The sequence below is a fragment of the Zeus faber genome (genome assembly GCF_960531495.2).
Source record: "Zeus faber genome assembly, chromosome: 11".
NCBI lineage: Eukaryota > Metazoa > Chordata > Actinopteri > Zeiformes > Zeidae > Zeus > Zeus faber.
In genome coordinates, this window is record NC_137205.1 from 29,485,853 (window position 1) to 29,630,031 (window position 144,179).

The 144,179-nt window shown below is 46.3% G+C and overlaps 4 protein-coding genes and 1 long non-coding RNA gene across 5 annotated transcripts; 4 read left to right on the plus strand and 1 right to left on the minus strand.

Annotated features, from left to right (window-relative positions):
- Window positions 1-11,067: 11,067 nt before the first annotated feature.
- On the plus strand, window positions 11,068-26,542 carry tex2 (testis expressed 2; the record flags this gene model as incomplete). The annotated part of the gene is made up of 11 exons (XM_080009001.1): window positions 11,068-12,831; window positions 14,800-15,000; window positions 15,574-15,916; window positions 18,435-18,760; window positions 19,382-19,528; window positions 19,644-19,743; window positions 22,024-22,144; window positions 22,605-22,730; window positions 23,009-23,218; window positions 23,799-23,919; window positions 24,853-26,542. 11 exons carry the CDS (start codon window positions 11,068-11,070, stop codon window positions 25,000-25,002), a joined length of 3,609 nt encoding a protein of 1,202 aa, XP_079865127.1. The 3' UTR covers window positions 25,003-26,542.
- A 134-nt stretch (window positions 26,543-26,676) lies between these two features.
- LOC307236609 lies at window positions 26,677-27,647 on the minus strand. The gene is made up of 4 exons (XR_013844384.1): window positions 27,435-27,647; window positions 27,249-27,299; window positions 27,028-27,062; window positions 26,677-26,863 (listed from the first exon to the last, which is right to left on the minus strand). It is a non-coding gene; the product is annotated as an uncharacterized lncRNA (long non-coding RNA).
- Window positions 27,648-28,183: 536 nt separating this feature from the next.
- On the plus strand, window positions 28,184-56,260 carry ern1 (endoplasmic reticulum to nucleus signaling 1). The gene is made up of 22 exons (XM_080008765.1): window positions 28,184-28,559; window positions 37,236-37,356; window positions 39,027-39,060; window positions 39,242-39,314; window positions 39,561-39,633; window positions 41,040-41,162; window positions 43,116-43,217; window positions 44,730-44,991; window positions 45,974-46,052; window positions 47,221-47,380; window positions 47,859-47,974; window positions 48,295-48,489; window positions 49,047-49,314; window positions 49,638-49,728; window positions 50,146-50,335; window positions 50,982-51,081; window positions 51,217-51,416; window positions 52,432-52,579; window positions 52,984-53,111; window positions 53,904-54,027; window positions 54,102-54,169; window positions 54,897-56,260. Exons 1-22 carry the CDS (start codon window positions 28,482-28,484, stop codon window positions 55,437-55,439), a joined length of 3,276 nt encoding a protein of 1,091 aa, XP_079864891.1. The 5' UTR covers window positions 28,184-28,481; the 3' UTR covers window positions 55,440-56,260.
- Window positions 56,261-87,156: 30,896 nt separating this feature from the next.
- Window positions 87,157-97,757, plus strand: gaa (alpha glucosidase). The gene is made up of 20 exons (XM_080008839.1): window positions 87,157-87,403; window positions 87,766-88,306; window positions 89,483-89,637; window positions 89,838-90,003; window positions 90,158-90,254; window positions 90,394-90,513; window positions 90,720-90,838; window positions 91,058-91,189; window positions 91,830-91,940; window positions 92,381-92,494; window positions 92,646-92,730; window positions 93,001-93,118; window positions 93,414-93,547; window positions 94,256-94,407; window positions 94,734-94,882; window positions 94,967-95,108; window positions 95,313-95,411; window positions 95,625-95,789; window positions 96,556-96,708; window positions 97,416-97,757. The coding sequence occupies exons 2-20, from the start codon at window positions 87,776-87,778 to the stop codon at window positions 97,479-97,481; spliced, it is 2,808 nt and encodes a 935-aa protein (XP_079864965.1). The 5' UTR covers window positions 87,157-87,403; window positions 87,766-87,775; the 3' UTR covers window positions 97,482-97,757.
- Window positions 97,758-99,383: 1,626 nt separating this feature from the next.
- Window positions 99,384-131,235, plus strand: tbc1d16 (TBC1 domain family, member 16; the record flags this gene model as incomplete). Its single annotated transcript, XM_080009717.1, has 13 exons — window positions 99,384-99,433; window positions 104,113-104,322; window positions 105,399-105,561; window positions 106,025-106,372; window positions 116,746-116,937; window positions 119,855-120,002; window positions 120,168-120,332; window positions 122,425-122,573; window positions 125,032-125,166; window positions 126,584-126,770; window positions 127,402-127,581; window positions 129,861-130,007; window positions 130,948-131,235. Exons 2-13 carry the CDS (start codon window positions 104,145-104,147, stop codon window positions 131,233-131,235), a joined length of 2,280 nt encoding a protein of 759 aa, XP_079865843.1. The 5' UTR covers window positions 99,384-99,433; window positions 104,113-104,144.
- Window positions 131,236-144,179: the final 12,944 nt, after the last annotated feature.

Consider the following 144,179-nt stretch of genomic DNA (forward strand, 5'->3'; position numbering starts at 1 on the left):
GAACCAGAAGCCTGCCTCTAATAACAGCCTGGAGCCCTCTGCAGTGGAGGTAAATAGAAGCTTGTCGCCGCTTCTAAACGTGTCATTCCATCAAACAGTCATGTTGCTCACGTTGATGACGATGAATGTGTTATTTTATTTATTTGTCAAGGAGGGCGGCAGAACACGCTCCGCCCTCCCTTTGAGGGGCTCTGTGTCCGTGTCTGAAGCCGCCGTGAGAAGGAGGATGCACTACCACTGTCACTTGGACGTCACCGTGGAAACGCCCTCCAGCCGCTCTAACTCATACATATATTTAACTTGCTGCCTCTGAACAAAAGAGCTTAACTTCAGTCCCCGCAAAACAAACAGCGAAAGCAACATTTTGATTTACCGTCACTGCTTTGGCAAATATGACGTTATGTAATATCAATATCGTGACGTGAAACCGTCTGGGATTTTGGTTACTGTAGTATGGAGACATTTAAATGTTGAGTATCATAACAAACACATTACTAAAGATTGTTCCTCGAATATTCCTTGTGTGTAAATATCTAGTCATCATGGATATTGAGTATTCGTCCCAAAGTATTGTAATATTTGATTTTGTCTATCAAACCCCATCCAGGGCAGCGAGGAAGCAAGTAAGGAATTAAGGAAAGAGAAAAAATGATTTATACACAGACACACACACACACACACACACGGACCACACCCCAATTAGAGAGAGAGGGGTGGAGGGCAGGGTGGCACAGAAGCAGATGAGGGGAACGCTCTATGGTGTTTTGCGTTGTCATGGCGACGATCTGGATGCTGACGTTTGATATGAGAGAGAGAGAGAGAGAGAGAGAGAGAGAGAATTTGGAAAACACCTGAAATGATGGTGATGATGATATAACCTTTAATACAACTAATGAAAACCAAAGTGCTTTAGAGAATAGAAGTAATAATGAAAAAATATATATAATTTATTAGATTTATTACATACACACACACACACACAGCTTTACCCCCTTTCGTATAGGGACTACCACCTTGACAACCCCGGCGCTATTTTAAGAACATTTTTTTGAAAACCGGTGACGTGGCACGCAGTGTATGGCAGTGTGTGTGTGTGTGTGTGTGTGTGTGTGTGTGTGTGTGTGTGTGTGTGTGTGTGTGTGTGTGTGTGTGTGTGTGTGATGACCAGGTTATTATTGCCAACTTGGAGCTTGGTCCCCTGGAGAGGCTTTCTGCTCTGTACGTCAGTGTCTGTACATCAGGCTGTATGTCTGTCTGCCTGTACGTCAGTCTATCTGCCTGTCTGTATGTCAGTGTCTATACATCAGGCTGTATGTCTGTCTGCCTGTACGTCAGGCTGTATGTCTGTCTGTACGTCAGTGTCTACCTGTCTGTCTGTATGTCAGTCTGTCTGTCTGTACGTCTATCTCAGTTTGTCTCTCCCTCTCTCTCTCCATCTGTCTGTCTGTCGCTAAAACTGTGCTTTGTGATGTGTGTTGAGGCTGGGACTCTCTCTCTTTCTCTCTCTCTCTCTCTCTCTCTTTCTCTCTGTCCTTCAATTTCACTCTTTCACCATTTCTACCTGCTTTGCTGACCTTGTTGTATTATCTCTCTCTCTCTCTCTCTCTCCTCCTCTATCTCTCTTTTCTCGGAGTAGTTCCTCAGTTTGTTTGCGGCCACTGAATGTTCAGTACGTACCAGAGTGACGTGTGTGTGTGTGTGTGTGTGTGTGTGTGTGTGTGTGTGTGTGTGCGGTTATTGACAATTGAATGCTCAGTCAGCCTCTCTCTCTCTCTATCTCTCTCTCTCGCCCTATTTATCTTCTCGTGTTGTGAATGCTTGCTTGGCTTGTTTCAGACCCGTCTCACCCTCCCTCCCTGCTTTGTTCGAGACGTCTCCTCCATCGCGGTCTTTGCCATATAACTGGCCCCGTTTAGGCTGACTGATGACTGACGAAGGACTTGTGTGTTGTAATTGGATGAAGTTTTGTTCCTCTGTCTTACTTTTCCTACTTCATCAAAGCTGGATTGACTACTTAACTTTAACAAACTGTGTCAGAATAGCACACTAGCATTATATACACACTGATGAGCCACAACATTAAAACCAGCAACAGGTGAAGGGAAAAACATGGATCATCTGGTTCCAGTGGCACCAGTCAAGGGGTGGGATATATTATTATTATTATATACATACTGTTATATATATTATTATTATAATATATATAATTTTATATATTATTATTATATATATATATTCTGTTATATATTATTATTATATATATAATGTTATATATTATTATTATTATAATTATTATATATATATATAGTGTTATATATTATTATTATATGAGACAGCAAGTGAACAGTCAGTTGTTGAAGTTGATGTGTTGAAGCAGCGTAAGGATCTGAGCCACTTTGACAAGGAGCACATTGTGATGCTGGACGACTGGGTCAGAGCATCTCCAAAAGCAAAAGTCTTGTGGGCTGTTCCCGCTGTGCAGTGGTTACTACCTACCAAACGTGCTCCAAGGAAGGACGACCGGTGAACCGGCAACAGGGTCATGGGGCCCAAGGCTCATTGATGCACGTGGGGAGTGAAGTCTAACCCGTCTGGTTGGATCCCACAGAAGAACTACTGTAGCACAAAGTGGTGAAACAGTGAATGTTGCTATGATAGAAAGGTGTAGAACACACAGTGCATGGCAGCTTGCTGCGTATGGGAGCGCTCAGTGTCCATGCTGACCCCTGTCCACCCCTGAAAGCACCTACAATGGACACGTGAGCAGAACTGGACCATGGAGCAATGGAAGAAGGTGGCCTGGTCTGATGAATCACCTTTTCTTCTACATCATGTGGATGGGTGGGGTTAGGGTCCGATCAGATGGAGCATCTGCTGGATGTGCTGGAACAACAAGCCCGATCCATGGGGGCCCCACCTCCAACTTCCAGGACTTAAAGGATCTGCTGCTAACGTCTTGGTGCCAGATACCACAGGACACCTTCAGAGGTCTGGTGGAGTCCATGCCTCCACGGGTCACAGCTGTTTTGGTGACACGAGGGGGAGTTACACAGTACTAGTGTTATTAGTGGCGCTGTTAATGTTGTGCTGATCGGTGTAGTACGGCAAATTAGTGTTCAATAATAATTAAATTTGTCTGAATCCATAGTATGGATCAAATAGTATGTGAAAAGTGTGAGGATGACACTACATCTGGTGAAATATTATATGTGAAGACTGAACGGTACGCTGGCCAAAGTGTCCCATAATATGAGAGTAAAAGTGTCTGCGCAGCGTCGTCATGACAACGTGCTGAAAAGAAGTCAATCAACGACATGACAATGTAGTATGTCCGAGAAGACTCCTTTAAATCTTGTTACTCCTCGGCATACTAAAGTACCCCGGATCATGTTACAAAGTATGTAATAGGTAGTATGTAGTATCTAATAGGTAGTATGTAATAGGTGGTATGTAGTATGTAGTACCCCAGCTTGGACACAGGGTCTGTACTGGAAGTCCTTGATGGACAGGTTGGGTAAGAGAGGGGACAGTGCTGCAGGACACAGAGAGCCTTTGGTTTGTTTTAAACTTCAAGGAAAAAGTCCTTCACTATCGGTAGAGATGGTGTTCAGACAGTGTAGGTGATATAAGTAGGTGGCTACTCCTCGTGAGGACCAGGAACTATGGCTGAATGTTGAATCTGATTGAGAGCGACATAATGTAATAGAACACAATTTTCAAATAGAAAAGGCTGCGATTTAAAAAATGTTATAAAAAGATTCACCTTCTAATATTCCTTCTGAAAAAACACGTGAGTTCGAACATATTACAATATCTATCTCAAGCAGCCCGAAGCCCCCCCCCCCCCTGAAGCCCCGCCTCCCATCACCCCCTTCTGAAAAATGATCCGATCATTTTAATTCTCTCTTCGCCAAAACCCCAACTTCGCCCCGAACCAGAGCCCCACCCCCGCCCGACACCGAGTCTGAGCACCGACGGAGACAGGTTCTGAATTAATGATGGACCACGAAACGCACCAATACGCTGTTTCAGTATTTCCAAAATGTCTGAAATTGGATTTCCTCTCATGACGACGCGTCCGGACGGGGTTTTTTTTTTACCCCTCCCCCCGCTGCACAGGGGTTCTCAACCTGTGGCTTGTGATCCAAGACCGGGTCGGGGGCCGGTTTTGAGTTGACCGCGGGCCTGTTCTCTGCGTCCACTTTGTGAAAGGATTCAGCCTTTTATCGATTCTTTCCCTCGTGTTCCCGTGCAGGGATGCTGGTTTTTTGGTGATTCCTCTCTGGAAATGGAGTTTGGTTTTGTGTTTGTATGGGATGTGGAACAAACTGAAATGACGTTCAGGACGTTACTTGATCACCCAATGAGCACAAATCTGCATCCTGAGGCCAGACCAGCTCACACACACACACACACACACACACACACACACACACACACACACACACACACACACACAGTACCGTCTCTCTTTCTGTCTCTCTCTCTATCTCTCTTGATCTCTGTCTCTCTCTCCCGCTCTCTCTGTCTCTCTGTGTCTCTATCTCGCTCTGTCTGTCTGTCTCTCTGTCTCTTTCCCTCTCTGTCTCTATCTCTCTCCCGCTCTCTGTCTCTCTCTCTCTCTCTGTCTCTCTGTCTCTATCTCTCTCTGTCTGTCTGTCTCTCTGTCTCTCTCTCTCTCTGTCTCTCTCTCTGTCTCGCTCTCTCTCCTCTTGACTGTCAAAGAACGAAAGGAGCCACAGCGAGCGCAGCGTCCGTCAGACCTTCCTGCTGGGACTCTGACTCCGGGGAAAGGCGACGGTGACGGTGACGGTGGTTCATTAGGGTTATCTTTTGAGGCGCCGCACGGCAGGGGGTAGGGGGGCGGGGGGGAGGGGATCCTTGTACGTTTGAAAGGAGACAAATTCGTCCCATCAAGAGTTGAGACGAGTAGGAGAGCGCGTGCCCCTGGCCTGTCTCACTGCTCTCCTGCCGCTGTGCTCCCTCCTCCGCTGGCATGGAGACCCCGGGGGGGGGGAGCCTTGTGTTTGCGTTGGTTAAAGTTGGGATCCTTTGCACGTCGCCGTGCGCTGGCCGCCTGGTGTGGAGCAGCCGCCTGGTGTTGAGCAGCCGCCTGGTGTTGAGCAGCCGCCTGGTGTGGAGCAGCCGCCTGGTGTTGAGCAGCCGCCTGGTGTGGAGCAGCCGCCTGGTGTTGAGCAGCCGCCTGGTGTGGAGCAGCCGCCTGGTGTTGAGCAGCCGCCTGGTGTTGAGCAGCCGCCTGGTGTGGAGCAGCCGCCTGGTGTTGAGCAGCCGCCTGGTGTGGAGCAGCCGCCTGGTGTTGAGCAGCCGCCTGGTGTTGAGCAGCCGCCTGGTGTGGAGCAGCCGCCTGGTGTTGAGCAGCCGCCTGGTGTGGAGCAGCCGCCTGGTGTGGAGCAGCCGCCTGGTTCGTTCCGTCGCGGCTCGATGCAGCTTTGCCCCGGATCGTTCCCCAGCTTGGTTTGACGTGTGTCCTCCATGACCGTGTGGGAGACGCCGAGGAGGACTAAGCATGTCGTCACATTTCTCCATTTTGACGGTTACATGGACTTTAGGGGCTGTTTCAGTTTAATATTCTGAAACAGGGTTCCTGGTTGAGGATACTCGTGTTCTGTAATAGTTAAATCCTCATCTTGAGATAAAACGGGATTTCGTCCTAAATACAGATCTCAAGCGTTCGAACTTAAGAATAACCAAAGTTAGAAATGCTACCCGGGAATGTGGCAGTGAACCAGTCCTAAAGCCAAAAATAACAGCCAGAATAACTGTCAGAAATAGAAGCCGTGATTCTGGTTTGGCAAAAATCCCAAATCTCATCTTAAACTGGGAAAGTAGGATTTCATATTCATTTCTGTCATGTCCTCCCTTCTCCTCCCACAAGGCCTCTCTGTCTGAATAGCTGTAGTTATGGAAATGTTGTTCATACAACCAGACGGTGTACTGACGGTACAACCAGATGGTGTAATGACGGTAAAACCAGACGGTGTAATGACGGTACAACCAAGCGGTGTAATGACGGTACAACCAAGCGGTGTAATGACGGTACAACCAAGCGGTGGAATGACGGTACAACCAAGCGGTGTAATGACGGTACAACCAGACGGTATAATGACAGTACAACCAGGCGGTGTACTGACGGTACAACCAGGCGGTGTACTGACGGTACAACCAGGCGGTGTACAGATGGTGTAATGACGGTACAACCAGGCGGTGTACTGATGGTACAACCTGGCGGTGTACAGATGGTGTAATGACACCGCCTGGTTGTACCGTCATGTCCTAAAACCAACAGTCCACACCTTCCATGTTTCTTTTGTCCTCATTGTCTCTGAATAAACATCCATTTTCCACTCTCTCTCTTTCTTTCTCTCTGTCGTTTGCCTCTCCTCCCTCTGTTTACTCCCCTCCTCCTCCTTTGTTCCGTCTCTTCCAGGTCTCTCCATCCTTTATTACCTTCCTTTTGACTCCGTTCCCTCTCTCTCTCTCTCTCTCTCTCTCTCTCTCTCTCTGGCTGCAGCTGATTGGAGTGGCTGCCATCTCATTAATAGGATGAGAGTCTTGTCTTGTTGCCATACCCTCCCCCCGCTGTCCTCCCTCTCTCATTTGTTCCCCTTTTCCTGTCATCTCCTCTCCTCCCTCTCCCCCCCTTCTTCCTCTCTCCTCCACTCTCCCCCCCCCCCTCTTTTGTCTCAGCCCCTCCCTCCCTCCTCTCCTCTATCCTATCCTGACCTATCTTCTCCTCTCTCTGAAAACAGGCTGTTTCAGTGGGAGGAGCCCCCCTCCCGAGGCCCCTATTTCTGTGAGCCAATGGGGTTTGAGCTTTATGCCGGATTCCGTTGTATTTCTCCCTAAACTTTCACTGGTTTCACCTTATCACTACTTATCAGTCGGTGTCCGGAGCAGCGTGGGATAGGGCGTGGCTTGCGGCTTTTTTGTGTCATACAATTACGGAAATGTCATCAAATAAAATAAAATAAATAAATAATAATAAAATAATAATAAATAAATAAATCAACTACATAGATGTGGGGTTTTGTTTGGAGAAACGCGGAGCGGCTGGCGCCGCAGCCTAACATGGACACACACATAAAGAAACAAACAGCAGATTGACATTTTTAAATACCATTAAAATAAATCAAATTAATTCTTACATTTCCATCCTCTGCAGTTTTGTCACGGACAGTTGGTATTAATTCCTCTTTCTTTGAAAAGATTTGTGCTGGTCTCTGCAGCCAACAGAGCACTTCCCACGCTTCGCTCTTAGCTTGGATTCTAGAGGGTCTGGTGGCGCTCCAGCTGTGGGTGGAGTTAGTCAGATGGAGGGGTGGGGTTCTAATTCTATTGAAGTGACGTATATTACTGCGATGACGTATACTAGGGTCGTTTCAGGACATGTTTTCTGGAACAGACAGATCACAACAAATCGACTGGGTTGCTTCATTCCACAGGGTGTTCGTAGAACCATCACACACCACATGTACCTGCACAAGCATCGAGAAAGTTATTTATCTATTCATGATTTCCCTTTTTGCGGTGTGCCTCTAAAGGCCACCTGTTGATGAGGAAAAGTTACAAACTGTGGCAGCAAACAGTCAGAGGTCTCACACTAACTGCAACAGCAGCAGCAGCAGCAGCAGCAGCAGGACAGAGCGTCCAGTCGTCCTGCTCTGTGGACACTTGACACAGGTTCCTCGTGTGTTTGTGTGTAAACACATACAGAACGTGCACCCCACACTTCATACGTGCACCCCACACTTCATACGTGCACCCCACACTTCATACGTGCACCCCAAACTCCCGACACAGGGAAGGTTAGTTTGTGTGCTGGCTGGTGCTGATGTGGCTGGAACACTTGTCTCCAGACACCACGGTAGGGCCGCACGGCATACTTTATATGATGTGATATAATACTGTATATAATGTGATATAATACTGTATATGATGTGATATAATACTGTGTATGATGTGATATAATACTGTATATGAAGCTTCATCAGTATTACTGTTACACTACAGTCAGGTCATCACAACGTAGCCGTGGTATTTCATCAGGGAGGTCCTCCGGGTGCTTCCTGCTGCAGTATTGTGACGGAACCACAAAGAAAGTGGAATAGAAATGGACTCTTTTGAGAAAACACCTTGAAGGCTCATTCCAAATACAGTAACCAATGTCCACAACCATGTGTGACCGGCTCGCTGCCTTTATTTACCTGTTTCTCCATGACAACTACTTAAATGATCCACATCTCGCAGGTCAGTGTCAATGTGGTAATTATTGGATGTGTCACAAACAAGATAAGACAACACATTATTAATAGCCAGGGGAAAATGTAGGTTTTTAAAACACTGCAATGCAAAATAACAAAATATTATTATTATTATTATTTTAATTTTTTTAATTATTATTATTATTGTTATTGTTATTGTTATTATCATTATTATTATTATTATTATTATTATTATTATTATTATTATTGTGTTCGACCCTGCTGTATGGAAAGATGGCAAATGGCACCGTTCTCTGGCATGTTCACAACCTTTATTTAATCTCCCACTTCCACCTCCACCGCTGGGAGGTCTCTCACGGCGACTTCGTTTTTTCGCCTCTGAAAGGTCATCTGCAGCCCCCCCCCTCCATATACCTCCACCTCTCTCTGTGTCTTTCTCTCCTGTTGTGTCTTTTCCTGTCTCTTTCAATCGCTGGTGCCCCGAGTTACGGTCACGATAGAAGCGTGTGCGCGCGCCCACACACACACACACACACACACACACACACACAGCGGCAGTCGCAGGGTCGCCTGAGAGAGTGAAACGCTCTTTTGTTTCCTGCGTCTCCAGAGAGGCCGAGCCGCCCAGGAAGTCCTCCCCAGGGGCTCGGATGCTTTCTCAGAAAAACAGACCTATTGGTGCCTCCATTACTGCTGATGCCTTATCAACCACCTGAAAGCCAGGGGGAGGTGTGTGTGTGTGTGTGTGTGTGTGTGTGTGTGTGTGTGTGTGTGTGTGTGTGTGTGTGTGTGTGTGTGTGTGTGTGTGTGTGTGGCCATCTGCGTGATAAGGCAACATGATTTGAAGGGCTTTGGGAATAAACCTCCATAACCACACAAAGTCTCATTTAGCCTCCGTGTTGGGAATACACAAGAAAGGCGTGTGTGTGTTTGTGTGTGTGTGTGTGTGTGTGCGACCTCCAGTTCCTTTACATTGCCCTCTTGAACAGTTTTCAGCTCCGTCTCTGTAACCGTGCACGCTGTCTTGGATGCGCTGGGCGTGTTTTTCCTTGGGGCTCAGCGGTGGTGGTGGTGTCTTCGGGACGGCTGCTTTCTCCGTCCTTTTATGTTCAAAAGAAATAACAATGAAAAAATGAATGAGTGGGTGTCTGATGCCAGTGTAGTTCATCAGGTGCATGTGGGTTTCTTCCACACCGCCAGTGCATTTCTTATCATTGTTCTTTGTCTTTTACAGGCTTGTATTTTTTATTTTTACTGCACAAACAATAAACTAAACTGACTAAACCGCTTTACGAAATTGACTTTTGTGAATTCCAGATATGTTGCTGTCGACCTTTTTCCACTTGGACAACCAGCTTAATTGACAACCAGAGATGAGACACAGTCGTGGCTGGGGACGTTTCACGCCGCTGTCTGTCGAGCAAAGCATGTGCATGTGACGTCACCCGCTGACGAGCCAGGGTCGTGCCGGAGCCAGATTGGCTCCTCACGGGGCGCGGCCTCCAAGCTTCACGGAACGGGATTGACTTGAAACACCACGACGGTCCGTTTGCTGAAAGCGGCTCCCAGAATGCAATTATGCGGAAATGATGATGCAGTAACAAGCTGCTGTGATGGATCTCCCGCCGACAGGCTTCATCTGGTCTGCAGGACTCCTCCATTCCATCTGATCAGCTGGACCGCGCCCCCTGTGGGCCCCGGAGCTTGGGGGTGGGGGCTCTGTGGTGCTGGCTTCTGAGAACAAATCAATGTTGCCCCGGCCAGGGAGTGGGTAGGGCCGGATGGGTGGTGCCACACTATGTCTGACTATGTCACAGGAGGTAATGGAAGAAGGGAAAGGGGAGAGGGAGCCGCCCGACCTGAGCTCCAAATTAAGATTTGTATTTTTATTTATTTCACCTTTATTTAAAATCTCTTTTTCAAGAGGGAGCTGGCCAGGAAAGCGGCATAAAACAAGATACATCAAGGTTACAGGTGGTACAAGGCGGCGACACAAAAAGGGAGATAAGCATCGTAAACACTCGTACAGGAACCTCCGGTTAAAGCATAAAAAATCGAAAGCAGATCCTCTACACGGACGCTGTATCGATCTGACTGGTGATTTGCAGTGCATTTAGTCTGCCCGGCCTCCTGCCCCCGTCCACATTCACAATGCTGTATTTGTAGACGTTCTGTGAAAGGTTATTCAGTGCGTTAGCGCGGACACTGATGTTCGGATCCGGTGTCATGTAAACGGATTCAATAGATCTTCTTGGGGATGACGCCCGCAGCATATTCTGATCAACAGACCGAGAATATCGCGGTCGTCAGTCGAATTGCGCTCAACTGTTGCGTACACACAACTCAGCTGTGAACCTCAGTGTAAACACCTCCTGGCGGGGTCCTTGTGTTTATTCACCAAAAGGTCAGAGACTCCTCCCACTTCCTGGATTTGACCCAGAAACCGCTGATTCACCGGTCGAACAGGAGTGTGTTTGCACGCCGCACGCTGTTCACGCTCGATGGGATGAAAAAGATGAAGATTATTATATATTTTTTTATTCTTGGGGCGAAAAAAAACAAAACAACAGAAATGGTGAAATTTTCAGGAAAGCCTCCCCTAAAATGTGCTCCTCTTCCTCTGCTCCCAACCCGACTGAACCTCCGTCGAACATTTTGACTGATGAATGAACCGCGTCACCATCTGGTTGAAGGAAACAAAATAACGCAAACTCATGTTAATACCTTCTCCAAAATATTGTATCATTCTGGTGGTTCACCTCATTATGACTAATATGTGCTCTCCCTCCCTCCTCCCAGGCTGTAGGCCCTGTCCGGTGTGCTGATGACCAGCCTGGGCAGCAGCAGCAGTCGGGGTGGGGGCCAACATGCACACACTCCACCAGCTCGCCACACCCGAGGACCCAAGCTCCAGGTTCAGCGCTCCCTCTCCCGAGACACCATCACCATCCACTTCTCCGCCCTGGGGCAAGAGGGAGATGATGAGGAAGAGGAGCTGTACGGGCCTCCCGCGGGGTCCCCGGGGGCCGTGTCCACGTCAGAGCCGTATGGAGCGGACGTGGTTCCAGTCTGGGGAGCCTCGGCGGAGGAGGACCTGGGTGTAGCCACGGGCTTGGAGGCCAGGGAGGAGCTGCTCTTTGAGGCCTCCCTGGCGGCGGCCGTGCTCCCCGTTTGCTCCACCACCCTGTCTGTGAAGCCCACAGCGGCCCCACCCTCTCCAGCGATGAGCATTACCCCCTCCTCCTCCTCTTCTCACTCCATCCTGAGCTCCACACCTCCTGCTAGCTCCTCCTGGCCCTGCGACAGACCCTCGGGCCCTCTCTCCACAGCCAGCTCCTCCTCCTCCTCTCCCTGTAAGTCCGCTGCCATGCCCTCCTCCAAGCCCTTCCTCAGCCTGGTCCGCTCGCTGTCCAATGACGTTGAGCCGCGAGAAGGCGCCCCACCCGCGCCCGGGCCCCCGCCCCCCTCCCACGCACGACACCGACACCTGATGAAATCTTTCGTCAAGTCTCTGTCCACGGACACTTCCAAGCCCGAGCACCAGGAGGCTCCTCTCCATCACCCTCATCATCCGCCGTCGCAGCCACCCCCACGCCATGCGGTGGAGTCCCGGCGCAACATGCAGCTCTTCAAGCAGTTCTCCCAGCCGCGCCTGTCCACCGGCACCGCCGCGGTGGTCCAGGCCGGCGGGGACTCTAAAACGGCACCGTCGTCTCCCCTCACCTCCCCGGACGGGAGGTCCTTCTTCAAGGTCCAAGAGGTGGAGGCCAAGATCGAAGACACCAAGCGCCGACTGTCGGAGGTGATGTCGGACCCTCTGCACCTTTTCAGTAAGATTATGGGCGACGAGCCGGGAGTGTCGGGGCACGGCGGCACGGGGACCCTGGCTGCCACCGCCCACCGCGCCAAGTCTCTGTCCTCCAGTGCGTCGGAGCTCTGCGGGGCGACGGCCGTGAACGGCCACGCGGACAGCAGCGGCAACTACAGCATCAAGGAGGAGGACTGGGCGGAGGGGGAGGAGGAGGAGACCCCCACCGGGGAGGGCCCCAACTCTGTGTTTTTCTCCTTCCCGGCTCCGACGGGGAAGGGCTCCTCCTCCTCCTCTCTGCTGCCCAGGACTCCCTCACTCACCCTGGGCCGCTGCTCCATGTCGGCCCTGGTGGCCCGACAGGAGGACGAGGACTTCTGCGAGCTCTACAGCGAGGACTTTGACGTGTGCACCGACACGGACACGCCGGAGGGGGAGCGCCCGGGGTCCCAGCAGCCCCACACCGCCAGCACGGGGCTGTGCAGTGAGCTGGACACCGAGGAGGAAGACGAGATCAGGGACGAGGATGACGAGGCAGAGGCCGTGCCTATAACCGCCCTCGTCTTCCTCACGCAGCTGGTGTACTGCTACCTGGTCCTCCCCCTGCCGCCGTACCTTTGTGCCGTAGCGCACGGGGTGGTGGCCGGCTTCATGTTGGCAGCCCTGGTCCTGTGGCTCTCCTCCCCACGGGGCTCGTCTCCTGGGGCCACGGGAAGGAAGCGCAGGACGGACCGCTGGAACGTGGCGCAGCTGGACATCAAAGAGCCAGACATATTCAAGGTAAGAGGGAGCTGGCGAGCGGCGGGGAAGACCGTTGCCACCATGTTGTGTCCACTTGCTGGCACTGTGAGTTTGGCGGCAAACTGGAGTGTGATCATTCTACGGCGTTATCGCTGGTATTTTCTGACCTAAACCTTCTCTTTTTCGATCGTTGGGACGATTGCTCAGGTTGACTCCCGGCGATTGAAAAATACGATTTTGGGTTGAAAAATGCATGTTATGTGGACGGTGCAGCCGCATTCCTCATTCCTGTTATCACCACTGAACACATTTAGAATTGCATCTCTGCAATGTGCAGTTACCAGGATTGACCTCCTCCCTGGCACCCACCCAGCTGAAACCAGCTGACTCAGCTGGTGAGATTTTCCTGCGTTGCTTGAGTTGAATTGGCTCAGTTAACAGAGCCTGAGGGATTGGTAAAAAGAAAACAAAAAAACCACGGTGAATCAGGACGTGGGCATCCTCATGAACTGGCACCAACATATTTAAATGATCTAATATTTTCTCTCCAGACCAGAAAATCAGATGAAAGAGGTTGACCTTTTGCCCCTGGGTGTAGTGGAAGCATTCTGTGGGGTTTGGCCCTCACATTGCATTGCGGGATATGCTTGTCAGAATTATTATGTCATTATATTATTATTATGTCATCCTGGTACTTTTCACATCTCCTTTGAGTGAACCTCCGCTTCAGACAAACTTAAAACTGATTTGTCGTACTAAATATTTTGCTAATACACCAGAGATACATGTGCCTTTTTTGTTTTTGCACAGTTTTGATCACACTAGTGTGTGTACATGTATGTATGTATGTATGTATGTATGTTTCTTGGTGGTTCTTATGTGTGTACATGTGGTTCTTATGTGTGTACATGTATGTACTGTATGTATGCATGTTTCTGGGTGGTTCTTGTGTGTGTACATGTATGTATTTATGCATGTTTCTTGGTGGTTCTTGTGTGTGTACATGCATGTATGTATGTATGTATGCATGTTTCTGGGTGGTTCTTGTGTGTGTACATGCATGTTTGTATGTATGTTTCTGGGTGGTTCTTGTGTGTGTACATGCATGTACAGTATATATATATGTTTCGGTGGGGTTTTTGTGTGTGTACATGTATGTATGTATGCATGTTTCTGGGTGGTTCTGGTGTGTGTACATGCATGTCTTTCTCCTCGCTTCGCTGGAGCTCATGGCTGAAGGGCTCAGATGTTCTCATAGGGAGCACTGCAAAATGTGACGAAAACGTACAAGAAATGCTGGAGCCTGAAGCAAAGACATGGCGGGGTCACATGAAGGGAGACGAGGATGCACACCTTCTCACACACACACACACACACACACACACACACACACACACACACACACACACACACACACACACACTTGTTTTCCCTCCTCTTCCTCTGAAGAAAGATGAGGCTCTGAGCATCAACAACAACAGGCATTTTTTGCTTCTTGCAGAGGCTTCGCTTATGATCATTTTAGACAGAAAATTCTCAAAATGAACAATTTCATATATATATATATATATATAGTTACGCGTGTGTGTGTGTGTGTATATATATACTGTATGGGTGTGTGTATGTGTGTGTGTGTATATACTGTGTGTGTGTGTGTATATATACTGTATGTGTGTGTGTGTGTGTGTGTGTGTGTGTGTGTGTGTGTGGAGAAAAACAAATGTTGTAATTCTATATTGTGTTTAATATAAGTCATTAATTGAAAAAGTTGGTGGAATTGTAGGCTATTGAAATTGATATCGGTATTTTCAAAAAGTGGTGCTCGGTGCGAAGTCCTCACCCTAACGGTGTCAATAAGAACAGAAATCTCCCCCCAAGAAAGCCAAACAATCATCCCTTCACAAGAAGGTTTCTCCGAAAACTCAACACCCCCCAAACCCCCATCTGAGCTGGTCCTGGATTCCGAAACCTGTGCATAAAATTTCAAATCCTCCTTCCGTTGTCCAGGGCTGGATGAACGAGATCTCCAGCTACGACCCGGAGACGTACCACGCCACCTTCACCCACTCGGTGTTTGTGCGTCTGGAGGGCTCCGTCCTGCGTCTGTCCAAACCCAACCGCAACATCGCCCGGCGCGCCACACACAACGAGCCCAAGCCCGACGTCACCTACGTCAGCCAGAAGATCTACGACCTGGGCGACAGCAAGGTGTGTGTGTGTGTGTGTGTGTGTGTGTGTGTGTGTGTGTGTGTGTGTGTGTGTGTGTGTGTGTGTGTGTGTTTTGCCATCTGCATAATAAGGCAACATGATTTGAAGGGCTTTGGCAATAAACCTCCATCTCCATAACCACACAGTCTCATTTAGCCTCCGTGTTGGGAATACACAAGAAAGGCGTGTGTGTGTGTGGTTGTGTGTGTGGTTATATGTGTGTGTGTGTGTGTGTGTGTGGTTATATGTGTGTGTGTGTGTGTGTGGGGTTATGTGTGTGTGTGTGTGTGTGTGTGTGTGGTTATATGTGTGTGTGTGCGCACGTGTCTTATGTTCTTCACTCATTGTTCAACCAATAAACGTGGCGTTTAAATATTGATAGGTTGGTAAAATAACTACTTGACCACAGGCAACAACCACCTTAAAAACGTAGTAAGAATTGTACGCTATTTAAAAATCGGACGCGTTTTGAAACTTGCTGCAACGCTCCCAGAATGCATTGCACATCTGTTTACGCAGACATTGAATGTGGAGCATCTTCAGCCCGTTTCCATCTCCCCCCCGGTTCCTCAGATCCACCTGGTGCCGCAGAGCCTGGCCAGGAAGCGGGTGTGGAACAAGAAGTACCCCATCTGCATCGAGCTGGCCCGGCAGGACGACTTCATGTCCAAGGCCCAGGGAGAGAGACCCGAGGCCGGGGAGGAGAGGGCGGCGGGAGCCTCCGAGGGCGAGAGGGCGGACGGGCCGGGGTCCGGGGACGAGGCCAGGCGGCCGGTCTCCGGCGGGGGGGACCTCATCATCTACCTGTTTGGGAGGACGGGCCGCGAGAAGGAGGAGTGGTTCCGGAGGTTCCTGCTGGCGTCGCGTCTGAGGTCGGACGGGAGGGGCGGGTCCCTGGCGTGCGTCGGCAAGAGTGGTGAGTTCCAGGCCCGTAAAGAAGGAGAGGCCTATTACCGTAGTACGTAGAATACAAGCTCCCGGTTGATTGTTATTGCAGCGACACGGATGTCACATAGATCTTCATCTTGCAGCAAGGTCATGTGACATCATGTGACATCATGGGACATCCTGGGACACCATGTCACACCATGTGTGCCCCTTGCACCTGAAATGGCGTACTGTACTCCACGTTTGTGCCATCGTCCAGCGTGCTTTATACGTGAGTGAAAAGATCGATGTCTTCTCGGACATATTACATGGTTACATAGCCGCTCCACTTCCTTTCAGCACGTTGCCATGACGACGTCCTCATGGCAGCGTAGTGGGCAGTGCTTGCACGCCACCATATTTCACCAGATGTAGTGTGTCACCCTGGTGCTCATCACATGTTATTTGATGTGCTCTGTGGTTCTAGACATCCTCAACACACATTTGTCGCACTAAACACAATGCTGGCATGACATTTCGGACGCAGCGTCAACGTTTCTGTCACATACTCTTCGATCGGGCTTCACAGACGTGTGATGGAACCTTGGCTGCAATAATAAACTATTAGGAGCTGACTGTTCGCCGTGCAAACACCTTTTCTTCTTCCTGTGACGTGTTTTCATTTTATTTTTTTTACATCCTGCATCTGAACCCAAAGCGTGTCGTTCGCGTACACAAGAAACCAAACTTGTTTCCGCACACACATTGCATGATACAAAAACTCCAACCTCACACCCATACTGTGTGTGAGGTTAAAAAGAAATATAAAAAGAAAGATAGATTTGTCTGCAAGTGTGTGTGCGACACCTTCGAGTGAGCCTACAGATAAACACACACACACCACAAGGTGTGTATGTGTATGTGTCCTTATGACTTTTTTCTTCTTATGAATTCCAAACAAACACACACACACATGCACGCACGCACACACACACACACACACACACTGGGGCCGACCGTCTTGTAGTATCTAACTGCACAGCCATCAGATCTGTGTATAATCCCCCTCAGGGTTTGACAATCCTCTCGGCAGAGCCAACAGATGTGTGAACGGGTCAAGGGGATTACACGCGGTGCAACATATCGTATTGTAGCACCGGCCCCCCCGAGTGAAAGAGACGTAAGCCCACAAGTGCGGCATTAGGTAAAAGCCAAAGCCAAACTGCAGCGGTAATACCATGTGAACGATACACAGGCTAATATTAGATGGTGAGGGTTATGCCGTAAGAAAGAGGATTTCTATCCACGCCTCTGTACCTGCACCGCGGCGACGTCAATTGTTGGGTTTGAATGGTTGATCCAGTGTGAGACAAAGCATGAGTCCCTGGTGTTTATTATGGTCTGAACACAGGATTTATGAATATAGAATATACCGTAGCTATTCAAGCCTATTGAAAATGTTGAGTTTATTCTGCAAATGTGCAATCGGACGCATCAACTCCGCCCTGCAGACGACGTCGTAGTCTGTTGATGTGTGGGCTTGTGTTCAAAATCAACCTTTTCCACCTTGTAAATTTCTCCCCGCGTCACCCAAAACGTAAACAGTTGCCGTCGGACAATTTCCGTATAACGTTGATGTCGTGATTGGGTGCCATCCTAGTTGTAATGATGTGGTAGAACTGGGATGTTCTTTCTGCTCCATGAGGCTGCGTGGCAGGACCGTGGATGAATAACGACTCCTTCTGCCTGCTCCGCCCGTTTCCACATCGCTTTGCTTTCCGCGTGACTTATTTTCCCGAAATTGTGTTTTTCCTGCGTCTTGAATCTCTTGGCAATATCACCTTCTCTCGTTTATATTCGCTAGTGTATGAAAGTGTCGCTCCCAAAATATTCTCGCATTATCCATATCGGGTTATTTGATTAAAAGTATTGGAATTCATACCTAGTGTCGTTAATCAACATCTCATATTGACGCCTCAAATAATCAAGGTTTTATATTTTATTACATCTTTATATTGATTAATTATATGTTTATTCATGAATCGTATCGTATTTTCAGCAGTATTTGATATATGGATGATTTCCTCACCAGTTGGTAGAGGTAGAGTAGAGGGGGTAGAGTTAGCGGTAGGGTAGAAGTAGAGTAACAGTAGGGGTAGGGTAGCGTAGTGGGGTAGAGTAGAGGTAGAGTTGGAGGAAGAAGTTGAGTTGGTGTTATAGCAGAAGTATTGTTGGACGTTGAGTTGGAGTAGGAGTTGAGGTAGTGATAGTAGAAGTAGATGTGGAGTTGGAGGTACAGAAGAGGTAGAGTAGAGGGAGGTAGAGTAAGAGTAGAGGTACTGTAGAGTAGAGTTATAAATGTAGGGGGATGGAGAATAGAGGGAGGTAGAGTAGAGGTATAGTAGAGGAAGGTATAGTTGTGGTAGAGTAGAGGGAGGTAGAGTAGTGGTAGAGTATTAGTAAAGTAGAGGTAGACGTGTCATGGGTATTGCCAGTTTGACCCAGCTGCTTTCTCTCACCTTCTCTCGTTCCCTCATTTGGACCCTGAACCCTGCTTTCCCCTCCAGCCTTCTTACCCTCCCACAGCCAGAGCAGCGGCTCCCAGTCTGCACCAGCAGCTGGCCCTGCAGGAGGTGCAGGAGGCGGGGAGGCGGAGGGCCGGTGCAGCGGGACCCGGAGCAGCCTGGAGGAGGTGCACCAGACTCCGCCTCGCCAGCGGGACTCCTCCTCTGCTCCGTCCTGGGGCTACGCCGCCGGGGCCAAGCAGAAGCTGCTCCTGGATTATAATGTTTACATGGCCAAGTACGTCAACCCCCAGCCCCCAGCGGGGAGCCCCGCCGCCACCACCAGCCCTGGACACAGCCCAGAGAGCAGCCCCAGAGCCAAGAAGAAGGTAGGTGGAGCGGAATGGAATGGAATGGAATGTGGGCGTGTGAAGCCCTTTTCAGACTGCACTGTGAGTTAGGGCTAAAGAAATAGACTGGATTTGACTTGATTAGATGGATGGGTGGATGGATGGGTGGAGGGGTGGATGGGTAAAGGATGAAATGTGAGCTTGTGAAGCCCTTTAACACCGGAGGGCTCTATAGACGAAAGTGATTTCAATTGATTCGATGGATGGGTGGGTGGATGATGGGTGGGTGAATAGATCTTATGGGTGGGTGGTTGTGTGGTTGGATGGATGGGCGGAGCGTGCTTTCACCTCCTGCTCGATTCACACTTTGAACATCCGACTAGTTCATGTGATGCTAAGCTTGTATTACTCAGATTTCCTTAAAATGCTCTGATGCTTCGTGTGGGGATTTGAATTATGGGTTAAAATGCTGAGATTTCTGTTCGTCTTGTACCATTACGTTGGAAACAAGACGATGCGCAGTTGGGAGAACCTTTCGCAAGCGTGGAATGCCCGTCGGCCGCCGGTATCGGTCGGTAGTTCCACACCCTGAGCAGAAACATCTTGAGGGACTCCAAACCACCCCTCGTGTCTCCAAACCACCCCTCGTGTCTCCATCAGTCGTCCAGGAGCGAGTCAGAAGAGCGGGTGGAGCCCGAGGCCTGGGTGAACGCCCTGCTGGGGAGGGTCTTCTGGGACTTCCTGGGAGAGAAGCACTGGGCCACCCTGGTCTCCAAAAAGATCCAGATGAAGCTCAGCAAGATCAGGGTGGGTAGCGCGCGCACAGCGGAACACAACCGCCGCCCTCGCCGTGGCTCCACCCGTGGAGCGGAGTTCTAATGCGTGTCGTGGGCTCGTGTGTGTGTGTGTGTGTGTGTTTCAGCTGCCGTACTTCATGAACGAACTGACGCTGACGGAGCTGGACATGGGCGTGGCCATCCCCAAGATCCTGCGGGCGTCCAGGCCCTCCGTGGACCACCAAGGTGGGCAGGAAGCCGCCCGCGCTGGGCATGGTCCGGTCTGCCGCCAAGACGGACTTTCTTTTTATTTCAACTATGTCCCCTCCCTCCTCCTTCCTTCCGAGACGCTATCAGTCCGTTACTTATCTCTTATACAATACTACTATTTTTTTTCTGTCTGGATTGAGACGTTCTCTCCCCTCCTCCTCCGCTTCTTTGAAGTGGGGGTTTTCCCCGCCGCCCCGCCCGGCGCTCTATTATCCAGAGCAATTAAACTTTATGTCCCGGGTGGTGTTATGTCCCGCTCGCCTCGTCCAGAGACGGTGACTCACTCCGCCCGCCGCTCAGCCGGTCGATCCACACCCGGGGAAATCAGAGGTCATTGTACCTCCGGCGCCGTCTCGCCGGATTTAGGGTTCAATCGAGGGAAGATGAAGTGGCAGCGACGTAGTACGGCAGGACGTTTGAAAATGAAATACAGGGTTTTGTGGCGGGGTCACCTCACTGGTTTTACTTTCAGTGATCGAGGTGCGAGTCATCCGTCTCTGAGCAGCAGCAGGAACTTCCTTATATGCAGAAATGGAGGGGTGGTGATTTATGCTAATTAGACTTTTCTGTCCATCAGTGTACGCACGTGGGGGCACGGGCCTTGCCACCTTTCTGTGCACGCTGCCATATTTCACCCGATGTGGCACGACGGTGGGACGACGTCTCGGTGCTTTTCGTAAACTGTCTGAGCGCACGGTGTTTTCAACCCTCGCCCGGCGGGCCACAGTGTGTGCCCGTGTGACATTCTGGACATAGCAACCGTTTCAAAAACAAAGGAAATAAAGGTGGCCCCACCGACGTAGCTCTGGAGCTGTGATCTACATTCCGTTGCATTTACAGATTCAAAAAAAAAAAAAAAAAAAGGTTCTGAAAAACGCTCCCATCTCTCCGTCACAGTTCCCCGCGGGGATAATGTGAGATGTTCCGGAGCTGGGGGAAAAGAAAAAAAAAAGCTTTGTGAATGGTGATGTGAGGTTATCAGAGGAAGTGCTCCTGCGACGTTAAATCATCATTAATGCGTTATGAGACGTCTCTGTGCTTCTGCGTCGATGGCACTCAGTCGCCATTATACAAAGAGACTCCTCGCAATTAGTTCCTAAAATCACCGAGACGTGATTTGACTGACAATGTCTCTAAATAGTCCAAGTTGTGCGCGCACACACACACACGCCCACACACCCCCACGATGCAGATTATGCTGATTGCTCTGAGGTTAATTGGGTCCTCCAGACTGTCTCTGTCTGTTTGTCGAGCTCTGATTCAAGGCGTGGCGTCGCTCCGTGTCGTGCTCTGACTTAATGCTCTCGTTTAGCGTCTCCTCGACGGGACAGCCACACACACACACACAAACACACACACACACACACACACACACACACACACACACACACACACACGCTCACACACTCACTCTCACATACAACCTCACACACTCTCTCACACACACACACATAATGTGCAGCTTTGGGGGCAGAGGTTGCAGAGTGAACAGCAGGAGGTCTGAAGCTGCACCTCCTTCCTGTTCCTGCTGAGACGCATCACTGACCTTTTAGAGCGGACTCCTTCCTGTTGGGGTGTCGGGCTGGTGGAGCCCCAGTATGCAAAGCAGATGGAGAACTGCTGTTCTGAGAAATGTAGCACATAGGTTGATATCCTCATAGGTTGATATCCTCATAGGTTCATGTCGTCATGATTACCACGTGGTTTGTGTATATAAACGAGAGAGGAACTCGAGGTTTCGCAGTTTTTCAGCCAAGGCTTAATATAAATGTTGGTTCACATAATTTATAACTGTTGATAGCAACAACCTCGCTGAACGCTGTACAGCTTCTCACTGTGTTTCCATTCTGTCCAATGGGGCAAATGAATCAGCGTTAAAAATTTTAAATCTCCTTTTTGAAAATGAGAAACTGACAATATTGTTATGGTTTTCCTGTTTTACTGCCACTTGTGGCTACATCCGTGCTGATGTAAGAGACTAGGAACAGGAAGTTGTGTCGCCACCTGCCGTGGACGACGTTTTGCTCAGGATGTACTGCAGAAATTACAAAAATTGGTTTTAACTTAAATATGACATAACTGTTATTCAAAACGCGCTTAAAAAAAAATACACTAAGAACCAAGGGACAACAATGTGAGCTTGCTGTTTTTGGAAAAGAGATTTCATTAATTTAATTTCCTGCATGTTGAAAACGATGTTCATGCATCATGGGAAAATGCTATTGAGATGATTTCTGTCTGTCTCTCTCTCTGCAGGTCTGTGGTTCGATCTGGAGGTCTCCTACACCGGCTCCTTCCTGATGACCCTGGAGACCAAGATGAACCTGGCCAGGCTGGGGAAGGAGGGCGAGGGCCCGGGGGAGCAGGGGAAAGAGGGGTGACGTGTGCATGTTTACGTGGAGATTGCCTCCGATCGTTGACATTCGGGGTCGGTTATTATTGGCGCATGTTCACTGACGTGGGGATCAGCTTCTTCTCATGTGGCATTGGGAATCGATCCTTAGATTTGTCTAAAAGCTCGGAGCCTGGATTTGCCTGGAGTGGAATTAGTGTCGTCCCATTTGTTTTTCCTCTGTTCTATTGACTCTCTATCTCTCTCCACTCTGTTTGTCACTCTGCCTCTCGCTGTGAAATGTGTCCCACGCGTGGTAAGTTTGAGATATGGCCGCTAATCAGGTATTAATGTATTAATGTTTCTGTTACAACGTGATTTGACGTAGATGTATTTTCCTAAATGGTTTAATAATACGTTTTTTTATGTTAAATAACCATAAATATTAACTCGTATTACTCCAGCTGTTTTAATGGTGGTGTGTGTGTGCGTGCGTGTTCCTCAGGTCCAGGCCTCGGACGTACTGTTTGGCCGACAGCGATGAGGAATCCTCCAGCGCCGGCTCCTCCGATGAGGAGGACGCCCCTGAAGTCCTCGCCGACAAAGCGGCGGTTCTGCCCGGCGCCGAGGGGTGAGCACCACGACCCCGTCGCTGCTCTGAGTGGAAGGAAAATGCTGTGTGAAACAAAGATGTGTTGACGTAGAAAGAAAGCAGTCATGTTTCGGCCTTGACGGTCCACACGCACCTCCACCCACTCCACATTGATCAAGCCCCACATTGGAGATCGTGCTGCGTATATATCATATTGGCCTCCACCCTCACCCTTGAGTAGAGGAGATGCCGTTATGAATAAATGATATTCTGACTCACCCCTCTCCTCCTCCTCCATCCTTCTCTTCTGCTCTCAGCTACGTGGGCGGCCACAGGCCCAGCAAGATCATGCGCTTTGTGGACAAGATCGCCAAGTCCAAGTACTTTCAGAAGGCCACAGAGACGGAGTTCATCAAAAAGAAGATGGAGGAGATGTCCAACACGCCGCTGCTGCTCACCGTGGAGGTGCAGGAGTGTCGGGGGACGCTGGCCGTCAACATCCCACCGCCCCCCACCGACAGGATCTGGTACGGTTAAAAAACGTTTTTTTAATAATAATTAAAAACAAAATGTAACGTTTGGTTAGAAAATAGACCTAAGGACGCCCTCTGGTGGTCATGAAGGAGACAGGGATTGGCTCAGGATACTCTAACTGTACATGCTTGTAATATGGATCATGCGTGTTCATCCATTCTTGGATGTGGATTATATATTCATTAATGGTGTTAATATATGGATAGTATCTAATAATAACTGAATTGAAATAATGATCCTTAGTCATACTGAACGTTTCCTGTTAATACTCAAAATCTTTGAAATATGAAACAGAATGTAAGCGTTGGAGGTCAGATTATATAAAAGGAAGGAAATCTATGAAGTGAGTTTGAAGAAGTCTCAATAAATGTGATGAAGTCTGAATAACGGGGGAGGGGGCCGACGTGACATGACGCACTGGGGCGTTTCCTAGATGGATTCTGTTTTTGTTCCTGTTATTTGTGATTATTAATCTGCCCCCAAAATGGAAGGTTTCCTACCGCTGCCTCACAGCCATGCAACGATCCCCGTCACCCGCTGAAACAGAACTGTCGGGCGTGTTTGCTGTTGCAGGTATGGTTTCCGCAGCCCGCCGCACCTGGAGCTGAAGGCCCGGCCCAAACTGGGCGAGAGGGAGGTGACGTTGGCCCACGTGACGGACTGGATCGAGAAGAAACTGGACCAGGAGTTCCAGGTAAGACGCCTGCTGCGCCGCAAACGCTGCGTCACAGATTCGGGTGGGGTTGAGGGAGCGTTGTGCACATGGGAGAGAACGGAGCTCGGCAGGCTCGTTCCTCTAACCTGCAGCGACCCGGACGAACCGCAAACTGAACGTGCAGTACTTGTCTTTGCACGGCGACGTGGAGGCTTTAGGTCTAGGCCTGCGTTGCCCGGCCGAGCGGCTGGAAGGTGTTCTCTGGAGAGGCTCCCAAATAGTTTGGGAACTACAATGGGCTCATAAAACACAATTGAAGGAGTCGTTTATGGCCGCCCTCCAACTGGTGCTACAAAGCCGTGTGTGCCTGTGGCTCCGCAGTAATGACACGCCTGCCTCGATAAATAATGGGACCGGGGGCCACCTGCAGGGGACCTGGGCGTGTCCCCGCTCTCAGCTCCACGGTAGAACTGTACTTATCGCTGTCTGACTCTGAGAACGTGAACATTATGTGTCTGGACTTCCAAACCTGCCTCAGGTGAAACGGAACCCTGCAACATGAGGGGATGCACTCACTGCTTATTTAGACCATGAATGGGGCCCACAGGGGCCCCAAAACAAAGTGCAAAGTACAAGTACATTATATACATTTATTCAAGTATACTTTTCTTTCTGCTTATGTCTATATTTTTAACTCTACATTTCTAGCAGTTCAGTCATGACACTGGACATGACAAGCCCTTTTATTTTTGATACGTAGCGCAAATCTACTTTGTCCTTTTGTCTGTGTAATGTTATGTTTACTGTGCTTTTTAAATGTTCATATTTCTACTTCCTATGCACGATGCATGCATCTGGTGATCTGCATCCACATTTCAGGAGGAATAAACAAACCCACACCCTCCCCCCCTTTCGATTGTAGTCGGTTGAAGCTTCATTGGCCCCCTTTTTTGTTCCTGTGCTCTCCAACAGAAAATATTTGTGATGCCAAACATGGATGACGTGTGGCTACCCATAATGCACTCTGCCATGGACATGCGCTCCAGCGCCAATGCGGTTACTGAGACAACCAATGCCTTGAAGGACCCGGAGGCCGTGGAGCCCGAGGTCTCGGACGTGTGAAGACGCCACTTTACAAAAGTGTCCAGTGACTGTGGCAACACGAGCCGGGTGCCGTGCTCCACCCACCACCCCAGTGGGGCGGGGCGTTCTGTCCCAACCCACGACCACGCCCGTTAAGAGACCTCCAAATAATTGGTGGCCATGACAATGGACGTGGGGGAGGCTGTTCAGATTGGTCGTAAATGCTTTAACGTGTCACTTGATTGTCAATTTTCATGTGAGGAATTATTTATAATGGTTGTTTTTTTTTCCCTAATAAAACAGTAGATGAGACGAGGCAGCGCAGAATGAAATGCCAAGCAACCAGAACAAGAACCATGATACCTGTGATGTACAGCGGCACAAACACACCTTTGATTTGGATTTGGCGTTACGGTTGCCGTGAAAATGTCATTTGTTTTATTCTCTTATTTTGGATTCAAAACCTGATCGGTTTCATTTACTGGTTTTCTATGCGAGCGCCTGTGCATCTGAGAGCGGGCGTTCGAGAAAAGTCACGACTTTGTGGGTGGTTTGCTCTGGACCGCAGCATTTAATGCACATTTTACACTGATTTCGGAAATCGGTCTCGCGCAAACAGATCAGTGCCACTGTCCGTCAGCACACCTGTAAGGTCATTTTACTGAAAGCTGACCCCACTCGAGCTGTCCGAGACACAGGTTTCATACTCATCAGGTCCAGTTTCTACCCAAAAGAAAATATAGAAGCTGTGCATAAACTCATCTATTTCTTACACAGGCTTAAAAATAATATACTTTGTCAACTGCTGAATGCATACAACACAGGCACCCAGCTTTGTGAGGTATTACCCACAATAAACTGATCATTATCATCACACTTCATAATTTGAATACGGTCTAAATTGACCTGGATAACAAATAAGAGGTATCGGCAAGCAGTGGCCCAGCTTTAACACCACAAATGTAATAAGCTCCCCCGAGACCAAGACTGTCATTTCAGCCATTTTGCTTAAAACACATGTTCTGTCATTACCAAACTCCCAGCTAACGCTTGTTTTTTTTTGTACTGTATATAAAATAATCATTTTGAATGATTGCAAATTTTGTTTGCCTAAATACAATCTATTGCTTTACAGATTTGTTTTTGAGTTCACGTGTTGCCGATGTTGGAACTAAGTAAAACTATGAGGCAGAAGTGCCTTGATCAATAACTGAACATTCCTCCTTGGTGGGTCATCTTTTTCATATGTTGCATCATGATTAAGCAGAAACAAAATAGCTCATCCGTGCCATCTCATTTTTGACGACACGTCCTCACGTTCATATTTAGGTGTGTTATTTTGCACAGTGATGAAATTAACACAACGTTGTCGTGTCCAGTGATGCCACATAATGTTAATTTGGATCAATAAAGAATTTTTGCTTGAAGATGTGTCCTGCGTGCACGTAAAACATACCATCGGGACAGCGTTGCTGCTAAACCAAAGCAGTGTTTTACCTAACAGTCTAGCAAGACATACTGAAACAGAAATACTGTACATTGGATGTGAATTGCTCTTAAAAGAGAAACTTGGGGGGATTGCCAAGAAACCCCAGTTATAACAAGCCATAGTTCATTCTGGCACTATAGCTTGGCCTGTATGGCCACGGGTAAGGCCATGCAGGTTCAAAGATAGTGCCACAAGACAGGTTCTAATGAAATTGCACGGGAGTGTAAGAGAAAAATCAAGTTTATTGATGTCCTGAGTTTAATCCAACAACAAAAAGTATAATTTAAAGAATTTGCCAAGACTTTTGAGTGGTGGCATTACTTCTGAGAATATGCAGATCTTGTCCTGCGCAATTTTCTCTTTCAGCCTTTGTAGAGGACGGGGTCAGCAATCAGACATCAACTGAGGTACCTGTGAAGGAATAATACATTTATGAAGATAATTCAGCTTATTAAACAACTTTAGATACTGCTGGTTGTATAAATGTATGCACAGCCAGTACATGTCAGTTTCAGAAAGACTTCATTACCTGGGATTAACTGCACTGATAAGTGTTAAACCAGGCTGGATCTTACCATAACTGAAGCATCCGCTCACAACCATCCGCTCCCTGCGGAAAAGGAAACAGTTCTGATCAGAAACATGTTTAAAACGCCCTCATCCCTGGGTTTCACTGTGACACTGTGTCAGTTTGAAAATAACTTCATTTTATATCAGAAGTCTAACGCATATAAATCATCATTCAACAATGAGGCTTCTTGTAAATCAGACTCAGAATGTGTTTTGTTTTTTTTACCTGGTAGATCCACGTGTCCAGTGAAGCACGTGGGCCGCGCCATGTGGTCACCTAGCAAGAAACAAGTGGAGTATGGAATTAACTGAGCTTTAATAAACCAGTCTATAAAAGGTAATGAATAGTAACTTAAAATGTACATGTATAGCACTTTATATGGTCAATTAATACGCACCGACGGTCGCTTACCTCGCCATTCTGCTAGCAGCTGCGGCCTACTCTCTGCTCAGGAGCACAACTAACAAAACTGTGATAAAGCGCCGTGACTGTGATACTACGTCGGAAATAAACACATATTCGTAGAGTAGAGTCTTAAACGTATCTTGAAACACGGTGGTAACGCGTCCATGGCTACGAAAGGAGGAGAATATCTCACGCTCGTCCCTGCGGGGGAAGCGACGGCGACCTACGCACAAGCCGCGCTGAAGGGAAAATGTCCCCCGGAAGTTATTTTGTACCACTTCCGGCGGACTCCCCCGCTTCTGATTGGCCCCGGGCGGCGTTTCAAACCCGCCTCCTCCGTTGGCTGGGAGTCGTGCTGCGTTCCTGTGGAGTCGGAGCGCGGAAAAAAACACAACCCGCTCTCCCGCTTGGAAAAGTGCAAAGGAACGACCGTTCAAGTCGGAACTTCCAAGTCGGAGTTCCGGGCTCAGGTCGCTCGGGCCCAGGTTTGCAGGGATACCAGAACCGAATTCGTGCCCGTATGGACAGTTAGCGGCGAACAACGGTACGTTGGCGGTGTTTTTTCTTTAATTTGAAAACACGTCTAAATTCGATCTAAAATACTCAATTTTAAAATGATGTCAACGTACATTCGATACTGCGCCCATGTTTTACCCGAACGGAGGCAACGGTGACACATTTAACGTTTCAGCTCGGCGGTGGGAAGTGCTGCCGCGGCGGAATAGCCGATTCCCTAGTTCTGGTGGAACGCAGCATCGGTGACCGTAAACCCCGCCCCCCACGCCAGTCGGTCCAGGAAGCGGCGGCACCGAACCACGGCTAGCGAACCGAGCCACGGCCAGCGAACCGAGCCACGGCCAGCGAACCGAGCCACGGCCAGCGAACCGAACCACGGCCAGCGAACCGAGCCACGGCCAGCGAACCGAGCCACGGCTAGCGGGCCCAGTGCGGCTCGCGGTTAAGCTTTCATCGACACTCCGCGTCGCGTTCCGCTGTGACCAGCTCCCTATGCGTCCGACGGCGTAGCTGACATTTACTCCCGAGACCCCGACGATGGACCGGACGGCAAGCGGCCGGGCCCTGGTGTGGAGCGTGCTGCTGCTGCTGTGCTGCGCCGGGCCCCCGCGCATGGTGAGTCCCGGAAAACAACCCTTTATTCAACCGGAATGCGTGTTTAAAAAAAACCAAACAAAAAAAAATAATAATCTGAACGGCACCGTTCCCCCGTCGTGTGATGCGTTCTGCACTACAGCGGCAGCGCGGTGAGTCGCGAACCACACGTTTCGCCACCATAACAACAGACCAGAACAGTATATTTTTTCATTCTGCTTATTGGACCGAGTACATTTCCATATACAAAGAATTTGTTATGCGCGGACAGACTAGTAGCAGTGAAAAACAATGCTTAACAGTATAAAAACACTCGAGACACAGACAAAGACCATGTAAAGGGCAGGCAGGATGGATGCTGGGGTCTACATATAAAAAGGAAGATAGTTGGACGTGTCTATGATAAATAATGTGTTAACAACAGTGCGGACTTGGCTGGTCGTGGCTTGTTATTACAATATATTGCACCGTTTATCACGAAGGTCGTAATGTGCCTGTGTGTTTGTACCCGGGGACACCCGAATTAGTGATCCGAAACGAGGCTTAGTTACTCAAACACTATTCCTCAACGGTGGTACTGGATGTGTCTGCAATTCCGACAGCTGTGATAGCTTGATATAAGCTGAGACCCGGAAACCACATAAACCACACCACAGTGACAACAACAACAACACAAAACGTGTTTCTCCCCCAGAGGCCACTGGTCGACAAGGAGACGCTGATTTCTGAATTCACAAATCTGATATCAATTCAGTTGTTTCGATGTGAGGGCAGCATGGCAGATGTGTGAGTAGGTTCACACAATGAACCCATCTCCTGGTCTCATTGAGAACAGTGGATTTGCACGATGAGGAAACAATGTTGTGTTCTGTAAATCATGCCTCTGTTACTTAAAGACAAGGAGCTGACTACTGGTAAGTGCTGAAGGTAAACCACTGAGTACTGCAGAGTAAAACCTATAGGTACCAAGCTGGTGGACGTTGGCTAAGCAGTAGATGAGATTAGAATTGTAAGCTCCAGAAATGATAAAGGTCTCGGTTTCATTACCCATCTAGTAAAGTAGGGGACAGATTGGTCGCAGCGATGACCCGAGCAGATCATGAGGTGATAATGATGTGAATTAATTGATTTGGATTAGTTTGTGTCTGAGAGAGAACTATGTCCCCGCCCATGCATTCTCAGTTTCCAAGCAGATGTCCAATTAGTAGGGACTAAAGTATTTAAAAATAACGCTGTGTGCATTAGTGTATCCATTATATCTAATAACTATATTCCCGGCTTTAAACGCCCATTGTCTCTATTGTATAATAATATTGTGTAAAAACGACCACATCACACTGCTTAAGTGCCACTTACCAGTGAGGACTACCTGTAATCTCTCCAGCCTTGGTCATAGTGGTTTGCATTCCTGCAACATTTCATCAGCTTTCCTACACCCTGCTTTTTAGATCACACTTTAATCCAAGATTGGATGTTTTGCTCAAACAGAGTTGTTTACTTACACTATCTTATCACACTAAACTGGCTGTGCGTTTCGCTGTTTGGCGGTGCCTGGAGTGGGTCCTACACATGACACCCCTCCCCACTGGAGCAAGACCTCACAGAAAATATGGTGATGGTGAATGCCCCGACAGGGAAAGTGGCTCAAGTGATTTTTCAGAGGATCTTTTAAAGTCTCAAATACAAAGCATTTCAAGCAGTTCCATATGTGTTATTTTCACATATGGGTCAAGGCAGGATAAACACAGGCACAGGTCCTAATATTAACCTTGTCAGTTCCATTTATCTATGCCAGAGCAGATGTTAAAGCAGCATTTGTGCAGTAACCGTATGTTATCTATATTATTGCACTGGCATACCTCAAAGTGGCCCTATTATGGAAAAACTTTCTTTTTCAGTGCTTGTACACATACATTTGGGTCTCTGATGGGCCTACTAACACACAAACTATGAAATAAGACAACCCACTCAGTTTATTGTGGTGTCCCTATTTCAGAAAACATGTGATTCAACAAGCCATTCAGATTTGCCTCCTACTATGTCAAGTGGGGACTCACTAGAATTAGAACTGCCCCCCATCTGAGTAACTCATACCTGTCAACATGGGGATTTGGAAATAAGGGAAATAAACAACGAGAAGACAGCCGGAAAGAAGGGTAAAATACGCGAGAATCCCGGGCAAAATGGGAGGGCTGACAGCTATGGAGTAACTCCACCCACGGCTTGAGAGCTACTGGACCCTAGCATTGTCGGAGCTAAGTATGGGAACTGCTCTGTGGGCTGCACAGACCAGCACAAATCTTTAAAAGAAAGATGAATCAATAAACCAACCGTCCATGACAGAGGCGTTGAAGAGAGAAATGTAAGTATTTAAAAAAAATTGTGCTGTGTGTTTCACGCGATTCGCTGCACATTTCTCCAAACAAGACCAATAAAAACAGTGTGTTTGTATTTTAGATGTATTTATTTTCCATTGTTTCTTATTTAATGAAACAAATTAAGCCCCATGCGGTGTCTCCCACAAGCTTGAAGCTTGGCCAAGAAAGCAGTGGCAGCCGGAAGTTGAGTAGAGCCCTTGCCTTGTGAAACTCGGAACAAACTTTCAAATTAGGCCTCGCAGATCTAATGTTAGAGGGGCTAGAATGCACAATCTGAGTGGTATTTTCAGCAAAAACTTCAGACATATTTGCGACCTCAGAGACCTATATTAACTTGTTGAAAAGGAGTTTAACAGGTCCCCTTTAAAGGAACAAACAAGCAGTAATGTTGTGAGCTACTGGGGCTGGCATGTATGGAAGAATTTAATGTAATGATTTTCTTATAGCGGGATACACAACATCGTGTATTAGTCTTTTATATTCAATATCCCATGCATTGATAATGATGGAGGTATCGTTTCCAATTCTGTTCTCATCGACTCATACTCATAAAATGCTCAGATACCTAAACCAGATACCAACTTAACGTCATGTAATTGCATTAAGTTCCCATTAAGTTGTTTTATTGTTCAAACTCGGTGTCGGCCCATGTTACTGGCCTATCTAATAAAGTGTAAATGTAGCAGCAAATAAATCAATTTATATAAATAGTAAACACAAAGAGTCTTCAAAATCAGTGGTCTTATTATTTTAAGTGGAAAAATTTCGTATTGATATCAGTACTCAGTTTCGAGTCCGCAAGAGTGAAAACTCTGTATTTTTTCTTTGTGTCCTTGCAAACCTCATTTCTGGCATCTTATTGTGATAACGTATTGTCTTATCTTCTATTTTCTTATGAGACTGAAAGTTTGTGTATGCGAAAATGTCTTAATGTCATCACAATGATGCCACGGAAAGACAAGAACGGATTTCATTCAATAATTGGCCAGCCCCATCTGTAAATGTCAGGGTGATGAAAGAAGATCAACCATGGCCAGGCCAGAAGGGCCTTAAATGTTTCTGCAGCCCTGCAGGAAAACTCCCCAATCAAGTACGGAAAGCATCTTCTTCACCTGCTTTCAGAAAAGTGTTTTTGCTTACGTGAGTCTGTGGTTGGCATACAACCGGTGTGCAGATAACTAGATGATATTGACTACATTTTTTTTTTTTTTCTTTTAGTTTTCCTGTTCTAGATTCGTATCTGAGCTAGCCACAAACAGGATGTCTTTGGGCATTGTACAATAAATTTGTTTTTCTACAAAGCTAATCAGACTGTAAACTTCTTCAGAGAGAAGTGAACACATGTTCTTGTGAGGTTGGGGGAAAAAAAACAAAACAAGAACTCAAGAAGATTAGAGTTATCTTTTCAAATTCACCTGCCGAGAAGCAGAACCTCTACTGCCTCTCTTCGTTTTGCTTCCCCACCTCTGTCTGCATCTGATATTAGTATTTTCTAGAAAAATGTGTCCCTAATTTAAGTTTTGCAGATTTATTTAAATGGCTATGAGCTGTACCCCCCCTATTGGGGAATGTGAAGCTCTCTCTGTTAAGTGTGTGTCCGCCTTCATGCCCTGCATCATTTTTCTATCACCTTGGAGTCACATGGGGTTATTCCCAATCTACCGACAGCGAAATGAATTTTGCATGTCAAGTTGATTTGAACTCAGTTTTGCATCGCTAACTTTCTGATGTGCATCAAGTGAGCGTGATCGTCGTCCCGACATCGTTCTTTTAACCGGTAGAGGGCCTGAGTATCTCCATTAGTGTTGTATTCTGATGAAAAGAAAAACATTCGATTACAGCCTGCTGGTTGCTGTGTAGGAAGTCACTGTTCCTTTAACTTGTGCCGTGGAGAAAGCAGGGAACTCAGAACCTGCCAACACTTTGGTGCCGCCCAGTTGAGATGTGTTATGTAACGCACACTTACGCAATGTCTGACTTTTCTCTCTGTCAAAAAGCCAAGGAATACGAGAGGAGGGGGAGAGGCCTCGGTGTTGTACCTGTCAAATACAGTACATGGCTGTATACAATAAGGACTTCCTAAAAATACCTCCGTGGCACTGTAAACAAATGTCTGCAGATGTTCGCTAAACCTAACACTTTCAGATGGTCAACATTTATGTATCGGCACCGACCTAAAACCAGCCAGTCAGCAGATGTTGGTGCAGATTTGGCTTGCGAAACCAAGAGTGCTGCAGAGGTTATGATTGGCCACATAAACAGACGGGTGTTATTAATATTTTTGTTGTTGTAATGCTCTCCGTACAGTTGTGTGATATGATGCAAGTGGGTTCACGGTACAGTGTGAACGGCCACAGCTGCGCGTTGTTGACACAAGTAGAAGCATGGTTCAGGAGATCCCAGTGACTGATGCTTTTTTTGCAACCAAGCAACTACATTAGGTATCAACGATGAGCCTGGATCCACTGGGATCAATACGTTATTGTTAGTTTAAAGACCTTTCCCTGATTATATTTTCTACAGCGGGAGTGTTCAAAGAGTTATTCTGTAGAAAATGTTCACCTCAGTGTTTCTTTGCCTTGTAGCAAGTTGATGCTGTGGTACAAATCCCATCCTAACACGCTTTAGCAGACACCTTACAGCTAAGGTCAGCAGGCAGCAACATCAGAGGAGACTGTCTATTTGAGCTTGGTTCACTTGTGTCGGGGTGAAATTTCAGATTCCCATTTTTGAGAAAATAAGAAAGATGAAATGCCCTCGGTGTGTTTGAAGCCATAGCTTAAACCCTCTACAACATATTGTTTTTGTTTTTTTTTCTGGTTCTCGTTGGCGAGGCTGTTGTATCCACAGGAAGCATCCAGCGACTCAGTGAGGGTTTCTGTTTGCTCTGCAAGCCATGTGCAGACACTTCGTTTTCTTTCTGAGCGTTTCTGAAGAGGACGACTTCTCAAGCCATTCTTCTTCTCTCCTTCATAGGAGGGAGCTCTTCCCTATTGGTGGATGTCAGTTTCAGGTTCCTCTTGTGGGCTTATTGGGCCTATCTGCACCAGGTACAAAGCAGATACTACATATTAATTATCTTCTTGGCTTCTCTATGTAACCCCTAATTATCGGCACAGGGGAGTTTAACATATGATCCTCTGTATTATGTATTTATGTATACTTGTGCACCTTTAAAAACAAAGTTTACATTGTGTGTCGGCAGATACAGTAAAACACCAATTAAATATATGGACTAAAATAGCAAGCGAATATAAAAGATAAATGATAGAAAGATTAAAGTAAAATACAGTTATTAAAGTCTGTTGTGCAGAGCTGTTTGTTTTCACATGTTTGCTGTCTTCCAACTGTATGCCCACGAGTTTGTCCTTCTCCTGTCTCTGTTTTGACAGTCTGCCTCTCATATGTGCACAGTGCCCCGCTGCCCACGTGTGCTCCTGTCTTCCCTATTTTTGAGTGGGAAGAGCACGGCGCCCACACTGCGGCTCTGCCCACCGTCCTTCTGTGCAACCAAAATCTAAACTGCTTTGTTATTCTACCTGGCTTCCATTTTAGAGGTCTAAAGCTTGCTTTATAGTTGCTGCAAAGAGCCGTGCGACTCATGGCGCGTGCACTACCAGAGAGCACCAGCATTATATTGCGCGTTTCCGTGTAGATGCCGTGGCGATATTCTCCTGCGAGACAGGGGGCACTGTGCACAAACCACCAATGGAAACTGAAAGAACTGCTGTAAACATTACAAAGAAGTCCTGAGGGAAGGATATGAATGACTAGAAAGGAGCGGTAAAATAGAAAGTATTAAATGTATATGTATTTATTGTAGTCAGTGCACGGTCTTTGGACGGAGACAGTGCTCAGTCCTTCTTCTAACGCCACCTGTCTTTCGTTTTTTTTTGTGGTCACACTTGGACGGATCACATGGACAGCCGTCAGTGCTGAAAAAAAATACATATGTTTGAATCGAATCATGACGTTAAAATCGAAAGTCATAGTGAATCGTGGATTTGGACAATCGTGATACCCCTACTACACATGGACGGACAACTTGAGCCAATGCTGCGTTTAAAAGAAACTTGGAAAACTGTAACTTGTGCTGCCTTTACAAAACCCCAAAAACTATAATCGGTCACAGTCTTTTGCAGTCTGCGTCTTTGCACCGCAGGAAGATCTCAGAACCTTTGGAGGAACCGTCCCTTTCTTTTGTGTCTGCACTGCATGATCCAGGAACGTTCGAAATTGTTAAAACAACGTTCTTGAGGGACATTTCACTCAAACCCTGCGACTCTTGACGACCCTTGATCACAACAGGTTTTCCTCAGTACGACCCAAGCAAGTCGCATTGTCAGTCAAGGAGTGGACAGAACATCCATCCTTAACGGTTAGTTGCACTCATGTTACAGAAAAGAACAAACAAATTTCAGGAAACATTTTAAAAGTTATGACGCAACGAGTGGAAAACAAAAAAAACAACTATGCAATATTCAATGCAAACTCAGAAGATTATAACTCACGCTACGTTTCACAGAACCCGGAAAACTGTAGTACGTACCAAACACGACTAAATTTGACCTTGCGTATTGCTGCCTGCAGCTATTTATTATTATTATTTATAGTATTAACTCTTGTCCCTTAGGGAATCAATCATTCCGTCAGAATATTTTTTAATAAAAATTTGAAATCAATCTGCAGTGAGAAAGAGACACTGGGGATGAGGAAGGAGAGAGAAAGAATAGAGAAGGCAGAGCTCCGAGGACTGCAGGCTTTTGTGTCTAGTGACTCTCACTGACACACATTCTGGTGGTGCAGCAAGACTGTATTACTGCACTTAATGATCCTAATCTACTATGCCTGTTACTTAATCATTACACATGTGTTGGCCATGGAGAGGGGTTGGATCTCTTCTCCCGTTTTCACACCAAAATGAGCTAATGTTAGGCGATTGATACCTTTCCCATTGCCAGAAGAAGTGCCTTTTTTTTCTGGTGCATCACGTTCGGCGTCATGAACACGTCAGAAAAGGGGCGTGTCATTGTTCCAGTGTGCTTGGGAACAAAGCTGTAGTGGAGGGTCATTTGTCCCGGGTTTTTCCTTTCCCACTGATGACGAACTGGATGTTAGCACGTGTTACTGGATTTTTGGTGCAATAGGAAAGGGAATATATGCGAAAAATACCGATCTTTTTAATTTTATGTTATTACAGTACACACACATACACCTCACAAAGATATTGTGTATTTAATACGAATGTGAGTATTATAATAAAATGTTTTATTAAATTTGAATACTTGGTAAGTGTTTATGTTCTAGGGCTTAAAATCCTTACCGATTTTCCATTATATCCTTCATACTTTTGCCAGAAGTTGGCATTAAATTTCATTTTAAGTGGTATTAAATAGGTCTGAAAAAGGCTTCAATTGAACTTAGAGAACCCTGGGGGTACCCTTCACCTTGCTCGCTGTAGCTTCCTCACTATTCCCTTGCTCTGTAGGTTAACAGGTACTTGAGCGTAAGCTTTGTATGGAGGTGGTAGGTCATTGATTTGGAAAGCAGGCCAGGGCAGCAGTTATCCCCTTAGGCGCAACCCCCCTAATCCCCCCCCCCCCCCCCCCAACAAGGGGTTTACCGTATCCGGGTAATGAGGGAAACAGTCCTTTGCTCCATCTGCAGACATTCCCACAGTGCCATAAACTCTGCCCGGCGGCACAGCACACAGGTTTTTTCTTATGTTTGCTGTTTTCTATGGAATTTGTCCCCATTTCAGTGGTCAGAGGGATTTTATTTAGTTTGCCACAACCTCATGAAGTTAGGCAGGGGCGATCACTTGTTTACTCTGTTGTATTTTATTAATTGCACATACAAAGAAGATGCAGGATGGCAAGTAGAGCAATTTGGTTAAGGAAATAATAGAAAAAGATAAGAAGAAGAAGAACAACAACAACCTTTATTTGTTTATTAACATCACAGAAGTGTAGTTCAGATGAAAATGAAAACAAAATGTGCAGGAGAGCCCAAAGAATACCTACCAGGGGCTTATCCACTGGCTGTGTCATGGAATAACAAAAAATAGATCATCATAATTTAACAAAGCAAATTACAAACAACATGTACATGGAACATGGGGGAGGTTGGATGGGGAAGGAGTGTGACGGAGGGGATGACTAGTAATGTGTGTGACTGATTAGTGGCTTCGGTTATTATTCACCATCACATTTTGACCTGACCCTTTGCTCTTATCTCACCATTTATTATTAAAATTATACGTTTTTTCTCATTCCATATTAGTGTTTTGTTCATGTTCATTTGTTCTTGCATTGCACAGGGCTTTAGCAGCGCTGGTACCGTGTCCCTTCCCGAGAACCTGCTCTTTGTGTCGACGCTGGACGGAAACCTGCACGCCGTCAGCAAGAGGTCCGGCTCCATCAAATGGACGCTGAAAGAAGGTAAGAGGAGCTGAGTTTATCTCCCTGGAACCTGTTCGTTTGTCTCCTCTTGAGGGACATTCTGCCGTTCAGGTTACCAGTCTAAAACAAAGCGCTTTTGTGGGTCGCCGCAGAAAAAAAAAAAAACAAACACACATCCTTTTAGGTTTTTGTTGAAAGTGAAAACACCTGGGAGGTTTCATTGGTGCTATGCATTTAATCCACAAAGTGATTAAGTGGAACTCGTGTAGAAACCACGAGTTTGTCAGTTGAAATTGGTGGGGGGAAAAAAAAGGTGTGATTATTCTTCTTTCATCAAATGACATTAAAATGTTATTGAAGTCATTACATTTTTATTTTGTATATTTATTTTATGAATTTGTTCTCTTTATCTTATCCTTCATTTATGGAAGAATAAGCTTTAGGTATTTATTATAATGTCTGGTTTTCCTAGCGGTTTTCTCTGTAGTTTTGGCAACTTTTTAGTGAAATCAGCCCAATGCCGCGTTGGGCCCGCAGAGCAGCTAATCATTAATAGAGGCCAGGGGCAGAGAGAGCGGCTAATCAGAGTCACAGTGGGCAAGCCTGATCAACCCTGCGGTAGAACGCCCACCACTATCTAAACAATCTGACCATGATTAGCATGTTAATGTCAGCACCGCCGGCCAGTTAATCCCGTCAGAGTTTCCGCACTGAAGGTCTTTTGGACCTGGCCGGGTACAGCTAATACTCTCATCATTATTGAAGAACCTGCCTCCGTAAACTGGAAACAACTACTGAATATTGTCACTGAGTGATCCTCCTACACGCATGTCCGACACGCTGATGTTTTCCAGCCGAAAGGAGCCGAAAAACATTTGAAGGTGAAGCCGCCTGAGTGAATCTCCTTTTGTAGGAACTCGAAAAACAATGTTTGTTTTCTGGCCAAACGTTTCTTCGGGTGCTGGCGTAAAATGAATGGGGATAATCCCCGGGAGTACTTTGTTATCTACACCTTGAGGTCCTACTGTAGACCTCTTTAACCCCCCCTCCCCCTCCCCATCCCACACACACACACCCACTCACACACACACACACCATCTGTCCCACCCCTGTTTTCACACTGTTTGTCCAGCGGCAACACGGGACCCGTGGTTTGACCGCGGGCGGCAGTCTAGACTGGACGGCTTCTCTAGAACTGAAATACAACTCTTAAGAATACGTTGAAATCTATATTATTTTTCTTATCGCCCGCACTCTTCTGACTGTCTGTTCCATTTCTCCTTTTATGAACAGCAACTTCCTCAGTTGCTGAGGGAGATGACCGTGAATGACCAGAACACAATGTCATGTTAAACAACACCACCAACAGATTCAGAACTCCGGACACCGTTGCTCATATGTCAAGACGGGAGAGCTCTAAAAACACTTTACATGAAGAAATAGTTTACAGACAAGGAACATATTAGACCATGTTCAAGACAACTGCAAAACAAAAACAATAGTGCATTTTGATATATGGTCAATTAATAGTTAATTCCTTGTATTAAACTCCTGGTCTAAATACATAAAAAACAGGTTTTAATAAATCTAAATTGTGAAGAGGGGGCTGGTGTTTTTTTTGCTTCGTGTTCTCTGGACTGAAAGGCTCCTCTGTTGTATTTCCCATGAAACACACTCTGTTTACTTTGTATTGCTGTGTCCTCACACAGATCCTGTTCTTCAGGTCCCCACACATGTTGCAGAGTAAGTGTTCTTGACCCGTGTGTGTGTGTGTGTGTGTGTGTGTGTGTGTGTGTGTGTGTGTGTAAATCAAAACGTGTGTGCGTGCGTGCGGCAGCCAACATTTGATTACATCAAATGCATAATGCCATGGAGCAGCAGATACGTAGAATATCCCAAAATACTTTTCCCTAATCTTCCGCAGGCCGGCCTTTTTGCCCGACCCCAACGACGGCAGCCTCTACTCTCTGGGAGGGAAGAACAAGGAAGGCCTGACGGTAAAGAGGAAACAGTTTTATCCCCTAAAAACACCCCATTCTATTTCCTTTTTTCTGTAGGTGTCTTATCCACTTAACCACAGATATATTTATATTTTGGTAACTCATGCACAGGTCGCTCACGTGTGCAAGATTGTGATGGTGCCTGTATCGCAGGAAGGGCTACCAGGTTTATTAAGAGAAAGCAAACAGGGAACTGTGGCTGTAAATTGTTTCTCAACATGCCGACGCACTTTGTCCAAACAGAAACTACCGTTCACCATCCCAGAGCTGGTGCAGGCATCGCCGTGTCGCAGCTCCGATGGCGTTCTTTACATGGGTAAGATGTGGCCACGCTTAAAGGACACTGTGTCAGCACAAATATTCTTTATTAGCCCTGAAAATTCACAACGATATAGAAACCTTCCTGGTTACGGTTCCGCCAACAGCTTGCGGTAAGGACTTTCTTAATTTTGTCACATTTTGCGTTTGTTATTTCCATTTGAAAGAGCGGAAGCGCCATTACTTTAGCATGGAATTAACAGATACAGAAGACGGCGAATTTAAGCATCTCGGAAAATAGTAACACGAAAATCGAGACTGTGCGGTAACCATGGCCCACGTGAGTTCCCCGACAGGTTTGGCCGCCTGTTTTGCCTCCTGCCGAGAAATGCTTCCACCAAAACAGGAAACGCACGCATTTTATTCATTTGTGATTAAGATACGTTCGGGTAACATTCATAGCCCAAAAATCCTACTATTCCAGAAGTCACTTGGTGTCTTTGCCTTGGCCTGTTTTATTTTGGTCTGAAGCATCGGATGCATGTGCCAAACTGCACCATGTCTCCAATCACACTGCACGGTTACATATACTGTAGTTGCATACAGTACCAGAGAAGTTATGATTCCAGTTTGACTACTACTATCTTAAAGCCGCTCCTCTCCAGTTGTGGTCGTAGCTTCCAGCTCTTTTGAATTGACAGCCGTCAGAGGCCTGGACCGCTTATCTGCCGCTTGGATTCATCGGGCCACTTGCTGCTGCTAAAACCATTTGCAAACCCTAAAACATGTTAATCCTGTCGGCCTAAATGGTCATTCATTGCAAAACCCATGTTGTGCAAGATAAACGACTATCTGTCCATCTGAGAAGAGGCCTGCGTTTGAGGAAGTGCTAAGGACACACGTCTGTTTTCCTTGGTGCGACGACGTTAAGAGAACAAACCGCTTCCACAATTTGGCAATTAGCCGTTATTATTACAGACACTCCCTTCACCAATAGAACTGGAAGACAATGGTGCAGAGGCAGCGTAGGCCGACGCCCAAAATGATGCAATAGGAAGACGTTAAGAGAGCCACCTGGGTTTGTTTGACTTGACCTACATGCAGTTTACATCTGTTCCCCTTAATACTCTACTTATAACTACAGTATGTGATTTAGTCAATAGTAATGCAGCTGTTCCGGCCAGGTCAGAGGTTCTCAATGTGGGGTCCCAGGACCTCCATGGGTCCTTCAAGAGGTTCCACGTGGGTCCCCAGCTAAATAATTAGAAGTTAAACATCACCATGATTTTATTTATGACATGTTATCACTGTTAGGTAAAAGATGATGAGACTAGATGTGTGTGTGTGTGTGTGTGTGTGTGTGTGTGTGTGTGTGTGTGTGTGTGTGTGTGTGTGTGTGTGTGTGTGTGTGTGTGTGTGTGTGTGTGTGTGTGTGTGTGTGTGTGCGCACGCACGCACGTGTAGGTAAGAAGCAGGACCTGTGGTACGTGGTGGACCTCCTGACCGGGGAGAAGCAGCAGACTTTGACCTCGTCCTTTGCAGAGATGCTCTGTCCCTCCTCATCTCTGCTCTACCTCGGACGCACAGGTACAGTCCACACAAGCTGCTCTGTTGTTTTTGTTTATTTATTTTATTTGTTTTTGAGTTAAGGAAGCTGGATCGCTTTTCGTGCCGATATGGGAATAATGACGAGCACACTGTTTCCATAACAACGGACCAAAGCCCAGCTGATGCTGCCGCTTGTCGTGGTTGGTCGCTGTGTTTGGCTTCAAATGAACTTTTTTGGAATTGTTGAGGCTCTCCACTCTGCCGGGAAAGCTGCATTTTAAAGAGCTGCTCCATTCTGAGCTCGTGATGTTCTTGTGGGAGTCTGCGGAGTCTGCACTGACTCATACATGCACATTCAATACCTAACCCCAACCGTCCCAATATTCGACATAAAGAAAGGTAATTTATAAATACGAAGTATTCAAATGTTCACTTCTGTTAAACATAAAAAATAATGCATGCAAGGAAAATAGTTTCAAAATTTACCCCTTTCAATATCAACCTTTTAATATTTGCAATTTAAATTAAAAATAAATTCACATGACTATATTTTAGCATATAAAAGTTTAATAATTTGCTTAGTTTTAATATTATTGCTTAAAACATGTCATATTAGCCTGTCCAAACAACTTGTATGAGAGAAAAATAAGGTTCACACACTGTCCTGGACCCACAACCAAAGATAAAGGAAGAGCTGTTAAAACCATAAACTCCGTCAAGTTTGCTCAAGACGGGCGGTGCTTTACTGACTCCACGCCTCGGAGCTGATCCGTCAGTTAATCAATTCAATGTTGATTCCTTTACTCCACCTGTATTGTCACTGTAGCCCTTCTACCTTCACCTTCTCTGTCCCTATACCCCCCCCCCCCCACACACACACACACAAAACCCACCAGGGCACATCCCTGGGGGAGCTGGGGGGCGGCGGTCTAGAGCATGAAAATCCTCCTCGGGCCCTCATGTAAAAGCCGGGGCCAAGTGTCTCTCGCCCTACTACACCAACACTGGATCCTGTTTGGCTTTGTCCTCGCTCGTCGATCCCCAGCCTCTGGGAGAAGCAGGAGAAACTGGAAACTGCCAATGATGCCGTCAACGCTTCTCGCGCCTGAATGACACGTCAAACCTTAGGATTTTTTTTCTTTAAATGTCACTTTGGATCGGGTTCCGCGGCCCCTGCGGGATCCATGGCGGCGCGGAGGGCGGAGTGATAATGAGGGTGGGAATGTGGCCAAACTGATATAATGTGAGGGTGTGACGGAGGAACGCCCAGTTATCTTAATGCTGGCGCATCTGAGCGTTGATAATCGGAGATGAACACCCGACGGTCTGTGTTCCTCCTCTTATTGTGACAGAATTCATTAAAAAATAAAAATAAAAAAAAAAGTCCTGCTGCTGGCCCACAAAGCATTAAATGGCTGATCCTCTAAGTGCCGAATATGAGTACGAGCCGCTCTGACCCCTCCCGTCTCTCGGGGCAGACCTGTCGGGTTTCCCAGCAATGAAATCCAAGTTTGGCAGGGCTGCTTTTGTTGACTACTACGAGGTCGGATCAAACTCCCTGAAGTATGCGGAAACCGTCGCCGCTTTCAGAACTCAACTCCTGTTCCCGTCGGAACCTTTCGCTCATGTCCTTGTGTGTTTTATGTGTTTCCAGCGCGGGAGTTCTCAACATTATTTGGCCCCCTTTAAGGCCCCCAGATTCTCACAACGACGGCAATTACAGAGCAACAAATGTTCCCTTTTTATTTATTTATTTATTTTTTTCCTCCTTCTTCCTTTTGTGTTTGTTTTGGAGCCGGCGGTGCTCGTTCTCGCGTTAAAATTCCCATTTAAGCGATGGAGGGGGAATAAGAATCTCTGTCATTGTACTTTCCAAACGGACATTACCGCTCAGAGTGCGGATGTTCCACGTTGCATGTTATTCATTTTTCACGTAGCTCACTCCGAGACTGGATGGTGTTTCATAACACAGCCTTGTCCCCCCCCCCCCAGAGTACACCATCACCATGTACGACACAAAGAGCAGAGAGCTGCGCTGGAACGCCACCTACTCCGACTACGCCTCCACCCTTCCGGACGACGACACCAAATACAGTAAGACAAAGAGCCGGCGCGGTTGTTACGTAATCACCCCATCTCCAGTTCTTGTCTATTATGGGTGTCGGTCGTACTCACCTGCCAAACTTTATCGACCAGGGCTGTCAGATACAAACTGACCGAGGGCCGTGCTGAGGGTTACGAAAAGATCAGGGGCTGGACATTTAGTACAATGATTATTTTATTATTTTACTTTTGTCTCTTACAAAATAACAAATAAAGTCTTTGTTACCAGCAAAACTGATTAATAAAGCAAAATAGTATTTGTGCTGACATTCCTTTTTTTTTTGTATAAAATTAGAACTGCACAGCTAAACAAAACACATTTGGATCACAGTTCTATTTGTTTTTAACAAAACAACAAATAAGGTCGTTGTTTTCAGCAAAACTCTTTAATGAAGGAAAATTTTCGTATCTCAAATTGTGTGGCTTAGGAATGGCTTGGAAACTTGAAAGGACACACAAGAACGGGCCTATAATGCCAAACCGGTTTTAACGTTAAAGATGCGACGACATCGATACACAACTTAAATGTACTGTGAGCAGGTCCATGGCCTGATTCTAAAGTGACGAAGCGTGACGTTGACTTTGGTGCTAATTCTTCTTTAGTAAAAACTAAGTTGCCGCGGAAGATTCACTGATCTAACGTTACAACACACACACACACACACTGTTGACACACACCTGACGCACGTCGGCGCAGCATCTGCAGAGAATACTCAAAATAAGCGAAAAATTCAATATGTCGATAAAAGATGTCAACTTTCATTGACTGATATGTTGAACTCGAACATGATCGGCAAACATGTTAAAATGCTTGTAAAAAACCGCCTCGGAGCAGTCTGAAGATGGATATGCCTTACCTCACATGCCTCTTACCTAACCTTATGTGTGTTGCACCGTTGTGCCATGGTAGTAGGCGGCAAATGGTGCAATAATCCAGGAATGGTGCCATCGTGAAAGTTTTTCATCAACACATTTTAAATTTGTTGTAAATACAAAAACGTAAGATGGTGTTTTTCGTATGTGCGCCGTGATTGGCTCAGAGACAGAGAATATGGGACATCTGGTGATGATCTGGTGGATATTTGGCCGCTATTAATTCTCTGATAAAAGCGTGTGAGTGGAGCACGGCAGCGTCTCGCGTTTCAATGTTGTACCAGCACATGGGCCACATTAAATGGATTGTCAGAATTGATTGGCTTTTAATCAGGCCTTGATATTGACATATGTGTCATTGACTAAGAGAGATACGATTTTTGGATTGCTATATGAAATTGAAAAAAATAGATATATTTGTAGGACTATAAATCTGCACCAGAAGTTTGCCAACCGTATCTGGGTGTGCCGGCTCTGTTTCTCACATGTCCCAAACCAAGCGAGCACCATTAGGGCCGGGCTACTTGTATCCTTGGAGAAAGGAGATATATCTTAAAAATTAAAACACCCTAAACATTAAGAAAACACTGTTCCCGTGTGAGAGTCTTTCTGACTTCTGCCTCCCCTCAGAAATGGCTCATTTTGTCTCCAACGGCGACGGCCTGGTGGTGACCGTGGACAGCGAGTCCGGTGACGTTCAGTGGGTCCAGAACTACAACTCCCCCGTGGTGGCCATGTACATCTGGCAGAGGGAGGGTCTGCGTAAGGTATCGCACACCAACGTGGCGGTGGAGACCCTGCGCTACCTCACCTTCATGTCCGGAGAGGTGGGCCGCATCACCCAGTGGAGGTACCCCTTCCCGAAGGAGAAGAAGCCCAAGGACAGGCTGATGTAAGCATACTGGGACCCAGTGCTGGTGGAAGTGGTTCACAGGGCTGGAGGTTTGGAGTCTTCAGTGGAGCCTTTTGTGTTAAAAGTCTTTTTAGGAGATGACAATTTAAGATCATCCTAAATAGACATTTTGTATGATTTTATTTATCCATATATCTGTCCTTGTCAAAAAACATAAATAAAATCAACTCCTAAACCTAGCACTCGACCTCATACTTGCATATAAAGTACTTACCTGCAATACTTTATTGAATAACGAGTCTTTTCTTAAAATCTGTCATTAAAACGTCTCAAAAAGTATTAAATTAAACTCTCTGAAACCCTGATATGGGTTAAGAATCTTTCCCATAACCGAAGGCACTCTCCAAAAATCTATCAGTTTTCATTGAAGAACTTAATGAATAATTACATATTTTGTAGGTTGGTCCCTTGAGTTTTTCAATAATTTCTCCTTGAGAGGCTAACATTTATAAATTCCTTCACTAAGGCTCTGACGTCTGTGTGGATGAGCGCAACGTTGAGAAAAGCAGGAGTCTACGTTGCAAGAAGCTTTTCGTCCAGGGAACAGGGATTCCTCCGGCCGATCCCCGTTGCATGAGACGGTTAAATCATCAACGTAGAACATTAAATTCATGTGAGACTTTTACCTCAACGTGAGGAAGAGGTGGATTCGGCTGGTCTGCTCTGGTTTCACTCCCTAGTTCTGTTTCTCTTTTTTCGTCGGTTTATTCGCACCTGCCGTGTCATGGAACTCCGCAGTCGCCTAGAGCGCTGAATCTGCATGGTGTTTGTGTTGTGGAAAAGGGATCTGGTTCTCTCCTGTTTCCATCGAAGGGCAAACGGGGTCTGAAACATCTTCAAGCCAGCTCGGTTTCCCTTCCTCCACAGCGAGAATTAATTCTTAATAATGAATGAAAAGTTGGTTTGTTTTGTTTTCTTTGAGCTAATATTTGCTTTAACCGCTGCCTTTTCCTCTCCTCAGGGCGACTTTGTACGTGGGCAAATACTCCACCAGTTTGTACGCCTCCCCCTCGCTGGTGCACGACGGCGTCACCGTTGTGGTGAGTGGCGACGACATCTTTCACACGCCAACGCAGACTGGCAGAGCAGGGGAAAACTCCCGAAAAGTACTTTTTCTTTCTTTAGAAGCATTCAGGAGACTTCCCACTCCGTCTAAACTTGCTATTAAAATAAGTTTATTTGAAAAGAACCTTCATCAGAAAAATTGGACCAAAGCTTTACCCATTGAAAGCCCCTTTCTCATTCTTGAATATTTAGAGGACTTCCGGTTTATCTAGGATGCACTTCTCCCCCGTGTAGGTGTGTGAGGAATCTCCCCCCCCCCTCTTATTTAAAAACAACACCATTTTACTTTAGCGTTGTCCTAGCTTTTCCCCGTTTGCGTTGTGGGTGTCACCCTTGCGTGTTTGATCTGTGCCTGTGGTAAACACACGTGTCGCCTGTCGGTGTCACCCGGCTCCAGGGTCGTGGTGGTCTCAGCCCCGGTCGCTGCACCCTCCGGTCACAGTCCAGGGAGCAGCCGAGTCCAGTTTATTTAGTTATTCACCAGTCTATTTAAATCGCCCTTAATCAGACTAGAGTCTGAAAGGGCTTCGTAAGCTCAAAAACACAGCATCCTGCAGTCTTATCGGACCTAAACCTTCTATTCCTTCACTGGGCGTCAACCCGTGTGAATCTTTTCAGTTGATCCAGTATTGAGAGAATAGATTCAGCCGACTGAGCTGAGATGCGTCGAACAACGGGGCAATCACAACCACCTCGTTCAGAGACGGCGATTCTAAGAGTATTACTTTCATGCCGCAATCGGACAGGGAGGAAAAAATAAACAGAAAAAACACTTGTGGTAAAAAAAATTAAAAAAATAAAGAAATGGAAGCGGCTTTGGGAAGGGGTCACAGAAGGAGGAATTCCTATTCCAGGACGTCTAGGCTGCAGAGGGCGCCAATATTAGCATTTTAACCATATAGTACATCATGTTTAAGAAGACATTATGGGAGTCTGCTCTGCCTCCTGTAGTGCTTCATACACAGTACACAGTGTTTTCCATGTTCCCGAAAGAATATTTACATCCTGTCTCGGTCTTCATAAAGAAAACACACCTCTGAAAGTCGTGTGTGTGTGTGTGTGTGTGTGTGTGTGTGTGTGTGTGTGTGTGTGTGTGTGTGTGTGTGTGTGTGTGTGTGTGTGTGTGTGTGTGTGTGTGTGCAGCCCCGGGGAAGCACCTTCCCCATGCTGGAGGGTCCAGACAGCCGGGAGGCGGACGAGGACAAGGAGTGTGTGATCACCCCGAGCACCAGCGTCAAGTTCAACGCTGCGCTGCGAGAACGCCACCGCATCAACTTCATGAGGAACTACCTCCTGCTCATCGGTAACTGGATGAGATTATTTAATTTGGACAGTTAGTTTTTTTTGCTGTTGTTGTTTTTTTTTTTCAGTTAATAGTCTAGTAGTGGTTCCCATGTCATTAGGAGGGCAGAATTGTAAAGTAGGAAATAATATTGTAAGGTATAACTGATCTACTGGCAACAAAAATCACCATCCATCCATGTGATAAAATCTTTTTATGTTTTTATTTTGATATTTTACAAAGTACTCTGGTTACTCCAGCGCAAAACTTCCAGAAGAAAAGGAAAATTCTCTATGTAAAATAAAAATAATTACAGAACCGTCCCTTACACACTTAGTTATTGAAGGCCATCGGGGTCATGTGATCAAACTGATCTCTGCCGGATATGAAATGAATTGTGTGGTGAACGGCAGTGCCGTTAAATGAAAAGAACGTACTTGAGTGATGTTACAGTGGGTGTGGGAGGAGGTAAAGGGAGAGGAATCTGTTTTTCCTACAGGTCATCATGAGACGCCTCCTGAAGCACACACCAAGATCCTGGAACGCTTCCCTGACAGCCTGCCCCGCAACCAGGGCAACGTGATCCCACCCACCACTGAGAAGATCATAGAGGAGGTGTGTGTGTGTGTGTGTGTGTGTGTGTGTGTGTGTTTCGATCAAAAAGTATTACTTATTGATTTAGCAATTGAAAGCCTAAAATTGCATTTAAAAATGTGATTAAAAGGTTTTCTGCAAAAGTACAAAAACAGTATTTGTTCAGCCTTAATTTCCCCTCTGGGATCAATATACTATATTTATCTATCTATCTATCTATCTATAAAAATATATCTTAAATAGAATCTGCATGTGCATGTCTGCAGATATCTGTATGTGTGTACTTGTAATGCTTTACATGCATACCACTGCACCTCTGTTGACCCCCCCCTTTTTTGCAGAAGGCCAACGACAGCAACATGGACGACGGCCCCCCTCCTCCGCAGCCAGAGACCTCCGTCCAGGAACCCAGGCTCAGCGGACGCAGCGCCAAGCCGGAGGCTCCCGTGGACTCCATGCTCAAGGACATGGCCACCATCATCTTCTCCACCTTCCTCCTGGCCGGTTGGGTGGCCTTCATGATCACCTACCCCAATGTGAGTGAGACAACGCCACCTAGTGAGCCAGCGGTCAGTGGATGGAACAGTGGTGTGGGTTGTGTTAAAGTTTCTGAGAATGTTTGTGGATGGGCTCTGGTTATTATTGTTGTAATAGCATTAGAACACCCGACTAGATATATTCTATGCAGATCACACTTAACACATTTTGCAGACAGTGGTGATTTGATAAAACAATAAAACACAAAAATAAATCCTCAAAAACAATGTAAATGCAGAGAGTAGATGAGTCGTGCATAGGTCCTTTTTTTACGTAAACGCATCCTGGTGACATACGGTGACCGGGTTCAGGAGTCTACCCAGTACTCATGCCGATATTGAGGTGCAAAAGGGCGAGAAAACAAGTGAGAAAGAAATGACAGACTTGGTGGTTCCATTTTCTGCACAGACGAATGAAAACCCAACCCCAACTTCATAGTCTCTCTCTCTCTCTCTCTCTCTCTCTCTCTCTCTCTCTCTCTCTCTCTCTCTCTCTCTCTCTCTCTCTCTCTCTCTCTCTCTCTCGCTCTCGCTCTCGCTCTCTCTCTCTCTGGCAGAGCGTGCACAAGCAGCAGCAGCTGCAGCACCAGGAATTCCAGCGGCAGATGGAGGAGAGGCTGGAGCTGCTCCAGCGCCAGCAGCCCTTCTCCCCGCCCACCGACCTGGGCCTGGCTCTGGCCCCTGACAGCGACTACCTGGAGGTGGCCCGGGCCCGCTCCGAGAGCTCGGACCACAGCACCCCCACCGGCACGCCCCGCGCCTCCAACCACTCCAACCTGTCTGTGTCCGAGCTGGGCAGCTCCGCCAACGAGCACGAGGACGGAGGTGAGAGAAAGATAAAAACACTAGAGCTGCAAAAATATTAAGAAGTGTTACAATATCACTCCAGCAATATGGTTTTACAATGCTGTAATACAAGCAAGCAGACTGTGTTTGAATACAACAACATTCCTTAACTCTGTTTATTCTCCAAGAAATATTGTCACCGTGACTAGGGCTGTCACCATTATGAAATTGTCCCAAAATGATGTATGACACTTCTGATCTCTGGAAATCACAAGGAAAATAGGAAAGCATCGGCTGGTCCTTTGAGTATCTTTTAACGGTTCTGATGTGCATCATATTGATTTTCTGTTCATTTTGATCAGATGAGGAAGGCAACACTGTCAGAGTTGGAAACATAACCTTCAACCCCCGCAACGTGTTGGGTCACGGAGCGGAGGGAACCATCGTGTATAAGTAAGTGCATCGTAACCTGGAGTCCTCAGCTCCAGGTCGGCTGGTGTTTAGCACAGGACGTTTATTAACATTGCTAGTTCAGAGATATTCTCAAATGAACATTCCAAAAATAATTGTTTAATTGGTTAAAATGTAGAGAGCCTTTCTATGATTTGGTTGAAATTAATAAAGATTAGCCAATGTATTACTAATATATACTGTATATCTCTTACTGTATCAGAAATAATAGGGGGTCTAAAACTAGTTTTAGTCTGATCTCATACTGTAAATGTCCATAGATCACTGTAATGATTATCATATGTTTTGATATTCATAAGCAGACTTTATTGTTCATATTAATATGCATTATATTCATTAAAGCAATACTACATTCTAGCAGAGCGCCCTCACAGTGTAGTACCATCTGTCCTCCACCAGGGGCCAGTTTGACAACCGTCAGGTGGCGGTGAAGAGGATCCTCCCAGAATGCTTCAGCTTCGCAGACCGCGAGGTGCAGCTGCTGAGGGAGTCTGACGAGCATCCCAACGTGATCCGCTACTTCTGCACCGAGCGCGACCGCCAGTTCCAGTACATCGCCATCGAGCTGTGCGCCGCCTCGCTGCAGGAGGTCAGCACAGCCCCAAACCACTTCCTGTTGATGTGTTTTACGTTGAGCTGCTTTAGTAGGAGTGAACAGTATTTATTTACCTGCTAGTGAAATACAGAGGCGGTGAATGACTTTATGCTTTTATTTAACCAGATTTTCTTCCCAATTTGCCAGGGAGACTTTGCCAATTTCAGATGGAGAACATTTAATAGGGCTGGACCCGACTCACCATTTTGTCATTCAATCAGTTTCAGCTGTTCAATGATACTGGCGGGAACCGACTGATGATTCGACTTGTTGATTTTCAAGGGGCAGCCCTACATTTTAAGCTTTTTTATATATTAATGTATGAAGATCATTTGAAGAATAAGCTGCTTTCGCATTTTATTTTTCTTTATTTTAGAGGTTGACCGCTAAGCAGGTCTCGCAGTTTGAAAATCTGGCCTCCGACACAATGCAATTGGATTGTCCTGCCACGAACAATTCTTAAAACAAAGACAAATCAAACAATACTTAAAATAATTAAAATACTTAAAAACAGGGATGAAAAAAAACAATGGTTTCGTACAACACAGAAGATGTAAATGCTTGAAATTTGGATAGATAGCATCAAGAAACCCTCCCAAGCAGCTCCTTAAAGCCTGTTTTTCTTCCTTTTCTCCACCAGTACGTGGAGAGGAAGGATTTTGAGCGTCATGGTCTGGAGCCGGTGGTCCTCCTTCAGCAGACCATGTCTGGGCTGGCTCACCTGCATTCCCTCAACATAGGTAGGTGTGTGTGTGTGTGTGTGTGTGTGTGTGTGTGTGTGTGTGTGTGTGTGTGTGTGTGTGTGTGTGTGTGTGTGTGTGTGTGTGTGTGTGTGTGTGTGTGTGTGTCCTCAGTTCTTATCTTCCGCCCTCCAGTCCACAGAGACCTGAAGCCCCACAACATCCTGGTGTCCATGCCCAACGCCCACGGACGTGTCCGGGCCATGATCTCCGACTTCGGCCTGTGCAAGAAGCTGGCGGTGGGACGCCACAGCTTCAGCCGCAGGTCGGGGGTCCCGGGCACGGAGGGCTGGATCGCCCCGGAGGTCCTCAGCGAGGACTGCAAGGACAACCCGGTGAGATGGGGAATCTGGGATTTATGTTCACTGGACGGAAAGGAAAATGGCGGAAGAAAGGTTACAACATGTAACTCAAACAATAATAATAACTTTATTTATATTGCACCTTTTAAAACACAGTTTACAAAGTGCTTTGACGGATTAAATAAAATCAGAATGTTCAGATCGTGAAATTAAAAGGCAAAGGAACATTAATAAACAGGAATCAAATTCATTCATTCAATTCATTCAAAGCGGATAAAGAAACAATAAAAATTTAATAAATAAATTCAATTTGATAATAAGAAATAATAAAGAAAAAAATTAGTAAATAAAAAATTGAGCAGATAAAGAAAGGGGACGACATCACATAAAAGCAGATCTATTAAAATGGGTTTTAAAAAGATTGACTGACTCTGCCGCCGTTTCTTGTGTTCGAACCACGGAAGCTGTTAAACCTGCAGCTAAGTGAACGAGCTGCATTGTTCCAAAAGGAAAATGAGGGCGTGGTCAGTAACACCACGGCAACCAGTGACGAATGAAGCCAAGTCTCGCCAACACTAAATTGTCAAAGAGCAATTCATTCATTCATTCAATTCAGCAAAGCATCAACATTGCTGCAGGGAGTGCCGTGAAAACATGTTCAATAGCGTTTGTGGTTTTTTTTTAATATTGAGGTATTGCAACCCTTTTCTCAAAGCGTTCGATTCTTCGTATGTCTCCTTTCAGATTTTGTGTTTCTTGTTGAGCCAAATGTCATAAATACGATGTCCAGTTGGGTTGAGGCAAATGAACTGTCCTGCCAACTTTTTTTTGCGTTCCAATATTGACGGCTTCCCCTGCTGAAGTGAATGTAAGGTGGATAAGAAAATGAAAAAAATAAAATCATAACCATTTCATTGTAATAATTTGTACGGTAGTTAATCAGAAACTAAAACGTCGCGGTAGTGGCGGTCCTGGCGGCGACCGGAGACGCCCCCCCCCCCCGGTGGCAGCTTTGAACCCCCCCCCCCTCTCCCTCTGCCCCGCGCAGACGTGCACCGTGGACGTGTTCTCCGCCGGCTGCGTCTTCTACTACGTGGTGTCCCAGGGCAGCCACCCCTTCGGCAAGTCCCTGCAGAGACAGGCCAACATCCTGCTGGGGGCCTTCAGCCTGGACCTGCTGCAGCCGGACAAGCACGGTGAGGGGCCCCGCCCGGACGGTGCCTTCAAATAATCTGGTCCCGCGGGCGGCGAGGGCGACACATGTTATTGTCGCGGTTACTCAATTTTGCCGCGTTTCATGCCTTTTCAAATAGAATGAACAAATACAAAATACGGCTGTTGACGGCGGGACCAGGGTCATTTGAAGGACGTTTTCCCACGTGGTTTAAAAAATATTAAAAATATTAAAATGTCATCGTGAAAATGGCCAGGGGTAATGGAAGGTGTGACTATCAAACGAGCTAGAACTCTATTTGGCCCTGGCCCATAATTCCAAACCACATCCCTGCAAGTTGATATAACATTGATTTAAATACTTGCATATCTCTCTCTCTCATTCGTTCATTTTCTCTCTCTCGTTCTCTTCCCCCCCCCCCTCCAGACGACATCGTGGCCAGAGACCTCATTGAGCAGATGCTGAGCATGGAGCCGCCCCGGAGGCCGTCGGCCGAGAGCGTCCTCAAGCACCCGTTCTTCTGGAGCCTGGAGAGGGAGCTGCAGTTCTTCCAGGTCAGAGCCCCGACGCCTCGCATTTCAACTCAACTTGCGTATTTCCACGTTTATCTGTTGACTCGCCTCTCTCAGCTGTTGTTGAATGATTCCGGCGTGGGGCGCCCCGGTAGCTCGCCAGGTAGCGTACGCCATATTCAAGGCTCAGTCCTTACCACGGCGGCCCAGGTTTGATTCCGGCACCTGGCCATTCACTGCATGTCATCCTCTCTCTGTCCCCCCCCCCCTTTCTTCCCCCACCACCACTGTCAAATCAAGCATGAAAATGCCCCAAAAAAATCGTAAAAACCAAAAAATTATTATTCCAGCGTAACACAACGTCGTTTCATTGAGTTCACATTTTATTTGTGGATCTCGCTGACAGTTTCCTGTCATGAAAGCCATACAGTATGTCAATGGCCGAAAATAAGAACCATGACAGTGCTGGAGTCATATCCTTATAATAAGAGAACGTCCTGTTTTCAGTAGTTGCATTGTAATTTCACTCCTTATCCGCAGGGTGAGCTCTCTAATCAGTACTAAAAGAAGACGGTACCAGTATCAGCAGCAGTATCAGTATCTCCATCTCTGGATCACATGTGTTTTCCAGCTTCAGAATGGCTTCTTTCCCAGGGGCCTTGTTCCGGCGTCATCTCATCTCCCGTCATCCAAGATAATAAAGCTTACATTTACATTCATTTACATTACATTGTAAATGAATGGTACAATGTAAATGTAAATGTAAATAATAAAGCTGCGCTTACCCTGCGCTGCGACCCGGAGCCGCTCGCTAACAGGGAACTCTGCTTTCAGGACGTGAGCGACCGGATCGAGAAGGAGCCGCTGGACGGAGCCATCGTGAGGCAGCTGGAGCGGGGGGGGCGGGGTGTCGTCCATGGCGACTGGAGGGAGCACATCACTGTGCCGCTGCAGACAGGTGCGTGCGCCCGGCCCGCTGGGGGGGGGGGGGCGTCGGGGACAACCGACTCACGTTGCTCCCTCTCTTTTCAGACCTGCGGAAGTTCCGCTCGTACAAGGGTGGCTCGGTCAGAGATCTGCTCAGGGCGATGAGGAATAAGGTGAGTGAGAGTGTGTGTGTGTGTGTGTGTGTGTGAGTGTGAGTGTGTGTGAGAGTGTGTGTGTGTGTGTGTGTGTGTGTGTGTGTGTGTGTGTGTGTGTGTGTGTGTGTGTGAGTGTGTGAGTGTGTGTGTGAGTGTGAGTGTGTGTGAGAGTGTGCGTGCAGTGAAATGAAATGTCTTTGCAACGCACCCGGAGGTTATGCACAAAAGTAACTAAACCGAACATAATAGCTAACCTAATTCCTACCTAGCAACTAACTGATTACTAAAACATAATGTAGTTAGTGAATACAATAATAAAAATAAAATAAGACTCAAAAAGATAATTCAAAGTGGGGGTACAAAATAGATGTAAAAGGAATAGAGTCATGTATATGGGATTGGGCACATAACTGTTTGTACAAACAGTTATGTGCAGTAAAGTGCACGTAAATAATGTTAGATATGATTCAGTGGCTCTGCTGTCGTCAGGCAGATAACGGTGGAAGTAAGATGCTCACATCTTCTACTGAAGTCAGGCTGATGTTTAACTTAATCGTTTTAGTGGAGGCCCCCTTGAGCCTCTTGGAGGACCCCTGGGGGGTCTGAGCACAGCATGTTGAGAACCCCCGCTCCGATTCACCAAGGAAATTAATTTGTGACTTTTATTAAAAAATTGTCAAAATTGTATTAAGTGTCCAGCGTGCTGTCTGCCCTCAGCTGTTCATTTAACTGACCTCATCCCCAGAAACACCATTACCGGGAGCTGCCCGTCGAGGTCCAGGAGACTCTGGGCTCCATCCCCGACGACTTTGTCTCCTACTTCACCTCCCGCTTCCCCCACCTGCTGAGGCACACCTACCTGGCCATGCGCACCTGCGCGCACGAGCGCCCGTTCCTGCCTTACTACCCCAGTGCCGAGCAGCTGGCACGGACTCAGGCCTCGTGCGCACACCCCGGCCCACACGGGCCGGAGGGGCCGCACGCACACGACTGTCCACCGCACACAGTGGCCCCGCCCACGCCGCCCAGTGAGCCTGCGTTGCCTCAGACGCCGTCCAGCGCGGGACCCACGGAACCCGATTTAAGGTCCACGCGCACCGTGCCGACCGCATCGCCGGAAGAGCCGGTGCCTTCGCCTTCGCCCTCGCCCAGCCGCACAGTCGTCCCCACTGTGTTGGTATCGTCCACGGACACGCCCCTTCGGGGAGCTGAACCCACGGTTTGCTCCGGGGAAACGGATTCCTCGCAGCAGGGAACGGAAACGCCGCCGGATCCTGAACCAGAGTGAACCGGACTAGTACTGGGTGGATTCAGCATTAACAAAAAAATAAAGGGGGGGGTGGAGCTTTGCCTTAATGAGTAGACACCTTCTGGGGCTCTGCTGTTGTGCCCTTGTGCTGGTGAGGACCAGGCCTGCAGTGCCTGGGAGTCACCACTAGGGGGCGCGGAGCAGCAGCACCCCACATCAAGTGCCTCCTACTTGTCAGGTTTACAATGGCTCCCAAACAGAAACGTCCGCAGGTCGCCTTCTGCCTTGAACTGGGAAAAGAGAATTGAGTTTGTTTTTACCACAGCATCTCCAGGAACAGTGTTGTTATTGCCCCCCTCCCTCCATTAAAAAGAAGAACACCTGACTTGTCTTGTGGGGAATTACCGTGTTGTCGTTGGCTGTTTTTATTGTGCAATGTGGCTATCCTCAGTGAACATGTTCACTGCAAAGATGTATATATTTTTCTATTGAGTGATTCAGTTGTGGGATCAAATGATAATCAGTCATGTAAGGCGGCCGTCGTGCCTTTAATCATCACTGTGCTGTGAGGGTACGAGTCTCTGAAGTTGATTAAGCCGAGTACGCTTGTTGTCTATCGATGCTGCTACACTGCGTTTCTTTTGTTAATCAAAACAATTGTGCGGAGGAGGCCTGTATTCCAAAGGGTTTTCAGATTTTTAATTCTGAATTGAGTCGTCAATTTTATCCTTATTTGATTGTCATGTAGTCGCCATCGAGCCCATTAATGGCCTGTCTTTTCAGTAACATGGCTTTTTTTCAGCTTGTCATCTAATTGAGTTAAGTTTAAAAACTCACATTAAATGCATTTTTTTAAAGAATATTAATGATTGTGTTTATTTGATGTCACCTTCTCTCAGTAATGATGTGCTGATAATGACTGATCTCATGATTTTAGGCTTTTGTATGAAGGAATCTGCACAGCATGAAGTTGTTGTTTTTTGTTTGTTTGTTTATTTCTCTTTTTTTAACCTGTGCTGTCAGCATGCCGGACATACAACACAGTGTTTGTTCCATTGCATCTAGGACAGAGTTAGTCTGCAGGTGTCTTTAAACAACTAATCACTTCTCCAAGAGGGGAGAATCATCACGGGTGAGTCAAATAAACATAAAAACAAACATGTACATGGAAAAACATTGACATAGAAACAAACATGTACATGGAAAAACATTGACATAGAAACAAACATGTACATGGAAAAACAAACACCGGACGACATCAGCGCGAGCCATGGCAGCAAGTGAGGGAGAAAAGGAGAAGGATGCAACCAGGAGGGTGCTGGGGTGCGTTCAAAGCAGGTGCTTTGAGAAGATCACAGAGGAGGGGTGTGTGTGTGTGTGTGTGTGTGTGTGTGTGTGTGTGTGTGTGTGTGTGTGTGTGTGTGTGTGTGTGTGTGTGTGTGTGTGTGTGTGTGTGTGTGTGTGTGTACTGGACTTGTCCCAATTAGTTCTGGTGAATGAGGTCTGTATTATATCGTAGCGCCCCCAAGGAGTGGAAAAGGCCCTGAAGCCACCCCTGAGCCTTGGGCGAGCCGGCGGAGTCCCCATGGCCACGCGTAAGAGGGAGGCCCCCCCAACCGGCCAGACGCCCCATCCAGCAACAAGCCCCGAGTGCCCATCAACATAGCTGAGTGCACTCAAGGCTGACATCCGGACACCTGGATGTCTGCCCTGGCTCCCCACAGACAGCCAGATATGGGGGCCCTACACCACCCGCCAGAGAACCCTTGCAGCTGGAACAAAGGCAGACAGCTGCCTCCCAAACTCCAACCCACACTCACGATCGCAAGCACAGGGCACCCAGCAGAGCTCCCTGCAGTCATGCTGGTTCGCAGCATACCAGAAACCACCTGGGGCCTGGCGAAAGCCACCAGGGCCTGAACCAAGCCGGCAGGGGGCCCACTTGGTCACCCCCCTGGCCAACCACACCCCAACACCAACCAACCAGCGTCCCGCCACCCCAGAAAACCCCAGTGCTCAATGTGTGCTGTTGGCAATTGCAGTTAAAGTTGCAGGGCGTTGGGGTGCAAGTCTTCCAAGCAAGTGGAACCCGAATCACCCACACCCCTCCTGCCCCACAGACCATGGTGCAGGCCTTACCTTTGTGCGGGGCGTTGGTGGGTGTGGAGGCCCTGCCGGCCTGCCTGCGGGTTGTCGGTTTGTCGGTGCAGGACCTGGCTTCAGGCCTGTGGTCCATGCTTAGCGTCTGAGAGCCGGGTTCTGCGCCTGTGTCTTGTGCCAGTGCATGCAAGGGTTCAACCACCATCCATTTGCTCTCGGTTATTGGCTGAAGTACTACTTTTTCTTCATATAATAACTTCCCAATGTGCCTCCAGTGCACATTATTCACCTCTCTGAAGACACATCTTCGAAAGCAGTTTCTGTTTTTGTGTTAATGCTCGGTTTTATAGTGTGCCATCCAAAGCAACAGGATTTTCTTTCCCAGTTTGACTATATGATTCTAAAATACAATGGTTACATGGCGATCAATTCTGTCTTCCCAGAATTTTCACCTGAAACAATACTTTCTTTGTGCTCTGTTTTTGCTTACCATCCTATGTTGGCTTGAGGTCAGTGACAGGTCATTTAAAAAAAAGTATGTGTGTATATATAAAAAGTATAGAAATGCGGACTGAACAGCACAAAAGAGATTTGATAATCAGAATGCTAAAACGACAAACAGGTATTTCAGATATGAGAAATATTGAAACGTGGCCACCAGCCACTCGTTTCATGCATCCATTCATGAAGTGTACTGTATCAGAATAGGACAACAGTGTAAATTCATGAAGTTGATGGCAGGGCTGAGTTGCCAAAATACCGCACCAGTTTGTGATTGTGCTGATTGTGTTGCCAGCAGCTGTATCCAATGTTTTCTATGAAGCGTTGAGTTAGTGTAACAATATAAAAACAGATGCAACAGTTCCAGCACCCACAACTGGTGGTTGCTCCAATTTTTTTGGCTTTAGCTGTCTGAACTAATCAAAATGGCTCTTGGACTCCTTTTTGGGTATGTTATGAGGGTTCCCCCCCGGTGGTTTTTCCAGCTGCTCTAGAACTATTTTAATTTTAAATATTTTCTTTCAGGATTTCCTGGATTTATTTGTTAGGTGGTAGTGTGGCATTACCAACAAAAAAAGGTATTAAGATGTGAGGCTGCATATATGTGTAGCTTCACCTTATCTGAGTTGTATCTTTCATTACCCTATGGCTTATGACAACTCCTCTTCCTAACCAGGTTTTGGTGGTGCCTCAGGTGGCCAAGGTAGTCAACCAAGCACAGGGTATTCTTCTCTGAACACTCCTTCTGGCTCATGGTCTGGATTCTCCAGCTCTTCATCTGGCTGGGGGGCTCATCCTGAGCTTTCTGCTGTAGGAAGCTCTGGCTCCTATGTAGGGTCTGGAGGCTTTGACTCTGGTGCTCAGTCTGCCTTTGCCAAGCCAGGACGCTTCCAGCCAGGTCAGTGGGTGGCTCTGCCTGGCCCCCAACCAATTGGGGTGGAACAGAGGGAGATTGAACCCGACTTCCCACCACCTCCGTCCACCTACATTATCCAGTCCAGCAACGGCTACCAGCGAGGCAGGTTTCATCTCTCAGAAAGCAGCTACTCCCAGGACCTTCTTGAGCCCTCCAATGATGGCGTCAAGGGTGTTCAAGCACCTGAGCCACGACAAGTTTCAGGCACTGGAACCAAGGGTGTCTAGACCCCTCTGAGGTAATTAACTTTTTCCTGTCATTCTACCTCTTGAATGACAATATTGTATCTGAAATTCACATGCTGATATCTGACCCTTCTGCTCTCTTCCAGGATGACTGTTTTGCAAATGTGTTGAATAAAGTTTCTCCACAAATCCTCTCACTTCTAGTGTTGGTGATGTTTCCAACTTAAACCTGTGGCAGGAAGGGTAACATGCCTGGTTCACTGAACTGTCATTGCTCAAAGACTTATTCCTGTTACAGAACTTTCCCTGAATCCTGCATGTCAATGTATGTTAACTATTCTTCACTGAGCAAATCCAGAATGAGAGCCAGACACTTCAATCTCAACTTTCAGTCATCAAAATACACAATTCCTCATGCAAGGAACAATAGTGACTTCAATGACGCCAAGTAAAATTTCCTGGCAATCAATTGAAACACTTATTACAGCCCTTGCTGTTCCACAGGGAAGGCCAAGACATCAAAATATTCAGTCTTAGAATTTGTCACTGTTCTCAACTCTCCACACAAGACCGAACTTGAAAGCTGTTCTATACCCAAAAATAAATCAGCTGCCTACCTAATGGAATTTGATTAACACTTCTGGCCACTTATACCCCCCCAGTCAGCGGAATGCTTAGAGATTAAGTCAACGTCCATGACTAGTGCTTTCATTTGGGTTTTGCTCAAAGCCAAAAAGGACCCAACCCTCACCTCCACTTATAGGCATAATTCATTGTGATTTGTTAAAACTAACCAGAATTGAGAATTCACCCAGACCAAATAGGATTTAAGGGCACTCATCCAGAAATATGCAGTTTATAAAGTGATAAGCATCTCAAAGGAACAACTTAATGTATTCCTTTAGATGCTGAAAAAACATTTGACAGAGTTAATGACATCTATTTTCCACCCTCAAAAAATTTGGCTTTGGGGAGTTAATCATCCAATGGATCGAAATCCTCTACAACTCACAATCTGCTTCCATAATCACACATGGTTACACTTCACAGCGTTTAACTCTACAGCACAAGACAAGGATGTCTGCTCTCCCCTTTACTATTCGCCATCTTTATCGAACCCCTCACGGCAGTCATCCGTCAAAACTATCATTGGCATGCAAACAGGAAACTGTTCAAAAAATCTGTGTTTTGGGGATGGTAGCTCAGGCGGTAGAGTTGATCTAAAGGTTTCTGGTTCGATCCCAGGCTCCTCCTGCTAGCATGCTGTAGTGTCCTTGAGCAAGACACTTAACCCCTAATTGCTCCTGATGGCTGCGTCCGTCGGTGATTGAACAATTGTAAGTCGCTTTGGATAAAAGCGTCTGCTAAATGTAATGTAATGTGCAGACTGTTATATTTAGGGAACCCAATATCAGCCTTACTGGAAACGTTCAATCTTATAACTTATTACTTAGCTATCTCAGACTATTCAATAAACTGGACCAAAACCATGGTCTTACCACTCAGTGGGGAGGACTGGAAAGCAGTATCCCAGAAACTTCCCTTAACGATCACAATGGGCAACATTAGATAACTTGTTATTGATATCTCCACCAATCTGTCAGATTTGTTTACCCTTAACTTTGCTCCATTGCTCAAATCCGTGGAAGAAGACCTCACTTGTTGGAACAACCTACCCATCTCACTAATTGGTGGGATAGCAGCAGTGAAAATAAATATACTACCAAAATTGTACTATATATTTTTAATGACCCCAGTTCAACCAACAGTAAACTTGTTTAATACTCGAGACTCTATAATCAATAAATTCAATTCGAAACACAAAAAAACAAGAATTAAACTAGCAACACTACAGACAAAGACTGTGGAGGCCTAGCAGCCCTAAACTTCTGCTACTACTAGCTAGCGAACCATCTTTAATTTATAATTAAATATTTACAACCAGAGCAACAACAGAGCCATAGATGGTGAGACATTGAACAAACAGAATTTCAGGTTTTATTGATTTCTGATTTCCCATTTCTCATTGAATCTATCAAGAAACATAATTCCTTTAAAAACCCATTCATTGCAATGACTCTGTCAGCCTAGTGGAGATTCAATAAATGCCGTGGTTACACTCCATCTCCAAACAAATTCACTCCAATCTGGCACAGTCCAGATTTTCCAGATAAAAACAAACCAATAATCTTCATGTCTTGGGAAAGATAAGGAATTACTCATCTGGAACGCATTTTTCAAACAATTTTCCTATATCTTTCCCAACCTTATTACAAAGGTATGATAATGTGTTCACAGTTTCCTGCAATTCCTTCAGCCGCAGCAGTCACTTAAAGTGACTAAGTATGGAAGGGTCTTGGAAGTACCCAAGCTTGAAACCCTAGTGCTCAATGTGTGAAATTGTTGTTAAAATTGCAGGGCGTGCTGGTTTGAGTCCTCCAAGCAAGTCGAACCCGAATCACTCGCACCCCTCCGGCCACTCAGACCATGTTGCGGGCCTCATCTTTGCACGGGCGTTGGTGGGCGTGGAGGCCCTGCCAGCTCGCCAGTGGGGCGGGTTGTCGGTCTGTCAGCGTGGGACCTGGGTTCTGGCCTATGGTCCGTGCCCGGCATCCGCGGCCCGGGTTCTGCTCCTGCGGCTGCGTCTTGTGCCTGCGCATGCCAGGGTTCAGCCACTGTCCTTTTGCTCTCAGTTATTGACTAAAGTATTACTTCTACATATAATTACGCCCCAAGGCGAGGTGGTGCCACAGTGCTCATTATTCACCTGTCTGAAGACACATCTTCGAAAACAGTTAAGCTGTTTTTGTATTTGTGCTCAATTTTATAATGAGCAATCAAAAGCAACAGGATTCAATTTTTACAGCTTGACTTTATAATTCTAAAATACAATGGTAACTTATTTTTCTTTTGGCTGCTTCATTAGGGGTCGCCACAGCGGATCATCTGCCTCCAATACCTTCTGTCAAATACAATGGTTACTTAGGTATCAATTCTGTCTTCCCAGAATTTTCACCTGAAACAATACTTTCTTTGTGCTCTGTTTTTGCTTACCATCCTATGTTGGCTTGAGGTGAGTGACAGGTCATTTTTAAAAAAGTATGTGTGTATATATAAAAAGTATAGAAATGCGGACTGAACAGCACAAAAGAGATTTGACAATCAGAATGCTAAAATGAGGTATGACAGATATGAGAAATATTGAAACATGACCACCAGCCACTCATTTCACCCGTTCCATTCATGTAGTGTACTGTATCAAAATAAGACAAGAGTGTAAATTCATGAAGTTGACGGCAGGGCTGAGTTGCATAAATACCGCACCAGTTTGTGATTGTGCTGATTGTGTTGCGAGCAGCTGTATCCAATGTTTTCTATTAAGCTTTGAGTTGGTGTGATAATATAAAAACAGATGGCAAAGGTTCCAACACTGAGAACTGGCTGTTGCTTCTGCTATCACACTGGGACTGCTGCAGTTTATTTGGCTTTAGCCTAACTAATCAAGATGGTGCTTGGACTCCTTTTTGGGTATGTTATGAGGTTGCCCCCCTGGTGATTTTCTGGCTTCTGAAAATGCTTTCAATTTTTAATGGTTGTAAATATTTTCTTTCAGGATTTCCTGGATTTGTTTGTTAGGTAGTATGGCGTTCCCAACAAATAAAGGTATTAAGATGTGAGGCTACATATAAATGTAGTTTCACCTTATCTGAGTTGTATCTTTCATTACCCAGTGGCTTATGACAACTCCCCTTCCTAACCAGGTTCTGGTGGTGCCTCAGGTGGCCAAGGCAGTCAACCAAGCACAGAGTTCTCTTCTCTCAACTTTCCTTCAGGAGCATGGTCTGGATTCTCCAGCTCTTCATCTGGCTGGGGGGCTCATCCTGAGCTTTCTTCTGTAGGAAGCTCTGGCTCCTATGTAGGGTCTGGAGGCTTTGACTCTGGTGCTCAGTCTGCCTTTGCCAAGCCAGGACGCTTCCAGCCAGGTCAGTGGGTGGCTCTGCCCGGCCCCCAACCAATTGGGGTGGAACAGAGGGAGATTGAACCCGACTTCCCACCACCTCCATCCACCTACATTATCCAGTCCAGCAACGGCTACCAGCGAGGCAGGTTTCATCTCTCGGAAAGCAGCTACTCCCAGGACCTTCTTGAGCCCTCCAATGATGGCGTCAAGGGTGTTCAAGCACCTGAGCCACGACAACAAGTTTCAAGCACTGGAACCAAAGGTGTCTAGACTCCTTTGAGGTAATATATTAACTGTTTCCCCTATCACTCTTGACTGAAATTCCCATGCTGATATCTGACCCTTCTGCTTTTTTCCAGGATGACTGAGTCTCAAATGTGTTGAATAAAGAGTTTCTCCATAAATCCTTTAGTTTCTAGTATTTGCCAGCTTGAATCTGTGGTAGTAAAAGCATTATTCATGATTACAATGTAACATCCCCAGTTTACTGAAATGTCCATTGCTCACGGGAGAATTCCCGTTACAGAACTTGGTTCTGTGGCTGCACTGGGGACTGGCTTAGACAGTCGGCTGTCACGTGTCCGGTTATTCAGAGCTCATGGCTATGAATAACAAGTGACTTCTACATAACTACTTGGCAACTGGTTTAAACAATGTTTGGTAGGGTCCCTTGTGAGTCAAATGTTCTGCTGGTAAAATGCTAGATGCCCTTTATGTAGTTCTTTGACATTAGTGTTCAGTTATGCTGAACATTCTTATGAGGTGGGTAAGTAACCTGGCGATGTAGCTTGTTCCAGGCCTTTGACTAAATTAAGGTGCAGCCAGAACAGTTGTAATTTCTGGGGAAAAACTGACCCTTTCCCTGACTGCTGTATATGAATGCCAACTACTCTTCATGAGATCTAGAATACACAATTCTGCAAGGAACAATATCAGGTACATTTCCTGCCACTCAATTGACAAACACCTACTGCCATCAGAGTTTCAGTGTAGGATAACACAAACCAAAATTCACACCTCTCAACCTCCCTAAACTGTCCACAGAAAGCTACCACATTAGCTTAACTCTCAAACTCAGGCAAGCTCTGCCCAAAAACAGATCACCTGGATCAGATGGCTACCCAGTGGAATGCTATAAACACCTCTGGCCACTTATCCTCCATCAGAATGGTTAAAGCGTCAACCTCCATGCCTTTGCACATGAATATTGTCCTCCAGTTTTGCTCAAACACAAGGCCCCAGCCCTCACTTTCAGTTGTAGACCCATAAGCTTAAGTGTGATTTAAAGATTAAAACACTAACCAACAGAATGGAAAAAGTAATTCCATTCATAATTCACCCAGACCCAACAGGATTTGTCAAGGGCAGACACTCATCCCGCAATATGTACAGTTTTATTCAGTCTGATCAGCATATCTCAAAGGAACAACTTAAATACTATTGCCTCTTTAGAGGCAAAAAAGCATTTGACAGTTAATTGGTCATAACTCTTTTCCACCCTCAAATTTGGCTTCGGAAAGACTCAATGGATCAGAATCATATACAACTCACCATCTGCTGTCATCACCAATGGCTACACTTCAGTTTTTTAACTCTACATGCCACAAGACAAGGATGTCTGCTCTCCCTTTAACTTCCATCTTTATTGAACCCCTCACAGTGGCCATTTGTCAAAATTCTGTTCACAAAATCAGTTTGTATGCAGACAATATTATGTTGAACTTACAGAACCCAATATCATCCCTTCCGGAAGTGTTCAATCTTATCTCAATTCTTAGCTATCTCAGACTTTTCAATAGACTGGACCAAAAACACCGTCTTACCACTCAGTGGGGGGACTGGAGTGCTGTAATCCAGAAACTTCTCTTAACGATCACGAGGGGCAACATTAGATAACTCGATATTGATATCTCTGCCAATCTGTCAGATTTGTTTACCCTTAACTTTACTCCATTGCTCAAATCCATTGAAGAGGACCTAATTAGATGAAATAACCTACCCATTTCACTAATTAGGATAGCAGCAGTGAAAATTAATATACTACCAAAAATATACTAAATATTTTCAGTGACTCCAGTCCAACCAACAGTGCATTGGTTTAATACTCTAGACTCAATAATCAATACATTTTATTGGAAAGAAAATAAATCGAGAATTAAACTAGCAACAATACAGAAAAACAAAGACTGTGGAGGCCTGGCAGCCCCAAACTTCAAATACTACTATTTAGCGAACTATATTCAATTTATAACTAAATGGTTACAACCAGAGCAACAATTGGGCCATGGATGGCGTTATCAATATCTGATCTCCTATTTCTTACTGAATCAATGAGGAAGCATAATTGCTTTAAAAACCCATTCATCGCAATGGCTCTGTCAGCCTCATGGAGATTTCTCAAACTCAGTGGTCAAACTCTATCTCAAAACAAATTCAACCTAATCTGGCACAACCTGAAATTTTCTGATTAAAAACAGATCAATAATCTGTTCTTGGAAAAGTTTAGGAATTACTCATCCTGAACACATTTTTGAAAACACATCCTTCCCAACCTTTACCCAAAGGTATAATATCAGTGGCCATAGCTTCCTTCAATTCCTTCAAGCTTATTTGCAACAATACCTTTTCTATGACCCGCTATTCCAAAATGCAACTCATCCAACACCCACCTATCCAAACAATCTGGACCAACATCACCAAGAAGCTATCAACCCTTCTTGGTCACAGCATTCCAGTCTCCCCGTCTGTATGTCTCCTCGGTGACCTCTCCTCAGTTGAGCCACCACGTAAACACCACCAACCCATTTTGATCTCCTTAACAATTGCCAAGAAAATAATATTACTCAATTGGAAAAACAGAGATAATGTCACCACATCCCTATGGTTACATTTATTAATAGAATACATCTCAATGGAAAAAACTATTGGCAATATCCAAAAGCAAGGTTGATTCATTTAATGAAATATGGGCTACTTTTATCACTGACATAACTCCAACCATTAATACTTGAGTCTTCCTAAGTTGTTGCAATGTCGTGGTGTTTTCCTGCGGCTGCGGGGCTCGGGGTGGCACTGGGGCCCTTTCTGCTGCTTGGAGGTACCACAACATAGTATATACCAGTACCAATTGGGATCAGTCGTATACACTCACTGCTGGACACACACACACACACACACACACACACACACACACACAGGCGGTCTCACAGACGTGCTCACGGGCACCTGCTTTGAACGCACCCCAGCACCCTCCTGGTTGCATCCCTCTCCTTTTCTCTTAAATTACTGCCATAACTAGGACAGGAAGAGGTCACGTGTCCAATTGCTGTTCCAGTTTCGCTGGACCTAATTAACTCTGTTTTTTCGATTCATGTTGTCGTCCAATGTTTGTGTTTTTCTGTGTTCATGTTGCTGTTTGTTTCCGTGTTTGTGCTTTCCTATGTACATGTTGTTTGGTTCTATCTTAATTTGTCTCACCCGTGGTGACTCTCCCCCTCTTGGAGTAGTGATGAGTTGTTTATAGACCCAAACATGGAAAAATTGTTCACCAAATAGGATAATTGGTGGCTGTTCTGTACAACAAAAAACTGTGCTCTTGTCATCCTACAGGTCATCCACAGGACAGAGTTATTACAGCAGTTCTTGATGATTTAAGACTTAATAAAGAGTTGCATTACAGGTTGAGAACTTGAACTCCACTTGCAGACTAACTGTCATAGATGCAATAGCATAAAAATACAGATGTTCAACAGGATTAGTGTTACTTTATAGAGTGACAATCCTGATTAGGTGTGCTACAGCGAGTAAACTGGATATATACCTGACATGCTTATGTAGATTGTTCCAAGTCTTTCAGTTTATAAAAAAACCCTATATGAAGGTGCAGCCTGTGTATGAAGACTGCGATGTATAACAAATAGGAAACCCTGCCGTTTTCGTTCCTGACAAATGGAACCTTTGCCTGAATCCTGCAGACCACACACAATGCCAACATTTTTCCTCAATATTGTGAAAGTTTCATAAAGTTAGATGTAATGTATTTGCTTTACTTTCCTACTTGTCACCTACATTTAAACAGCAACTGTGAAATCCCTGAAATAAAAATGTGACTAGATGTAGAACAATTTTAGAATGTATTTTCTTCAGGATACAGGTTTACCCAAATTAATACGTCAGAAAAAGATGGTGATTTTACTACAGGGTTCTGCCTCCTGGTCAATGACACTGATACTGGAATCACCATGTCAAAATATAACTGAGCTACTCAATACAAGAAAGGTAGTGCAGGAAGAACACTGAAGACCTACTCATCACTGTCAAGCAGTGTTCCGTGGGAAAGAACTTGGGTAAGAAACTAGCGCATCACTTTGATCTGTATTCTCTGCATGAAAAGTGCTATACAAATAAAGTTTATCATTATTTGATACCCAGCGACCACAAGGTCTAGGTAGAACTGAATGTAACATCTAACATGACACTTTAATTGGTTTGAATGGCTGCAAACGACTGTCGGCTCAGTGAAGTGGTGGGCTGTCATCAGCGAAGCCCTTTAATTTGTTCTTTAACAGTATTAAATTATAAACTGGATATATGCCTCATGTAGAGACTAAAAATGATGGTGCAGCCAAATGCATATTGTCTGCGATGTACAATACTGTATATGAATCAGAAACCTTTGTTCCTGACAAAGTTGACTTTTGCATGTCACACAGAATGACTGCCAACTATTCTTTCCTAAATCTTGTGTTTCACAAGCTTGCATTAAGTAAAATCTATACTGCCTTAACTTCACATTCCAAATAATTGCCTGTATTTAAACACTGCAAACTTGACAAATTTTTAGTTATTTCATCAGGATAAAACTACCCAAATTAAATGAGGAAATGATTGCTTTTTACTGCAAGATTTTTTCTGCCTCCTGGACAAAATATAATTGAGCTCAATACTAGAAAGGTAGTTTGTCCTAAACTCATTATGCTGCTTTATGGCTCATTATGTTCTCTTGCTAGAACCAATGATGGATGGAGTATGAATGACTATTTCAGAAATCTTGCACTGTTCACATCCCCAGTTGTGAACATGTATAACATCTCCCTGTATGTCCACAAGACTAGGAACATTTGTACAAAATAAACCGAAAATTCCATTTATACTGTGTCCTTGTTTTGTGTGTGTTAATGTTAGATGTGAAGCTAGTTATCTCGGGAATATTAAAGTGGAGGCAGGCATAGGTTTAGATTAAGCCTGTACTGATGGTGGGTATTTTCTTGGACACTTGGGCAAAGAAACACAATACCTGAAATGTGATGTCTAGTGAAAACCAACAGTCTCATATCTGGCGTGGCAACGGTAACCCCAAGCAAATGTCAATAAGGGATCGTGACTACATCCCCTGAACTCAAATGAGTGACCATCGTTTGACCTGCAGCTGTTGGAGGCTGAGCTGTAATGCTTCATGTTCTGATTCCAGTCAAATGTGCAAAATCTGACTCATTGTCTACTTTGACTGATCTAGTCATTCCTAATCAAACAAAGGACCAAAAAAAAATTTTGTGGGAACATTGGAGCCAAAATTGGAGCATCATAGCAGTGACTGCAAAATGCATCAGAGCACCCAGGCTGTTGGAAATAAGACATTGATCCAATTTAAATTTATTGCAGTTTAGAAACAAAATTAAACAGTTTTCATAATTTTCCTGCTCCACTGATAATGTGGCATTAGTCATTGGTCAGGCAGAATTACACACCTGTTGATAATTTGGTGCTGATCGCAACTAGCTGTTGGTAATGGTGTGTAGCTATGGCTGAGGAATCAGAACAGCAGTATAAAAGCAGAGAGCAGGGTGTGGTTGAATAAGCAAGTGTTACAGACGGGAGTCTGATTGAACCACTAGTGTCAAGCCAGAACCTTTGTGGGGAGAGCAAGAACTTGGGTGCTGCTTCTGAGCTCATAGCTATGTCTCTTGGACTCTTTCTAAGGTCTGCTGAACTAATGTAGTCCTGAGTATGCTTATTCCTATGCAGTGTTAAATATGATGTAACTTAAATGTATTGGGGTTTTTTTTTTTTTGCAGGATTTCTTGGATGTTTGTTTTACTGATGGATAGTGGTGTTTCTTCAGTGGCAATAAGTAACTAATGACACTAGAAATATTCCTGTATTTGATATGCAGAAAATGACTTTGTAACTAGAAATTATTTTCACAGAGCATGGACATCGCCAAAAAATAGATACCTTCAACATTGGGGATGACGACAATGATGGACTGCTTGGATCTTCTCAGAATGAAGTGCTTGGTTCATACGGCCAAGCAGCTGGATCTGCACACACAAACTCCAGGGTTTCCTCTACTCTAGTGCAGCCTGACTGGCTCCCAAGTAGTCAAGCTGGAAATCACAAACCCAGTAAAAAAATTGCCCAGCCTGAGGAGCCCATCACGTTCCCTCGCCGCTCCAATTCCTTGTTGCGTAACATGGCTCAGTCAGGTGCTGGGAAGCCACAGTCTGCTTCCAACAGCAGAGTTTCTAGCTATATTGGTGCCCCCTCAAGCACTGGCAGCTCTGGTTTAGCAGCTCTCACTAGATATTCTAACCCCAACCCAGCTTCTATCCCTCTGCCCTCAAGGTCTCTGAGCTCTCATTCTTGGCCTACTGATGCAGTCTCCAGTGCTGGTCAAAACCGTGATGTGAATCTTGGTTCCGCCAACCAGAATGCAGTTTCCTCAAGCAATGCGCCTCGCCTAGTGTTTGAGGAGGTAATCCCAGACCCTGCCAGTTACAACAGTGGTGGACTTGCTTACCAAGATGGTGGTGCCTCCAATTATTTGCAGTCTGGCCAAGGCAGTCAGCTAAGCCCAGGGTTCTCTCCTCCCAGCCTTCCCTCCAGAGCATGGTCTGGCTTCTCCAGCTCTTCATCTGGCTGGGGGGCTCAACCTGAGGTGTCTGCTGTTGGTGTAGGAAGCTCTGGCTCCTATGTAGGGGGTGGAGGCTTTGACTCTGGTGCTCAGTCTGCCTTTGCCCAGCCAGGACGCTTCCAGCCAGGTCAGTGGGTGGCTCTGCCCGGCCCCCAGCCAATTGGTGTCGAACAGAGAGAGATTGCCCCTGACTTCCCACCGCCTCCATCCACCTACATTATCCAGTCCAGCAATGGCTACCAGCGAGGCAGGTTTCATTTCTCAGAAAGCAGCTACTCCCAGGACCTTCCTGAGCCCTCCAATGGCGGCATCAAGGGTGTTCAAGCACCTGCACGACGACCTGTTTCAAGCACTGGATCCAAGGGTGTCAAGAGTCCTTAGAGGTATCTAATGTTTTTCCTCTGACACTCTACCTCTGGACTGAAATCCCTTCACATGCTGAGTTGTGACTTCTGCTCTCTTCCAGGATGACTGCTTCTCAAATGTGTTTGAATAAAGAGTTTCCCCACAAATCCTGGAGTTTCTAGTGTTGTTGCTGTCTGCCTCTGCCAGTGGCAGTGAAGGCTTTATTTATGACTAGACTAAACATGCACAGTTGCCTGGCAATGCTGTTAGTAATTGCTTTACTGCATCGACGTTTGGCTTTACAACCTGTAGGCTATATGCCACAATCTAGTCACTGGGGTGCACAAGCCAGTGTTATCAGTGACGGTCCTAAGCCTGGATGACTAAAGAGTGCCAGGAAGGGCATCCGGCGTAAACCATGCCAACTCAAACATGCACCCAACAAATCTAATTTCCATACCGGCCTTGTCGAGGCCCAGGTTAACAACCGCCATTAGCCAACACTGCTGTTGGGCGGGGCATGTCTGGAGAGGGTGAGAGTTGGCAAGAAGGAAGGTAGCTGTACAATGTGGAAGGGGAGTAAGGACAAATGGGGTAGGGATAGTCTTGACGGCAGAGTGTCAGACAGAGCATGAAGCTGGAAATTGATGGTGATAAGGAATGGTCTGCATATGCTCCCCGCGTTGGGTGTGAGATGGAAGAGAAATTCTTTAGGGTGTAGTGGTGGTGAGCGTCCCCCAAGAGTGGTCAATGGCCATGTTGGCAAAGGGATCAGATGTAGGTATGGTGTCAAGGAGAAGAATGTGGAAGGACAGATAGTGGTGGATTTCACCAAAAGAATGGAATTGGCTGTTGTGAATACATCAAGAGGGAGGAACACAGGGTGACATACAAGAGTGGAGGAAGGTGCACGCAGGTGCAATCTGAAAGAGATTAGTGACTGCAAAATGGTGGTAGGGGAGTGTTGCTAGGCGGCATGGGATGGTCTGCAGGACGACTTAACGCCAGGAAGAGAGTGAAAGAAGAGCCAAGGATAAAATGGAAGTTGAAAAAGGAGTGTTGCATGCAATTTAGGGAAAAGGTAAGGCAGGCAATAGGTGGGAATGAACAGTTACCAGATGACTAGGAAACAACTGCAGAAGTGGTGAGCGAGACGGCCAAGAAGGTACTGGGTGTATCATGTGGAATGAGGAAGTACAGGAGAGCTTAGAGCAGAACGGGTAGGCGAAGAAGAAATGGGATAGCCAGAGAGATGAAAGTAGACAGGAGTACAAGCTGATGTGGCGCAAGTCAAGGAGACAAGTGGCAAAGGAAAAGGCATGCGACGAGTTGTATGAGAAGTAAGGAAGGAGAAAAGGACTTGTACCGCTTTGCAAGACAAAGGGACCAAGCTGGGAAGGATGTACAGCAGGTTTGGGTGATGAAGGATAATGATGGGAATGTGCAAACTAGTGAGGAGAGTGTGTTGAGAAGCAAGTCTCCAGCTCTTCATCTGGCTGGGAGGCTCATCCTGAGGTGTCTCCTGTGGGTGTAGGAAGCTCTGGCTCCTATGGAGGCTTTGACTCTCGTGCTCAGTCTGCCTTTGCCCAGCCAGGTCACTTCCAGACAGGTCGTCTGGTGGCTCTGCCCGATGGCCGGCCAAATTTGAAGCTTTCTGCTGTCGGAAGCGCTGGCTCCTGTGTAGGGTCTGGAGGCTTTGACTGTGGTGCTCAGTCTGTCTTTGCCCAGCCAGGACGCTTCCAGCCAGGTCAGTGGGTGGCTCTGCCTGGCCCCCAGCCAATTGGGGTGGAACAGAGAGGGAAAGAACCCGACCTCACACCACCTCCATCCACCCACATTATGCAGTCCAGCAACAGCTACCAGCAGGGCAAGTTTCATCTCTCAGAAAGCAGCTACTCCCAGGACTTTTCTGAACCCTTCGATGATGGCTTCAAGGGTGTTCAAGCACCTGCACAATGGAAACCTGTTTCAGGACCTGGATCCAAGGGTGTTAAGACTCCTTAAAGGTATCTAATGTTTTTCCTATGACACTCTACCGCTGGACTGAAATCACTTCACATGCTGATTTGTGACTCTTCTGCCCTCTTCCAGGATGACTGCTTCTCAAATGTGTTGAATAAAGAATTTATCCACAAATCATTGGATTTATAGTGTTGGTGATGTCTATAACTGCGATTTTTGAGGCAGCTTGCTTCACAGCTGTGTGTATAACCCTGGCTCTAAATGTATAAAAAAAAATTGAATGGCCCCTGGTCATTACATCCATCACTCTGGCAATGCATTAAAGCACTTAAATATATTTATCTACAAAGCAAGTGTTTTGGGTCCTGTGTCATTCAATCAGTAGGTCTACCTTGCACAAGCGTACAGGTTACAGGGGTTGTCTTTTGGGCATCTAGTCAGGGCCGGTACTTCCTATAGGCGTGGAGAGGGAGCGATAGGGGTGGAATTGAAGCCCATGAGCTCTGCTGTGTCCTGCCCCCCAAAAGCATAAGTTTTAACTGAATGGGGGTAGGCACACTGTGTAACAACCCCCCCCCCCCACTTTGGCTGGCTCCCCTTGGGCTAAGCCCCTGATGTTTCTGAATCTAACTTCCAAACCGCTTTGAATGACAGTTTGGGTGGCTGTAGTGGATGAAATCCCAGATGTTCTTTAACATTGTCACTTTTTATAGAGCAACAATTCTGATTAGGTGTGCTACAGTAAGTAAACTGCATATACCCAACATGCATCATTTGTAGATTGTTACAAGTCCTTGACAGTTTAGAAAAACACTAAATGAAGGTGCAGCCAAAGTGTATAAAGTCTGCAATGTACAACAATCAGAACCCTTGATTTCATTCCTGCCGAAGTGAAACTTCGTCTGAATCCTGCATGTCACACAAGATGAATGCCAACATTTCTTCCCTCAATCTTGTGAAAGTTTCATAAAGTTAAATTTAATGTCTTCACTTTATATTCCTATTAGTCACCTAAATTTAATCAAAGCAACTGCAAAAATTTTCAATTAATCAAAATGTGATTTGGAGCTGTGTTCTGGTGCAGGGTGAGGTGTCTTGGAATGTGTGGCGTCCCAAGACAGCCCCCGTTGTATAAAATAATTACTAACAGACGGTGCCAGGGGTCCCGAGAGAGAGAGCACATCACCAGGGGTCCCAGTGATAAGGGAGGTGGAATGTGACCTGTGACCTATATAGGGGAATCAGATGGTCAACATTGTCTCTGGACAAGCATAAATGAACCCGCCGAGTTGCATCCGGCAGAGAATCCATCCCGCTCTGTTCTCTCCCAGGCGAACCATGGAAAGTCTTGTCTGATGCGGTTATTTTGTAATAAACCTATTATTTTACTCAAGTCAGCGGTCACTCCTTCTTCATCAACACATCAAATTCATCAAGAAACTACAAGGGCTAGGGAGTGAGGAAGGGGAGGCAGACAGAGGCGCGGGGAGGGGAGCCTACACCGCCTGTCTGCAGCCGCGGCTTGACCATGCCCCCTGGGTCCGCCACACGTGACTAGATGAATAGTAATGATTTTAGAATGTATTTTCTTCAGGAAAGAGATTTACCCAAATGAATAAACCAGAAAAAAGATGGTGATTTTACTACAGGGTTCTGCCTCCTGGTCAATGACACAGATACTGGACTCACCATGTCAAAATATAACTGTGAGCTACTCAATACAAGAAAGGTAGTGCAGGAAGAACACTGAAGACCTACTCATCACTGTCAAGCAGTGTTCCGTGGGAAAGAACTTGGGTAAGAAACTAGCGCATCACTTTGATTTGTATCCTCTGCATGAAAAGTGCTATACAAATAAAGTTTATCATTATTTGATACCCAGCGACCACAAACATCTTGAAATACAGAAATTAAAGGAGTGAATTTGATTTTTAGTACGTGTTTTCTGCTGCAGGATAAACATTGAAAAGGCCTGGACTGTCAGCTGTAGTGCACTACATAGTTTTCTAGGTAGAACTGAACGTAACGTCTAACATAACACTTTAATTGGTTTGAATGGCTGCAAACGACTGTCGGCTCAGTGAAGTGGTGGGCTGTCATCAGCGAAGCCCTTTAATTTGTTCTTTAACAGTATTAAATTATAAACTGGATATATGCCTCATGTAGAGACTAAAAATGATGGTGCAGCCAAATGCATATTGTCTGCGATGTACAATACTGTATATGAATCAGAAACCTTTGTTCCTGACAAAGTTGACTTTTGCATGTCACACAGAATGACTGCCAACTATTCTTTCCTAAATCTTGTGTTTCACAAGCTTGCATTAAGTAAAATCTATACTGCCTTAACTTCACATTCCAAATAATTGCCTGTATTTAAACACTGCAAACTTGACAAATTTTTAGTTATTTCATCAGGATAAAACTACCCAAATTAAATGAGGAAATGATTGCTTTTTACTGCAAGATTTTTTCTGCCTCCTGGACAAAATATAATTGAGCTCAATACTAGAAAGGTAGTTTGTCCTAAACTCATTATGCTGCTTTATGGCTCATTATGTTCTCTTGCTAGAACCAATGATGGATGGAGTATGAATGACTATTTCAGAAATCTTGCACTGTTCACATCCCCAGTTGTGAACATGTATAACATCTCCCTGTATGTCCACAAGACTAGGAACATTTGTACAAAATAAACCGAAAATTCCATTTATACTGTGTCCTTGTTTTGTGTGTGTTAATGTTAGATGTGAAGCTAGTTATCTCGGGAATATTAAAGTGGAGGCAGGCATAGGTTTAGATTAAGCCTGTACTGATGGTGGGTATTTTCTTGGACACTTGGGCAAAGAAACACAATACCTGAAATGTGATGTCTAGTGAAAACCAACAGTCTCATATCTGGCGTGGCAACGGTAACCCCAAGCAAATGTCAATAAGGGATCGTGACTACATCCCCTGAACTCAAATGAGTGACCATCGTTTGACCTGTAGCTGTTGGAGGCTGACCTGTAATGCTTCATGTTCTGATTCCAGTCAAATGTGCAAAATCTGACTCATTGTCTACTTTGACTGATCTAGTCATTCCTAATCAAACAAAGGACCAAAAAAAAATTTTGTGGGAACATTGGAGCCAAAATTGGAGCATCATAGCAGTGACTGCAAAATGCATCAGAGCACCCAGGCTGTTGGAAATAAGACATTGATCCAATTTAAATTTATTGCAGTTTAGAAACAAAATTAAACAGTTTTCATAATTTTCCTGCTCCACTGATAATGTGGCATTAGTCATTGGTCAGGCAAAATTACACACCTGTTGATAATTTGGTGCTGATCGCAACTAGCTGTTGGTAATGGTGTGTAGCTATGGCTGAGGAATCAGAACAGCAGTATAAAAGCAGAGAGCAGGGTGTGGTTGAATAAGCAAGTGTTACAGACGGGAGTCTGATTGAACCACTAGTGTCAAGCCAGAACCTTTGTGGGGAGAGCAAGAACTTGGGTGCTGCTTCTGAGCTCATAGCTATGTCTCTTGGACTCTTTCTAAGGTCTGCTGAACTAATGTAGTCCTGAGTATGCTTTTTCCTATGCAGTGTTAAATATGATGTAACTTAAATGTATTGGGGGTTTTTTTTTTTTGCAGGATTTCTTGGATGTTTGTTTTACTGATGGATAGTGGTGTTTCTTCAGTGGCAATAAGTAACTAATGACACTAGAAATATTCCTGTATTTGATATGCAGAAAATGACTTTGTAACTAGAAATTATTTTCACAGAGCATGGACATCGCCAAAAAATAGATACCTTCAACATTGGGGATGACGACAATGATGGACTGCTTGGATCTTCTCAGAATGAAGTGCTTGGTTCATACGGCCAAGCAGCTGGATCTGCACACACAAACTCCAGGGTTTCCTCTACTCTAGTGCAGCCTGACTGGCTCCCAAGTAGTCAAGCTGGAAATCACAAACCCAGTAAAAAAATTGCCCAGCCTGAGGAGCCCATCACGTTCCCTCGCCGCTCCAATTCCTTGTTGCGTAACATGGCTCAGTCAGGTGCTGGGAAGCCACAGTCTGCTTCCAACAGCAGAGTTTCTAGCTATATTGGTGCCCCCTCAAGCACTGGCAGCTCTGGTTTAGCAGCTCTCACTAGATATTCTAACCCCAACCCAGCTTCTATCCCTCTGCCCTCAAGGTCTCTGAGCTCTCATTCTTGGCCTACTGATGCAGTCTCCAGTGCTGGTCAAAACCGTGATGTGAATCTTGGTTCCGCCAACCAGAATGCAGTTTCCTCAAGCAATGCGCCTCGCCTAGTGTTTGAGGAGGTAATCCCAGACCCTGCCAGTTACAACAGTGGTGGACTTGCTTACCAAGATGGTGGTGCCTCCAATTATTTGCAGTCTGGCCAAGGCAGTCAGCTAAGCCCAGGGTTCTCTCCTCCCAGCCTTCCCTCCAGAGCATGGTCTGGCTTCTCCAGCTCTTCATCTGGCTGGGGGGCTCAACCTGAGGTGTCTGCTGTTGGTGTAGGAAGCTCTGGCTCCTATGTAGGGGGTGGAGGCTTTGACTCTGGTGCTCAGTCTGCCTTTGCCCAGCCAGGACGCTTCCAGCCAGCTCGTTGGGTGGCTCTGCCCGGCCCCCAGCCAATTGGTGTCGAACAGAGAGAGATTGCCCCTGACTTCCCACCGCCTCCATCCACCTACATTATCCAGTCCAGCAATGGCTACCAGCGAGGCAGGTTTCATTTCTCAGAAAGCAGCTACTCCCAGGACCTTCCTGAGCCCTCCAATGGCGGCATCAAGGGTGTTCAAGCACCTGCACGACGACCTGTTTCAAGCACTGGATCCAAGGGTGTCAAGAGTCCTTAGAGGTATCTAATGTTTTTCCTCTGACACTCTACCTCTGGACTGAAATCCCTTCACATGCTGAGTTGTGACTTCTGCTCTCTTCCAGGATGACTGCTTCTCAAATGTGTTTGAATAAAGAGTTTCCCCACAAATCCTGGAGTTTCTAGTGTTGTTGCTGTCTGCCTCTGCCAGTGGCAGTGAAGGCTTTATTTATGACTAGACTAAACATGCACAGTTGCCTGGCAATGCTGTTAGTAATTGCTTTACTGCATCGACGTTTGGCTTTACAACCTGTAGGCTATATGCCACAATCTAGTCACTGGGGTGCACAAGCCAGTGTTATCAGTGACGGTCCTAAGCCTGGATGACTAAAGAGTGCCAGGAAGGGCATCCGGCGTAAACCATGCCAACTCAAACATGCACCCAACAAATCTAATTTCCATACCGGCCTTGTCGAGGCCCAGGTTAACAACCGCCACTCCTGCCATTAGCCAACACTGCTGTTGGGCGGGGCATGTCTGGAGAGGGTGAGAGTTGGCAAGAAGGAAGGTAGCTGTACAATGTGGAAGGGGAGTAAGGACAAATGGGGTAGGGATAGTCTTGACGGCAGAGTGTCAGACAGAGCATGAAGCTGGAAATTGATGGTGATAAGGAATGGTCTGCATATGCTCCCCGCGTTGGGTGTGAGATGGAAGAGAAATTCTTTAGGGTGTAGTGGTGGTGAGCGTCCCCCAAGAGTGGTCAATGGCCATGTTGGCAAAGGGATCAGATGTAGGTATGGTGTCAAGGAGAGGAATGTGGAAGGACAGATAGTGGTGGATTTCACCAAAAGAATGGAATTGGCTGTTGTGAATACATCAAGAGGGAGGAACACAGGGTGACATACAAGAGTGGAGGAAGGTGCACGCAGGTGCAATCTGAAAGAGATTAGTGACTGCAAAATGGTGGTAGGGGAGTGTTGCTAGGCGGCATGGGATGGTCTGCAGGACGACTTAACGCCAGGAAGAGAGTGAAAGAAGAGCCAAGGATAAAATGGAAGTTGAAAAAGGAGTGTTGCATGCAATTTAGGGAAAAGGTAAGGCAGGCAATAGGTGGGAATGAACAGTTACCAGATGACTAGGAAACAACTGCAGAAGTGGTGAGCGAGACGGCCAAGAAGGTACTGGGTGTATCATGTGGAATGAGGAAGTACAGGAGAGCTTAGAGCAGAACGGGTAGGCGAAGAAGAAATGGGATAGCCAGAGAGATGAAAGTAGACAGGAGTACAAGCTGATGTGGCGCAAGTCAAGGAGACAAGTGGCAAAGGAAAAGGCATGCGACGAGTTGTATGAGAAGTAAGGAAGGAGAAAAGGACTTGTACCGCTTTGCAAGACAAAGGGACCAAGCTGGGAAGGATGTACAGCAGGTTTGGGTGATGAAGGATAATGATGGGAATGTGCAAACTAGTGAGGAGAGTGTGTTGAGAAGCAAGTCTCCAGCTCTTCATCTGGCTGGGAGGCTCATCCTGAGGTGTCTCCTGTGGGTGTAGGAAGCTCTGGCTCCTATGGAGGCTTTGACTCTCGTGCTCAGTCTGCCTTTGCCCAGCCAGGTCACTTCCAGACAGGTCGTCTGGTGGCTCTGCCCGATGGCCGGCCAAATTTGAAGCTTTCTGCTGTCGGAAGCGCTGGCTCCTGTGTAGGGTCTGGAGGCTTTGACTGTGGTGCTCAGTCTGTCTTTGCCCAGCCAGGACGCTTCCAGCCAGGTCAGTGGGTGGCTCTGCCTGGCCCCCAGCCAATTGGGGTGGAACAGAGAGGGAAAGAACCCGACCTCACACCACCTCCATCCACCCACATTATGCAGTCCAGCAACGGCTACCAGCGGGGCAAGTTTCATCTCTCAGAAAGCAGCTACTCCCAGGACTTTTCTGAACCCTTCGATGATGGCTTCAAGGGTGTTCAAGCACCTGCACAATGGAAACCTGTTTCAGGACCTGGATCCAAGGGTGTTAAGACTCCTTAAAGGTATCTAATGTTTTTCCTATGACACTCTACCGCTGGACTGAAATCACTTCACATGCTGATTTGTGACTCTTCTGCCCTCTTCCAGGATGACTGCTTCTCAAATGTGTTGAATAAAGAATTTATCCACAAATCATTGGATTTATAGTGTTGGTGATGTCTATAACTGCGATTTTTGAGGCAGCTTGCTTCACAGCTGTGTGTATAACCCTGGCTCTAAATGTATAAAAAAAAATTGAATGGCCCCTGGTCATTACATCCATCACTCTGGCAATGCATTAAAGCACTTAAATATATTTATCTACAAAGCAAGTGTTTTGGGTCCTGTGTCATTCAATCAGTAGGTCTACCTTGCACAAGCGTACAGGTTACAGGGGTTGTCTTTTGGGCATCTAGTCAGGGCCGGTACTTCCTATAGGCGTGGAGAGGGAGCGATAGGGGTGGAATTGAAGCCCATGAGCTCTGCTGTGTCCTGCCCCCCAAAAGCATAAGTTTTAACTGAATGGGGGTAGGCACACTGTGTAACAACCCCCCCCCCCCCCCCCACTTTGGCTGGCTCCCCTTGGGCTAAGCCCCTGATGTTTCTGAATCTAACTTCCAAACCGCTTTGAATGACAGTTTGGGTGGCTGTAGTGGATGAAATCCCAGATGTTCTTTAACATTGTCACTTTTTATAGAGCAACAATTCTGATTAGGTGTGCTACAGTAAGTAAACTGCATATACCCAACATGCATCATATGTAGATTGTTACAAGTCCTTGACAGTTTAGAAAAACACTAAATGAAGGTGCAGCCAAAGTGTATAAAGTCTGCAATGTACAACAATCAGAACCCTTGATTTCATTCCTGCCGAAGTGAAACTTCGTCTGAATCCTGCATGTCACACAAGATGAATGCCAACATTTCTTCCCTCAATCTTGTGAAAGTTTCATAAAGTTAAATTTAATGTCTTCACTTTATATTCCTATTAGTCACCTAAATTTAATCAAAGCAACTGCAAAAATTTTCAATTAATCAAAATGTGATTTGGAGCTGTGTTCTGGTGCAGGGTGAGGTGTCTTGGAATGTGTGGCGTCCCAAGACAGCCCCCGTTGTATAAAATAATTACTAACAGACGGTGCCAGGGGTCCCGAGAGAGAGAGCACATCACCAGGGGTCCCAGTGATAAGGGAGGTGGAATGTGACCTGTGACCTATATAGGGGAATCAGATGGTCAACATTGTCTCTGGACAAGCATAAATGAACCCGCCGAGTTGCATCCGGCAGAGAATCCATCCCGCTCTGTTCTCTCCCAGGCGAACCATGGAAAGTCTTGTCTGATGCGGTTATTTTGTAATAAACCTATTATTTTACTCAAGTCAGCGGTCACTCCTTCTTCATCAACACATCAAATTCATCAAGAAACTACAAGGGCTAGGGAGTGAGGAAGGGGAGGCAGACAGAGGCGCGGGGAGGGGAGCCTACACCGCCTGTCTGCAGCCGCGGCTTGACCATGCCCCCTGGGTCCGCCACACGTGACTAGATGAATAGTAATGATTTTAGAATGTATTTTCTTCAGGAAAGAGATTTACCCAAATGAATAAACCAGAAAAAAGATGGTGATTTTACTACAGGGTTCTGCCTCCTGGTCAATGACACAGATACTGGACTCACCATGTCAAAATATAACTGTGAGCTACTCAATACAAGAAAGGTAGTGCAGGAAGAACACTGAAGACCTACTCATCACTGTCAAGCAGTGTTCCGTGGGAAAGAACTTGGGTAAGAAACTAGCGCATCACTTTGATTTGTATTCTCTGCATGAAAAGTGCTATACAAATAAAGTTTATCATTATTTGATACCCAGCGACCACAAACATCTTGAAATACAGAAATTAAAGGAGTGAATTTGATTTTTAGTACGTGTTTTCTGCTGCAGGATAAACATTGAAAAGGCCTGGACTGTCAGCTGTAGTGCACTACATAGTTTTCTAGGTAGAACTGAACGTAACGTCTAACATAACACTTTAATTGGTTTGAATGGCTGCAAACGACTGTCGGCTCAGTGAAGTGGTGGGCTGTCATCAGCGAAGCCCTTTAATTTGTTCTTTAACAGTATTAAATTATAAACTGGATATATGCCTCATGTAGACTAAAAATGATGGTGCAGCCAAATGCATATTGTCTGCGATGTACAATACTGTATATGAATCAGAAACCTTTGTTCCTGACAAAGTTGACTTTTGCATGTCACACAGAATGACTGCCAACTATTCTTTCCTAAATCTTGTGTTTCACAAGCTTGCATTAAGTAAAATCTATACTGCCTTAACTTCACATTCCAAATAATTGCGTTTATTTAAACACTGCAAACTTGACAAATTTTTAGTTATTTCATCAGGATAAAACTACCCAAATCAAATGAGGAAAAGATTGCTTTTTACTGCAGGATTTTTTCTGCCTCCTGGACAAAATATAATTGAGCTCAATACTAGAAAGGTAGTTTGTCCTAAACTCATTATGCTGCTTTATGGCTCATTATGTTCTCTTGCTAGAACCAATGATGGATGGAGTATGAATGACTATTTCTGAAATCTGCAACGGTAACCCCAAGCAAATGTCAATAAGGGATCGTGACTACATCCCCTGAACTCAAATGAGTGACCATCGTTTGACCTGCAGCTGTTGGAGGCTGACCTGTAATGCTTCATTTTCTGATTCCAGTCAAATGTGAAAAATCTGACTCATTGTCTACTTTGACTGATCTAGTCATTCCTAATCAAACAAAGGACCAAAACAATTTTTTGTGGGAACATTGGAGCCAAAATTGGAGCATCATAGCAGTGACTACAAAATGCATCAGAGCACCCAGGCTGTTGGAAATAAGACATTGATCCAATTTAAATTTATTGCAGTTTAGAAACAAAATTAAACAGTTTTCATAATTTTCCTGCTCCACTGATAATGTGGCATTATTCATTGGTCAGGCAAAATTACACACCTGTTGATAATTTGGTGCTGATCGCAACTAGCTGTGGGTAATGGTGTGTAGCTATGGCTGAGGAATCAGAACAACAGTATAAAAGCAGAGAGCAGGGTGTGGTTGAATAAGCAAGTGTTACAGACGGGAGTCTGATTGAACCACTAGTGTCAAGCCAGAACCTTTGTGGGGAGAGCAAGAACTTGGGTGCTGCTTCTGAGCTCATAGCTATGTCTCTTGGACTCTTTCTAAGGTCTGCTGAACTAATGTAGTCTTAAGTATGCTTATTCCTGTCCAGTGTTAGATATGATTTAATTTCAATGTATTGTTTTTTTTGCAGGATTTCTTGGATGTTTGTTTTACTGATGGATAGTGTTTCTTCAGTGGCAATAAGTAACTAATGACACTAGAAATAATCATTTTATTTGATATGCAAAAAAGACTTTATGTAATTGAATGTTCTTTTCACAGAGCATGGACATCGCCAAAAAATAGATACCTTCAACATTGGGGATGATGACAATGATGGACCGCTTGGTTCATACGGCCAAGCAGCTGGATCAGCACACACAAGCTCCAGGGTTTCCTCTACTCTAGTGCAGCCTGACTGGCTCCCAAGTAGTCAAGCGAGGAATCACAAGCCCAGTAAATCAATTGCCCAGCCTGAGGAGCCCATCACGTTCCCTCGACGCTCCAATTCCTTGTCGGGTAACATGATGGCTCAGTCAGGTGCTGGAAAGCCACAGTCTGCTTCCAACAGTGGCGGTTCTTCCGGCTATAATGGTGCTCCCCCAAGCACTGGCAGCTCTGGTTTAGCAGCTCTCACCAGATATTCTAACCCCAACCCAGCTTCTATCCCTCTGCCCACAAGGTCTCTGAGCTCTCATTCTTGGCCTACTGATGCAGTCTCCAGTGCTGGTCAAAACCGTGATGTGAATCTTGGTTCCTCCAACCAGAATGCAGTTTCCTCAAGCAATGCGCCTCGCCTAGTGTTTGAGGAGGTTTTCCAATACCCATCTGCTTACAATGGTGGTGGACTTGCTTACCAAGATGGTGGAGCCTCCAATTATCCTTCAGGAGCATGGTCTGGCTTCTCCAGCTCTTCATCTGGCTGGGAGGCTCAACCTGAGGTGTCTTCTGTTGGTGTAGGAAGCTCTGGTGCCTATGGCGGCTTTGACTCTAGTGCTCAGTCTGCCTTTGCCCAGCCAGGACTCTTCCAGCCAGGTCGTTGGGTGGCTCTGCCCGGTCCCCAGCCAATTGGTGTGGAACAGCGGGAGATTGAACCTGACCTCCCACTGCCTCCTTCCACCTACATTATCCAGTCCAGCAATGGCTACCAGCGAGGCAGGTTTCACTTCTCAGAAAGCAGCTACTCCCAGGACCTTCCTGAGCCCTCCAATGACGGCATCAAGGGTGTTCAAGCACCTGCACGACGACCTGTTTCAAGCACTGGATCCAAGGGTGTCAAGAGTCCTTAGAGGTATCTAATGTTTTTCCTATGACACGCTACTGTTGGACTGAAACCCCTTCACATGCTGATTTGTGACTATTCTCATCTCTTCCAGGATGACTGCTTATCAAATGTGTTGAATAAAGTTTCTCCACAAATCCTTTGACTCTTACGTTGATGACTAAAACAGTGGCAGTGTTTTCAATGCCTGCAATTTTAGAGGCTTTATAGCTGTGTATAGCCCTGGATCTCTTCAGCCATTATTCTGAAGTGTTAAAGCCTTGCACTTTATTTAGGATGTGAGTTGAGGTCTGAGGCACCCTTGGGCTAAGGCCCTGATGTTTCAGAATCCTTGAAAGGCCTCAACCATCTGCTGTAATGTGTCATAGCTCATGTCAAAGGGGATGGTAGAGCTGGTGGCCTAGTGAGCTAAAGGTTGCTGGTTGGATCCCAGGCTCCTCCTGCTAGCATGCTGTAGTGTCCTTGAGCAAGACACTTAACCCCTAATTGCGCCTGATGGCTGCGTCCGTCGGTGATTGAACAATTGTAAGTCGCTTTGGATAAAAGCATCTGCTAAATGTAATGTCTAGCAAGTCACTTTAACAACAGCTTTAAATTAGTTTAGAAGCCTGTAGTTGAAACCTGGCTCTTCATGGTTAATGGCAATTGAGTGTGCTAAACTAGATATACATAACATGCCGCAGATGTTCCAAGTCATTCAGTTTATAGAACCACTAGCTTAAGGTGACTGCAATGTACAACAAATCAGAAATCTTGATGTTTCCGTTCCTGACAAATTGAGCCTTTGCCTGAATCCTGCATACCACACAATGCCAACATTTTTCCTCAATATTGTGAAAGTTTCATAACATTAAATGTAATGTATTTGCTTTACTTTCCTACTTGTCACCTATATTTAAACAGCAACTGAAACCCTGAAATGTGGCTAGATGAATAGTAATGATTTTTGCATGTTTTCTTCACGGGGATGGTAGCTCAGGCGGTAGAGCTGGTGGTCTAGTGATCTAAAGGTTGCTGGTTGGATCCCAGGCTCCTCCTGCTAGCATGCTGTAGTGTCCTTGAGCAAGACACTTAACCCCTAATTGCTCCTGATGGCTGCGTCCGTCGGTGTTTGAACAATTGTAAGTCGCTTTGGATAAAAGCGTCTGATCAATGACTAAATGTAAATGTCTTCACGATACAGGTTTACTCAAATGAATAAATAAAGATTCAAGAGGCTACTTGTCATATACATATGGTCATACATAGAGATGGTGATTTTACTACAGGGTTCTGCCTCCTGGTCAGGCACTGGACTCACCATGTCAAAATATAACTGAGCTACTCAATACGAGAAAGGTAGTGCAGGAAGGACACTGAAGACCCACCCATTGTCAAGCAATGTTCTGTGAAAGAATTAGTGTAAGAAACTAGCGCCTCACCTTGAGCTGCGTTCTCTGCATGAAAAGTGCTATACAAATTAAGTTTATCATTAAAAACCCAGTGACCATAAACACCTTGAAATACAGAAATTAAAGTGAATATGATTTGTAGTATGTGTTTTCTGCTGGAGGATATACATTTATCCAAAGAAAAGTGACAGCAAATACCAAATATCTTGAAAGCAGATTGTAATTTAGTACGGGGCTCTCTTTACTGGTCCATTCAACATACTAGTTGTGTGGAATCATTTATTAATACAAGTGAAACCATAGTTGTCAAAACAGAACTTTGGTGTTTCCTATACAGGTGATGAAGCACAGATGCCAGAAGCACAGATCTCCAAATGCCACACCTGTTTGGGATTTTATGCTGAGTGTCTTGTACCCAGCTGAATCTAATGTTCAATATCAAGCTTTGAGGAGGGGAATTGAACATATAAAAGGAGATGAGGGAAGCACCATCCATGTGTTTTTGGTGTTTTAAGCGCATCACAATGGTGTGCAGACTTGCTTTTGGGTATGACTCAATGAGATTTCTCATGTTTGATGTACAACTGTTTAGTCATGAGTTAAAATTGACTCATTCTTATCTTGAAGGATTTCCTGGATTTAGTTTTTGGGTGGTTGTACTGCTTCTCCACCAACTGAAGGTATTTTAGTCACCCACAAGCTATATCTTCATATTGCTTGTGGGTGACTCCTCTGCAATCATAGCTTTTGTAGCTTATGTTCTGGTGGTCAAGGCAGTCAGCCAAGCACAGGGTTCTCTCTATTCCTTCCTCCAGGAGTGTGGTCTGTATTCTCCAGCTCTTCATCTGGCTGGGGGGGGTGCTCATCCTGAGGCATCTTCTGTAGGAAGCTCTGGATCTTATGTAGAGGATGGAGGCTTTGACTCTGGTGCTCAGTCTGGCTTTGCCCAGCCAGGATGCTTCCAGCCAGGTCACTGGGTGGCTCTGCCCGGCCCCCATCCAATTGGGGACATTAACAGATCTGTTTCAGGCACTGGATCCGAGGGTGTTAAGACTCCTTAGGGGTATTGTTTTTTTTCCTATCAGACTTAACCGCTTGACTGAAATTCACATGCTGATTTCTGCTCTTCCATGATGACTGCTTCTCAAATGTGTTGAATAAAGGGTTTCCCCACAAATCAACAATTTCTAGTGTTGGTGATGTCTGCCTCAACCAGTGGCAGTGAAGGCTTTATTCATGACTAGACTTAACATGCCCAGTTGCCTGGGAATGCCATTGCTCAAAGGGCAATTGCTTTAATGCATCAGAGTTGGTCTTCATGACCTTTACACTCATCCCACAAAGTTCTCTATGCCTAGCTTACAGCTAGGAAGAGCTGAAAGTAACTTCTATGTAGTACTTAAACTGCTTTAAATGGCAGGGCGTCATTGAGTGGCTGCAGAGCAGTTAAGTGTTCTGCTGTAGCTGGTGAAACACTAGATGTTCTTTAACATTAGTTATCAATTCTAGAGCAATGCTAAAAATTCAAAGTAGGTATGCTAAGTTACTGATATATACACATGTCCCATATGTAGAGACACTAAATTAAGGGGCAGCCAAATCTCTGTATTTAGTCTGCAATGTACAATATCAATCAGAACCCTTTTAATTTCTAACATTGTACCTTTCCTTGAATCCTTCACAAAACGCTTAAACTATTTCCCTAAATCTTGAGGCTTCATAAGATTTGCTAAAGTTCAATTATTGAAACGTGTGTTCACTTTACATTCCTATATTACACCACAAAGTTCCAAGGTATGTTTATAGTGCTTACCCTGATATGCTCTATTTTTTTCTGTGCCTTCAATTAAGAAGTTACTTGGTAATTGACTGCTTTAAGGTATTGCTTGGAAATATAAAACTGAATTTTTAAATTACCAATTTCAGTGCGGACCCCCTATGATGCCTTATGGGAACACGGGGTCCCGTTTGGGAAGTCCTGTGATGGAATACTCTTTTCAGATGCTTAATTTCCCAAAAATAAGTTGTAACGGAATGGCATCTGATCGCATTAGTTCTCAATTACACTGTTTTCAACACTGGCGTGAATTCAACGAGGTGAATTCATGGCAACCTCCGTAATTGCGTTGCTCGTGTTTGGCTTTTTGCTTTCCTTCTGCTTTTGACCCGCGGGGCTTTCCGTAGCCCATGAGCCTCTGCGGCGGTGGTCGAGGAGAGTTTGGAGCAGAGTTCAGCCCCGGGTAGAGCTGCCGCTTCAGTCCGAACCTGAGCCCGAAGCCACGAAACCGGTCAAAATGACGCCGTGAGGGACCCACGCAAATCAGAGTTCGTTTCCGGAAGGTGTGCGTGGGTGTTAGCGGCTAGCTCGCTAGCCAGCCGCCCGCTTCACTCGGTGACACAACGCCATGGAAGCGTGAAATACACGTTCACTGTCATCACTCTTGTTGCTTGAAACAAACACCCTGAGTAAAGACCCACCGCTTTTTATTTTATTTACTTGCGTATATACCGCGTTTATTTAGGTTCAAACAGTTCTTTGCAAACAGTTCTTTGCAGACAGTGATAAAGCATTAATGCGAACTTGCACAACTTCCTATTTTTTTATTGTGTGTAAATTGTTAAACGAGAGGTTTGTGTATTCCGTTTTGACGTTTATGTAGGTTTTTCTTTGATTTTTAGTTTTATAGTACATTGCCAAAGTTTTTTTAATTTTTATTTTTTTAAGATTTATTCTATATTGCCAAACCAAAAAATAAAGCAGAAAATTTGACTTCATCTTTCTCTGTAACGCTGACCTCGAACCCTCCTTCGACGCGTGTGGAATGAAGCCTGGGTCCGATGGGGGTCTTGGTGCCGTGGGCTTCATGGATTCCAATGGTTGTGCTCTCCATCTGTGCTGTGTTCACCTGTCTGTACATCACTCAGTCTCCTGACGCTCAAATCACAGCTGCCAGAGCTGGATCTCGTCGAGAAAAACCTGACGACAACCCAGTGAAAACATGGATGACCCACCTGCTCCACCTCACGCGGGGCGCCCCCAGAGAAGGCCCCGCCGGCGGTCCCGGGTCTGCCCGGTGCAGCGTGGCCCTGGAGGGGCGTTTTGACTGCGCCAGGGACCGTGCCGTCGACCGGGCAGAGTGTGAGGGGCGGGGCTGCTGCTACGTCCCTCTGCCCAGCTCGCTCTCTGGAGGTCCTCCCTGGTGCTTCTACCCGCCCTCTTACGGAGGCTACAGGATGGGGTCACTCACTCCCACGGCGCGGGGCCGAGCTGCCACCCTGACGCGGCCACGCCCGTCCTACCTCCCCGGAGATATCTCCACCCTCCGGTTGGAGGTGATGGAGGAGAATCCAGGCCGCTTGCATCTCACTGTGAGTCTGTCTGTGTAGAGAGTAGATACTCTGCTAAACTTGCAGTTACCTATTTAAAAATTGTGTTGCATGGGGGATTTATTGACACTTTAAGGACCCCCGCAGGAGGAAATTCAGGTGTTACCGCAGCAGTAGTGGGAGTAGCCAAAAAAAAGGAAGAGATAGAGATAAACAAAATAGAATACATGTACACATGCAAACAGAAGTCAACAGAGAGTAGCACTTGTGCAGCTGACTATGTTAAAGGGCTACTACACTTGAAGGCAAGCAAGTTTATTCATATTTACATGAAACACCAAAAGCATTACAAAGTGCAAAAGAAACAACATATAAGGGCATAAAATGAACAAATAGAATATAAAGAATGCATAAAAGTTACACTGCAAAAAATGAATCAAATCTTGTCTTACTCTTTAACAATTATTTTGCCTATTCCCTCGAATAGCATTTTTCCTTGTCAAGGCGATATCCTAGCCCCGAAGAAACCGGTCTGGAGATCTTTCAGTTATCTGAAATCGCTGTTTCAGATAGGCCAAAGCCGTTATAATACAGTGCTCACGAAGCCAGTAGTATTCACATTTCAACAAAAAATACAACATAAAACATCAGAAGCATTAAGACAAAGTCCAAAAGAAAACACATAGTAAAAGGAAAGAACACATAAAATGAAGAAATAGGATGCATTAAATCAAGTCATAAAAGTGACAGTGCAGTGCGAGAAATGAATATTTGGTTTAGCAAAAGGCAGCAGCAAACAGAAAAGTCTTCAAAAAGATTTAAAAGAGGTGATGGTTGCAGCAGTTTTCTGGGAGTTTGTTCGAGGTATGTGATGCATAAAAACACAACCCTGCTTCTCCAGACTCTGGGGACAGAAAGCAGACCTGTCCCAGACGACCTGAGAGGTCTGGATGGTTCATAACGCAGCAGAAGATCAGAAATGTATTTTGGCTCCAAATCACGCAGTGCTTTGTAAACCAAACAGTCGTGTTTTGAAATCAATTATTTGACGGACAGGACAGCAAGTGTGAAGATCTGAGAACTGGAGCGATATGATCCACTTTCTTGGCCTAGTGAGGTCTAATAATAAAGCCAACTGATTAAAAAGAAAAAAATACTCCGGCTAATACTAATCTACTTATCGCGCCTACTTTTCTCGTACCTTTTCTGCCCTTTTAGTTGAAAGATCCGTCATCAAAACGATTTGAGGTTCCTCTCCCGACGGACAACGCCGGGAAACCTGCCGAAAACACAGAAGACCCACTCTACACAGCCGAGTTTCATCCGGACCCTTTTGGCTTCGTTGTGCGACGTAAATCCAATGGGAGGGTAATGTGAGTTCATCTTCGGAACCTTCATTTCTTAATAGGATGCGGTATGTAGGTTGCGTGCGCCCCGCTGAACGTTTTGCTTTACCGACGCCTAGCGTAGTTACTCTGACTCGATCACCGCCGGTCGGCACGTCTCGCTCTTGTGTCAAACGCCAAACACGCCGGTCGTCGTCTCCTCTCACCTGTTCTTCTGTCTCGCTCAGCGTGAACACCACGGTGGCCCCGCTGTTGTACGCGGACCAGTACCTGCAGCTCTCCACCTCGCTGGCCTCCTCCCTGCTCTCTGGCATGGGGGAGCACTACACGCCTCTCAGCCTGGACCTCAACTGGACCTCCCTCACGCTCTGGAACAAAGACATGGCCCCTCACGTGAGTCTTAAGGGACGTTCCAGTGTCCCGCACCGCTATCCCTTCTATTTCAAGTTTCTCTCCCCTGTAGTCGGATATTCACTCTGTTCAATTATTTTAAAACCCATTCCAGATCATGGGCAAGTTGTGGAGGTTGTTTATTTCTTCTCTTTAGAGCGATGCCAACCTGTATGGGTCCCACCCGTTCTACCTCGTACAAGAGGAGGATGGCCTGGCACATGGAGTCTTCTTACTCAACAGCAATGCAATGGGTACTCCCTTAGGAACTATTAACTATTCATTTACTCTAGCATCCATCATATTTTTACTCTCGACTGTTCATAGCTCTCGTGGCTCCTTTGTAATATCAAGCTTTTTATTTTTATATTATTATTCCTAAATGTGTTTTAGAGGTCATTCTGCAGCCAACCCCTGCTCTCACCTGGGTTGCCATCGGTGGAATCCTGGACCTGTACATATTCCTGGGTCCTGACCCCCAGAGCGCCGTCCGACAGTACCTGCAGGTCGTCGGTGAGACTCCCATGTTACACTATTTACCTTTCAACTTCGGAAAGTCTTTGTCTGAAGACGGGATTATTGATGATCTGGTCTCGAAGTAATTCATTGACTCCCTCTCATGTTCTTATCTCTCAGTGATTGATGGTTGCTCCTGCAGGGTGATGGCTGTGATTTGTTTTTCTGTTATTGTCTAAGGATTTAATTCAATTCTCCCTCAGGCTATCCCATGATGCCTCCATACTGGTCTCTGGGCTTCCATCTGTGTCGGTGGGGTTACCGGACCACGAATGCAACCCGAGCGGTGGCACAACGCATGCATGATGCTGACTTTCCTCTGGTAAATATCTATAAGAAATATATATATTTTTTATATTTTAAACCATGTTCACACAGTTCTCAAAGGCCATTTGAAGTAAAATAATCTCCATGATTTTCCATTTTTTATAATCTGGTTTTAATGTTAATTATGCCAATAAGTACCGTCATGACATCTACTTAGAAATCACCATCAACATGAATACCTTCAACCTGAATGAGGTTCTGTCTCCTCCACCAGGACGTGCAGTGGAACGACCTGGACTACGCAGACAAGCGCAGGGTGTTCACCTTTGACCCCCTGAGATTTGGGGACTTGCCAGACATGGTGGACGAGTTCCACCGAAGGGGCATGAGGTACATCCTCATCCTGGTACGTCAACGGTGTTCCAGAATCCAATGAACTCACCAAGTATCCTAAACAGACCTGCCTGAACTTACAATTGAGCATGTTCTGGTTTACTATGAGTTTGAAGGAAAACAATAAAACAATGTGATGTTTATAATAATATATGGTAGTAAATACCCTGGCACGGTGGCGCAGTGCATTGCACTGCTGCCTCACAGCAAGAAGGTCCTGGGTTCGATTCCCGCCTGGGGCGCTGTTGGCACCGTGCTCCGGTGGGTTATCTCCCAAACAGGAGCCTTTCTGTGTGGAGTTTGCATGTTCTCCCCGTGCTCACATGGGGTTTCCTCCACCTCACGTTAGTAAGGACCCCCACCAAAAACATGCACCCATCATCGTCTGACCAGCGATGGACACTTATCACCTGGTCCCCGGGCGCGTCCACGTACGCTGCCCACTGCTCCTGGCTGTGCCCCCGGAGGAAGGACAAGCCAGGATGGGTCAAAAGCAGAGAATCCATTTCACCGGCCACCATCAAGCATGTGCATGTGTGTGTGTGTGCAAGCATGTGTTGTGGAGTGTCGTGTGACAATTAAAGACTGTTTCTTTCTTTCTTCAACTCAGATGTGTGACCGGTCTTGACACTTCTCTCGTCCTTTTTTTTCAGGATCCCGGTATCAGCAGCTCCAGTCCACCAGGGACTTACCCTCCCTTCGATGATGGACAGAAAAGAGACGTTTTTATTAAGAACGCTACGGGACAGACCCTCATTGGGGAGGTTAGACCAGATCAGACCCGACCCCATTTGTAATAGTCAAGAGATAACCTATGAACTGATATAAAGCCTGAATGCAATTATCTGGCTTATATCAACAAAATGTGTAAATATGATCACATACCTAAAATATAATTGTGATTTATAAAAAAAAAAAAAAAATTGTAAGTTGTTGGTTGGTTTACCTATTCAAGCTATAATATCAGCCTAATGCGGAAATTACAGTGAGAAATAGCTCAGAAATATAAATTTACGCCCAAATATGCTCTGCTCATGATTTATAGATGAGGCCCGTTGTTAATTGGGTCGCAGTGGTTTTTCATTTTTAAATAGGAAATTAAAAAATAGAAAAGCACCAGTTAAGACTACTCTGTCTGGAAGACTCAAACAGTTCTAACCGTGTGTGTGTATTACGAATAACGTTTGGGTTGGTGTGTTCCTAGGTGTGGCCCGGTCCCACGGCATTCCCCGACTTCACCAACCCAGAAACCAGGAGTTGGTGGGAAGACTGCATCCGAGAATTTCATTCTAGAGTCAATGTGGACGGACTGTGGATTGTGAGTTAGAGCACATGGACGTAGATACATCCATCTCGTGATGTCCGTTTTGAAAAGCGCTGCATAAATTCAGTTTTACTTCGCTCTTAAAACGCCGCAGTGCGTTTGAGTCCACTCTGCAGTATGATATGTAGGGGGTCTTTCTCATCAGGATATGAACGAGCCGGCCAACTTCGTCCAGGGCTCAGTGGACGGTTGTCCGGATGGAGATCTGGAGAACCCTCCCTACACGCCCAGTGAGTCCACTCCCTTCTCAGCTCCTCTCAACTTGAGTGTTCCAATGTGTTTTTTAATAAAAATGTTTATTTTTGTTTTATGTATTTATTCTAACTATTTTTATTATTATTTTTTTTTTTTGTGTGGGGGTTTTTTATTTTTATTTTTTTTTAAGAGGGAAACGTTTTCCGGTTAAAGCCTTGAAAAACGCGTCGTCATTCTGAGAAACCCGACATTCTACGCATAACTGGGTTCTGTTAACCCTCCGTCTTGTCTCCCTCTTAAATCAGGAGTGGTTGGGGGCCGTCTGAGCGCGGGCACTCTCTGCATGTCGGCTCAGCAAAAGCTGTCCACCCACTACAACCTGCACAACCTGTATGGGCTGATGGAGGCTAGCGCCACCCACAGGTAACAGGCAGGGAGTCAGGCACAGGTTATTTTAACTGCGGGAATGGGGGTTCATGGTCTCGGGTGCTCTGGGAGTTTGACAAAATATTTTGACGGCGCTTTTCTGAGGGGAACAAGTCCAAGTTCTCTTCTGTCAAAAAGTCAAAGCTCATTCACGGTGGAATTGTTGTTGTTAACGTCATACGCATAAAGGTCGAGCTGAAGCCCACAAATAACGGTGGGAAAGAAGGCTGTTTGAGCCTCGGCGAAGCTTGCTGATCCTTCTCCTGGTGTCGGGGTCGGGTGGCGTCCTCAGGGCTCTGGCGGAGGTCCGGGGGAAGCGCTCCTTTGTCCTGTCCCGCTCCTCCTTCCCCGGCATCGGGCGTTTCTCCGGAGTCTGGACGGGAGACGTGAGGAGTGACTGGGATCAGCTTCGATACTCCATTCCCGGTTTGCGGAAGCCTGACTTTGTTTGCATTGATAAAACGTTTTTCCCGGAAGTTTCTTTACAGGAAAGAAGAATCGGTGTGTACAGCCAGACCTTTAGCTCACAACTAATTTCCTTAATATGTCTGGGGGAAAAAAAAAAAAGATAGAAGCTTTGGTTCAAACAACCGACGGGAACACTGGTTCCGAAATGGGTGTGAAATGAGCGTCAGTTCAAATAGAAGTTGTTACGCAAACAAAGTATCACGTCTTTGATACAGAGGATATCAGATTGAATCAGGTTTGATTTAGGAGGTCTGTGAGGAGAATAGGTGAGCAACCCCTGCACTGGGCATTAAAGTGAGATACTTCTATCCCATCATTATCGAGTAGCAGGTTATTCTGTAGCGTTGGTAGTTTCTTCTATTCGGTGTGGCAAAAACTACATTTAAGGATGCTTTCATAAAGGTAGGACATATGTTTTATTTGAAAACAGTATATGACCTTTAACTCAGTATTTTAAAAATAAAAGAATCGATATAGATATAGTGTATATATAGTGGAGAAATTTGTTTCAGAACAGATCTGTACCGGTATTGATATGTTCCAACACGCTCTCCTATTAAAAAAAAAGAGTGATACATTTAGTTTTATCTTTTCTTTGATGTGACTGCAAGCTGTCCGCTAGGCTTGCTTTGACCTACCCCCTTCTCCTCCGCCTCCACCCCCCAGCGGTGCTGCAGCTGGGCCTGTTTGGCGTGCCGCTGGCAGGGGCTGACATCTGCGGCTTCGGGGGCGACACCATGGAGGAGCTGTGTGTGCGCTGGACGCAGCTCGGAGCTTTCTACCCGTTTATGAGGAACCACAACGACCGAGGCAACGCTGTGAGAGGGGACACTCAGGGGAAGACTGTCGCTGCTTTCATAACGCCTGTATTCACACACAGGGAATATAAGTAATCACAAAGAGTAATTAGTCAGGATATTGTCACAAGTAAGGTAGAAGCGGAACATTCAGAACAGTCTGTAAAGTACAGAAAACTTTTACTGTAATGTGGTCCTAAAGACAAGTATTTAAATACTGTAGATCACCATATTATAACAACAACAATCCAAGATATCTAGTCTTATGACATGATATGATGATATTTCATCCATTATTAAGTTTATTAAACTTATACTGTGTGTGTGTGTGTGTGTGTGTCCACCAGCCCCAGGAGCCCTATGTGTTTGGGCAGGCGGCCCAGGCGGCCATGAGACACGTTCTGAACCTTCGCTACTCTCTTCTACCGTTCCTCTACACGCTGTTCCACCACGCTCACACCTCCGCTGACACGGTGGCCAGACCCCTCTTCCTGGAGTATGTGTCCTCCTCCGCTCTCCCCCTGGCACAATGACTGAAAGTCCGGCGGAGTCACTGCACCAGTATTCTTGCCGTCCTCAGGTTCCCCTCGGATCCAAACTGTCAGACAATAGACCGTCAGTTCCTGTGGGGGGCGTCGCTGCTCATCAGCCCCGCCCTGGAGCCCGGTGCAGTGGAGCTGGCCGCCTACCTACCCCCCGGAACTTGGTACAGTCTGCACAATGTAGGTGGTCCCATTCAAGCTGCTTGTGGTATTTAAATAATGAGACTGAAATGTGTGTTTTAATATCTTCAAGGGGAGGAATAAGTGTGTGTGTGTGTGTGTGTGTGTGTGTGTGTGTGTGTGTGTGTGTGTGTGTGTGTGTGTGTGTGTGTGTGTGTGTGTGTGTGTGTGTGTGTGTGTGTGTGTGTGTGTGTGTGTGTCCAGGGTCAGCCCTACTACAGTAAGGGCCAGTACCTTCTGCTGCCGGCCCCTCTGGACACCATTAACCTCCATGTGAGGGAAGGACACATCATCCCACAGCAGGTATCACAGCAGCTGGAGTCACAAGTCTCTGCTTTAATGTGACATCACAGAATTGCCCAAACTATCCCCCCGAAACCAATTTTTGATCTTAAAGTGGTAATCTGTAAGATTATTCCGTAAAGAAAAATCCCATATTTAACTTTTTATTTTTTATTTATTTAACAGACATTCAGTGTATTAGTGTTAATGTATGTACTTATTTTTATTTTGCAGGAGCCAGACTTGACAACCACTGCCTCGCGCAGAAACCCCTTCTTCCTGACTGTGGCGCTGTCTGCGGGTGGCTGGGCCTGGGGGGATCTGTTCTGGGACGACGGGGAGAGTCCAGAGACCTTCAGGACGGGAGACTACAGCTACGTCATCTTCATCGCTGGACAGGTGGGAAACACAGAACAATTACATTGGTTATCCAACAGTCACGATAACTCATTACGGGACTGGTCAGCTCGTACTGACACTGTACTGGGAAGACTGGTTCTGAGCCTCATGACTGGAATGAACCGCACTGAGGTTTTTTGGGAAGATAGATCTTGATCTCACTGAGACAACCTGATCGCAAAAAGCTCTTTATCTCTGTTCCTTCATCTCTCTAGCTCTCTCTCTCATTGCAAAAGAGAAAGTTCTGTGTAAAAAAAAAAAATATATATATATATATATATATATATATATGAATGAGCGTACATCAATATCCCCATATCAGTGTGTCAATATACTGTATATCAATATATTATTATACTTGGGAAAACCCCAGTTTGGATTTTTTTTATACACAATACCACTGTCAATGTATAAATACTTTGTTTTTCCTTTATATTTATCATTTTTGTTGTGTTAACAAACATGCAATTAAAACATCATATAAAAGTAAAGTGCATGTACAGTATAAAAAAAAAAAAAACGTACCTCATGTATAGGTTTTCAAAATACAGAAATTGCTATCTTACTTTGAATTTCCAAATTCATTAAATTGCATCTCGCTTTGATGTCACCCTAAGCCAAACAGGTCACTAAGTTGAAGCGATGCCTTGATACTTTTTATTCTTATTGCCGTCTCCTTTGTATCGTCAGTTTTCACAGTCTACTCCCTCACAGTCACATGTACATTCTGTTCTGACGACCTTGTGCCTCCTGCTCTGCACTGAAGGCCCAGCTGCTGAGCGACCCGGTCAGGCTGAGCGGGGCTCTCAGCGGCCGGGTGCTGGGGGGGCTGCGGGTGTTCGGGATCCCCTCCCCACCGCTCTACGTCCTTGCCAACGGACGGAGGGTGGCGGACTTCACCTACCGCACCGACACCAAGGTGAGCGCCGGCTGACTCGGCGGCTTTCGCCTCCTCAGATAATGAGCTTCTCCGGCGCACCACGTCAGCTGTCTGTTCTCTGTGTTTCTGCTCCGTGACCTTTCACTTTCTCAGCACCTTCCCCTCAACTTTCATTGTCATTCTTTTGTACTTCAAAGCGTCTCTCTGGCTCTTTTTAAATATGATATTAACGTAGAAATCCATACGTTTATTTTTTCAAGTCCCCTATTACTTACTTAATTTTTGAGTGTTTGCCTTCTGAATATGCTCCTCTATGGGCTGTCTCCATTGCTGGGGGCCCGTGGGGTTCACCTTTCTCTGCAAGAATGCAAAGATTGGCCGTGCGCAAAGAGTGAACGGCAGCCACGGGGAGTTTGATTTACCAGCATAGCTACTGTAGTTGTGGTCAGTAAACTGTTGATATGGGTAAACAGCAGCCTGGGATGAAAAAATAAAAATGACTGCCACTTTAACTTGCCTAGATAAGATACTACTCAGTAGTCAGTTGCAATTCACATATTCTGAATTTCTCCCCCAGGGGGATTAATAAAGTACTGTCTCATCTTGTGCCAGTCAGGGTGACGTCAACTTTATTTGTATTAGCCTCCATCAAAGTACAGTGTCAAAGTCAAGGACCCAACTATTGCGGTGCTAGTCGGTCTGCCAGTTTTTAATTAATTTTGATGTTTGATTGTCTCTCCCTGCAGGCTTTAACTGTGCCCGGTTTGGCCTTGCCCATGTGGGAGCCTTTCACGGTCCAGTGGGCTCTGTGATCCACTCAAATTGCCGTCATGGCTCTCCCTGCGTGTCTTTTGAACTACCCTGAGGCCAGCCTAACAATGTTTGTCGTATCTGTTCCCTCAAGCTTTCAACAGGGAAATATTGACTTGTTGGCATAAGATAATGCTTGATTAAGGTAATACACTGTGGAGCATGAATTAAAAAAAAAAAAAAAGTGACTTCAACGAGAAGGATAAACTTATGAAGTAGCTGGTTTACTACTTCACTCAATGCACTGAATATCGACGGTTGTATTGTTTCTTTCAGAAATAAAAAAAATATATAAGATGAAATGTATTTTTATTTTCATGATATGTAAATGTGTTTTCGATCAACATTGTAAAGAGCAGTAAATTTGGGCACACGGGCCAAAATACGCTGAGTAATACAAAGCATTACTACCAATGAATGGTCCTGCGGATGTAATTTCTGTTGTGACATACTGCTGTAGATATTGTTCCCTGTTGATTTACTTGCTGTGGAAGAGGTGTCGTTATCCTATTCATCAGCAGCACAATTTCTCTGGGGCTACAAGCTGCCAAAGCCAACATCTATATTTTGTCATAATGATTATGCTTCCATATGCGGGATTGTCATCCCCTCATTTGTCAAATCTAATGCTTGATTTAAAAACAAACATGTGTTAAAAATATATTTAAGAAGATGGATTGAACTTTTGCCTCAGAATCAAAATAGCTGTTCTATGAATTTCAGCTGTTGGATCCTTGAAAGTCTAATAGTTATTACGTATTGGTCACATGGGAAGAGTTTATTGATTGCACTTACTCAAGTAAACACTGCCTTTGTTCACATGTTTAACTTTATTCCTGTTCAAAAATAATAATTCCCAGCACATATACAGTTGTTGCACAAGCATAGGAATTTAAAGAAATTTATATTGCAATAGATGCAAATTAAATTAGGTGAATAAATGACATGAATGAGGAATGACATTTAATAATATGAATGTAAAAGTCAAATTGGTATTTTTATTTTTTCTTATCAATTTTGGGGATTCCCAGAAAATGCGGTTTTAATTTTGGAGGTGTTACATTTTTATTTTTTAGATTTGTGTCTGCAGAATTAGGCCAACTCAGGTCAACAGCAAACACCTTTACCGCTGCGTCCCCGTGACGTCACGCGATGCTCTCGGTCCAGCGTTGTGCTGCATTCCATCAAACTCGGAACTTGGAGAAATCCGTACTTGAGATCAACCGCTCTGCAATTTTGTGTTATTGTTAACTTGCCGTTTAAGACGTGTAGAGGCCGCAGGCTCGTCAAACAAGTAGGCATTTACAGCGGGCGTCCAGGTAGAGAACCGAGGCAATGGAACACGTTTAGCTCGGAAGTGGGAGGAATGGAGGCGGAATTACCGAGTTCCGATCGCCAGTGGAACGCAGCATTGGTCCTGATGATGCTTGTGGAGGGGGCGGGGCTCACCAATGACCTCTAAGCAATCACGATATATATTAAAAAAAAAAGTATATATATATATATATATATATATATATATATATATATATATATATATATATATATATATCTCTATCTCTCGGTGTGATTTATTTCTCTTTTGCTTGTTTTGTTTCGTTCCCTAAGAGGATTCCACAGACAGCGAAGACGCCCTTAACAAACAAACAAACAAACAAACAAACAAACATTTAACATCGTGCGTGGAGTCTGAATTCCCCGCGCATGCGTACCATCCCATCCCGGAAGCGGCGGGGGCTCTGCGCTCCCGCGATGGGGGCGTGGCCTAAAAAAAAAAAAAAAAAAAAAAAAAAAAAAAAAAAAAAAAAAAAAAAAGCCCACGTCGGCCGTGCGGCGTGACGTCACAGGCGGACCTGAACGAAAGCCGCCGCGCGAGACGGAGCGCGCGGACAGGTCTCCTCCGGAACATGGACGTTAGAGACGAACCGTAGAGGCTGCTCCGGCGGGACGGACGGTGAGAGGCCTCCCCTCCCCGAGTGTCTGACTGGTGCTTACACGTATTGGCTGTGTGTGTGTGTGTGTGTGTGTGTGTGTGTGTGTGTGTGTGTGTGCGCGCGTGTGTGCGTGTGTGTGTGCGCGCGCGCGTGTGCGTTCCATTCACCCCCCTCCATTACAAACAGGTGCACACAGATGTCTCCTTACGTCACATCAGCGATTCGTCATATTCTCCTAAAACTTCAGTTTGGTTGTGGACGGTGTGGCGGCGTGACGGCGGCGGAGCACGTCCCGAACGTCCAGAACCAGCTGACTTAGCTAAAATATTCATGGTGTGGGACGGTGCTGATGGAAGCCCTGCTCGCTGCTGGGAGAACCAGCGAGGCCTCGCACCTAAATACTGCAGCGTGGTCCCATCCCCTGCCCCACTGCCTGTCATGGGTGCAGATACAGATGGATGAGAAGATGGATAGATGGATGTATAGATGCACGAGTAGATGGATAGATAGATAGATGGGTGCATGGATGGATGGATAGATAGATGGGTGCATGGATGGATGGATGGATGGATAGATAGATGGGTGCATGGATGGATGGATAGATAGATGGGTGCATGGATGGATGGATGGATGGATAGATAGATGGATGGATAGATAGATGGATGGGTAGATGGACATATAGATGGAGGACTAGATTGATAGTTAGATGGATGAATAGGTGGATAGATGGATGAGTAGATGGATAGATAGATGAATGAATGCATGGATGGATAGATAGATAGATAGATAAATGGGTGCATGGATAGATAGATGGATGAGTAGATGGATAGTTGGATGAATAGGTGGATAGATGGATGAGAAGATGGATAGATGGATAAGTGGATGGATAGTTGGATAGATGGATGGATGAGCAGATGGAAAGATGGATGGATGAGTAGATGGATGGGTAGATAGATGGATGAGTAGATGGGTAGATAGGTGGATGGATGGATGGATAAATGGATAGATGGATTTCATTCATCCCTGGAGGGAAATGACAGCGTCACAGCAGCAGACCTCTAAATAGGAAATAATAATAAAGAAGTAGAATTATTATTAATAATAATAATAATAATAATAATAATAATAATAATAATAAAAAAATAATTAATATAATAAAAATATAACTAAGGAAAATGGCAACATAACAAAAAATGTGGAGAAAAACAGTTCAAATATGGCGATATACACTACACCTAATGATGAACCACCAAAAAAACTTAAAAGGAACAGAAATACAAATAACATTTTCACAAATATTGACAAAATATTTGACAAATAAAAAAACAACTGTGGTCATATACAATAGCTAATGAAACAGTTAACCAGAAAGATGAACCTAAAGACAAGAAAACAACGGCAGTACAAAAAAAATCCTCAAGATAAACACCAAATATAAGCCAAACAACTTGACAAATTAAAAAAAAAAAAACTTAAATTTGAAAGAGTGAACAGAATGTTAATAATAATTAAATAATACGAGGTTTTGATAAGTGATGGCTGATCAGCCCCCTCCGTCATCACAGCACTGTTATAGTTCTGACACTTCCCGCATTCTCCATCGTGATGTGCTGTACATTTTTCAAATTCCAGTCCCCTGTTTATTTAGAAGAGAGGTGGGGTGTAATGGGCACGGCGGCTTCATTAGTTCAGCACATTTGGCACAAAAGGGCAATTTAGGGGCGTACCATAATCAGAGACATAACAGACCCGACGTAAAAGCAAAGGAGAATTAAAAAGCATCGGAGTAAAAACAGGCCCACGCCCTTCAACGCGGCCGGACTCGAACCCCGCACCGTCGGACCCGACGAGGCTACGGCTACGCGTTAAGGGGTTAAAACTCTTAAAAAAAACAAAAAAAAACAAGGAAATATTTGTGTATGCGGAGCGTCATGAGCTATTTGGTCACGTGTTAAAAATGTACACACACACACACACACACACACACACACACACACACACACACACACACACACACACACACACACACACACACACACACACACACACACACACACACACACACACCTACACATCTTTGTTCAGTAATCTAGAACCTTTGCACAAGTCATTTTGTTTCCACAAGCTTGAGTTTCCACAGCCCCGGGCTCTGCCGCCCCCAGAGGAAGAGGCTTTCAGCACCAGCGCCGCGGCTGAGCTCCGCCGGCCTTAGAGGCTTCGTTTGTTTGCACGGCGCGGGCGGCGAGGGTTATTTTCTGTTATTACTCATTGTTCATTACCCCTTTGGCAGGTAATGGGTCGCCCTCCAGTTTGTAAAAACGCACTGGCGGTGGTTGCCGGGCCGCGCGTCGAGGGGCGGGGCGGCCGAGGCCGCGGCGGGCGGGGCGGCTACGCGAGCACCACGCGGCGCCGACAGCCTCGGAGGCGGGGAGGGGCGTGGGGGGGAACTTTCACGCCCGGGCTGCAATCGCGGAGTCTCATCAGAATCACCTGCTTATCCCTTTCGCCGCATACAGACCAAAATAACCGCGGCGCTTGTGGTGGTGGGGGTGGGGGTGGGGGTGAATACTTTGACCGCCAGCGAACCAGCTATTCTGCGCGAGATCAAGTTCAAAACAGAATGCGTGACACTGGATATCCGGTACGACCAGTTATCCGGTGCTTGCCAGAAAGGCCCGGTGTCGCTTACCGTCGACGGCGATTCGATCTTAAAAGTTAGGGGGAGAGAAAAAAAAAAAGAAAACTTTGAAGGAAAAGTATTCTCCTCGACCTCCCGTCTCTTCACACTCTGCAGCCGTCCGCCCTCACGACTTGCTCCGGTAATCACTGACGTCGGGCGGGAGCGCCCCACCCCCCCCAGCCGGGGTGTGGGGCGCGGTTCGGGTGAGCTCCCCTACAGACGCACCCTCCCGTGGCCACGTGCGGGTCACAAGTGGCTCTTTGCTCTATAAGTCTCAGTGCCCCGGCGGCAAGCTCCCCCGTCTCGGGCCCGGCCATCGGAAAGGCCGGGCAAGCGGCAGGGCGAGCGAGGCGTGAGGACGGCGCGTCCCGGCGAGAGGAACCGGAGGTTGAACTCCCACGGCGGGTGGGGACGGGGACGCGGGGGAGGATCCCACTGGCCCCCCCGCCCGTCAAAGTTGAAGGCGGGAAACGGCGGGACGGGGTCGCCAGAGCGGCCAGTCGGGTGAACGGCAGCCGGCGCTGCCAGCTCTTTGAACGGAGACGCTTTAAAGACTCCCTGGGGAACAGTACCTATCACAAAGCCTATCAGTACCTACAGTATCACAAAGGATGTAAACTCTCCTTTTTTTTTTTTTTTTTAACTACTCGCTGCAATAAACGGCCTCGGTTCACGCCGCGAGGAACGCCACCCGGTGTTGCCCTCCTCCCTCCCGCCGTCTTCCTACGTGCTGTCCCCGGCTTTCATTGCCGGCTTTCAAACGTCCCTGGAATAAAGTACACGGTTTATATATTTGTTGTTTGTTTTATCTCCTGCCCTGCTGCGTCTCTCCAGGCCGCCACACGTCGCCCCCGCGGGAGACGATAAGGAGGCTGAACTGGACCCGCGTGACACCAGCAGATAAAACCAAATTGCTTTTGAGGGTTTTCAAGTAAAGTCCTTTGCAAGTTCTCTGTGGAATATCAAGAATGTCCCCTGCTACAACTTCAAATCCATACTCTTTTATTTATCTTATTTTTCTTACCTATTTGGAGCTTTGACAGTTCTTTTTGTTTTGTTTTTTTGTTGTTTTGGGGGGGTTGTTCCAGTGTAGAGTGCTTTGGTGGCACGTCATGTGGAGCTCAGCTCAGTGGCGACGTTGCCGACACTTGTTAACCTGCCTGCGACTCGGCGCGGCTGGGAGCACTGTTTGCTGTTACGCTCCTGCGTCTTAGCGGCGTTTACACAGGGCGGGGCAGATATTTACTTAAAAAACGTCTTTAGTATCCTGGCACCGTGTGTGTGTGTGCGCGTGCGCGCCTTCACCTGGGGCTCTGTGTATACAAAGTGATTATAGAGCATCAAGGGAGCTGACCATCCCATCAGGGACGGAGGGAAGGTAAGACTCTGGCTCCGACCTCTCCGCCCAGGACGCCGCAGCGAGCGGAGGTGTGACGGAGTAGGGAAGGTGTAGTTTTGGGTCAGTGCTTGGAAATCTATAAAACATTTTTTTTTTTAATTTTATTATGATTATCAACCGTAGGATCATACAGTGGCGTAGTATAATAGTAGTAAGTAGTATTAATAGTAGTAATACTTTTATTCTGACGGCTTGCGACCAGACTCCACTGATCATTATCTGCTGATCGGCGGCCGTTCCTCAAGCCGAGGCCTGCGTCGCTCAGTGTCCACCCAAAAAACGCAGGTTCACGGTACGCCACGATCGAGAATAATCGATGCCCTGCGTCAGGCGTATTCAACTGGCGGCCCGGGCGTCAACCTTTAGTAAGATAAACACGATCGGTTGCACCCTGGGTTTTGTTTTTTATTCTTAATACTTGTGCGTTTGTGTCGTCGTCGTTTCTTTCTCCAGTTGGCTGCAAGTTTTCATTGCGGGACAATAAAGTTAACTGGTCTATCCAGTTTTTTGCCAGTAGATTGCGGTTTTCTGTGTCGTCGCCTTTCGAATGGAAGCGTGATACTGTCGGTTCACCCCCACCCTGCACCATACATCCATGCTTCAACCTCCGTCTCCCCCAGAGGATGGGACCAGTGTCCCGCGGCCTGAGGAGATGTCTCTGGGTCGGCTCCTGCGACGCGCCTCCTCCAAGGCCTCCGACCTCCTGACCTTTAACCCCGGGGCGGGGGGCTCATCGCGCTCGGGCCTGGACGGGGAGATCATCTTCTCCAAGAACAACGTGTGCGTGCACCCGGCGGAGGCCCTCCCGGGACTGGCCGAGCATCACCCGGGTAGGGGAAAAGACCCGTCCTCCGTCCCGAGTGGATCTGCAGCGAGGAAAGGGATGAGCAAGATGAAAATAAAAATGATGATGTCGATGGAGAATGCGATGTGTACCAGTCAACGCCAGGCGTTTTGGTCATTTACTGAATTGTCAAACCAATGTGAGGCACGGTCCAAAACCATGCCCTCCATGTCTAAAACAACTGTTTTGCAGGAGTCGTAGATTTTCTTGCACTGTTTTCGGGCCACTAGTCCCCTAAAGTGGGGATCAGGTAGAACGGCAGTCAGCTCAGATGTTTGAATGATGTGTAGGTCCTACGCCGGCTTCACTGGAGAGAAACTTACCACTCCGCTGCAACTTCTCACTATGTTAAATACAGTCCGACGGGGCAAAGTCTGAAGCCGTAAAATAAACATCCTTTTGAAAACGGGAAGTTTGTATTATAGTCAAACAGTCTTTATGTTTATCCTCATACGGAGGGGAAAAAAAGGTCATGAGGAGTGCGTTTCATCAGGTTTTTCGTGGTTTTTTTTCCTGACTATTTTGCTCTTCTGCAAATCTGCTCTTTTGGCCCGATCCGCGTGACTAGAAAGTTGCGTCTCTTCCCACCGACAACCTGCTGTCACAACCTTGCGCTGGGATGTAATGCGGCAGTTGCAAAAAAAAGTTGTTTTTAAGTAAGATGTGATATCACCCTTCAAACATTTTCAAGGCTTAAACATTTCCCCCCGTTGGGCGGCATTTAAGCACAGTGAGAAGCTGCGGCAATGAGAGCCTTTTAGCCAGAGGTGGGGCTTTCAGGTTGAGACAGTAAATTGTAGTAGTCCCTATCAAGAAATTGGGAGCGGAGCAATTTTGCGCGTAATCAATATTTCTCACAATTTTTTCCATTTTTAGAAAGATGGAATAAATTCTGCAAATCAATTTGTTGGACAGAATTAAAACTCCCTGCAGCCCACTTGTGGGCCACCACCCAGACATTGATAAACACTGCCCTCAGTCGTGACCCCTACAGCCTGACAGTGTTTTTATTCAGCCTGTCCTTTATTCCGTCATGGAGCTGGTGTGTGCTGCCCCCTGCAGGCTACTTGTGCGTGCACGTGGAGAAGGACGAGAGCCTGGGCACCACCCTGATCCTCACCTGGGTCCCCAACTCCCGCATCCAGAGGCAGGACGAGGAGGCCCTGCGCTACATCACCCCCGAGAGCTCCCCGGTGCGCAGGAATGCCCGGCGACGAGGCAGACGGTGAGGAGAGGCTTATCAAACTTTTTTTTATTTTTATTTTGTTTTTGTTTTTGGTAGGTTTTGTCCCATTATATGTACTCTACGCTTAAATGCAGCAAAGGATTATCTGTAATGTACATCTTTAGCGCTTTATTTCTACAGCAGTCCAAATGTTTTACTAATTATTATTATTTCAGGATTTGGTAGATTCAAGCTATTCCTTTTCCTATTTTTTTTTACAGAATTTTATTTGTTGATACAGATGTTTATTGTGTATTGTTCATTGTTAGGTTTATTTTTATTGTTTCTTTCTCATTTTTTATCTTTATTGTGCCAACTTGTTTCTAGTTGTACTCTGTTACTCTGTTATTATTGCCCATTGTTTTTGGTGTGAGCTGCTGAAACACGTTAAGTATCCGTCTGTCTCTTGCGAATCTTTGGTTAAAAAACCTAAACGGTGTTTAACTCTCAACTGTCCGTCCAGGCCCCACTCCCGCCCCCCTGCAGCCCATGAGGAGGAGGAGGAGGACGAGGAGAGGAACGTCGCCGGCTCCGCCGCCACCGAGGGCCCCAGCCAGGGGCTGCGGGCCGGCGCCGAGCCCTCCCCGCCCCGGCAGCGGGGCCCCCCGGCCGAGCAGCAGCAGCAGCAGCAGCAGGGGCCCCCGGCCGGGGAGGAGGGCGACGAGGGCTCCTGCGAGCTGTCGGACGAGGTGAGCCGCGACAGCACCATGGGCTCGGACTCGGACACCTTCTCCTCCCCCTTCTGCCTCTCCCCCGTCAGCGAGGCGCTCTGCGAGAGCAGCGGCTCCGTCTTCCTGGACAACGAGAGCAGGTCAGACGTCGTTCTTTCACCGCGTGTATCATCAATGTTTTTTAAAAGGTCGTTCATGCCCTTATGGTTTTAACCTTGACATTTTGTCTGATTTCACTTAACCATATATTTGTTATATACTGTATAGTCAAAGGAGTCAAAGTCTTGTGCATCAGAGTTGAACATTTCTAATGTTCTAAAACCAACCACTGAACATAATATTTACTGTGTACTAACCTGTCTGAAGCTCTGTGGTTAAATAAGTACTGGTTGTATTTAATCCAGTTCCTCATCACTTGCCTGCATGTAACTGTTGTAATAACAGTTAATAGAATCATCTAGTTCATAACCTTCCCTGTTTCTATCGAGTACTAACCTCTGGCCCGTAAACGTACAGCGTTTATCTGCAACACTTTATTGAACAAGACAGAGGTGAATCTCTCTTTAAAGGGGCTTAAAAACTATTAAAGGAAACTCTCTGATAGCTGCAGAAACACGTTTTTTTCATGATCACATGGGATGGTGCTGTGAGAGCAGCGGGAACTTGTTTTTGATGTTTTCCTGAATGAAACTGAGCTTTCGGGTGCGGTTTCATGAATTGATTTGACAGTGTCACGGGCTGGTTTCATTTGGGTGAAATTGATTGTATGTGCCCCCTTAGTGGTGGAAGATCACTTGTCTTCTCCAAGTCCCGCAAACATTTAACTCGTTTTGTTGTTTTTTGGTCTTTTTAAGTGGACGTGTAACGTGGTCACCACTTCTCCTAAACAAACGGTTGTTTTATTGTTTCTTTATTCGGCGGGAAGATAAAAACCGTATTAAAATTTTATTGTCCGGAATTTTTTTTTTAATAATCACTCTCGAGCACAGTGTTAAATAGACGTACATTTGGTGTATTTCAAGAGGTAATGAGAAGGAAAACACTTTGCTTTTCACGTAAAGGCGTAGAATGCTCGACCGCCAGTTCAAGATTCAAGATGTTTATTGTCACTCAGGTTGTACAAGTTCACTCATGTGAAGTTCTTGGGCTGGGAGGCTCCGATACATATAATTATAAAAAGAAAAGAAAAGAAAAAACAATAGCTTTAGCAGCAATAAAAGATGTAAATAAGTAAGTAAATATGAAAATCAGTATAAAGGTGTGTGTGTGTGTGTGTGTGTGTGTGTGTGTGTGTGTGTGTGTGTGTGTGTGTGTGTGTGTGTGTGTGTGTGTGTGTGTGTGTGTGCATATTTATATATATATATATATATATATATATTTTTTTTTTTTTAATTTTTAGTGTATACTGTGTGTGTGTATATATATATATATATATATATATATATATATATATATATATATAAAATCAATAGTCGTATTGCACAGATGGTTAGTTTAGACCACTAGAGGGAGCATTGATCATAGGGGAATCATGTCCCCTCCCTCTGGATAAAACCATTCTTCCACCCAATCATTTTGTCACAGTGATCGCTTTATTTCACGTTTCATACATTTTTGGTCTTTTATTATTGCGCCGCGTAAAACATCCGTCTCACAGACCACCCCTCCGCCTCCACCTTTCTGCGCCGGTGTGCGGTGTGGCCTCGAAATGCTACCGCGTGTTCACGCCGCGTTTTTAATTCGGTCAAAGTCAGGATCCGACTTGAGCTCTTTGTCTGAGGGCGTGAGCTCTCCAGGTCGTCAGTCTGGGGTCCCACGTTGATCTGTTTGAGCCCCTCAGCTCCGACTGAGAGAGGGCCGCGTTGAGAGGGCTGAGCGGTGAAAGGAGGCTGACCTGGCAGCAAACGGTCCGTTTGGTGTTTCATGGCGAGTTGATCCGTGGTTTTTCCGTTTACTGCCAGAACTGCTTCTTGTAATACCATGAGATATCTCTCACCAGCGCGAGTGACGAAAGTATGCGTTATTACACATTTAACTTGTCGGGGTGAAGGCTGTTCCAGGTTGCATTCTATATTTGAAATGTTTTTGATAACACTTTGAAAACCGGTGGTATTGAAGAGGGCTACCGCAGTTTCCTGGGAACTTGGCTTTTTATACAGTATATCTATTTAAATATATATATCTAACACCCCGATTAAGACGAGAAGGTCGTTGCCAATGTCTTCCCCGTGTGTCCAGTCCAGACACATCGATCGGGCCGCACGCCGACTGTGTTCGCTCAATGCAAGGCCGTGGAGGGGATCAGCCTTGCTCCGGTGAAATTTGGGGAAATACACCTTCCGGCGTCACGGAAAGTCATTCGCATCTCATGGTTCTGTGACGAGTAAAAATAAAACCCTGAAAACAAGGTCTTGGTTTCAAAGAATGTGGTAAATGCAGCTACATTCTGAGCTGTCTTCTGACTATCCTTTGGCTGGGTACAGAAAGTCATTGTACTGGAGCATCCGTGGGTCCAAAGTTGCCTGAAAAACCTCTTTCAATTAGTGCTTTATTCGGCCACCTCGATAATGATGACGGAGACCGACTCGTATTTCATTTTATGTAAGAATTAAGGTAAAGCCTTTAGTTGGTCACATACTACTTGGAAATTAAGCAGAAGTATATCAAAACATGGAGTCACACAAACATGGCAAATCCACGTTTATATTTTACTATTTGGGGAGTGGGACCAATTTATTTTCTCTTTTTTTTTAATATATAACCAGCTACTCACAATTTGTGTCGAGGGCCAAAAATAAAAACTCAAGTGCTGCCTGTAATATTCAAGGACCGTGCCAATCTCCAATCTGTTGACGAGCCAGCAGTCACCAGCCCTGGATGTCCGCACATCGACGCACGGTGCATCCCGCAGGCTTTTTTCGGTGACCGGCGGCGGTGGGTTTTTAAAATCGCTTTTCGGGGACAACCGGACGACCCTCTCTTTCCTCCTGCAGCCGTGCGGCGCTGCCACAAGGTGGAGTCAGAGGGAGTGGAATTGACCAGGGGCGTGAAGTGACTTTGTTGTGGGGGTCTGGGTGCTGGTCTGGGGATTAGAGGAACCGGGGCAAGTTGATGACTTTTTCAAGGGATCGAATCCGCTCATCGGTTCGTCCCGACGGGTCCGCGCCGCCAGCGGAGCTCCCTGGAAACGTTTGCTGACGCGGCAGGTGGCTCACGCCCAAGTACATTTGATCATCGTGGTTTTTTTTGTTTTGTTTTTTTTCCTCGTATCGCCCACCGCCCATTTTATTTTATTTTATTTTATTTCTTTAAAGGGGTGTCGAACGCGGAAGCCAGCGGCGCCAGAATCCGCTTCCCGGTCAAGGGAACCATCTGGACGCTATGGCGTTGCCGCGCTGACCTTACAGCCGTCTGACTTCACAATCCTCTTTTAGGTCGTTTCCGCAGAGCTATTTGGCCTGAGAAAAGGTGTGTGTGTGTGTGTGTGTGTGTGTGTGTGTGTGTGTGTGTGTGTGTGTGTGTGTGTGTGTGTGTGTGTGTGTGTGTGTGTGTGTGTGTGTGTGTGTGTGTGTGTGTGTGTGTGTGTGTGTGTGTGTGTGAGAGACTTGGCAGCTCCTCCCTCCGCTCGGCTTCTTGTCCTCCGCTCAGTGTGTCTTCCATCACTGTCAGACCTTCACTTCAGGGCCCTGGCACAACTTTCATCCTGTCTTTCTCTCCCTCGCTCTCTGAACTTGTCGCGCCATCCCTCCGTTTCCTCTCCTTTCTTTTGCTCGTCTCCCCCGTTCTGCTCGCTCGCAACTCGCGCGACCCCCCCCCGCCCCTTTATTCCCGCTTCCCCGTCCATCCTCCTCCTCCTCCTCCCTCTCCTCGTCCTTCTTTTAAATCACCCTTCCTTGATATGATCTCCTCTCCGCTTCTTTTGACCTCACGTTGTTCCCGGTTCCCGTCGTCCTCTCTCTCCCTCTCTCTCTACCCCCCCCCCTCTCTATCTCTTTCTCTCCCTCTCTCTCTATCTTTCTCTCTCCCATTTCTCTCTCTCCATCTCGCTCCCTCTCTTTATCTTTCTCTTTCTCTCTCTCCCTCTCTCTCTCTCGCCCCCCCCTCACTCTCCCCCTCTCTCTCTCTCTCTTTCTCTCTCCCTCTCTCTCTCTCCCTCTCTCTCTCTCTCCCTCTCTCTCTCTCTCCCTCTCTCTCTCTCTCGCCCCCCCCTCACTCTCCCCCCTCTCTCTCTCTCTCTTTCGCTCTCTCTCTCCCTCTTTCTCTCTCGCCCCCTCTCTCTCCCTCTCTCTCTCTCCCTCTCTCTCTCTCTCCCTCTCTCTCTCTCTCCCTCTCTCTCTCTCCCCTCTCTCTCTCTCTCACTCTCTCTCTCTCTCTCACTCTCTCTCTCTCTCTCTCCCATCTTTCCTTCCCCTCCCTCCCTCCCTCGCTCCTCCGGTCTGTGTGAAGTCCTTTGATTCGCGGTGCTCCCGGGGTTGTTGTGCTGGGCTGAATGTCAGCTCCCCGGATTAGAGGGGGGGCGGAGGAGGGCCGGGCGGCGGCCAAAGCCCCTGGAACCCTCTCAATCTCCCTTTCTCTCTCACGGCTTTAATTGACACTGTTAAGGGGCCAGGAAATGGAAACATGTCGCTCGGAATCATTCACAGAGAAAGGAGCCGGGGCCATGGGAGTGGGAGTTTGGAGAGCGGGACGGAGGGGGCAGGGGGGGGGGGGGGTGGAGAAATGCGCTGTGATCTTCGCTGCCTCGTTTTAATAAGCCGACAAGGGTTTAATGCGGCGCCGTTGGTTGCGTTCGCCAGAGCCTCGTTTATGGAGTCTCACTCTGAGTTCTGTGTTTTCCTCAGGTGTCGCCAGGAAGAGGCCGGTGGAGGCGGAGTGTAAGGGGAGGAGGGTGAATAATAATAATAATAATAATAATAATAATAATAATCCCAAATCATAATCATAACCACAATCACAATAATGATAATAATGATAATAATCATAATCATAATACTTATAATCATAATAATATTAATCATTATCACAATAATAATCATAATAATCATAATAATCATAATAATCATAATAATAGTAATAATTTAAAAAAAAGTCTAATGACTTTCACTCAAATTAAAAGTGACCCGGGGGGTTGAATTGGGTGCGGGCAGGGTTGCGTGGACACCGGCCTCCCACCTCCTGCTAAATAGATAGACGAGGAGGATACTGCAGGGCGGGGCTCCCCTGGCCCCCAATTCCGGCCGAGGGTGCCGCTGCACCGCGGCCGCGGAGCGGTGGTTTGAGAGAGCCTCAGCCCCGCAAGCCGTTGTTTAGCTATTTTTTTTTTGTTTTGTTTTGCTTTGTTTTGCGACTATTAGTGTAATCGCAGCGCCGCCTCCCGTCTCTCACCTTCTGCGCTGAGATGGATCGATTGATAGAAACGCTCGCTGGTGTGTGCTGAGGAATACGCTGGATTCCTCCAGGTCCATTATGCGTCACCACACAGAGATTTTATTTTTATTTTTTATCCCCCCCTGCCCCCCCCCATCTTTGGCCTTTCATGAAAAAAAAACCCAACTCATAGGATTGGCCAAACAGGTCAAATCTGATATTTGCGAGGCTTTTTAAATTTTATTTTTTCAAGGTGAATTGACAATATAACTTAAATCTCTGCTGCTGTTTACCGTACGATGTCCACTCCCTGGTGTCTGCGGAGCCTCCGTCCCGCCCCTACCTCCATCTCCCTGTTTATCCCAGGGATAGCTGCAGGGCCCTCGGGGGGGTGGCCCTGCAGCCCCCGGTCCGGGCTCTCAGGGTGACGGGGGGGGGGGCTTTGCCTCTGGGGGCGGAGGCCTGCATGTGGGTTCCTCTGGGCAGTTTGATCACGGCCCGGGTCCTGGAGGGATGAGCCGTTTAGAAACCGCCTCTCCGCAGCAAAACAGCTTGTTTACCCCGCTGCTCTCCGCTTCCCTGATTGCTTTGCCATTACCTCCGTTTGTTTCAACACGTACGGGGAGGAGGGAGCTTGGGATTTTAAATTAAATGTGGGGAAAGACTTACGACGCGGAATACCGAGTCCAGAGGACAGATGTTTTAGAATTGCTCTTATGAGCTCGATAAGCACTTCCAACTTTCACAAACCCCCAGATTTACGGACAAAGGAAATTGAGGACGTCGCGGGTAGTGAGCCTCCTCTCCATGTTTTATCTCACTTAAGACCCAGCGGCAGAGCCGGGCTTGCCCCGGTCCCTGCCTCCCAGCGCTGCAGGGTCTGGTTTGCGGTCTGCTACATGAGAAGGAGGGCAGTAAATCAGCGGCTGCAGCCTGGATTGATCAGCCCTGTTACTTCCTCATCTGCTAACAAGGGAAATGATTAGCAAGACATGATTGATTCAGGGTGGAATGCATCACATCAGATAGCTCTAAACCTCTCGTGTGTGTGTGTGTGTGTGTGTGTGTGTGTGTGTGTGTGTGTGTGTGTGTGTGTGTGTGTGTGTGTGTGTGTGTGTGTGTGTGTGTGTGTGTGTGTGTGTGTGTGTGTGTGAGAGTGTGCGCATGTGCGCACGCGCAGCAGTACTGGGCTTTCATCCAAGTACTTTTCAAAAACATTCTGGATTTTAAAGTGTGACGTAACAAACGGACAGACCTGTAAACTGGATATAGTTTTTATTTTACATAATATTTCTGTCACGTAGAATTAATGAAAAATAACACTACATTATATACTTCTTTGTTTTTCTTTATTTTTTATAATAATTTGTCATTTAACATTTTTATATTTTCTATATTATAGCTTGTAGTAAGTTAGCTTGTGTATATAGATGTTTCCAAGCGAAATTGAATGTGAATAAATTGTTGTTTTTTAAAATTGTTGTTTTTTTTTTCCTCTCGGTCAGACGTGAGCCTGTTGCATGTCAGGGGGATAAACCGATTTCAAGGTTTGTCTGCGTCTCACCGTTAGCGTGTCGGGAGACATGTTGGAGAGTCCATGATGCTCATTAGCCACGGTCCATTCAGTGTGTGTGTGTGTGTGTGTGTGTGTGTGTGTGTGTGTGTGTGTGTGTGTGTGTGTGTGTGTGTGTGTGTGTGTGCGTGTGCGCACGCGCGCGCCTGCCTTCTACCACTCATTTAGTGGCTGTGGGAGAACAAGTAATGTGTGTCAACCAGGATGCAGTTTGCATTGGTGTTCTTTGGCCTCGGAACAGACTTGGGCCTCTTTTGTGTGTGTGTGTGTGTGTTTGTGTGTGTGTGTGTGTGTGTGTGTGTGTGTGTGTGTGTGTGTGTGTGTGTGTGTGTGTGTGTGTGTGTGTGTGTGTGTGTGTGTGTGTGTGTGTGTGTGTGTGTGTGTGTGTGTGTGTGAGATCCCACTGCATTTGAGCCCGAGGCTCAGGTTTCAGTGCCGGGAACAGCATGCTGGTGGAGGGGGAATGACAGGGGAAATTGGACGGCAGACAGTGTGATTTGTGTGTGTACACAGTTCTGTGTGTGAGTGTGCTTGTCCTCAGAAGCCTCTATGCATTCCTCCCATTCTCAGCCACTTGGAGGAACCATATTGAGAGACAGAACAACAGGGCAGCACTGAGCTCCGGATGAGGCTTTACAGTGTGTCTGGGTGTACATCACGGGACACGGAGAGGCATAAGCCTCGGGCTTGGCCATAACACAATAAGAGTTTGATTTTGACCCTTCTAACGCTTTGCATTTTGACAAATTTGTTTTTGAATAATTTACTTGAGTAGAAGTTGTGGTGGGGGAAGTTACATTTACTGTATAATGTCAGGGATTTACAATAATAATAATAATAATAATAATAATAATAATAAATATAGCTGCAGGCAGCAATACACGGGGTCCAGTGAGGTTGTGTTGGATGCGTTTTACAGTTGCCCAGGTACTCTGAAACGCAGCACGATTTTCTGAGTTTACTTGAACGCAGCATGGGATTTTTGGACAATGACTTCTTTATTGTCTTAGATTTTCAGTTTAATAGATTATTTGTCTATATTGAAATGCAGATAACATTGATGTGACATCAACACTCATTTGCAATACAAATATTATGTTGGTTTACGAAAGCAGTGTAATTTTAGTATTTCTTTTGTGAAGTCGTGTTCAGTTTTTTAGTTGTTACATTTTCAGTAAGTTCCATTTCCGTGAAATACGAAAAACGTTGTGATATTTCCGTGGGTAATTACCATTGCACGGCTTCCTATTTTCTGACGCCATGTTGTATTTTGAACACATCACTGATTCGCACATTACAGAGTTTTTTTCGAGGGACGCTCCCACCACATTTTGAGGATTATTTTCTGTTATTTTTTTCATTAATCCGGCAACGTAATGTGGACCACGGATTTAAAATATCAATTGAACTGATCTACTTGCATCTACCAGGTAAGAAGCTATATCAATATACACATAAATCAATAGTTTGGTATCTTATGAAGACTACAGAATGAACAATTCCACTCTGCCCAATGGACACGGTCCAACTGGACCTTCTCAATCAGAATCTGTACATTTATAGTAAATAATATGATGACGTCTTAAAGCGTCTTACTGTGAATCTCATCTCCTTCATTTTAGAACGAGACGTGTGACACGTCGGTTAACCAAGACCAACTGAATATCTTGGGTCAAGGTTGTTCGGTTTTTATTATCTGCTCCGTATGTGGATACATTTTGATGAAATTGAAACCACGAGATCCTTGTTACATGTGTTACAAGCTGTTTACATAGCACGGTTCAAAACAAGACATCAACGGTGTTCGTGTGTCATGCCGAAGTTGGTTTTCCAGATAGTTTTTGGCTTCAAAATCCTGAGAATTTTTCCTCTTACAATAACAATAAGGGGCTGCCGAACAATAATGACAGGGTTCCAGCTCTATGGGCTGGACCCATAAATAAAGCTTCGGGTACGTTTTATAGTTTCCCAGATTCTCTGAAACGCAGAACGATTTTCCGAGCTTCCTTGAACACAGCACGGGCTTCCCCCAGTCTGTTATCTCCCGGTTGCTCGTCTCGCAGAGCAACCACAATGCGGTCTACACAGTGCAACCCTCCTGTCTTTAAAACAACCCTCCATGTTTGCCTGTAAACCACAACTTCTCATTGTTATAACTCACTGTGTTGTCTGTGGAAATAGAGCTGCGCTCTCAGTGACAGTTGGCTGTTTGGTGCCGTGTTGGCCACGTAGATCATTTGTCGTTTTTTTTAACTTGGATTTCATTCTCAGTAAGTAACATCTGCGAGTAATGATCATTGCATGGCTTCTATTTTTCACTGGAACTTGAATGCATCACTGAGTCACACCTTTCAGTGTTTTCGAGGGACAAGCTGACAACAATTTAAGGATTAATATTATACTTTTCTTTATTTATTTTTTATTAATCTGGCCGAGTAATGTGAACAGATGAAATTTAACCCATGAGATGCTTGGGACCTACCGGTTTAGACGACACCTCCACTGTGTTCTTAGCTTATGCCAAAGTATGGGTTCCAGATAGTTTTAGCCCGGTTGGATGATAGGAACAATAGCAGAACCCCTAATAATGATACAGCGGCTGGACCCCTAATGATGATACATTTTGAAGGATGTTTTACTTTTTCTTTGATATAACAATGATTACCGAGGGAATAGATGAGGGCATCCACAATGAGGTCACAGACTAAATCAAATCCCTGCCCTGGAAAATAACTGATTTACTCCAAAATTAAAGTAGATCTTGTTGCTTGTGATTTGAAAGGGACAAGTTTGTCTACTGTGGGCATTGATGAGGGAATCCAAAATGTCATCATCCTGCCGAAAATACAATTATGTCAATTATTTATGTGTTTGTTTTCATAGTCAATAAATATGAAGATATGGTCCGCAGTGTAAAACCAGTTTTCTTTTTATTTGGAGCCAAACAAGAACATCTGCTAATGAGACAGACGGCTCTTCACAAACCCTGTAACCAAAACCCTCTGGACTGTTTTTGCCGTGAGTTATGACTTGATGTATACTATAATGAATTGATGATGGTTCATTTAGCCTTTTTGATCAGTTTTTCCTTCATATTTATACTTGATAAAAAGTTAGCCTGAGGCACAGAATTATTGAGAAGGTTGGTAATATCCCAACTTTGACATATACAGGATCAGAGCCGCTTGACAGCCACGTGTGACATCTCATACTAGTTTTTGACTTTCAAGGTGGAGTGACTTGAGGAGTGATCCAACTCAAAATCAAAGTTTCTCTGCATTTTATTCCGGTAGTGTGCTGCATGGTGCAAAAAAAAAAAAAAGTCTTCCCCAGTTTAGTGTTTGTATGAGGGACTTTGAGATCTAACCAATTCTGTGATGTGGTGTTATGATTGAGATTTTTGCCGCACAATCAAAATGTTTGATTCATATATGAATACAGATGCATATGCATATTCGTTCCGGATCATCATCAAAATTTCCCCAAAAACTACTTGACAATAATCCCAACTGCTCCATCCCATCTATCTTCTGACCTTGCCCCTTACTGATTCTGCCCCATTTCTTTTACCAGGGAGATGTGTGACGAGTCTATGACCCCGTCGGTAAGCTCCGCCTCCAGCCTGGACAGCCACGCCCCCTCCGAGGGCAGCCAATCGCAAGGGGTCCGGTGGGAGGAGCAGCAGAAGGTGTTGGCTCTGGAACAGCTGTGTGGCGTGTTCCGGGTGGATCTCGGTCACATGAGATCGCTGAGACTCTTTTTCAGGTCAGCCGGGGGATTGTAAATGGTCGGGAGGGGTTATGTTGTTCTGCCACTGTGAGACCAAAGGAGGGGTAGTCTAACACGACGCCTCCTTTGGTCCAGAGAAAAAGATGTTCATGTGAGATTCTGAGTTGGGCATGTGGGATAAATCAGTATAATTTTTTTGCCATTATTGTATTGTCATGAAATAAATATATTGTCAAATTGCGGTGGACATTTTTGTGGTCTAATATAGTGATGAGGGGAAGATAGAACCTCAAATGTATTATCGTCTATCGATAGCATACAAATTATTTTATTAATGTACACATTTAAATTACATATTGACATCATTTGCACTGAAATGTCATCCTAGTCTTCCTAGTCAAATGTTGCTTCATAAAAAAAAAAATGTAGCATCCGTAAGTAATGTTAACGGGGATTAAAAAAAAATATATTTAAATTCACAGATTACCCCAGTAGTGGACAGGGAATAGCCCAGCGACAAATTCCCGCCCACCCAGCTGGGCGTGGGAAATGCGGTGTACGGAAGTTCGTTTTGCCAGTGTCAGCGTCCCTGACTCCCCTCGTTCTGGACCCCTCGTCAGACGCTTTTCCTCCGGCTCTGGGTCGGCTTGGAAGGGCTCGGGGCTCAGCCCGACCTCGCCGCTTCCCGGGGCCGCTTACTCGCTGCGCCTTCCCCGGCCCCCTGGGGCTCGGTCGCACTGCTGGCCAGCCTCTGCCCGGTCCGTCAGGGAGGTGGAGCTTGAGCGTGCGATAGTACCCGAAAGATGGTGATCTGTGCCTGGGCAGCGGCAAATTTTAAATACGATTTGGTTATTGAAGAATGCCATTAACAGTTTCAGATGGCTCTTATAATATAAGCAACAAGCAGTTTTTATTATATACGCAATATATTTTTGGACTTTTAGTCTAGTCGACTAGTCTAAGTTTAAACTTCCGTTTAAACGTCAGGGAATTTAGTCATTGGGAACATCCCTATCAGCCACAACATTAAAACCACCTGCCTAATATTGTGTAGCTCCCCCTCGTGCCACCAAAACAGCTCAAGACATGGACTCCACCCGACCTCTGAAGGTGTCCTGTGGTATCTGGCACCAAGATGTTAGCAGCAGATCCTTTAAGTCCTGAAGTTGGAGGTGGGGCCCCCATGGATCGGGCTTGTTGTTCCAGCACATCCCACAGATGCATCGGATTGAGATCTGGGGAATTTGGAGGCCAAGTCAACACCTTGAACTCTTTGTCATGTTCCTCAAACCATTCCTGAACAATGTTTTCAGTGTAGCAGGAAGCATCATCCTGCTGAAAGAGGCCACTCCCGTCATTGAATACCGTTGCCATGAAGGGGTGTACTTGGTCTGCAACAATGTTTAGGGACGTGCTACCTGACAATGTAACATCCACATGAATGCCAGGACCCAAGGTTTCCCAGCAGAGCATTGCCCAGAGCTTCACTTTGCCTCCACCGGCTTGGCTTCTTCCCATAATGCATCCTGGTGCCATGTCTTCCCCACCCTGTCATCCACATGATGTAAAAAGCAAACGTGATTCATGCTCAAATGCCCATTGTAGGCGCTCTCAGCGGTGGACAGGGGTCAGCGTGGGCACTCTAACTGGTCAGTCCCATACGCAGCAAGCTGCCATGCACTGTGTGTTCTACACCTTTCTATCATAGCAACATTCACTTTTTCACCAGTTTGTGCTACAGTTCTCTTTTGTAGACTTCGATCCCCATACACATTAATGAACCTTGGGCGTCCATGACCCTGTCGCCGGTTCACCGGTCATCCTTCCTTGGGGCACTTTTAGTAGTAGTAGTAACCACTGCATAGCGGGAACAGCCCACAAGACCTGTGGTTTTGGAGATGCTCTGACCCAGTCGTCCAGCATCACTATGTGCTCCTTGTCAAAGTGGCTCAGATCCTTACGCTGCTTCAACACATCAACTTCAACAACCGACTCTTCACTTGCTGTCTAATATATCCCACCCCTTGACAGGTGCCATTGGAACCAGATGGTTAATGTTATTCACTTCACCTGTCACTGGTTTTAATGTTGTGGCTGATGGGTGTGTTTTATAATACATTTGGCTTTTGAGTGTTAACAGACAATATTATAAGCCTACAATTTACCGAAGGCTTATAGTATTTTTACTACTTAATGTAGACTTATAAGATTGCCCGTGAAAGTAGTGGCGCTGAATTGTAGATGTATAGCCGCCAAACTCTCACACGTCATAAAACTTGTTTCATTGCTGCTGAAGGAAATTCAATCATAGCTCTCTTAGAATGGCTGCTGCCTAGTATAGCCCCCTGATGTGTTTGATTTAAGGCATGGTTGACTAGAGTTTATTCCATAGACTAGGGACAAAATGGACATAGCCTCTGTGACATCACTTGTTGGTTTCTGTAGAGGTGATTTGAAGCCTTGAGTTTGGGCCTACACTCGTCACCATCTTGATGGGAAATGGTGCCGAAACATTCTGAATTTGGGCGGCGGGTTGTGCTGCGGTGGAGAGTGAAACCACCAGAAAGTCGAAAAGGAAGAAGCACGGCCACCTTGCTCGAACAAAAACAAGAGACCTGTCAATCAAGGCAACTACGCCCCCGGATGTAACCCTCTTTTAACCTTAATATTCTCTTTACGCAACAATACTTTGCAAAATCACAACCAAGACACCCATTAGAAGAAGTAATCTCTGCGTTGACTTGTGTTCTGTCAAAGTTGTTCGGAAGCCTCTAGCGCCTTAATCCTCACATCCACAGGCCAACAAATGACAAAACCACATCACCAAAGCTTGACTATTAATTTCAGATTACCTGTTGAACCAGTGGGATTAATCAGTCAGAATCCTTTGTGGCGGTAAATGGTTGGCACATTCACTGGTTAACAGCCAACATCCCTAATTGTGCTGTGGCAGTGATGAGGCGTGCACCAGTGGACAGCTGGTAATCGCCAGCAGGGAGAGCCAGTACAAGATCCTCCACTTCCATCATGCTGGCCTGGACAAGCTGGCTGAGGTGTTCCAGCAGTGGAAGTGCTGCAGGGAGACCCAACTCAAAGACCAGGTCGGACCGGGAACCTCAGACCTCCGTCACCTCTTCCCCATTCAGAGAGTGCACATTTACACATTCTCTACTTGTTTTTCCTTCCATTCGCTGAACCTCCCTTTTCCCCCTTTTCATCTCACTTTCTCCACCCCCGGCCTGGCTCTCCCTCTCTCCCTCCGTCAGGTTTCAGATGAGAAGTCCTGCATGCAGTTTTCCATTCGTAGACCCATCCTGCCGTCGGCCGAGTCCCACCCAGAGGAGAAGCTTTTCCGCCGGCTAGACGTCACCACCTGGCTACGTCACCTCAACCAAAGTGGACAGGTGGAGGAGGAGTACAAGCTACGCAAGGTGTGTGTGTGTGTGTGTGTGTGTGTGTGTGTGTGTTTGATTATCATACAGCCTCTTTCTCCAAACAGCTTGACATAAAGCATGCAGAAACACTTGAATGCGGGCCAAGCCGGGGGTTTCCAAACCAGGGGTTTCCAAACCAGGGGTTTCCCAAACTTTGGTTCGCAGGTTCCGTGAAGGAATTGCAGGGGGGCCCCGGAAAAATGACGAATAATTTTACACAGCAAAATTGTTTTACATTTTGAATATAATTTTTTTGCACAAAATATATACTTACCTTCACTAAGGAGGCAGAGTTTTATTTTCGTTGGGAAGTCTACACTTTAGGCTATATTTGTGTGTATTTGTGCTTGGTGTGAGAAAATGGCAACTCCCGTTCCCACAGGGTTGTGGTAGGGTCAGAATTTCATGCAAATAGCAGGCTGGTGGAGGCGTTATGTTGACATGAATGTTTTCTTGGTACAGCATGTTCCCAACATGAACGTGTGGCCAAAAAAACTGCAGGAACGGCTTGATACTACTGAGTCAGCATGGACCAAAACCCCCAAGGAATGTTTCCAGCACTGCATTGAATCCATTCTGTGGAGAATTCTGTTCTGTGGTCAGTGGGGGTTCCAGGAAGGTGTACCTGTTGAAGTACCTTAAAGAGGATGAAATGATGTGTCATGACGTCGTCTTAATTTCTGGGTGACACAAGGCTAGTTAAAGACTATATTGATAGATTTGAAAGATAATGTCAAATTGATACTCAGTGTTGGCAGTAAGAGAAAATCTGCATAAAGTTTATGTCACACAATCAATTTGTCGCCCTCAACGGCATCTCAAACCCGCCAGGCCTCATTGTTTCACTCCTAATTATACTTTGAACCCATCTGAAAACCGAAACCTAAAAGTCCCCTGGTGTTGCTCAGCACCCCTGCGCTGTTCCTGGTGAGTCAGTGTTTCTGAGAAGGGTGAGGCCAATCTGTCTTCTGAGTCATCTGAGTGCACTGAAATCAGCCCCTTCAAGGTTCACCGTGCTACTGAAATCCCTCTGTGGGAGTTTGATTGTGGCTATGAGGTTTCTTCAAATTTTAGGCTGCAAATGTTATTTTCTTACAGCATGTGGGGAGGGGGGATAAAAAAAAAAAAGCGTGTTACGTGGTAAGGGTAGAGATGCACCGATCGATTGTCCTGTGACCGCAATCGGACGATTTTCGGCTCGGTGTCAATATATTTATCTATCGCCTGACAATATTCAAAAAATTGAGCAGTATCTATCGCCGTCACTACAGCTGCTCTGGTTGTTGGTAGAGTGCACGAGCTCCGCTCATGATGAAAAGGTTCGGCTCTTTTGAGACTTCTTCCTGACCAGTCACTCAATAAAACAAGTCGTAAAATTTGATTCGGTTGCTTTAATGCACGATGAGTAAAGGAGGACGTCCAGTGAACAAGAGTGAGACGAGCTGGCCATTTATATATATATTTTCTTTTGCAATGATTGCAATTTATTTTGTAATGGCAAGTACAATACAAATATAATAGAAAGGTATATTTGCACTTAAAAGTGAAAGAGACTTTAATTTAAAGTTTGAACTGGACATTTCTGTGTTTGTTTTATGTTGGGTCCGACTAAAACTCAGTGGGAGCGACAGGTTGCATTATACTGAAACTTGGTGACGGTTTCATGTTCTATTTTATTGGAACTCGGGGACAGTGTCATGTTCTGTTGTTGTCCCACAGTGAATAATGAACAATACTAAACACAGTGTCAAAATCAGCAATCTCACTATTGTGGTTACTGAAAATTGTAGCGGTAGTCAGTAGGTGCAGCTGTCCTATCACGTGAGAGTGAGCAGATCACACGCTGTATTTGTCATCAACCAACAGCAGATAAACGCAATGAGACCGAACGATGAGAAAAATGTGATTTCTCCGGTCACGGTTATAAACTCCCAATGATCGGAAGATAATGTAAAGGTTATTTGATAGTCAACGTTTTATTATGAACGTACGGTGAATGAATGAAAATCAAGGAATGACGGAGCGTTGTGCTTTTCCCCCCTGGGATCCTGTATCCAATTCCGTGTGTCCTCCTCACCCTCCTCCAAAGGCCATCTTCTTCGGTGGTATTGACCCGTCCATCCGTGGCGAGGTGTGGCCCTTCCTGCTGCACTACTACAGCTGTGACTCCAGCTCTCAGGAGAGGGAGGCCTGGAGGCTGCAGAAACGCACCCACTACCACGACATCCAGCAGAGGAGGTGTGTGTGTGTGGAAACTCTTCTAGTAGCAGTTTATAGTATGATCCAGTTTATGTACTTTAACCTGCAATACTTGTCAGCATATGAGAGGGTCAATCTTACATTTCATTAAAATCTGTCTTAAAAAGTATTTCATTTAACCCTGTGATACCCACGGCCACAGCCTCCTCACATCCACACACACACACACACACACACACACACACTGAACCTTATGTGAGCCTTTAGTGGCTTCCCATCGCGAGCGCAGGGCAATCAATACGCTCAATCAGGGAAGTGTTAAGTCGAGGTGCGGGTGTGAAATAAATGGTCTCTGGGGAGGAAACATGCCAGCGCTTATCTGATCATACTCTGACACTGATGGCTGTGCGGGGCAGCTCATTTTAGCGTGCGTGTATGTGTGTGTCTGGTGTGTGTCTGGTGTGTGTGTGCGTGCACGTGAGTGCAAATTATCCATCCCATTCCTTCCCCGTCTCTTAATGAGTATGATAATTGGAATGGTTTCAGATATGATATAACTTATTAACATTTTAAACAGTTGAGAAGGTCTTATCTACGTCAGGTAATTAGAGCCCCCCCCCCCTGTACGACCCCGATGTGGATTCTTCTGAAATAACCACCTGACTGGAGGGGGGGGGGGGTGGGGGCCCTGGGGTCCTCTGCGTGATCAATAATTGGTCGCCAGGTTACGTCTCCATAATGTGAACTCATCTCTGTGTCTCCTGTCCTCGTCTGCACCGCCGGCGCCGGACGCCCGCCGGGCAGCCGCAGGGAGCCGGCGCAGTGTGCCGCCGCCTGCTCAGAAAGCAGAGGTTCGGTGCGGACGGAGGGAGACACAGAAATAACGACAGTGAGTTGGTGCGGAGGGAAGCCGAGGTGATCTACCGCCGGGGATTGAACCTCTTGTCGTGGTAGACAAGATGGCTGCCGTCAGTTCACGGCAATGAAGCTGTTTCAAAACGAGCCGAGGTTGCGTAGAATGGCTCTGTTGTGTCCGGAGGGAGCATCACGGGAAGAATCCGGGTGTTGTTCCCAGCTCTGAGCTGTGAAGAGGCCTCTAAGCTTTCAAAATTTCAAGCAAGAGATGTATTATTCCTATATTTGTTGAGGCGCAAACCATAATTGTTCTCAAATATTCACTGTATGTTGAAGGCTTGATTCTTACTTTGTTGGTTATGTAGAACAACAAAATCAGTTTTCAGGTACGTTTTGGCAATTTAGTGTTGGAAAAAAATTTTTTTTCTCCCCTTAAATCCAGTAAAAAAAAAAAAAAAAAGTAATTCAAACTTGTGGAGAGAGACGCGCCCGGGGGAGGGGCGGTCCGCCAACGCAAACACGGGGCCGTACAAACTAAACAGTTGCGTGGCGTTGCATCAGGTGTGCTGCTCCTGGTGGAGCACCATGCAAAACAAACACTGTTAATTAAATCCCCGCTGCTTGTTAGGAGCGGGCGCTCCATACCTGAATGCACCGCACCGCTGACGCAGTCCCCGTCTCCTGCCGCTCCGGCTGGGGAGTCGTATTGTTGTGGTTTTATCCCCTGAGGAGAAGCTGCAGGCTGAAATGACCTCCACCCGTCCACTACTTCCCAGCCCCCAAGCTCGTCCTTTATTCCCAGTTCATCATTAGTATTTACACCGCAGAAGCATTGCGGGTGAGTCACTATTCCTTTAATTTCTGTTTTTCAAATCCTACAAACCTGACAAAGTTGAATTGGTCAAACGTGTAAGACTACAGCCCATGTCATATCAACAATGAAATGCTTATCATTTTATTTATTGTTACTAATTAGCAATAGGGGGTAAGATATCTAAATAGTTGTTGTAATAATAATAGTAAATAGTAATAAGGTATTTGATTTAGTCATAATAAATAATAATTCAAGGTAAGACATTTAAATGGTAGTCGTAATAAAAATAGTTATGAAATGCGTTTTTATTTTTCGTAGTAATGAATAGAATTTTAAGGTAGGATATTTAAATGGGAGTCGTAATAAATGCAATAAAAAAAGTTATAAAAGGAATCACTTTTGTTTATCTGTGTTGTTTAAAAGAAAACACAATAAAAAGTAAAATGACAAAAAAAAACCCAGTTTATTTTCAGGAGAAATAAAAGGTAAGATATTTCAAGTAAGTATGCATATGTTATAAAAATAAAAAGTAAAGTACAGTGAAAGGTAAATAAAGTTTTCCAAAAAGAAACGTAAAAAGTGAGCAGCGACGAAGGGCCAAATAAAGTGCATTTCCTGTGCAATAAAATCTATGAAAGAGCATATTCTTTCCATGGCGCTTGCTTCTCCCGAATCCGCTCCCCTTCCCCAATCCCTCCCAGCGTCCGTTCACGGCGCGAACAAACGATCGGGGTCCAACGCGCCGGGATGGGGGGCTCGCAGGGCTGCAGCTGGGGGGGGCGGGGGCGCCGTTCATGTACGTCAACCCTGTTTTTTTTCCTCTCCCAGGTTGTCGATGAGTCCGGAGGAGCACAGCGAGTTCTGGAGGCGGGTCCAGTTCACGGTGGACAAGGACGTGGTGCGGACGGACCGCAGCAACCTGTTCTTCAGGGGGGAGAACAACCCCAACGTGGAGAGCATGAGGTTCATTCTCACCTTCCGCCGGCGTCCCCCCCGTCCCCCGTCCCCCCCCTCAGCACCCTCTAGGACTCCTCTTCAACCCCCCCCCTCTCCTCTCGCGCCTCCATTTTGCTCTCTCCTCCTCCACCTTTTTCTTCTGTCACCTTTTCCAGCACCCCCTCTCCGTTCTCCCTCCCGCCGCTCCACCTGTTCATTTCTTATTCCGCAGCCCTTGGGGAGCAGCAAATGAGTTTCCATGCTTTATTGACTCTGGCTAAGCCGCAGGAGCACTTTTTTTTTGAGGCGCGCTCGCTGCTAATGGCTTTCTAAACGAGGAGCAGGAGGATTTAAATTGTGAATTAGTTTAGTGACTCCTGGTATTTGTCTTGGTATTATGCGCGTTGAGCTGTTTTAGACGCTGAGGGCCGAGCGCGTCCGGCTTCATTAGGCCGCCTCCCCCCACGGTCGGTGAAACAAGAATGAGGTTTAAATTTTTAAATACATTTTCGCATGCGGTTAATTTTAAATATTAATCATTAAATTAATTATAAAATAAAGCCATTGTGTAGAAAGTAAAAACATTTAAGTAAAAACAGTTATTTATAACTATACTGTATATGTGTACAGATACTGTATATAGATAGATATATAGAGATGGATATATGTTTATAAATATATAGATATTGTATGTGTATGATGATTAATAAATCATAGTCTATAATGGTAGTGTTCAATAAATAATACACACTCACATGTCTATGTAGTGAAGTCGGTATTAATAGTTAATACATTATATTGAGCAGTGTTCTTACAGAGACTTGAACATGGTTTTTAATGTTGTGTTTTCAACATTAGAATTGTGCCTGAAATAAGAATAAACACCTTGAAAATGCTCAGGTTCCTCAAGGAAATGAGCGCAGCGAGTCAGTTATCATTTTGTCCACCTTAAAATGTCATTCAGTCACATCTGATAGAGAAGTACGTTTTAAGATGGTGTATTTCATTATAATTTTAGCTGCTTAATAAGAAGGGCGCTCGTCTGGGGGCTGTAGGCAGCACTGAATAATTGATAATTGCAGGATGAAAAACAATAACAAGTAGAGTTTGCACAGGCTGCAAAAAACAAGATCACAAGCCTATTTTTATTTTTTGCTGGTTGACGGAGTTGAAAAGAACATAAACTTTACCGGAACATTTTGGAATGATCTGACTGGACCGGATGTTTATATGGTGTAGTGTTCTTGCTTAAAAAAAAGAAAAAAAGGCCCGTACTGGAGCATTCCAAGGCTTTTGGCCGCATCCCAAGCTCATTCCACTTCCAAAATGTCACTCGTCAGTGTAATCAACATGTCAGTTGTCAGTTGTCAGCTGACATGTGGCCCGGTCTCCCTAACTGACATTTTAATATGGTTCAACGTGTCCTCGGCTGCTCCCGCCCCAGGCGTGTCCTGCTGAACTACGCCGTGTTCAACCGGGACATGGGCTACTGCCAGGGCATGTCCGACCTGGTGGCCCCCCTGCTGACGGAGGTCCAGGACGAAAGCGACACCTTCTGGTGCTTCGTCGGCCTGATGGAGAACACCATCTTCATCAGCTCCCCACGTGACGAGGACATGGAGAGGCAGCTGGTACGTAGTGGGTGTGACGGCGGGCGGGTGGTGGAGTTGGTGTCTCTTTGGGGTTTTTACATTGGGGGCGGAAAATGCGAACAATATAGTGAGAAGCCCCCTTTGTCGAGTGTCTTGGTCAAAGGTTCTTTTTTTATTTAATTCTGCTTGAAAAGGGCGGAGGCGAAATTGCTTCGACGTTGAATCGATGTGAAAGTGTGTGCGCCAACTAGTAAAAGGGCTCAAACTGTGCATTATAGGGCTGTACCAAGGTAAAAGTCCACTTATACGACCCGGCGTGAAGTCGTTGAGATAACTAAGTAAAAAAATCACAGATTTCACCAAATTCTGTCAAATTAACTCAGCTTAATGTTGACGTTTGCGAGTAACTGAGAGCGCTTATAAGTCCTTGTACATGTTTTGTGCATTGAAACTAACTCAAAAACGTTAATATTAATCCATGGATACTGTAGATACTTCAAGATATGAATTAATTATAATAAATTTTCACTTGGCATTCACATGTGAACACCCTTTACAGAGCCACACTGCGAGCGAGGTGCAAATTAAGCACGACTGGTGTGAGTGCACACGTTAACCTGCGTGTACTGTACACACACACACACACACACACACACACACACTCATGCAGATGTACCTGCGGGAGCTGCTGCGCCTCATGCTGCCGTGCTTCCACCTGCACCTGACACAACTCGGGGAGGACGGACTGCAGCTGCTCTTCTGCCACCGCTGGATCCTGCTCTGCTTCAAGCGCGAGTTCCCCGACAACGAGGCGCTGCGCATGTGGGAGGCCTGCTGGGCGCACTACCAGGTCACACACACACACACACACACAAACACACATACACACACACACAAACACACACAAAGTACCATTCATGAAGTGAGACATCAGCGCGTGTGGTTGGAGGATTGGGATTTGCAACCCCAACAGCCGCCAAGCTGCCCTTTCTCATAGAAAATATCCCCACCACTTCAAGTGGCCAAGAGAAAAATTGGAATATAATCAGTCGCATCAGACTTTGTACTAAATGTGCCTGATAGAATTGGAACTCTTATGTTGGAAAAACAGAGCTTTGTTCTTGGACCTGCAATGTGACTCGCCCAACACTTGTGGATTACCACTGTAAATTGTCATGAGAGAGAGCTGATAATGTCGGTGAATAGCACTTGCAGTGAGGAGCTTGGAGCTCGGAGTCCTGCTGAAAATCAGTGGTGTTGATTGTGCAGGATAACGTTTCGTCCATCTTTTACTTAAGTGTACATTTTTAACCGTGACAAAAAAAAATCTATTTATTAATCAAAATTGGCAATATTGTATTTATCAATTATCATATTCAATTGTAGTAATAATATTACTACTACTACTACTACTACTACTACTACTACTACTAATAACAATAATATTAAAAGCTATATAGTTAGATATATTTGAATGCTATATGTATTGCTGTATATTTAATGTGCTGTATATATTTAATATCAAATGTCCAGTTAGTGTCTTTGTCTCTAATTAGTTTATGGTATATAAACATGTTGTCCTGCGGAGCAAAGCACAACTTGGTAATAAAAAAAAGTGGTGCTTATAATTTGGTGGGAGAGAAAATTGGAGGCTTTGATGTAGAACTAAAAACTTATGGAACCAATCAGTTAGCAAAACAAAACAAAACGGAAGCCTTCCCCCGAGGATTCTCCTGCGGTTTAGCACATTTGGAAGGTGTCGGGCGGTGTCGCATAAATGAAGAGGGCTGGGGAGGCGGGGCCGGAAGGAGGTGGAGACGTGGTGAAGGGGAGGCGGAAGGAGAAGTGGACGCTGGATGAAAGGGAAACCGAAGAGCAAAGCGCGTCAGCGGCTGTGACGGGCGAGGAATCCTTCACGCTGTCGGAGATGCTCAACCGTGGCCCTTCAGGGCCGGGGGGGGGGGGTGGAAGCATTGAGTGGAGGCGCTCCGTCTTCCTGACAAGCACCGTCTCCTGTTTCGGGACCCACTGTAAACACCCGCCGCTTCGCTCCGGCTTTTAATTTGGGTCAGAGCCGCTGGTGGAGGCCGCTCACGGAGATGGCGACTCGTCGACGGGCGGGAGATCCGGCTTTACGGTCGGGGGCGGGCGGAGTCACCTCTGTGTTGAATCCGACACCTTTTGAATAACTGTTTTAAATGTTCTTGCGTATGTGCACCCTCTTGCTTGTTCTGCGCTCCAAACTGACTCTTTCTCAAGGAAGCCGCAGGGGCCGCGGAGGCGACACGTTTCTCGCCGAGATGTCACGGCCAATTTCCCTGCAAATTGAGCAAATAAAATCCAATTTATTGTACCTTTAACAGGAAGACATGGTGGAATAACAGATGTTTGGACACGTACCAGTAGCTTTTTTCCCAAATGACCACAGCTGAGACGAGCTGTTCCCACATTATTCACTGGATTTTTTATTTATTTATTTTTGTAAATGACAGAGGAACCAGAGAAGCACATTCATTTCAAATGGAATCTAGAACGTTGCCTTTGTTGGAAAAAATAAAAATAAAATAAGAGGAAAAATAGGTGGGGACGAAAGATGTACATCCCCACCTATAAGTAAACGCAGCTGTGATGGTGCTTTGACACGGCTCTCCTACGTCATCCCCGCCGTCATGTTTTATACAGAGAGTTCACCTGTTTGAGTCCATCCAGCGCATGACACCGCCCGTTGTGGGGCCACTGGTGGGAATTGAAGCAACCTCTTCTGGGGACTGCACCGACACTGCTCCGTCACTTTCTATTTTTAACTTTCTAAATTCACTGCTCTTACGGATAAAAAAAATGCATGTCCATTGCATACCTTGTGCCGTGCAACATTCCTCTCTCGCCTATTTGCACCAGAGGGGCTGCAAGCCGATATAACAACAGTAGTTTAACAACCTTGAAGTTGACCATGAATGAATAACACAGTTGGTTACTTTACACTATTTCTCCTGTTGACAGTTTAACCACTTTGGTTTTTTTTACACTCCACATTGGAACTCCCTTTTGCTGAGAGCTCTCGCTCTCTCTCTCTCTCTCCCTCCCCAACCTCCCAGCCCGTGGTCGTTAACAAGCTCTTCCTCTCCGTAGACGGACTACTTCCACCTGTTCCTGTGCGTCGCCATCATCGTGCTCTACGGCGACGACGTGACGGAGCAGCAGCTCGCCACCGACCAGATGCTGCTGCACTTCAGCAACCTCTCAATGCACATGAACGGGGAGCTGGTGCTCCGCAAGGTGAGGCCCGTGTCGTTGTGACCGGCGACGCCCTCCCGTCCGCCGGGCGCTAGGTGCGATCTTCCGTGCGGGCTGAGGTACTCGGTGGTTCTTAACGTGGGGTCCGGGGACCCCCAGGGGTCCTGTCCCGGGATTCCAGGGGGTCCCCCAGCAAAAAAAAGATAATTACACTTCAACATTATTTTATCCTTGAGACGTTGACACCCTTAGAACATGTACGATCATGGCTGTTTGGATCCTAGTTGCAGTGTTGTCTCCATGACGAGAGAATAGACATGAATCATATCTAATGATGAAATCTCATCCAAGTGGTTGTCAAACTGAAGCTCCTTGATATGAAAAAAGGTTGAGAATCACTGTTCCAGAGAGTCCATATTGTCACTCGGCAGCCATTCCCTAATCTCAGAAAATGATCACAAGGAGTGCGGTACAATTACACATTCACAACACGCCTTTCGGGTGGCGTCAGTGTTTTTGTAGCAACTCTGTGTAATCCGGCGCCGAGCGCCAGAGTAGGGCTGCGGGAGCCTTGATACACGGTATCCTAGCAACAGTGGCCTTCAGGTGCTAAATAGTTTGCTGCCATGCGATGCAGAGGATTTATGATGTGCTTTTCCTGCTGCTACTGCCGCGCCCCGTTTCTGCCTCCTCATGTTTATGGATGCTGAGTTGGCAGCGCCGCGACCGCAGGAAGTTCAGCTCCTCTCCGCGCTGCCGCGCAGCGAGCCGGCCCCCGGTGCAGCCGGACTTCGTTGCTTAAATGCAAAAAGCAGCGCTTGGACAAATTTTTATTGACAATTTTTATTTTTTTTTTCCATTGTGCAGACGATCTAATCCTTCTCCTCCTCGTATTCACATATTTACGCTCCGCACGTACGTTCTCTCGCCTTCCCGTGTTTATTTTCGTAACGGCCGCCCCTCTCCTCCCCGCTCCCCGCAGGCTCGCAGTCTGCTCTACCAGTTCCGCCTCCTGCCCAGGATCCCCTGCAGCCTGCACGACCTGTGCAAGCTGTGCGGCCCGGGGATGTGGGACAGCCGCTACATCCCCACCGTCGAATGTTCCGGGGAACACCCGGACTCGCAAAGCTGCCCCTATGGAGGCACCTCCACCCCTCAGCCCTCCACGCCCTCCCCGTCGCCCTCCCCCAACCCCACGCCCACCCCCTCTCCGGAGGGCAAGAAGGGCTCCAAGACCAGGGATATTTTCACCTTCCGGAAACAGTCTTGAGAGGTGTGTGTGTGTGTGTGTGTGTGTGTGTGTGTGTGTGTGTGTGTGTGCGTGTGCGTGCGTGCACGTGAGTTGGGGGGAGAGTTTTAGCACACTGCCTTACTTCAGAATGTATTTCCAGCGTTCAGCACCAACACCTAGAGCACGATGGGGAAGGAAGGAACAACGAGATCGTTCCCAGCGGAGGAGAGCGGACAATCATGGGTGATTTTGGGTCCCGGTCCGTTCGCCGACTTGGCTCCAGTCCAACGGCCTCACGGGAAAGGGGTCGCGGTCCGCGTCTTGAGTCGACCAGAATGAATTTGCACTGACTGGTTTCATTCAGCGGACTTGAACTCGGAGCTGTGGGGAAGGGGTAAAAAAAAAAGAAAGAAAGAAGAAGGAGAAAAGAATCCTCCAAAGCTCACAGTGGAATGTTAGTGTGAATAATCAAATTATATTTGCAGATCTCAAGTCTGATCGAGGTGCAGGCCGTTAAAACGTTAGAACCCTTCGCAATCAGCCAAAAAGGGGTCAAACCACGGGGAACCTTCTTTTGTTTGTTTGTTTAATTTCATTTTTCAAGAGTCAACGAGTGTGTGTGTGTGTGTGTGTGTGTGTGTGTGTGTGTGTGTGTGTGTGCGCGCCTTTCAGTAGCAAATATTATATATACTTAGCAATATATTACGGCTATATCCTTGCATGAGCATTTCACGGAACACAGAGCGCAACACGAGCCTCAGACGGAGGTAAGGATGTGTTTGCACCGGAGACGCCCCTCCCACCGGGACGGGGGTCAGCACCGTTCCTTCTGGGATGGCGGTAATGAATTATTTCTCATGATCCCTCTCAGCTGGAAGCGCCTCGCTAACATCAGGTAGGAGGTGGCTGGCAGCGGGGGAAGCGTTTTTGATGAAGTGGGATATGAATGAAGTGAACTCCCGGCGGCGCCGCAGGGAGCCCGCCCGCACGCACGCATGCACGCACGCCGGCGCCGGCGCCGCAGCACAGCTGGTTGAACGAGGGAGCGGGGCGGCCCGGGTAATCTGCCCGCGCTATTTATGGACGTGATGGCGTTGGGCGCGGAGGCATACATCACGCTCGCACCGAGACGAGGGAAATCAATGGACTTTCTGTTCTTACTTGAAGCCCGGTCTCCTGTGTTTAATCATATCCAGACACGGCTGTGAAAGTGTTATTGTAATTTTTTTTCATTTTTGTCTTTTTTTTTTTTTCTCTTTTTTTTTAATAATGGCAAATGTTTCACTCTCACCTTCAAACCAACGACAATGTCAACGATGCACTATCAACACTAAACCAAGAGAATCCGTCCACCTGAATGTATTTGCCCTTCGCCTCTGTCCCTATACACTGTACGTGTGTGTGTGTGTGTGTGTGTGTGTGTGTGCGCGTGTGTCTGAACACACACTGCAGTGACCTCCAAACATCTGGTAACGAGTTGGAGAGCAGCGGCAGACGGCCTTCCTCCGACCAATCTCTTTAATTACACCACTCTTCATGGAGAGAACCATGGAGAAGAAAGGAGTCCCCGGCGCTGCACCGCCGAGGAACCACCCTCCAAAGGAGGGGTTTCAGAGTTGGGGGGCGGAGGCGGAGGTGGAGGTGCTCCCCTTTTTTTACGCCGCTCTCACTTAAATGCAGCGATCTGCATGTCGCAGCCTGAGCCATTTGCGAGTCCCAGCTGCGGCGTGCGGCGTTCCCAGGGGGGGCCGCTGAGTAGCCCTCCCAGGGAAAAAAACACCTTCAAATTGCTGCTAAAAGGTGACATTAGGATCTCAAATCCCCCGTCCTCCAGCTCTTTCTGCCTCACTCCCTCTCTCCCGCTCTGTCGTTCTCACTCAACGTGCAGTCTCTGCAAATGACATGCATTACTGGCTCCTTTTCACATTAGCTATCATGTGCAGCTGGTTGCCGAAAACGCCTCGAGAGTTTTGGAGATTGGGCGACCGCACAACTGCACGAATGGAAATTGGTGTGTGTGTGTGTGTGTGTGTGTGTGTGTGTGTGTGTGTGTGTGTGTGTGTGTGTGTGTGTGTGTGTGTGTGTGTGTGTGTGTGTGTGTGTGTGTGTGTGTGTGTGTGTGTGTGTGTGTTGCCTGTGCACATATGCAAATGACTATACAGTATATTTCCATGTGATTATTTTTTTTTTTTTATTGAAAAATGTTTATTAAAGACCACAGTACACAAACTCTGAGACACTCGCTGCATTAAATGTCACCGCTTTAAAACTAAAAAATAAATAAATAAAAACTTGCCAAGAGCACACATCGTGTTACGTGTAATAAACCTGTTCAACCCGAGGGTTATTCATTTTTGTACACGTCGCAGAAAAGAGGCTTTTCTAAATCTGGGTATTGTTACACACCACTTGATACTTTTACTCAAATGCCACGGGAACGGATTAACAAGTGGAAAATTAAATCAAACAATTTAAATGCTGGATAATATGAGGAATGCATGTCCATCATTTGGGTTCAGAATGCTGTATTCAGGATCTCTGGCGGTGAAATGCGCTGCATTTCTGCATCCACCGTCTGAAGGAGACTCAAACCCGCTTTACTTGGTTTTAATGTTCATGAGTCTTTACATACTGTTCGTAGTAAATTGGCCTGTGTGAACTCTTACTGGACTGTTTGGATATGGCATGCGCCGCCGAGCGTGGTTGCCGGTTGCCTTCCCACTTGTAGGAGACCCGCTGAGGTCAGCAGACAGCACTTTAACCCTAAATGATCCAGAACAATCTTATCTCTGTTGTTTGCCGTGTGCGTGTGTTGGCCAAACAGGGGAGAGTCTGAGCGCCGACTCGCTGTCAAGGACGGGCTGCGGGGGTTGCGTCACGCCGCCCGTCCGTGTCCTCCGCTGTGAGGGGAAACACGCCGGCGCCGGGAACGGGCCCGGCCCACACGGGTGCGGGGAGGAGCGCTCGGATATTTACAGTACGAGCACCCTGACGGGAAATGAGGTTGGAGTACCACACTGACATTTCCACTAAAAAGTTAAACTGTACTGTTGGACTGTAATACTTCATAGAGTACTACTGTAGTTTTTGGGGTTTTTTTCCCGCAGGGAAAGAGCGCTCGTGCAGATTCTGATTTAAAATTTACCAAAATAAAAAGCACAGGTAGTAGAGTCGTTTACACGGAACCTGAATCGGTGAATCACTGATGAACTATTTGATAGATCCAGATCATTATCTCTTCATTTGGAGAGATATAAAGAAAAAATATTAATCATGATTTTCATCAAAAAATAGAATAAAAAATTTTTTTAACGACTTCTTGATTCAGTTTTGGAGAATCTTGACTTTCACTCCACTCCATTTCTAACAGAAAGTAGGCCTACTTTTACTGCGTCCCTTCTGGCATCCATACTGTAAATGTTTTCCTTTTCGGGCCACAGCTTGACGTAATTACGTGGAAAGAAGTGACAAAACAATCTCTTTTTTCGCCCCGAGTTTCTGCTCCAAATGTTTCTTCTGTTTTTTCTTTCTTTTTTCTCTTTTTTTTTTTTTCATCCGTACTAATTCAAACCATCATTTCATTTCTCCTTTTCATCCTTATTTTAGCTAGTTTTTTTACGCGCTGAGTATTCTTGCTTATACGTTGATTAATGCAAGACGTCACCATCGAAAGCAGTGTAATGGATTTCAAAAGGAAAATGAGTTGGAAATTATCTTAACCTAAACCATAAGATCACCCGGGGACCTAAATCATTGTAAGCAATTCTCGTGTGTGTGTGTGTGTGTGTGTGTGTGTCTGTGTGTGTGTGTGTGTGTGTGTGTGTGTGTGTGTGTGTGTGTGTGTGTGTGTGTGTCCGGAGACACTGGCTCTGATGTGGGGGTCTGTCTGCCTGCAATTACAAGCCATTAGCTGCAGATTGATAGCTTCTCTCAGGGTTAATGCGTTTCAAGAGCAGAAAACAAGATAAAGGGAAAATGACAATATATACATAAATGAATAAAGTGCCACGTCCCATTACCCGCATCTCCGGCCTCTCCGGGCGCTTTCGGGTAACTCACACACTTGCTTCCTTGCCTTGTGTCTTATTTTTAGCCGCAGAGAAATAAAAGTTGCGTGGACGGAGGGCGACACGGGGGAGGACGACGGGAAACACAAAATTGCATTCACACCCTGATGCTCTGCCCAGGCCAACTGGGGCCGTCTTCAAATGATACCTGTGGTGTGAAAAGGTGGACTCGTATTTGACGTGTGTGTGTAGAATGTGGTGTCCTACGTTCTGGTTTTTTTTTGTTTTTATTTTTTCTTGTGCCGCATAGAAAGCAGCCATAGCTTTTTCTGTCATTTATACCGACGCAGAACACCGGTTCCGTTTGAGACGGAGTCACATGGGATTTCTTTGTTTTTTAATGAGAAATCCGCCGTATATGACAAAATAGGGGTGTTACAGCAGAACACATCTAAACGAAAGGCAATAAAAAATAAAGTAATAGAATAAAAAACAATTAACCAATAATTTGACTACAATTTGAAAAAATGTCAATATGCAATAAACCTATTAATCAACAACTAACCTCTGTATCAATAATTATTATTCTCACAAAAGGAATAAATTGTGCAAGTTTGCATATACAATATATATATATGAATATAAATATATATTTATGAATATAAATATATATATATATGAATGTACATATATATATGTGTACATATACTGAAAAAGGGTGAATAAAGTGGTTATGATTGTACAGTGTACACACGTGTGTATTAATGTTAGATTTTGCGGCCGGTCTCCATCTACCTTTGTCTTTCTCTGCTTCCCAGAGACACACACACACACACACACACACACACACACACACACACACACACACACACACACACATACACTCTCTTGTCGAACTGCGGGGTCTTCCCCCCTCTCTTCCACCCCCTTCTCTCCCTCCTGGCTGAGTGACGCTGTGGAGTCTGGTCCCTCCCCTGTCGTAAGGCCTGCATTGACCACTGGGTTATTGCCCCCTAATTATCAATTACGGGGCCAGACTTCCACACCTGGAGCAGGCCGGGCTGGGAATGAGCTCAGCCCATTAGGACGGACCCCCGGCTGGGCTGTTTATAGGGGGGGCTGGGCCTTCCCCCCGGAGGTGTTAATGGACCTGCCACTGGCACACTGCTCCATCACCGAGGCTTCTAATGGAGTTTGGGGGGGGGGGGGGGGGGGCGGGGGTGGGGGTCTGCCAATATCACAGCCTCTTCCCTGAGTGTTGCCTTATATTGTCTTCCTCCGTCTTCCTCGTGTATACTAATCGATATACTCTATATAGATAGGTGTCTTTTTTTCTGTAGAAATAAATAACTGAAGTAACTTCTAATCGTTCATCTGTAACGATCTACGTCTCTAGCTCCACCCTTCATTCACACAGTATTGGCACTAGTTCTCTGGCGGTGGTGTTGCGTCTCCAGAGCAGGAGTCACATGACTGTGAGACCTTATGATTGCACCAAATTACAGTCGCTGCCTTTCAACTCCAGTGTGATTATCCGGTTTCATCGCCGCACCTTAAGTGCATGTGATGGGATGTTTCGCTGTACGGCCCTTCCGAGAGAGACGGGGATGGCAGTGAGACAGCTCCAGATGATGAACTCTGCTCATTGAATATACTCATTGTTGGCAATTAAGAGAAAGATGTGAAGGGAGTCGCTCTTCAGACGGGCTCGCTTATGGCACCGTAATGGAATTTGCTCCTTCTGCTCCGTCCATCCTTGTAGTTGCCCTCCTTTCCCTCGGTTTCAAGGTTTTGGGTTTTTTTTCTCACATGAGAAGCTCAGCCTTGAACTATTGTGGTTTTCATTAAAGTGGCGATCGGTGACATTATTTTGTGGGGAAAAAAAAGTCCCTCATTTTGATGCTTTATTTAGCGGCAGCCTATTAGAAACACTTATTCAGTGTCATATGTCATAAGGCCGATATGGATGAAAATTCACAAAAAAAAAAAAGAACAAAAAACATCCCCGTCACCTCGAGTGGAAAAACGAAAAACGAAGTAAAACCCCAAATCAATCGATCGGAAGAAGGAAAACCGTCTCACAGACTCGTGGTGTGATCCACAACGGCACAGACCATCTTATGGATTTCCACTTCAACCAACCGGAGTCCTACAGCGCGTCCTGCTGCTCCCCGTGGCCCCCGTGGCCCCCGCAGCCCTGACCAGGAGCGGCTCGTCAGCGGCCACACCGATGTTTAAACGTTTGGGTGAAAAGGGAAGAGAAGCCGAGCGCGGCTCCTCGCCCGCGTCCTCCGCTTCTGCCCCCCCCGCCGGTTGGAGGGACGGCGCAAAAAAATAGCCGCCGCTTCGCCCTCGGCTGCGGACGGATTGGCCCGGGCCTCTCACCCGTCGCCAGGCGGGATCCTCAACCCCGTCGCCGGCGCCGGCTCCGCGCATTTATGACAGCCACGCGCTCTCGTGAAGAGATTGAGATGAAAATGATGTGTTTCTCAAAATAGCTTGTGGCAGAGGGGGAGCAGGGGGCGAGGGAGGGAGAGGGAGGGCGAGGGAGGGAGAGGTGTGCGCTGTGACTTGTGCGTGTTTTAGATCCTGGGAATTGAATATGAAACGTTGAATCTTGGCCCCGATGAACCTCCCTCAGATAGTTGTTCAGAGCTGTTGGAACCAATTGGAGATCAAAGCAACATTACTTTGTAATGTGTGTGTGTGTGTGTGTGTGTGTGTGTGTGTGTGTGTGTGTGTGTGTGTGTGTTGGGGGAAAAAAAAACAGAGAATGAGTTCAGCTCTTTCCCTTTGAAATACAAGGTCTTTTTCATATCGAGAGCGAGAGAGAGAATGTACAATGAAACCAACAGTTCACGTTCAAATCTCCAGAACGGCGAGGTGACTCAGAACGAACATGGCGCCCGTGTCGTAAATTGTCAGTGTGTGTGTGTGTGTATGTTTGTGTGTGCGTGTGTGGTTTCTATTCTCACGCATGCCTTCATTTGGTGTAACTTTCAGATACCGCTTTTAAACCGCCCCAACCGGCTGGGGAGGAATTGAATCGACCGTTGAACAAACAATAAAATTGAAAAAAAACAAACTCATCAACAGCCAGTTCTTGGTTCCCGACGCTGCACCGGTTAAAAACAGCAGAAACCTGCTGCTGCCGTCACATCTCTACCTTTTAAAATCTTGAAATGCAATCAGCTGTGAACTCTGGAATTGATTGTCGTCAGTCGCCATGGATACAGCACAACGCAGCGACTCTGCGCGGCGGCGGCGCGACGTCCTCCCCTCACCTCCGCCTGGCCGCCTGCACCTGGACGCTCGTTGAAATGAGGGCGTGGTCACGAGGTTCCGCTTGTGCAGAGCAGCGGGGACGTTCTCAGCGGACGGTGCTGTTGTTTTGTTTACGTGAAGGGAGGTGGGGGTTGAGTCCACGGGGACGCCACAGCTGCCGTCAAACCCGGAATGACAATAACCCCGTAACCGCCGAGGGAAGACGAGAGCGGCGAGGGAGTCTACCCCACCTTCGATCTACACCTACCCTACCTCTGCTCTGCCTCCACCTCCCTGCTCCAGCCCTGCCTTACCTCCACGCTGTCTCTACCTTTACCTGTCCTCTACTCTGTCTCCACCCCTGCTCTACCTCTACTCTTCCTTCACCTCTACTCTACTTCCTCCCCTACTCTACCTCTAGAGTACCACTACTCTACCTCCACTCTACTTTTACATCTACCTCTACTCTACCTTTACCTCCATCGCCACCCCTACTCTACCTCCACCCTACTCTATATCTACTCTACCTCTACCCTACTCGACCTTTCCTCTATCTTTACCTCTACTCAACCTCCACCCTACTCTATATCTACTCTACCTCTACTCTACTCGACCTTTCCTCTATCTTTACCTCTACTCTACCTCCACCCCTACTCTACCTCCACCTTACTCTATATCTACTCTACCTCTACTCTACAGGGAACTGAAGATTATTTTCGTTGAATATCTTGACAGAACTACATGTTGTTTTGTTTACTTCGCCCATATAAAAAACAACATATGATTGTCCATTAGTTGACGTTCATCTGTTTGTTTTCACAGGCTCCAATATGTGACATTAATTAATGAGAATATTCTGTTCTAAACATAAATGTGGCAAACGCCACGGCAGGGAAGCTGACCCCCCGGCCGAGGGGAGGGAAGACGAAACTTCCTCTCCCGCGACCCTGAGCCCACCTCTCCCTCCCGGTTATCATCCAGCGGAGATGACGAAACCCGTCGTCTTGGAAAGGACGGCTCGTCTTGGCAGCCATTAGCGGCGGCCTGTGAAAGGTTAGCGCTTCGGCGTCGCCCGGCGTCCCCCAGCGCGCTCCGCGGGGGCCCGGGGAGTTGGGCTCTGACGCAGGTTTGAACTCCCACATGGCCGGCCCGGGTAAATAAGCTGTCGGCCGACGGTGTCACAAGAGAACGAGGCTCTCCGCAGGTTGTCTGCTCCGCTTGATGAGCTCGTCGACCGCATCCGTGCTGCTCTGTGGCGCCGCTCACGTTGGCACCGTCCGCCTCCCAATCACAGTCAACCGGACCACTCATCCAGTGTTTACGTAGGCCACCTTGTCCAATGACCGCTTTCATTTGACCGTGTTTTTTTTTCAAATGGACGCCATCTTTCTGTCGTAGCCAATGCACTGGTGCCGTCCTTATGGAATGGCCTTCGAGTCTTTTGAGTTGGGGACCTTTTCATTTTATGTACAGTGGGTATTATTCAGGGCGTGGGGCAAGCCGTCGAAATAGGGTGCAGGAGCTTAGTTTCTCACCCGGAGACTCGTTTAACGACGACGTGATCCTGAAAATCTGAACGCACGCTCCGAGGAGCCGAAACTGCAATCCGGCCAAAGGGACGCCCCGATATCTGGTTCCCGTACACGATAAGGCCGAGAGATTTTGCTGGCTGCGACGACTCGCCGAGGGGAGGCGCGAGGAATATTTCAGGAGGCAGGTTTCATTCCAATCCAGCTGGACATAAGTCAGGAGGCCGTAAGTGTCTTAGCCAATTTCCAGTGTCTCTCTGCGCTCTCCAAATCTATGCATTTGCCAATTTTCCGTCGCTGTCGCTGGAATTGGACAAAGTCCCCGTTTAACAGCTCCGTGCCACAAGGCGCGGTGCTCTGGGGCCTGTGCGGGCTGTTCATGCCCAGCCGGCCCTTTGGCCGCCGCGGCACGGTGAGTCACCTCCACAGAAACACTCTGGGGTCCACGGTGACGGCTTGTCACACCCGTCATTTCTTGGAAATCTCCTGGCGGTGAGGGAGCGGCCGGTGCAGACGCGCTGCCGCGGCCCCGAAACCAAGAGGCCGCGCTGAGGAGTCGGCCTGCGCTGCGCAGGAGCAAACATGAACGCACGCCTCGGGATTCCCTTTGGTAGGTTTTTTGTTTTTTTTCCTAATATATTCTGCACTGTTACACTGAGCAGACGCTTTCATGTCAGTATATTAAAGTTGGAATCCACTAAAATGTTGTTGTTGGGTGGATCACACTGTCCAAGTCCCAGAATCCATTACAATTTGCATTATTGATTTTTTTTTTATTGTTTTTTCTCTTATCCCTCGTCTTCGCTCCCGGACGTCGTTTTCTTTTCTCCAAACTTTTTTCCTTCTTCCGATCCGTCGATTTGTTTTGTCTTTTTTTTTTTTCTCGCCAACTCGGTGGTTTGTTGCTGGTTGTTTGTGAATGTTCATCCATATTGACAGTTTACTGACCACAACAGGCCACGGCGCATTAACTAATTCACCGCAGCCCCCCGTCACTTCCCGGGCGTGTCCAATCTCGGCATCGTTGCCCGGGAAGGGGGCCAGACCCCGGAAATATCGACGGATAAAACAAGATATCAAATATGAGATTTATCAGCAAAATAATAAGCTGAGCATCTCCATGGCGGCCGGGGGGCTGTGATGTCCTGGCAGGTGCCAGCTGAGGCAGACAGGTGGTGTCTGAGATGCCAGACCCTGGAAATGCAACAGTTGAGTCGTTTCACACGCTAACAACACGCTAACAACACGCTAACAACACGCTTTGCTGGCGGCTGAATGCCTCCCGGAGTGGAAAGCACATCTCTGTCATCTCAGATGAAACACACACACACACACACACTCCCTCCACGGTTTTCCCTGTTTTTAACCATTATTCAATTCCAATAAGCACCACCGCTGCCCTCGGGGCAGCGAGGTTAGGTTCGATGCCGTCCGGCGCCAATCAGACGGCGCGCTCCTCCGACTCGGTCGGGCCACGGCCTGAGAAGGCCCGGACGCCTCGGGCGCAGCTAACTGTGACAGGGGCCCCCCCCGCGCGGGACCCCCAGGCCCCCACCGCGGGGAGGAATTCCTAATCCAGCATTATTCTGCCGGACCCCCGGCCAGCTGGATTAGGTGGATGGTGGAAAAGGGGCAGCGTCAGCACTCTTTCTTTAGCGGCTCAGTGGATTAGCGCTGCGCAGACGCCGAGCTGCCTGCGAGGTGCAGAAAAGGAGGCGGAAATACACACACGCGTGCGTGTGTGCACACACACACACACAAACACACACACACCTCCACAGCCCCTCCACTGCTCGGCAGCAACACCATACATGGAGATGGAAAAAAACAGCACGGTTCAGGGCACACACTCACACACGGGACACGGTTGATTTTTCCGCTCTTGTCGCTGGTTTTATGAAATGTAGCGGCGGAAAGAAAAGGCCGAGCGTTGGTGGCTGGATGGAGTGGATGGCAAAACATTTTAATGTGGAGCAGGAATTCCATTTAAAAAAACTGTGGATATCATCCGCAGTTCGTTTGGCTATGACCGCGAAATCCCCCGTATGTTTCCAAAAGCCGACCCGCCCGCAGCCTTCCACCTGTGCCTCGCAGGCTAAGGAGGGTTAGGCTGCACAGGTGGGATGCACACTTTATTCAGCCCCGGGGCCGAATTCAGGAAAGTCTGTAACCAGACACTGGTGGACCGGTCAACAGCCTGCCATCCCCTCCCCTACACACACTGTATATGTATTATCATGTATTATCATGTATTATTATGTATGGACATTGACGGTCGGAACAGTCCAAAGACACGTTTCAGTAAAAGTCCCGTGTTTGCGATGCGCCGCCTTGACCCTGGACACGCACGCTGTCCGTGAACAACGTGGCGACGCCTCCGGTCATTGTTCTCTCACTGGCCTGTTGTCTTTATGTGCGTTTTAATGAGCGACGAGGCCGCGTGGAACCTGGGCCAAGTGGGTATTATCTCATTTTACAAGACAAGACAAATACGACCCCGAAAGTGTTGCAGCATGTTGGCAGCTGTGATGTGTGCGGAGAGAGAGAGAGAGAGAGAGAGAGAGAGAGAGAGAGAGAGAGAGAGAGAGAGAGAGAGAGAGAGAGAGAGGCTGTTTCTATACCGTGGGTGTGCGGGTATCAAAATACGATGTATACACTACATACAATACACACACAGATATTTTTCTGTGTGCGTGTGTGTGTGTGTGTGTGTGTGTGTGTGTGTGTGTGTGTGTGTGTGTGTGTGTGTGTGTGTGTGTGTGTGTGTAACCCATTGGAGCGGCAGCCGGGCGGGGATGCCGTCGCCCTGTCAGGTTGCTCGTCTCGTTGCTCCGGGCTGCAATAAGCTGCCATCGATCGGGAAGGAGTCAATGGGAGTAAAGTCTCAATGTGCCCTGGAAGACGCGGCGCTGGTATCGACCACGCTCTGCCGCTGGAACGTGCGGCGGCTGTGTCCGTTTTTTGTTTCTTTTTTCTTTTTTTTAGCACCTCTTTAATTTCTATTTAATGTCTTATTGTTAGTATTTGTTTTCCATTGTCTTTCAGATCAGGTACGGTGCTGGGTTTGATTTAGGAGATATTTGTTTTGTTTATTCTCACCAGCTCATAATGATATAATAATAAGAATAATGGTAATAATAATAATCATAATAATGATCATCATAATAATAATAATTTGTAGCATGAACATTATCTATTGACCGTGGAAATGAAACAGGTTTTTGGGGGCCCATCGTGTTGCTGAACACCAAGGAAGAGGCCGTATTGAAATTGCCAGGTGCCTAATTTGGTCTTTGTCACAGATAATTGAAACCAGCCTTCCCTCTCCCCTGCTAAGGGGGAGAGAGAGGGAGGGAGAGCGAGAGAGAGAGTGGAGGAGAGAGAGAGAGAGAGAGAGAGAGAGAGAGAGAGATGATTGCCTTATAAGGCAGCGAGTGTCTCTGAATGTGACGTCTCTCTCCTTGCAGCTCGCTGGCAGATGACACCATAAAGCCCACATCCCAAATCCATCTGAAGAAAGCTGCTCTCCCAGGCTTTGGTTTGATAGCTCCAGCTGTCTTGTGTGTGTGTGTGTGTGTGTGTGTGTGTGTACATTTGTGACTGCGTTTCTGTTCATTTCTGTCCACACATGTGTCCGTCGGTGTGTTTGTATATTATTTTTTTGGAGGTTGCCAGTGTGTGTGTGTGTGTGTGTGTGTGTGTGTGTGTGTGTGTGTGTGTGTGTGTGTGTGTGTGTGTGTGTGTGTGTGTGTGTGTGTGTGTGTGTGTGTGTGTGTGAAATCAGATGCTGAGTCAGGTGGGTAATATACAGTGTGAGCTATGAGGACACAAACACACACACACACACACACACACACACACACACACACACACATACTCACACACTGTGTGTAGAACAAAATTGGCTTTTACTCCCCTCCTGGCGTTTCCAGCTCCTCTCCTCCTGAATCTCTCCTTCTCTTATTCCCTTCACATCCTCCCAGTCGCATCCCGCCATCCTCCTCCCTCTCCTCCTCCTCCCTCTCCTCCTCCTCCCTCTCCTCCTCCCTCTCCTCCTCCTCCCTCTCCTCCTCCTCTCTCTCTCCCTCCCTCTCTCTCTCTCCCATCCTCCCTTTCAGCTCTCCCACATCCCTCTCTCTCTCTCTCTCTCCTTCTCGGCTCTCCCGGTGCTCCCCTCCCCCCA

Coding starts and splice junctions, on each gene's coding strand:
- gaa (XM_080008839.1), top strand. CDS start 87,776: ATGGGGGTCTTGGTGCCGTGGGCTTCATGGATTCCAATGGTTGTGCTC. Junction 90,839..91,057: donor ATGATGCTGACTTTCCTCTG/GTAAATATCTAT, acceptor CTCCTCCACCAG/GACGTGCAGTGGAACGACCT. Junction 95,109..95,312: donor CTTGGTACAGTCTGCACAAT/GTAGGTGGTCCC, acceptor GTGTGTGTCCAG/GGTCAGCCCTACTACAGTAA.
- ern1 (XM_080008765.1), top strand. CDS start 28,482: ATGGACCGGACGGCAAGCGGCCGGGCCCTGGTGTGGAGCGTGCTGCTG. Junction 39,315..39,560: donor AGAACAAGGAAGGCCTGACG/GTAAAGAGGAAA, acceptor TTGTCCAAACAG/AAACTACCGTTCACCATCCC. Junction 49,729..50,145: donor GAGGGAACCATCGTGTATAA/GTAAGTGCATCG, acceptor GTCCTCCACCAG/GGGCCAGTTTGACAACCGTC.